The sequence below is a fragment of the Macaca thibetana genome, chromosome 1 (assembly GCF_024542745.1).
Source record: "Macaca thibetana thibetana isolate TM-01 chromosome 1, ASM2454274v1, whole genome shotgun sequence".
NCBI lineage: Eukaryota > Metazoa > Chordata > Mammalia > Primates > Cercopithecidae > Macaca > Macaca thibetana.
In genome coordinates, this window is record NC_065578.1 from 162,592,600 (window position 1) to 162,736,778 (window position 144,179).

General features: G+C 40.8%; 2 protein-coding genes across 4 annotated transcripts; both read left to right on the top strand.

Annotated features, from left to right (window-relative positions):
- The first annotated feature begins 6,337 nt into the window (after positions 1-6,337).
- KIF14 (kinesin family member 14) lies at positions 6,338-76,996 on the top strand. Of its 3 annotated transcripts, XM_050782193.1 has the most exons (31): positions 6,430-6,701; positions 7,411-7,485; positions 8,222-9,463; positions 11,495-11,749; positions 12,577-12,664; positions 17,740-17,838; positions 19,889-19,941; positions 20,798-20,828; positions 21,224-21,331; positions 22,532-22,648; positions 23,440-23,555; positions 24,725-24,897; positions 26,300-26,447; positions 26,692-26,755; positions 28,346-28,530; positions 33,006-33,108; positions 34,853-35,013; positions 37,483-37,630; positions 38,421-38,573; positions 41,294-41,420; positions 46,156-46,249; positions 47,049-47,178; positions 51,906-52,006; positions 57,462-57,556; positions 61,334-61,558; positions 61,750-61,937; positions 67,204-67,362; positions 68,623-68,745; positions 72,496-72,570; positions 73,627-73,765; positions 74,451-76,996. In XM_050782193.1, exons 3-31 carry the CDS (start codon positions 8,352-8,354, stop codon positions 74,828-74,830), a joined length of 4,950 nt encoding a protein of 1,649 aa, XP_050638150.1. In that variant the 5' UTR covers positions 6,430-6,701; positions 7,411-7,485; positions 8,222-8,351; the 3' UTR covers positions 74,831-76,996. The 3 variants fall into 3 exon arrangements, with proteins under 3 accessions (XP_050638172.1, XP_050638150.1, XP_050638161.1); XM_050782215.1 differs by lacking the exons at positions 6,430-6,701; positions 7,411-7,485 and adding an exon at positions 6,338-6,363; XM_050782204.1 differs by lacking the exon at positions 7,411-7,485.
- LOC126949668 (60S ribosomal protein L10-like) lies at positions 64,470-65,248 on the top strand (the record flags this gene model as incomplete). The annotated part of the gene is made up of 1 exon (XM_050782362.1): positions 64,470-65,248. A coding segment is annotated over one exon (693 nt), but the record flags the coding sequence as incomplete, so codon positions are not given.
- Positions 76,997-144,179: the final 67,183 nt, after the last annotated feature.

The following is a 144,179-nucleotide window of genomic DNA, read 5'->3' on the forward strand; positions in this document are numbered from 1 at the left end:
TCTCTTACTGATTTGTACTTTTTTTTTTTTTTTTTGAGACAGAGTATCCGTCTGTCACCCAGGCTGGAGTGCAGTGGTATAATCTCAACTCACTGCAACTTTTGCCTCCTGGAATCAAGCCATTCTCCTGCCTCAGCCTCCCGTGTAGCTGGGATTACAGACAGGTGCCACTACGTCTGGCTAATTTTTATATTTTTAGTGTAGATGGGGTTTTGCCATGTTGCCCAGGCTGGTCTTGAACTCTTGACCTCAAGTGATCCACCCGCCTTGGCCTCCCAAAGTGCTGGGATTACAGGCATGAGCCACTACACCCACCTATACCATCTGCTTCAGCTGCATTCCCGTGGTTACAGGGATCCTGCTTATTTGGGGTGTTGGTGGCCTCTACTTTCCCCTTGGTTTAATGACAGTTTTTACTGCTCAGCACTTTCCTTAGAACACAGTCTTACTGTGTTTTTCCTTCTGGCTGCTACTACGTCCAACTTCCCAGGCTAACAGCTCTGACCAAGCTTCTCTTGCGTGAATCCAAAGGGCATCACATCCCTTCTTGATCTGGTGTACCCTCTCTAAGGGGAACCTGAACATGAAGCAAGATAGATACGGCAGGAGCTGGGGAGCAGGAAGGTGGGGGTGTCTTTTCTTATTTTTTTCAGATAACAGAGATGCTGAAAATGGAGGGAAAGTAGGGGATATTTGATGTAGGGAAGTGTCTGGAAGATAGTGGAGATGAATCCAGGACACAGGTGTTGAACCGGCCCTACTAAACAAGGGCTTAAGTGAAGGTAAGTTTGAAGCAAAGGTGAATAAGATAGGAAACTAAGAAAAAAATATATTTTCAGTAGAGTTATCTTAGGTGACTGAAGATTCAATTGGTTCTGATTTAATTCACACTTATGTAGTCTTTATGTTTCATACAATATACTTGGATGGAACATAAGGAGCTTATCATACACGTTATCTATTTTCATATACATTATCTATTTTAATTTTCACAAATACATATAACTATATCTAGTCAAAATATATCAACTTAGATTTACATACAGTAATATTTCACATTTTATTTATTTTTATTTTTTGAGACAAAGTCTTACTCTGTCACCCAAGCTGGAGTGTAGCAGTGCAACAAGGCTCACCGCAGCCTCAACCTCCCTGGCTCAAGTGATCCTTCCACGTCAGCATCCCAATTAGCTTGGACTATAGGCGTGCACCACCATGCCCAGCTAATTTTTTGATTTTTTGTAGAGACAGGGTTTCCCTGTGTTACCCAGGGTGGTCTTGAACTCCTGGGCTCAATCCATCTTTCTGTCCTGGCCTCCCAAAGTACTGAGATTACTGGCATGAACCACCATGGCTAGCCCCATATGTCACATTTTAAAAGGTGTTTCACATATATTATGAAAATTTATTTTTCTAGCAATTACTGCTGTATAGCTGGCATGCTAGCCACTGACTCAGAGGAACTAAGCCTTGAAATGAACTAAGGAACTAAGCCTTGAACTAAACCTTGAAATGAATTGAGAAGCCTTGAAATGAATTGAGAAGCGTCAGGTTGCCTGCCCTAGGAACATCTTGCTGGCCAGATCTTCAGTTTCTAGGTTCCTTTTTCTTGTCTTCCTTCAAAAAGCATATAAGATCTGAATTTCTGAAAAATTTAAATTGGAGCAAAATAGAGATAAGGACTGCTCTGTCTTAGAGACTGTTTCATTGTTCTCTCCCGGTTTTTTTTTCTTTTTTTTTGAGACGGAGTTTCACTCTTTTTGTCCAGGCTGGAGCGCAATGGCGCGATCTCAGCTCACCGCAACCTCCGCCTCCCAGGTTCAAGTGATTCTCCCGCCTCAGCCTCCCGAGTAGCTGGGATTACAGGCATGCGCCACTATGCCTGGCTAATTTTGTATTTTTAGTAGAGACGGGGTTTCTCCATGTTGGTCAGGCTGGTCTTGAACTCCCGACCTCAGGTGATCCACCCGCCTCGGACTCCCAAAGTGCTGGGATTACAGGCATGAGCCACTGCGCCGGGCCTCTCTCCTGGTTTTTAATAGAGTACAGGGAGACCATTAAAAAAGGACTCACTATTTCATCTTGTTGGTTATTTCTAGGGATTAAATCATAATCCTCATTCTTCATAAAATAAAATATGTCATTATCATTATAACAGGGAGCCCATAAAATGCACAATCCCAGTTCCTCAGCACCAGCTTGAACAGGGCTTTTCAGTGCCTTGGAGAGTTACATTAGGATACAAAATTTAGTAGCTAACATTTATTGAGCATTAATCCTGTGCTGGGTTCCATGCTAAGCACTTTGCATACATTATCTAATTTAATCTTCATTACGAGTCTTCAGGGTAGGTAGTATTATCTTCTGCAGTTTCCAGATGAGAAATTTGAGTCACCCAGAGGTTAAGTGACTTTCTCTGCTAGTCAGCTGCCAACAGGATTTGCAGAGAGAAGTGCCATCTCTGTGTAATAAATAACAGATCAAAATCCTTCTTGTGTAAACTGGAGGTGGTTCACAGGTGACCCTTGATTCTATGGAGTATTAATCCTGTGGTTAGAATTAAATTGGGAGCATCTAAGAGAAAAAGAATAAGAAGAGGGAAGTGGCCGGCTACGGTGTCTCACACCTATAATCCCGGTACTTTGGGAGGCCAAGGCGGGCAGATCACCTTAGGTTAGGAGTTCCAGACCAGCCTGGCCAATATGGCGAAACACTGTCTCTACAACCAGGCATGGTGGCAGGTGCCTGTAATTCCAGCTACATGGGATGCCGAGGCAGGAGAATCACTTGAACCAGGAGGCAGAGGTTGTAAGGAGCCAAGATTGCACCACTGCACTTCAGCCTGGGTGACACAGTAAGACTCTGTCTCAAAAAAAAAAAAAAAAAAAAAAAAAGGAAGAGGGAAGTGTGGTTAGTGTTAGATGATGGTCCTAGGAAGGCTCCATGCCAGGCACTGGAAGGCAAGGGTGAGACAGACAAGGTCCTGCTTCATCCTGGGTTCACAGTCTGGTGGGGCAGATTATGATTTAGTCTATAGGCCAGGCATTGTCTGGTCCTATTTATATTTAATTCATAATTCTAATTGTAATGGACACTTCATAGCTGTAACAATTTATTAGGTTTTCCTCATTTTTATGCATTTAAACCATTCTTTCATGGTTGTGTAGTTCAATTTTTTTTGCCAGTTTGGAGCCAATATAGATAGACAATATTCCTACATACTTTTTGGTTTCTACTAAAATATTTTCTTTTTTTTTTTTTTTTTTTTGAGACAGAGTCTCATTCTGTCGCCCAGGCTGGAGTGCAGTGGCGCAATCTCAGCTCACTGCAAGCTCTGCCTCCTGGGTTCATGCCATTCTCCTACCTCAGCCTCCTGAGTAGCTGGGACTACAGGCGCCCGCCACCACACCCGGCTGATTTTTGTATTTTTAGTAGAGATGGGGTTTCACCGTGTTAGCCAGGATGGTCTCAATCTCCTGACCTTGTGATCCGCCCACCTTGGCCTCCCAAAGTTCTGAGATTACAGTCGTGAGCCACCACGCCTGGCCTAAAAAATTTTCTTAGAATTCGTTTCTGTAGTACATTTACTAGGTCAAAGGGTATGAATATCTTTATGATTCTCCCAATATATTAACACATTGCTTCCTTAAAGGGGTGTTATTTACTCAGCGAATATTTATCGAGCATCTACTATATATCAGGACTTATACTAAGCACTAGGGATACATTACAAACAGACATGGTCCCTGTCCTCAAAGAAGCATACCAATTTATGTCACTAGAAATGTATACTTTAGACCGGGTACGGTGGCTCACGCCTGTAATCTCAGGTCTTTGGAAGGCTGAAGCGGGTGGATCCTTTGAGCCCAGGAGTTCTAGACCAGCCTGAGCAACATGGCAAAAACCCTTTCTCTACAAAAAATAAAAAAAAAAATTAGCCGGGGTGGCGCGTGCCTGTAATCCCAGCTACTTGGGAGGCTGAGGCTGAGGCTGAGGCAGGAAGATCACTTGAGGCCAGGCTGTTGAGGCTGCAGTGGCCTGAGATCACGACACTGCACTCCAGCCTAAGTGACAGAGTGAGATTCTATGTTTTTTTAAAAAAAAAAAAAAAAAAGAGAGAAAAGAAAAGAAATGAATACTTTTAAATTTTGGTGCAAATCACCAGCACCAAAATTATAATTTTTAAAAGCTTGTAGCTAATTCTTTTTTAAAGTTACACTCAATGGTCAGGTGTTTGCATTTCATTTTTATATAAATTATTTTTGTATGTATGTGAATTCTTTTTTCTTTCTTTCTTTTTTTTTTTTTTTTGAGATAGTCTTGCTGTGTTGCCCAGGCTGGAGTGCAATGGTGTGATCTCGGCTTACTGCAACCTCTGCCTCCGGGGTTCAAGCGATTCTCCTGCCTCAGTCTCCCAAGTAGCTTGAATTACAGGCAGGTGCCACCACACCCAGCTAATTTTTGTATTTTTAGTGAAGATGGGTTTTCGCCATGTTGGCCAGGCTGGTCTTGAACTCCTGACCTCAGGTGATCCACCCGCTTCAGCATCCCAAAGGGCTGAGATTACAAGCGTGAGCCACCGCACCCGGCCCTTAATTCTTTTTTGTGTGAAATACCTTTGCCCATTTTCATAGTCCATTTTAAAAAATTCTATTTATGAGCCTAGTTTCCTTTTAAAATGGAAAAAGGTCTTTATATTTTCTGTCATGTTTAATATATATTTCCAGTTACCTTACATTTTAATTATTTTGAATTATACATATGTTTAAAATTTTTATGTATTTGAGTTTGTCTTTGATGTATCTTGCTTTGTTTCTAAATTGAATGATCATTTTCCCATATATGGGATACTTTTTTTTTTTTTTTGAGACAGAGTTTCGCTCTTGTCCCCCAGGCTGGAATGCAATGGTGCGATCTTGGCTCACTGCAACCTCCACCCCCCGGTTCACGCAATTCTCGTGCCTCAGCCTCCCGAGTAACCGGGATTACAGGTGCCCGCCACTTCCTGGCTAATTTTTGTATTTTTAGGAGACACGGGATTTCACCATGTTGGCCAGGCTGGTTTTAAACTCCTGACTGCAAGTGATCTGGCCACCTTGGCCTCCCAAAGTGCTAAGATTACAGGCGTGAGCCACCGCACCTGGTCCTGATAAATATTGTATTCTATTTTCTGATAGTTTCCTTATACCTTAATTTTAATTGGATTTTAGAATGATTTTTAGAGTAAGTTTTAGAATGACTACTTTATCATCTGCTTGGTCTATATAATTGGAGCTACTTATGGTCTCTATCTCAGTGAATACTTCTCCAATATCTCTGTACTTCTTGCCTGTTTGAAAAACATTGTTGCTTTACAATATCTATTTATCTAGTCTTTCTCATTTATCTGGTTATTTTTCAGAATGCATTTGTAGTTTTTTTTCAGATTTCAAAATCTTACGGGGGCCTGGGCGGCGCAGTGGCTCACCCTGGCAGATTACAAGGTCAGGAATTCGAGACCAGCCTGGCCAATATGGTGAAACCCCGTCTCTACTAAAAATGCAAAAATTAGCCGGGCGTGGGGGCACGTGCCTGTAATCCCAGCTACTTGGGAGGCTGAGGCAGGGGAATTGCTTGAACCCGGGAGGCGGAGGTTGCAGGGGCCACTGCACTCCAGCCTGGGCAACACAGCGAGACTCCGTCTCAAAAAACAAAAAACAAAAAACGGGAACTTTTACTGAAATGGAGTTACACTGTATGGCGGCAAGAACTTTCGAGTTCTAGTTATGCCACTGCTAATTGTCTGATCTTTCACAAGTTTAACTCTAAACCTCAGTTCCTCGTCTGTAAACTAGGGATAACATTAATATTTATTATTACAAGATTTTCAGGACTGAGTGTTTAAAAATTCATATAAGACATTTAGCATATTTCCTACTTGAACGCCTGGCGTAGGAAACACTAGAAAATTTAATTATTATGATTAACATGGGGGTAAATATCCATTTACAATGTGAAGACTTCGATGTAATGGCTTCTTTTAGATTAAAGATCGACAAGAGTGTCACTGTCGTGCTTTTCGTTTAACACCCACTTCAACGAGGTGCCCGCTGCGCCCGCGACCGCCGCCCCTTCCACCGGTCGGATTTAAAGCGGACCAAGCTCCACGATTTAGCAGAACCCGAGGAGCGGCGGGAGGGTCGCCTGGGAGATGAAGGTAGGGCGAGTCTAGCACTCAGGGACGGCAACGAGAGCCCAACCACCGGCACTTCCGGGGGGCGGGAGGAAACGAAGGCGCGGCACCCGACGCAACGCCCAGCAGCCAATCAGAAGGCGGGGCGCCCATTCAAATTGCGGCCTTCTGGGGAGCCGGCGCTGGAGGTGGTGAGTGGCGTGGGGACTGTCTTGAGGGGGTTCCCCAAGGTGTCGGACTCTGCGGAGGGGTGAAGTTTCGGCACTGGGGAGGGCGTGCGGACGCTTTCCGTGCAGGCGACCGCTGCGCTGCGTGCGGGTGGTCTTAGCTCCGTTCCCCCATTCAATTCCTCACAATTCCAGGTCGGCGGCAAAGGGGTCCCCGAACGAAGGGCGCACCACAGCGCCCTTCTCTCTGTCTTCGTCTTCGCCCTTCTCTTCGTCTCTGCTGGGACCGAGAAGGCGGACTTCATGGCCGCTGGGCCCGCGGGCTTCTCCCCGAGTCTCCCCGAGTCGGTTGGCATTAAGAGGTAATTCTTAGTCATAGCCCCTAGTAATGACTAGCAGAGAAAGAACACAACCACCGGATGTTTTGGTTTGGATTCCTTGTATTCCTTCCAGTGCTCTTTAAAATCTGATGGCGAAACTCCTCAATTTGTGCAAATCGCAAATGGTTTTTAGTTGCAAGAGAATTTACAGAATCTTTTATTTTTGCCCTTAAATTCATTTCATAACAGGAGAATTTTGTATTTTGAGTTGAAACGTTGATGGGAGATGCTTATAACCTGACGAATTTTTTTTTGTAACGACTGTTATTTATGTAAACATTTAAAAGCCTCATTTAAAAATTACCTTCCATTAATTTGTTCCTCGATAGCAATAATCTTTGCAACAGTTTGAACCAGTGTCATTTGACAGGTTAGAACCCGGCATGCAAATTTAAAGTCTTGTTTACATCCTTGTAAGGAGTTGGATACTAAATTGACTAAAAGCCAGGTCTCTTAGCTGTCACTGCTGTTCCCTTTCTTTAAAACGTTAATACCTGATAGATATTGTTGCTGTATATTTACATACACCTCTGTATAATTTGTGTTACTGCTAAAGGGCGGGTTGTCTGTTTATCTAATCTTGCATGGTTTTTCTCAACACAATTAATTTACAGTTCTTATTGTACTTACTGCCTGTGGTACTTGGGAATAATCTGCCTCCTGACACCAATCAATTTAATCTTCTCTGTAGGCATTCCTGTATTCAACATACATGGGCTGGGCGCGGTGGCACACACCTGTAATCCCAGCACTTTGGGAGGCCGAGGTGGGTGGATCACAAGGTCAAGAAATCGAGACCATCCTGGCCAACAAAAATTAGCTGGGCGTGGTGGTGGGCGCCTGTATAGTCCCAGCTCCTTGGGAGGCTGAGGCAGGAGAATTGCTTGAATACGAGAGGTGGAGGTTGCAGCAAGGCAAGGTCCCGCCACTGCACTCCAGCCTGGCGACAGAGCAAGACTCCGTCCAAATATATACATATATATTTTTATACAAATAAAATAAACCTTCTTATGGAACATTGGTGGAAAAAAAAATACTTTGTAGCAGGTATTTATAAAAATACTTTGCTCCACACTCTGATTTAGGTGCTAGGGTTTCCTTTAGTCCTTCCCACTCCCCAAGCTGGGAGTACTTGAAAATCTATGTTGACATGCACTTTTTACATCTCCTAAGTCACTTGACACATTTGGCCTGATATATGGCTTATCAGTATATTTATTCTAGAATAAAGAAATGGGAATTGTATTCTTGTCTTTGAAGTCTACACTATCTATCAGAGGGCCTGGCACTAGTGGAAAGTTAGTCAATATTTGTTGAGTAATGATGGTAAGTTCTCTGAGAGACTTGCCTGAAGTTGCTTGGAAGCAGTATCTGAGCTGCAGATTGTGATCTATTGTAATATATGCCTCTGGGAATTTACTTACACAATGGGATGTTCTCTATATATTTTTGAAGCTTGTTTGTAGTCTATGTAATCTAAATCTTTTTTTTTTTTCTTTCAGTTTAGCAGATATTTTCAGAAACGGATACATAAGAAATGGCTGGAAATCAAATGAATGTCCAAAGAAGAGCTTAGGGTCTTATTCATTTTTAAAATAACTGTCATTATTCTTTTTTAAAATAACTGCCAAAATGTCATTACACAGTACTCATAATAGAAATAACTGCGGCGATATTCTTGATATTCCTTCTTCCCAAAATAGTTCATCACTGAATGCCCTCACCCACAGTAGCCGACTTAAGCTGCATTTGAAGTCAGATATGTCAGAATGTGAAAATTATGATCCATTATTGAGATCTGCAGGTAAAGTCAGAGACATAAATAGCACTTACGTTATTTCTGCCAGTGAAAAAACAGCAGACATGCCCCTTACCCCTAATCCTGTAGGTAAATTGACACTTCAGAGAAGAACTACAAGGAACAAAGAATCATCTTTGCTTGGTAGGGATTTGGAAGACACAACTGAAAAAACAGCAGAAACACATCTTACATTACAACGTCGTGCTAAAACAGATTCTGAAGAAAAGTGGAAAACAGCTGAAACAGATTCTGTCAAAATGACACTGAATGTGGGAGGTGAAACAGAAAATAATGGTGTTTCTAAGGAAAGTAGAACAAATGTAAAGATTGTAAATAATGCTAAAAACTCTTTTGTTGCCTCTTGTGTACCTTTAGATAAAGATCCACAAGTCATTGAAATGATGGCCGATAAGAAATACAAAGAAATATTTTCTGCCCCCAGTAGAGCAAATGAAAATATTGCACTTAAGTACTCAAGTAATAGAGCACCCATTGCTTCCCTGAGTCAGACTGAAGTTGTTAGATCAGGACACTTGACAACAAAACCTACTCAGAGCAAGTTGGATATCAAAGTGTCAGGAACAGGAAACTTGCATCATAGAACTATTGGGAAGGAAATTGCAAAAACTTCAAATAAATTTGGGAGCTTAGAAAAAAGAACACCTACAAAATGTACAACAGAACACAAATTGACACCAAAGTGTGGTCTGCCTCAGCTTAAGAGCCCAGCTCCATCAATACTGAAGAATAGAATGTCTAACTTTCAAGTTAAACAAAGACCAAAAAGTTCCTTTCTTGCGAATAAACAGGAAAGGTCAGCAGAAAATACAATCCTTCCTGAAGAAGAAACTGTAGTTCAGAACACCTCTGCAGGAAAAGACCCCTTAAAAGTAGAGAATAGTCAAGTGACAGTGGCAGTACGCGTAAGGCCTTTCACTAAGAGGTATGTGACGCCTTTTAAAATCTAAAGCCAAGCAGTTACATGTAACGTACCTTTAATTCCTCTCTGCCTTTGGAAGGTCTGTATTTATGCATCTTCAAACCTGAAACTTGTTGGCAATATTTTTATATAGAGAGAACTTTTAGGTCTAGTTGTAGTGTGTTGATAATTTTTGATGACTGACTATAAAATTAAAAAATTGAATCACCATATTTTATATGTTGAAGTTTCTCTAGATATATTGTTTTTAAAAAGTCTGAATAAGTCACTTAGGTCTCTAATGAAATCTGCTTTCAGATCTGCAATATATGCTGGAATGTTATACCTATCCCTTAAAAAGAGCCATAACAGGCCAGGTGTGGTGGGTCACACCTGTAATCCCAGTGCTTTGGGAGGCCGAGGCAGACAGTACACTTGAGGCCAGGGGTTTGAGACCAGCCTGGCCAATATGGTGATACCCTGTCTCTACTAAAAATAGAAAAATTAGCCAGGTGTGGTGGTGCACACCTGTAATCCCAGCTACTTGGGAGGCTGAGGCAGGAGAATCACTTGAACCCGGGAGGCAGAGGCTGCACTGAGCTGAGATCAGGCCACTGCACTCCAGCCTGGGTAACAGAACGAGACTCTGTCTGTCTCAAAAAAACAAAAAAAAAAAACAAAAAGAAAACCATAACAAACTACTGGTTCCCTAAAGAGGTCCTTTCAAAACCCTTTCCAGAGTAGTGATTACCATCATCATCGTCTCCGATTACTATATAGTAGTTATAAATGCAGTGATGCATTAGATTTGATTTTGATGGCAAAAAATCTCTCTCTAAAAGTGGTTGTGGGTGGGAAAGACACAGATTAAAGATAAGGTTGGAAAAGATGGACATGAGAAAATGTGAATGTGACAAAATATAATTGTTTTAAAATATTTTGATGTAGTTGTTTAAAATATTTTAAGGGACAGTGAAAAACTTCACAGGATTAATAGTGTTTAACTTGAAGCTGTGTATCTAAGCAAGTTAGAAGAGGATATGGTGACCACTGCATTGGGGCAGGAACCTCCAATTTGAACCTAAGGGGTCAAGTAGTTAAAGGCAAGTTATACAGTACTGTAGAACCTTTTTTGTGCAAATGGGTTAGTATTAAGAGGGAGAACTGAGGGTGAGTTGGTTTGAGAGAATTAGAATGCCTAACAGAGCCTCAAGAACCATGATAGGAAGAGAAACAATAGAAAGAGCTGATAGGGACAAAACGCAAGATGGATGACTATACTGAACTTATTAAGGAACCAAATGCCTGATTCCAAACTCATCAGACAAGACTTGAAAGCAGGGCCAGGGTAGAGTACTTGTCAAATTGATGAGGCAGGTGTTTTTTCCAGAATAAATTCTGATTTAAAGCAGTCACAGAGTTGGGCGTGGAGGAGGGAGGGAGTGGATATCTGGAGCCAGACGACGAGTGATGATGTTTTTCTGTAGATCTAAAGTTAGTGAAAGATTTCCACTTAAGTCTCAAAGGGAAAAAGGGTATACATGAAGATTCATGATTTTAAGGGAGAGAATCTAGAGGAAGGAGGAGAGATCTTTAGTAGCCAAGAGAGACTTATGATTCAAACTTACAGTCAACTGAGTTTGTTAAAATTATATTTGTATTTTATGCTAGCTTTATTTAGATTGGTACCCCCCAACTTTGTATAATAAAGATGTTTCTAGATTTGAACGAAGAGTATAGGTAGATTATAGTAGGTGGGATGGGGAAAGGTGTAGTTCAAGAGAAAAAAAAAAAAGAGGAAAAAAATCTTGTAAAAGTAGGATAGGTTTTCTGGAGAAATCTGAAATTTTCCCTTTGGGGGCACTGAAGCCACAGGAAATATATTTTGGAAACCCACTAAAATTGTTTGCTTATCTGCATTTTCCACATAAAACTAAAGGATTATCTTGCCTTGGAAGATTGTTTAAATAGTTTTGAGGTATTTATTATGTTCTGTGAGAATAATACCCATGACAATTTTAGTTACTTGATTTTTTTCTTTGTGCTTCTTTCAAGAGAGAAGATTGAAAAAGCATCCCAGGTGGTCTTCATGAGTGGGAAAGAAATAACTGTGGAACATCCTGACATGAAACAAGTTTATAGTTTTATTTATGATGTTTCATTCTGGTCTTTTGATGAATGTCATCCTCACTATGCTAGCCAGACAACTGTCTATGAGAAGCTAGCAGCACCACTCCTAGAAAGAGCCTTTGAAGGCTTCAATACCTGTCTTTTTGCTTATGGTCAGACTGGCTCTGGAAAATCATATACGTAAGTTGTATTGGAATGCAATTATCCAAGTGTTTAAATATACTTTTGTGAGAAGTGGCATGGGGGTGATAGAAAGAATATAGTTTTGAAACCACACAGATCTTGGCCCAAATCTCATCCATTTTATATACTAGTTCTGCAAACTTGGGCAATTTACTAACCTCTGGGCTTCAGTTTACACATTTACCTTGATACAGTTCATCTTGTAATTATCACTGGCCCCATTTTACTATACTTTATATATTTTATGTAAACTGAGGCCCAGAGAGGTTATCTTATAAGTATTTTGGCGAGAATTAAAAGTAAGGCGTCTAAGCTAGATGTGGTGGCACACACCTGTAGTCTCAGCTACTTGGGAAGCTGAGGTAGGAGGATTGCTTAACCTCAGGAGTTCGAGTCCAGCCTGGGCAACTTAGTCGCCATCTCTTAAAAAGAAAGGAGTAGGGGGACATCTGATAAATGGTAGCTATGATAATGATACCTGTCCTAGAAGGAAATACTCAGCATTTTAACAGTAGCTAACATTTGAGTTCTTACTATATTCCAGGCGGTGTGCTAAAGACTTTGCTTATATTCTCTCACAGCAATTCTCTGAATTAGACAGTTTTATTATTCCCATTTTACAGTAGAGGAAATTTAAGTTTAGTGAGGTTAAGTATCTTGGAGTCACGATTTGGACTCAGGCAGATTTGACTCCAGAGTCCACATTCTTAATTATGAGATTCCATGAACTTGCTTCCTACTCCCTTCCCTGCCTATTTCCCCAAAAAGAATTAAAAAAAAATGGATTAGTTTTATTTCCTCCTTATTCATAATATATTTTTCAGGATGATGGGATTTAGTGAAGAACCAGGAATAATTCCAAGATTTTGTGAAGATCTTTTTTCTCAAGTAGCCAGAAAACAAACCCAAGAGGTATGTTCTTATAGTACCTGCAAGCTTCTTATCAGAGTAGAAAATAGTCAAATTAAGTTGAAATCAGTCATGACCACTAAGGAAATACTTAATGCAAGATCAGTTCTAATTTATAGATCACTATTCTTTGGAACAGTGGTATGGAGAGGGAGGGTGGAAATTCTAAATTCAGAATCAATTTCACCTGGTGGGCAGTGATAGCGCAGTTGTCTCTTCTGTCTTCTCTCGTTTTTGCTTTACTTTTGTGTATACGTAGAGGCTCACAAATGGTAGCTATGTGCTATTATACATGTCTTTGTAGTCAGATAGGTGCACAGACTTAATTAAGGACAGCAGGCATAAATTTTGGACAATGTGAATCAGAAAGAGTAGTGAATTTGGGATTTGAACCCAGAGTTGACTTCAGAAGCCACACTTTTTCCACTGTATTATACCTGAATAGGTTGTACTGGCTTCCTATTTCACTTATTCATTTATACATTCAGCTAGCTTTTACCGAGCATTCTGCTGTTGCTAGGCAGCTTGTTAGATCAATTTTTTTTTTTCCCTCAAATTTACTTGGTCATAAGAATTACTGGGGATTCTTGGCAGGGACATATATGTGCATGTGTATGTGTGTGTGCACACTTGCTAAAAATCTCTTCTGGGGGTTCTGAGTCAGTTGGTCTGGTGTAGAGTTTGGGATTTTACAATTTTCATGCTTTTCCTCCAGTATTTTTTATGATAAGGGAAATTGGGAAAATTGTGCTCGATTAGGGGTCTGGAGTTAAAAGACCCAGTTCCTGTATTCAAAGGAGTGTAGTGGGAGAAATAAGTCAGTTAACAGCCAAGTACAATCAATTAAATGCTAAGCAAACTAAAGTAGATGCTCTAATAGAACATGTAAGTGAGAACATACAAGGTTGGAGGGAGACATTCTCTTAGAAGAAGGAGCAGCTGAGCTTATTTTTGAAGGCTACATAGCATTGTTAGCTTGGTGAAGAAGGGGAGAAGGACATTCCAGGAAGAGGGAGCAGCATGTACCATGCATGTACTATGCTTTGCTTTCAAAGCAAAAAAGTAGGGAGCCTTTGGGAATCTATAAATTGTTTACTTTGCTTTGAGCATGGAATTTGAGGGTGGAGAGTGAAAAGAGAAGAAACTAGAGGGTGGGTGTGGTGGCTCACTCCTATAATCCCAGTACTTTGGGAGGCCGAAGCGGGCAGATCACCTGAGGTCAGGAGTTCGAGACCAGTCTGGCCAACATGGTGAAATCTGTCTCTACTAAAAATACAAAAATTAGCCAGGTGTGGTGGCACATGCCTGTAATCCCAGCTACTTGGGAGGCTGAGGCAGGAGAATTGCTTGAACCCGGGAGATGGAGGTTGTAGTGAGCCAAGATTGCGCCACTGCACTTCAGCCTGGGCTACAGAGCGTGACTCCGTCTCAAAAAAAAAAGAATAAACTAGACAGGCAAGCAGAACTTGACTCATGAAGGACTATCTTAGTAAGTATAACTGGTAAGACTTGCTGATTATTGGAAATGGAGGATGAGGGAGAGAGAATTCAATGTTGGACAACCAGATTAGGTATCGATGTCATTTTTTGAGATCACAAGAGGAAAAGTAGATTTGAGTAATGATGAGTTCTGTCTGCTCTGTAGATATACTGCCTGTCCTCTGTCTTCTTCTACCCTCAACCTCTCATTCCCAGTAATTAAACTGAAAATAAGAGGAATATGGGGATCAATAGAAACCTGGTGGTCTTGAGACTATGAGAGGAAATATGATTCAAGTCCAAGTTTAGTGGGCATAAGGGAGTGAGAAAGCTGTGGGCCTGTAGGGTAGAGTCCTCTATTGGCTGTTCACATTTTAGAAGGATAGTAATTTGAAGGTAAAGCCAGGGAGAGAGAGATAAGTGAAGCTGAAGCAAAGTTGAGGCAAAGGTCTTTGGAATTATTTCAAAGGATGGGAGGCTCGGATTTTTGCATGGAATGACTATGTCATTGGATGGCATAGTGTAATGAATGCTTAAGAGCATGGTCAGCCAGGCATGGTGGCTCACGCTTGTAATCCCAGCACTTTGGGGGACCGAGGCAGGCAGATCACTTGAGGTCGGGAGTTTGAGACCAGCCTGGCCAACACGGTGAAACCCTGTCTCTACTAAAAATACAAAAATTAGCTGGGTGTGGTGGCGGTCGCCTGTAATCTTAGCTATTCGGGAGGCTGAGGCAGGAGAATCGCTTGAACCCTGGAGGCAGAGATTGCAGTGAGCTGAGATCATGCCACTGTACTCCAGTCTGGGTGACAGAGCGAGATTCTGTCTCAAAAAAAAAAAAAAAGAAAAAAAAAAGAGCTTGGACTTTGGAGATACATTATTTGAATTTGAATCTAAGCTTTATCACTGCAGTAGAAATGTGATCTTGAACAATTTACTTAATGTCTCTGTGTTTCGGAACAGAAAATAGAGATGATATTGACAATATCATTCTCATAGATTTGTTGTGAGGATTAAATGAGTTGATCTATACAAAAGGGTTGGAAGAGTGCCTGGTACATAGTGAACCCCACTAAATGTGGTTACGTCAGGATGGTAGAAGATAATAGTATGTGGATGGGGGTAAGAGAAGGTGACGTACAAGCACGATGCCAGGAGCCTCAAAGGAAAAGAAAAAAGTGGGTCCTCTCCAATGTGGCCCCAACTACCTTTTCTAATTTGTTCCCTACACCACATTTTCATTTCTAAGTCTTCCTGGAGCTTCTGTAACATAAAATACTACTTTACATAATAAAAGCATTATTATATATTTATTGAATTCTGACAGCCCCCATCCCTGTTCATAGCATTTGGCAATTACCTTATAATTACTTGGTGTTCCCATCTACCTGGTCTCTTTGTCTGGAAGTGTTTTGTTTCTCTCTCATGACACCAACTATATTCTGTCATTTATTACTCATGTACTATATTGCATATCCAATTAGATTCTGAGTTCTTTCAGGATAAAAACTATGTCCAGTTCATCTCATATTTTCCCACAGCTCCTAGAAGAATGCTTTGTACCTCATAGGGCACAATAAATATTTGGTGAATTGAACTTAAATCTCTTTGACACTCCCTTGAAGCTTCCAATTCTGTTAGATGCTTGCTGACTCACTTCTGGGTCAGTGGATGAAATTTACTCTCTGATAAGGAAACCATGCCCTGTCAGAAGAACTGTTTGGAAGCAAAGTTTTCCCTTTTTGGCCTCTACACTGTATCTTTCTGAGTCAAAAGGAGGAGAAGCTCAGCCCACTTAGTCTAATGATTGCTTTCTGCCCCAATCAGGAAGAATTAATTTAAGGTTCCATCTTACCAGATAAAATGTCAACCTACAGGGTGTCTTTCCTATTTTGAGCACATGCGGTGCACAGATGCTGCTGTCCTTACCCAAGAATGCCCTACCCCTCTTTCTGGTTTAGTCTACTCTGTCTCTCATGCCTCACATTCTATTTCCTCCTTCCCTGTTCTCTCTGTCCATCTAAATTTTCCCTTTTCTGATTAGTCATTTTATTTATAGTCATCTCATTTTGTTGCTTAATTAATTTTCTATTGCTATGTTTTGTCTGTTGGAAGGTATGTTATATGTCTCTGAGATCTTAGCCTCATGGGCAAGAACCTTGTCTTACACTTCTTTATGTCTTTCTGACAATAACCTAAAGCCATACACACAGTAGGTAGGTACTTAAGAAATGCTTATTGGATTTAATTGAACCTTATGTAGAAGTTAAGAAGAAATGCAAGGACTTTTGTTGTTGTTCATATTAAAAATTTTTTTATTGAGATAAAATTCATATAACATCAAATTAACCACTTCAAAGTATACAATTCAGTGGTATTCACTACATTTATAATGTTGTACAACTATTACCTCTAGTCCTAAAAAATTTTCATTGCCCTCAAAGGGGACCCTCTACCCATTAAGCAGTCACAATCCATTCCCCCTTCTCCCCAATCCCTGGCAACTACTAATTTGCTTTTGTTCTATGAATTTACCTGTTCTGTGGAAATTTCATATTAATGGAATCATGCAGTATGTGATATTTTGTGTTTGGCTTCTTTCACTTAGCATAATGTATTGAGGTTCATCTGCATTGTAGCATATACAGTACTTCATTCCTTTTAATGACTGAATAATATTTCATTGTATGGATATGCCAGTTTTGTTTATCTGTTTATCAGTTGATGGACATTTAGGTTGTTTATACCTTTTGGCTATTGTGAATAGTCCTGCTGTGAACACTGGTGCATGTTTTTGTTTGAATACCTGTTCTCAATTGTTTTGGAATGTATAGGAGTGGAATTTCCAAATTTCTATGGTGATTCTTTTTTTTTTTTTTTTTGAGATGGAGTCTCGCTCTGTCGCTTAGGTTGGAGTGCAGTGGCACGATCTCAGCTCACTGTAACCTCCACCTCTCGGGTTCAAGTGATTCTCCTGCCTCAGTCTCCCAAGTAGCTGGAATTACAAGCACCGGCACCACGCCCGGCTAATTTTTGTATTTTTAGTAGAGACAGGGTTTCACCATGTTGGCCAGGCGGGTCTCGAACTCCTGACCTCAAATGATCCTCCCACCTCGGCCTCCCAAAGTGCTGGGATTACAGGTGTGAGCCACTGTGCCCGGCCTGGTAATTCTATTTTTAACCTTTCAAGGAACTGTCAGCTATTTTCCAAGTGGCTGTACCATTTTACATCCACTAGCGATGGAGGAGGGTTCCAGTTTCTCCACATCTTCACCCACACTTGTTGGTTTCCACTTCTTCTTCTTCGTATTATTGCCATCCTAGTGGGTGTGAAGTGGTTTTTCACTGTGATTTTGATTTGCATTTCCCTACTGAGAAATGATGTTGATCATCTTTTCATGTGCTTGTTTGCCATTTGTACATTCTTCTTCGGAGAAATGTCTATTCAAGTCCTTTGTGTATTTTAAAATTGGGCTGTTACGTTGTTGAGTTGTAAGATATTTTTATATATTTATATATTTTGGATGCTAGATCCTAATCACAGATATTATTTGCAAAACATTAAAATAAATTATATGCTGTGTTTCTATTTCTACTAGGTTAGCTATCACATTGAAATGAGCTTCTTTGAAGTCTATAATGAAAAAATTCATGATCTTCTGGTTTGTAAAGATGAAAATGGGCAGAGAAAGCAACCAGTAAGATTAAAACAATTTATTATTTGTTTTGAATTTCTGTTCTTATAAATGCATCTAATTATTTGCGTTCTCTGGATGATATAGCTTAAAGTTTTACTAGAAATATATGACAGCAAATGTTTGGATCTATAGTCCAATTAGATTATTTAGAAAATAAGTGGAACATTGGCTGGGCGCAGTGGCTCACTCCTGTAATCCCAGCACTTTAGGAGGCTGAGGGGAGCGGATTGCCTGAGCTCAGGAGTTCAAGACCAGCCTGGGCAATACGGTGAAACCCTGTCTCTACTAAAATACAAAAAATTAGCCAGACATGGCGGCTTGCGCCCATAGTCCCAGCTACTCGGGAGGCTCTGGCAAGAGAATTGCTTGAACCTAGGAGGCGGAGGTTGCAGTGAGCTAAGATCGAGCCTCTGTACTCCAGCCTGGGCGACAGAGTGAGAGTTTGTCTCCAAAAAATAAAAAATGAAAAAAAGAAAATAAGCAGAACATTATCATTAGTAGAAATTAAATTAGTTGTTAGATTTAACCTCTTTATTTTAATAAAGAATTGTGTAAAACTAAAGATAAAATAGTTGTTCAAAGATTTAGTTGGACCATGTAAGTTGAACACCAGATCCCTAATAGTCTATAAGCCAAAACGTAGTAAAACTTTTTAAAATTATATTTTATTATAGAATATGTATTTCAATGGGTTACTTTGCAAATTCATACCTTGTAGATAATCTGTGAATAGAAAGTTTCACAATTATATCATTTTTTTAAAAAACTGCTATTTGAATTTAAAATTTTTAATTTTGCAATGGACCTTGGAGCACAGTAAACAAAAATCTAAATAAGTCAACCAGGCGCGGTGGCTCACGCCTGTAATCCCAGCACTTTGGGAGGCTGAGGTGGGCAGATTGCAAGGTGAAGAGATCGAGACCATCCTGGCCAACATGGTGAAATCCCATCTCTACTAAAAATACAAAAATTAGCTGGGCGTGGTGGCACATGCCTGTAGTCCCAGCTCCTCAGGAGGCTGAGTCAGGAGAATCACTTGACTGGGAGGCGGAGGTTTCAGTGAGCCGAGATTGCATCACTGCACTCCAGCCTGGCGACAGAGCGAGAGTCTCTCAAGAAAAAAAAAAGTCAGCTGCCTTCTTCACTTGCCCATGGTCGTGCCGTTTACTATTGGCAACATCAAGAAACTTAAACAAAACTTGATGTTTGCTTCTATGATTTCTGTATGTTTAAAGCTTCTGCTCACAAAGTTGAAAATGTATAATGTAACAATAAAGAAAAATTTTAATGTCTGAAATTTAACAAATATGTTTTAGAGAGCATTTAAAAGTATATAAATCATAGCTACTACAAGATTTAAAATTCGAATGTCTTACTGAAAAACTAGGAAGATAAGCTGGGTGCGGTGCCTCACGCCTGTAATCCCAGCATTTTGGGAGGCTGAGGTGGGCGGATCACTTGAGGTCAGGAGTTCCTGACCAGCCTGGCCAACACGGTGAAACTCCTGTCTACTAAAAATACAAAAGTTAGCCGGTGTGGTGGCACTGTCTTATAATCCCAGCTACTCAGGCAGCTGAGATAAGAGAATCGCTTGAACCCCAGAGGCAGAGGTTGCAGTGAGCCAAGATTGTGCCACTGCACTCCAGCCCGGACAACAGAGCAAGACTCCATCTCAAAAACAAACAAACAAACAAACAAACAAACAGGTAAGACATCTGATGCTAAAATATATTGTTCTAATTATTGTCTATTAGACAATTCTAATACCAGTTTTTAAGAATAAAAAAACTAGTAAGACATTTGATGCTATGTTATTGCATATTGTACTACTATAAACAGTTTTTTATATTGAAGCTGTTTCCTAATGCCTCACAGATTTGTTTTTGTGAGAGCTTTTTGTGTGTGTGTGTGTGTGTGTGTGTGTGTGTGTGTTTTCCTGGATAAAGACAAATCTCTTACCTTAAACTCAAGATATAGAAAAAGCCGATCATTTAAAATTATATGAAATATTTGTCATACTCCTAATGATGCATGTATTTGCTTCTACTAGCTGAGAGTGAGGGAACATCCTGTTTATGGACCATATGTTGAAGCACTGTCAATGTAAGTGTTTGGCTCAGCAAGGGCAAAGAGTATAAAACAAATGAATAGAGTGAATGTTACTCTCCCATAATCTTTATTGTATTCTCATTGGCCTTCCTAACTTTGAAACCCTGGGTAACTATTTCGCCTTCTACCCTTGATATTGTCCAATTGAGTTTTCCCTCTCTTTTCATAGCGTGTTAGTTACTTGTTTATATACTTGCTTGTATCTTTCACAGTACCTGTAAAGTGTCTGCCATGGAGTATTCATTATACTGAGTATGAAGTAAATATTTGCTTTTTCTCCCTTTTACCCCTTCCGTTCATCATTAATTAAATCTTCCCTCTCAACCTGCTTTTTATACCTATGACTCTAAGCTAAACAGGAAAGGAGGTAGTAAGAAGAGTTAAGAGTTTGATACATGCCAGGAGTCCTTTACTTTCTTTTCCAACCCTCCAAATGCTTTCTTAAAGGAAAAGAAAAGTGATTAAGTATTAACTCAGCTGCATTTAATACATCTGGGATTGTATTGGGACCCATATACACCCACATATAAATATACCTATGCATATACATATGTGTTAAAGTATATCTTTTGGCATTGTGATTTAGACTTCAGTATTAAGATGCTAAGGTGCTTCATTGTGTTAAGAAGAATCATACTTTTTGTTAAAATTAAAGCATTATTTTATTTCCTGTCCTTTAAGAATGGGGAAAATAAAAGATTCTGGGAGAATCAGTAAAATAATATTCATGAATTAGTCCATTGTGACCTTCAGAGAGTAAATATGTAATTGAAATGTTATTATTGTTTTATGAGAACAAGAGTATAATCATCAGTACAATTGATTTTGTCTTTTCACTTCTTAAAAATAGGAATGTTGTCAGTTCTTACACTGATATCCAGGTAAGATTGATTGCATTTTGTCTTCTTTTCACTAGATAGAAAGAACATAATCCTAAATATTTTCTCTTAATTGCTGTTTTACAAATAAAATGTTAGTTTCTTTAATTTGTCACAAACTGATTTTGTTTGTTAAGTTTTAATCAAAATAATTGCTCTTCTATATTAAAAATATTAACCTTCCTATAAGCTTAGAGTTATGGAAACAGTCTTTTAAAGTTATTATGTCTTGCCTCAGATTTCTATGACAGAAAAAAAGGCAATGGGAATATAAATTATTAAAAGATATGTACTCATTTCATTTTATAATTACAAATGTGAATATGTTATCTCTCTTAATTTTTATACCAATGAATTACAGTCTGCTGATCTGATCTTCCTTCCTTTTTCCTTACAAGAGTTGGCTAGAATTGGGAAATAAACAAAGAGCTACCGCTGCTACTGGGATGAATGATAAAAGCTCCCGATCTCATTCAGTTTTCACCCTGGTGATGACCCAGACCAAGGTATTTTTTTTCCACAGGCAAAATAGTAAATACATTTAAGTAATTCATGTTTTTCTTACTGTCTTCTTTAAATCAAAAGGTAAAAGTACAGTCATATAAATATATAAATTCAATTTGATTATAGGAAATATACCTTAGTTTCAATGACTTTTGGTCAATGACCAAATGACTTATGGCAGTATACTATTTACCAAATTTTTAAATCAATAATAGATGCTTATTATACCATTGATATGATCATATCAATATATGATAGTATGTTTTAAAATAATGTATAGTAATTATGCAGAGTATTTAGAAAAACATCAGAAAGTAAAAGATTTTTTGAAATTTAGCCCTAGGTTCCATGACTCAGATAGTCCCCTCTAAACATTTTGGTATATAATCTTTCAGTTTTTTTTACCATCACAGTTAAATTCACTTAAAATCACACTGTTAAAATCTGTAACAATTTTATATTAAAATTTTTATAAAATAATTTTTAATAGCTACATAATATTCCATTAATTATTACAGTTTCTCAAGTTTTTCTCTACTGTTGGACATTTATATTATTTTTAAATGTTTTGCTATTATGCTGGGATAAGCAACATCTTTGTGCATTAAACTTTTTCTTTATTTATTGTTATTTCTTTAATATAACTGAGTGGTTATGGATTGTAATCTCTTTAAAGTAATTTGTTTTATTTTGGCATAATCTATCCACTGCTCAATATATTCTTTTCAGTAGACCGTGTGAATATTTTTGTGTTATAAATTATCACAGATTCACAAAGGGATGATTTTAGGCCAGGTGCGGTAGCTCATGCCTGTAATTCCAGCACTTTGAGAGGCCAAGGCAGGAGGATCACTTGAGCTCAGGAGTTTGAGACCGGCCTGAGCAACATAGTGAGACCTTGTCTGTACCAAAAATAAAAAAAAGTAGCAGGTGTAGCAGCATGTGCCTCTAGTCCCAGCTACTCCGGGGCCGAAGTGGGAGAACTGCTTGAACGCAGGAGATCAAGGCTGCAGTGAGCCATGATCACGCCACTGCACTCCAGCCTGGGCGACAGAGTGACCCTGTCTGAAAAAACAAGAAGGGACAATTTAAAAAATAAAAGAGTGATGTGTAATATTTTACAACTTTCCCTTTAAAAAGCGTATATTGTTTGCGAAGTCATAGAACTTAAATTATTTTAATTTAATATCATTTTGCTGTAGACAGAATTTGTGGAAGGGGAAGAACATGATCACAGAATAACAAGTCGAATTAACTTAATAGATCTGGCAGGCAGTGAGCGCTGCTCTACGGCTCACACTAGTGGAGATCGACTAAAGGTAAATGGAATGGTTTTCTCTTTTGGATGAAATTTATTCCTGAGGTCATTATTTTAAGGAGAATACAAACTGAATATACTTAACCTCCCCCCAGATACATCTTTATCCGCAGTTTATAGACTGCAGTGCTGTGGCTGAAAAAGAGATATGTACTTTTTGGTTATGATTAACTTTTAAAGAAAATATGAAATAATGGCTGGGCGCGGTGGCTCACGCCTGTAATCCCAGCACTTTGGGAGGCCGAGGCGGGCGGATCACAAGGTCAGGAGCCGAGACCACGGTGAAACCCCGTCTCTACTAAAAATACAAAAAATTAGCCGGGCGAGGTGGCGGGCGCCTGTGGTCCCAGCTACTCGGGAGTCTGAGGCAGGGGAATGGCGGGAACCTGGGAGGCGGAGCTTGCAGTGAGCCGAGATCGCGCCACTGCACTCCAGCCAGGGGGGGACAGCGAGATTACGTCTCAAAAAAAGAAAATATGTTTGAGTCATAAGAAAGTTGGTAGTTTATAGAAAAAAGTATTTATAGACAGGCGTTGTGGCATGTGTCTGTAGTCCCAGCTACTTGAGAAGCTCAAGTGGGAGGATCGCTTGAACCTGGATGGTCGAGGCTACGGTGAGCCATGTTTGTGCCACTGCACTCCAGCCTGGGCAACAGAGTGAGACTGTCTCAAAAAAAAAAAGAAAAGAAAAAAGTGTTTACTCAGTAATTATATGAGGGGAGAAATATATTTTGTGAAATAAATTTCTTGCTAAGAAGTATTTTAAGTTAAAATTTTTTTTTCTTGCATGCAGGAAGGTGTGAGTATTAATAAGTCCTTGCTAACTTTGGGAAAAGTTATATCTGCACTCTCTGAACAAGCAAACCAAAAGAGAGTTTTTATTCCTTATCGTGAATCTGTTCTTACATGGCAAGTATCTTTTGACGTATAAAGAATTGTATAAAATATAGCGAATACTATGGGGAAAAGGATGATAGACTGACTTCATTAACTTTGCGATGGAGAAAGGTGGTAAGCATTATGAATTCTAGAACCAAACTACCTGGATTTGAATCTCAGCTCAGCATCTTATAAGCTCTGTGACGTTGGGTAAATTACTTAATATTCTAGCCTGTTTCCTCATCTGTAAAATAGGAATAAAATCAGTAAGTGAGGGGTAAGTGAAGATTATTAGTTTTAGGGGTGAGGATTATTAGTTATAATTCTTAATACATAATATGTACTATATGAGTGTAAATAACTGTTCTTGTACTTAACTATTATTTGTGCCTGATGTTTGAACATATATGGTACTATCAAACATATTGGTAGTTGTATAAAGAGAAATTGAATTATTTTGTTTGCTTACTACACAGTGACTAATATATGGGTGCTCAATAAATGTTTTCATTAGTGAATGTATATTTAATTTTCAATATGTTACATTCAGATTACATCTGTATGGATTTCATATTCAGTTCTGATAGGCATTTACGATAAGGACTGCATCTTTACTTGAGGGTAATGTGTTTTTATAATTGGTTTATTATAATGTGGTTGCCACCTTGAAACCTGTAAGGGAAAATCTGATTTTTTTCATGTCTTATGGAAGTTAAAAATAGTGGTATTCATTTTGCACTGATACATGTTTTAAGTCTCATACTGTTTTTCTCTAAAATAAAGATTTTGCTTATAGTACAATATAGAATTTTTGTTTCAATGTTCATTCATCATTTTCTACATTTATTGAGCACCTGCTTCAAAAGGTTGTGGTGGCACTGGGAATACAAAGATGACTAAGACACATAGCGCCTTCCCTATGGTAGCTCACAGTCACAAATACTTGATGATTAACCACATTTTAAAATCTCTGCACAGATTGTTGCCTCCTCAAACAATATAAAAAGTGTAAGAGAGAAAAAGTGTTTATGAGATCTAGAAATAGTTACAAATACCAGAAAAAGTTTTAAATGGTATTTGAATACAGTATAATAATACTGTATTATATACCCTATTAGTTTGTTTTGTACTTTTTAGATAATTACTGTTATTAAGTTGTTGTAGAAGCAAAGTCTTATTATGACTTTTTTTTCTTGCAGGCTGTTAAAAGAAAGTCTGGGTGGAAATTCAAAAACTGCAATGATTGCTACGATTAGTCCTGCTGCCAGCAACATAGAAGAAACATTAAGCACACTTAGATATGCTAACCAAGCCCGTTTAATAGTCAACATTGCCAAAGTAAATGAAGATATGAATGCCAAGTTAATTAGAGGTGAATATTTTCTCGGAATTTAAAAATTATTTTGCCACAATTTAGTCTCAGGTATTATTAGTTGCAGTCTTAAAATATGCAATTTATGAACATCAGAGGTATTTTCCTATAACTATTTTAATAGATTCTAGTCATCAGCCTATAGTGATGGAGGATGATAGGTAGAAGGACAGATAATAAATAAGAAGAAAGACAATTAGAAAAAGAACATAGAAAACAGAGTCTGGGTAAGGGGGAAATAGTAAGCGTTAAACAATAAATTTACACACTGAGTCATAGATGTGTGCAGCAAAAAACCAATAAAACTATTTACTGTTTTTCTTTTATGACCTCTCTTCCATTGACATTTTATGTACTAGCTCTGCTCATGCTTAGTTCATTGACCCAAAGACAATCTGAGCTTGAGTTTCTAGTATAGGTTGATCTTCATTTATGCTAAATACTGCTTTCTGTTTATCTCTAGGTAATCATCAATTTAGGATAGACTTTAATGCCTGCAAGAAATCTTGATTAGTACAGTTTTATCTTTGTTGATGTAGAACTATCATTTTTTCATGCCCCTTTGTCCTCTCGCCCTTTTTAGCAGAAGGTGATAGACACTTCAGATATATGAGCCAGAGAAGAATCTGTTTTCTCTATCCTGGTCCATCCTTGCCCTTTTGGATCCCTTGTGTTTCACAAGTGGGACTGTTTTCATTAAAAACTAGTATTCTGGGCCGGGCGCAGTGGCTCACACCTATAGTCCCAGCACTTTGGGAGGCCGAGGCAGGTGGACCATTTAAGGTCAGGAGTTCGAGACCATGCTGGCCAACATGGGGAAACCCTGTCTCTACTAAAAATACAAAAATTAGCCAGACACGGTGGTGGGCGCCTGTAATCCTGGCTACTCGGGAAGCTGAGGCAGGAGAATTGCTTGAGCCCGGGAGGCAGAGGTTGCAATGAGCCGAGATTGTACCACTGCACTCTAGCCTGGGCGACAGTGAGACTCTGTTTAAATAAATAAATAAATATTCTGAATTCCAGCTTGAAAAATCTTTGATTTTGGCTGTTCTGCCTAGTGAATAGCTATTCTTTTATTTCTTTACTTTTTAAATAAACTTATTTTCACTTTAACAATTCCCCTTTTGCCTCTTGAAAGTGTCCCACTTTGGTCAATACATTATACAGCTTTCCTACTTATGAACAGGGAAAGTTCATTAATATGGGAGCATATTTCAGGTTAAGACTAAGTAAAGATTTATAGGTTATAAAAGTAAAGTAAAGCTGATTTCTCCAATATTCTATTTTATTTAGTAATACTGTATTTAAAACTTCAAATGAAATAGAAGATTGGAGGATTATGCTTACTGTGGAAATTATGTATTAGATGTTATTATTCATGCATCTTTGTATAAATCTTCAGAATTGAAGGCAGAAATTGCAAAGCTAAAAGCTGCTCAGCGAAACAATCGGAATATTGACCCTGAACAATACAGGCTCTGTCGGCAAGAAATAACATCCTTAAGAATGAAACTGCATCAACAGGAGAGAGACATGGCAGAAATGCAAAGGTAAAATATAGTCAGTACTCTAAATGCTAAGTGTGTTGCTCTGGAATCATAGGAATTGCAGGGACCTCAAGAGGATACTGAGTGTTTTTCCCTACCTTCCTTATGAATAGAGCAGCCCACTCCCAGATTATCGTATTTTAAATATTACTAGGTAGTTCCTTAATTTTCACTGACTGTCTCTTGACTCTCAATCTTATATATCTGGATGTTTTTAACTCTTATTATTTTCTTTGTCTTTGGAAAGAGTGTGGAAAGAAAAGTTTGAACAAGCTGAAAAAAGAAAACTTCAAGAAACAAAAGAGTTACAGGTATTATTTCAACTTTCTAAACTGATTTGAAAATAAATATGCCAAGAAATAAATATCGCCAATATGCCAATGCATGTAAATTTAATGTTTCAAATACTTACTGTATACTGACTCCGTACAAAGCAATACCACAAGGAAAATTAATATAAAGAAATGTTAAGATCAAGACTGATTGCTTAGAGCCAGTCCATAAGCTAGTTGGAAAGTTAAAATATGAATAAACCATCTTGTTATATTTACTTTGGTTCTACAAATATATATTAAATGTCTATGCTGTGCCAGGAACAGGGGAAGCCAAGGTTATTAAATACAGTTTCATCCCTCAGAGAGCTTGTGATCCAGAGAGAGATTTACAAAACATAAATAGAAGACTGAAATGCAATGTGATTTCATTAGATTGAGCCATAAGCAATTGCCATTTTTGTAGGTAAAGAATGGTTGAACACTGGCAGTTTCATATGGTTGAATCTAATGTAATGAAAAGTATTTCAAGTGATTGGAGGAGGGGAGTACTATAAGAATTCAGGAGAAGGAGGGAAAATTCCGTGGTGTGGCCAATCCAACCTCATAGAAGAGGTGGCATTTGAGATGGGCTTTGAAGTTTGCGTAAGATTTTAATAGGAAGAGAAAAGGAAGAGAGCATTCTCGGAAGAGAAAATTCTGAAAGTAAAGGTAGAAAAGTTTGAGGTGTCTTTAGAAAGGGTATGTAGATCAGTTTTATTGGAAGCAGTTTATATGAGATCATAAGGAGATACAATTGGAAAGATATGCTATGATTAGTTTATGTAGGACTTGATTTCCAGGCCAAGGAAATTAAGTTTTATCCTATAGGAAGTGAGAAGCTGTTGAAAGTGACCAGGGATTTACATTTTGAGAGTATCCTTTCAAGAGAATTAACTGGCATAGGATATAAGATGGATTGAAAACAGAAGCTATTGATGGTGATCAGGAGGCTGCTTCCATAGTTTTGGTGTGAGTTGACAGGGGCCTAAGGTGACGGCAATGAAGATACAACAAAAGAAACTGATCTATTCTAAAGACCGTCAGTCAGTATGAATAGATTCAATTTGGTGATGGTAGATTGATATATGAGTAGACTGAGGATGGTGAAGGACAAAGAAGGTAGGGAGATAACAAAGGAGAGATTCTAAGGAAGGAGGAGAGAGTCTAAAAAACCTTTAGGGCCAGGCACAGTGGCTCACGCCTGTAATCCCAGCACTTTGGGAGGCCGAGGCAGGTGGATCACCTGAGATCAGGAGTTCGAGACCAGCCTGGTCAACATGGCGAAACCCTATCTCTGCTAAAAATACAAAAATTAGCCGGGTGTGGCAGTAGGTGCCTGTAATTCCACCTACATGGGATACTGAGGCAGGAGAATTGCTTGAACCCAGGAGCCAGAGGTTGCAATGAGCCGAGATCATGCCACTGCACTCCAGCCTGGGTGACAGAGCGAGACTCCGTCTCAAACAAGTAATTTAGTGAGACTTCATATAGAATTGTTCTAATGTTTAATATAGACCATTTGTTTTAGGTGAATTTAACAATTTCATACTGTGATTAAAATTAATTTCTTTTTCTGACTTCTACCAGAAAGCAGGAATTACATTTCAAATGGACAATCATTTACCAAACCTTGTTAATCTGAATGAAGATCCACAACTATCAGAGATGCTGCTATATATGATAAAAGAAGGAACAACTACAGTTGGAAAGTATAAACCAAACTCAAGCCATGATATTCAGTTATCTGGTGTGCTGATTGCTGATGATCATTGGTATGTTAATCCTTTAAAAAAAAAGAAAAGGCACCTGTTCTATATCTTGATAACATGTGGTTTCCTTCATATGGCATATTCATTGATACTTATTGTTCAGTATAATTCTTCAAACCCGTTGTTTAGTCAGGAAAAACATACATTCTGAGTGTGTTGTAAGAATGATAGGTCAGTTACTGTCAATATAAAGTACAGTGTAAAGCTCTGTTTTTGTTTTGGCATACTTGATCTGTTGATTGAAGAATTATAATGATGCACATGAAAATAAACTATCTATCTTACATAACAGAATTTTTGGTTGGATTGACCAATTTAAAAATGTTATTTTATGTGAATTTTGTTCATATGAATGGAATGATACTTGTATATATTGTTGGAATGATAGTATATGTAAACTTTTTTGACTCTACATTGTGTTTCCAAGATTTATATATATTGGTTCTGTTTTATTTTCACTGCTATGAAGCATTCCATTGTATGACTTTATCTCTTATAAAGTTTAGACAGTGCTTTTAAATTGTATGTCTAAGAGTAGAGATACTAGGTTGTAGAATATGTGCATGTTCAACTTTAGTAGATAATTTCAAATTATTTTCCAAAATGGATTTTTACTCTCATTGGCCTTGAGAATACCTGTTACTCCACATCCTTGCCAATATTTAGTACTGTCAGACTTTAATTTATGCCAATCTGATGAACATAAAATAGTATATCATTATGGATTCATTTTACATTTCTTTGATTAATAATAAGGTTGAACATTTTTTCATGTGTTGATTGGCCATTTTTGTTTACTATTGTGACTTGCCTTTTCATATCTTTTGCCAATTTTTCAACTGATTTGTTTATTTCTTAATAATTTGTAGGAGTTGCCAATCCTTCATGAGCTTTTTGGTATAAATATCTTTTTTTCTAATGTGTAACATCTTTTTACTCTCTTTGGTGCCTTTTGATTGATTGAAGTTCTTAATTTTATTGTAGTACCTGGCATCAGTCTTTTCCTTTATGGTTGTCAGTTTTTATGTCTTAAAGAAAGAATGTTCTGGCTGGGTGTGGTGGCTCATGCCTGTAATCCTAGCACAGGCATGTGGGCGGATCGTCTCAGGGCTTTGAGACCAGCCTGGGCAACATGGTGAAACCCCATCTTTACTAAAAATACAAAAAGTTTTCCGGGCATGGTGGTGCCCGCCTGTAGTCCCAGCTACTTGGGAGGCTGAGGCACAAGAATCGCTTGAACCCAGGAGGTGGAAGTTGCAGTGTGCTGAGATCATGCCACTGCACTCCAGCCTGAGTGACAGAGCAAGACTCTGTCTCAAAAAAAAAAAAAAAAAAAAAAAAAAAAAAAAACAGAGAAAGAATGTTCTGGCCAAGTGCAGTGGCTCACGCCTATAATCCCAACACTTTGGGAGGCAAAGGCGGGTGGATCACTTGAGACCAGGAGTTCAAGATCAGCCTGGTCAACATGGTGAAACCTCGTCTCTACTGAAAATACAAAAATTAGCCTGGCATGGTGGTGGGCACCTGTCGTCTCAGCTACCTGGGAAGCTAAAGCATGAGAATCACTTGAACCTGGGAGGTGGAAGCTACAGTAAACCAAGATCACCCCGCTGTACACCAGCCTAGGTGACAGAGTGAGACTCTATCTCTATCTCAAAAAAAAAAAAAAAAAAAAAAAAAGAAAGGGGTCTCTATGACCTCTACATTGAGAAAATTTCTCCTAAATTTTCTTCTGGATGTTTTGAAGTTTTGCTTTCACATTTAAGTTATTGAATGTCTGGAATTTTTTATTTGGTGTGAATTAGGGGTCTAAATTCATTTATTTTCCACATGAATAGCCATTTCTCCCAGTAACATATATTAAATAGTTTATTGCTTCTTTTGGGATCTGTAGTGCTCGTACAAAAAATTCCTAAAAATATGGGAATCTATTTCTTCCTACTAATACCCTATAGTCTTAATTACTTGAGCTTTGGAATGAATCTTTATTTATTTATTTTTTGATTCAGAGTTTTGCTCTTTCTCCCAGGCTGGAGTGCAGTGGCACCATCTCAGCTCATTGCAACCTCCACTTCCTGGGGTCAAGCAATTCTCCTGCCTCCACCTCCCCAGTAGCTGGGATTGCAGGTGTCCACTATTATGCCTGGCTAAGTTTTGTATTTTCAGTAGAGATGGGGTTTCACCATGTTGGCCAGGCTGGTCTCGAACTCCCACCTCAGCTGATCTGCCTGCCTCGACCTCTCAAAGTGCTGGGATTACAGGTGTGAGCTACCACACCCAGCCTGTAATGAATCTTTATATCTTAATGATTCATGGAGCCTCACTGGTGACACAGCCTCACTGTGTCACCCAGGCTGAAGTGCAGTGGTGTGATCTTGGCTCACTGTAACCTCTGCCTCCTGGGTTCAAGTGATTCTTGTGCTTCAGCCTCCCAAGTAGCTGGGATTACAGGTGCATGCCACCATGCCCAGCTAATTTTTGTATTTTTAGTAGAGACAATTTCGTCATGTTGGCCAGCCTGCTCTTGAACTCCTGACCTCAGGTGATCTACCCGCTTTGGCCTCACAAAGTACTGGGATTACAGACGTGAGCCACTGCACCTGGCTATGAATCTTTATATTTGGTCGGGCATATCCTCTTGTTCTTTAGGTTCTTTTGCTCTTTAATTAATTAATTATTTTCTTTAACAAATAAATACAGAATTATTAACATCTGTGGCAAAGATACAGAAAATGCTCCCAAAGAGTTAAGAGTCTAGTAAGGAACTTGGAAGCCTCCTGCTTGCCTCTAACTCTCTACTTCCATTTTTAGTACCTTCCTCAGTTTATCTCATTCACTAGACCATGAACTTTATGAGAGCTGGTTTCAGGTCTGTCTTCACTGCTGACACATACCTGGCTCTTGGAGGTTTAATGAATGGCTGAGGCTGGTCATGTGAAAGAGAAAAAAATAACTTCAGTATCTATTAATGCATATTAAGTGTTATGAGTGCTGTATACTTACTGCTTAAAAGTGAAGAGAAGGAAGAATTGACTTCTAACTTAAACCCTAAAGAACAGCTTCTTAGAGGACTGTAAGTTGGCCCTTCAAGAATGGTTGCAAGAAGGGAGAGCATGCCCTATCTGGAAGGAATGACTCAAAGAAAGGAGGAAAGCTGACATTAAGGCAAATTCAGAGTATTCATATGGTTGACTGAGTGTGAAATGGGGTTCTTATGGGAAAATAGTGGCAGATGAGGGAGGTTGGTGGTTGAAGCCAGATTGTGGGGAGTCCAGAATGGTAGGCCATGGAATTTTGAGAGCAGAGTAGATATAATTAGGAGAGGAAAGGGGTCAGAACAAGTACACATTGTGTAAACCTTCACCTGGATAAGACACTAGACTGGTGGGAGGGATGTAGTGCCTAAGGATGAGCTATTTTTTCCATATACTTTTCTCTGGATGCTTTAATTAAACTATTATTCTCTAATCACATATCTTGGAGCCTCATCAACAGCTAAAAAGATCTTTGGTTAGGACTCAGCTTTTGTTGCAGTTTTTCTTTTTCTTTCTATCCAGTTAATCCAAAGATGAATTGGACTTTGGAGTTTCTTTCCTATTATCTGAATAAAAAGTCTCAAATATGTAGCACTTATAGCTGATTTTCCACAGTATCACCTTATCATCCAGTTAATTAGATGACTTAAGAAGTACACTTTGATCTCCATGTTTTTCCTTCCTCTGTAGTACCCCAATTTTCAAGAGGGGAAAAATATTTGTTCTTTCTGTTAAAGCTCATATGTAAAACCAGAAGCTTAGAAAATTAAAAAAACACTTAAAATTGTTTTATTCATAAGAAATCATTGGCAGTATGTTAATGTTTTTTGCTAGAGTGTTTTTTTTTTTTTTTTAATTTTTTGGGGAAGGTTTTTTTTTTCAAAGAAGTTATAATAAAAATACACCCAATGAAAAATGTTCCCACCACTGGTGGATCGGATTGCTAGAGGCCAGGCTTTTTTCACCACACTTCAAAAATCTAATTGGAGGCTCGATGCAGTGGCTCATGCCTGTAATCCCACCTCTTTGGGAGGCCGAGGCAGGTGGATCACTTGAGGTCAGGAATTCAAGACCAGCCTGATGAACATGGCGAAACCCCATCTCTACTAAAATGCAAACGTTAGCTGGGCATGGTGGTGGGTGCCTGTAATCCCAGCTACTCGGGCGGCTGAGGCAGGAGAATTGCTTGAACCCAGGAGGCAGAGGTTGCAGTGAGCTGAGATTGTACCACTATACTCTAGCCTGGGTGACAGAGCAAGACTGTGTTTGGAAAAAAAAAAAAAAATCTAGTTGGAGGAAACTAAAATAATTTAAAGTTATTGTTACATGTTGGTATGAACCTTAACACCAAAGGAATAGCCCAAGCAGAATTATCCCATATTGCCTTTTTCTTACTTTTTAGTGTGTTCTGTAATTGTAACAATGTGCTTCTTTTTTTAACAGTACTATCACAAATTTAGGTGGGACAGTGAGTATTATCCCACTTGGGGAAGCAAAGACATACGTAAATGGAAAACGTATTTTGGAACTCACAGTATTACATCATGTAAGTGGATGGGTGCTACAATATAAGAAACTGACTTTGGACAAGTCATTTAATTTCTTTGAGTTCTGGTTTTCTCTATAAGATAAGGTGTTGAAGCAGATTAAGTACTTTTTCATTTCAAAAATTCTTTTTCCTATTAATTGCCTTCTTGTGCAAAGACAAAAGTTATATTTATATGAATCAGTACCTGAAGAGCTGACCACTAACAGCATCATTATATGTCCTATAAAGACCTAGGCTTTAGAATTAGACAGACAGGGTTGGAATCCTGGCTTTGCCACTTGCTATGTGACCTTTGGCAATTTATTTAACTAGGTGATTAAACAATATCACCCAAGTCAGGACACTTTTGAGATTATTATTAATAATTACATCAAGAGAACCAACATCAGCAGTGTGTTGCAGGCAAACCCAGACATATTGTGACTATATATCCTGCCTTTCAGGGATAGCGAAGGATTAACTGAAATAATAATTTGTGTATATAGTTCTTAGAATAGTATCTGCAAATAGTAAGCTCTCGATGAATGTCTGTTGTTATTACAAGCTTTGTGCTCTTTAGTTTCCTCATTCCTAAAATTGGGATGATTATAGGTATCTCACTGAGTTGTTGTGAATTGTAAATGAGATAACATACAGTCTTGCACCTCATAATGATGTTTTGGGCAATGAGGGACCACATATATCACAGTGGTGCCATAAGATTATTATACTGTATTTTTACTGTATTTTTTTTCTGTTTAGATATACAAATATTTACCATTGTGTTATAGTTGCTTATGGTATTCAGTACAGTAACAGGCTGTACAGGTTTGTAACCTAAGAGCAATAGGCTATGACATATAGCCTAGGTGTGTAGTAGGCTATGCCATCTAGGTTTGTGTAAGTGTATTCCATGATGTTCACACAACTATGAAATCATCTAACAGTGTACTTCTCAGAGCATATCCCTGTTGTTAAGAGACTTATGACTGTATATGTAATGTGCTTAATGCAGTGTTTGGTATATACAAAGTAATAAACGTTGGGAGGCCGAGGTGGGTGGATCATGAGGTCAGGAGTTCGAGACCAGCCTAACCAACATGATGAAATTCCATCTCTACTAAAAATGCAAAAATTAGCTGGGCGTGGTGGCGCACGCCTGTAATCCCAGCTACTCAGGAGGCTGAGGCAGTAGAATCGCTTGAACCCGTGAGGCTGAGGTTGCAGTGAGCTGAGATTGCGCCACTGAACTCCAGCCTGGAGACATAGTGAGACTCTGTGCCAAAAGAAAAAATAAATAAATAAATGTTAATTGCTATGATATTTATTTTTTTTTTTATTTTTTTTTTTTTTTTGAGACGGAGTCTCGCTGTGTCGCCCAGGCTGGAGTGCAGTGGCGCGATCTCGGCTCACTGCAAGCTCCGCCTCCCGGGTTCACGCCATTCTCCCGCCTCAGCCTCCGAGTAGCTGGGACTACAGGCGCCCGCCACCACGCCCAGCTAGTTTTTTGTATTTTTAGTAGAGACGGGGTTTCACCATGTTAGCCAGGATGGTCTCGATCTCCTGACCTCGTGATCCACCCGCCTCGGCCTCCCAAAGTGCTGGGATTACAGGCTTGAGCCACCGCGCCCGGCCAATTGCTATGATATTTATGTTTATCATTAATACTAGACTATATTGAACTGTTGGGCATAATGAATTTTCTCATATAATTTTTTGGTTGAGACTCATCTCAAGTAGTACATTTTTTTGTGTGCTTTAGGGTGATCGAGTGATTCTTGGTGGAGATCATTATTTTAGATTTAATCATCCAGTAGAAGTCCAGAAAGGAAAAAGGCCACCTGGAAGAGATACTCCTATAAGTGAGGGTCCAAAAGACTTTGAATTTGCAAAAAATGAGTTGCTCGTGGCACAGAGATCACAGTAAGTATTGCTGTTGATATGAAATAGTAAGTGTATGAGAGAGATCTGCAACAGAGTTAATCATATTGTGCCAGTCTCTAGTAATTAACTCTTTGGGTGCTGGTTTCTAGTGATGTAATTTTTTCTCTTGGTACATTCATTAGTTCAGCAAATGTTTATTGACCATCTATTATGTGTCTGTCACTGTACCAAATGCTGGGGATATAAAGAACAAGGATTGAAATTTAGCTCATGTGCTGGAGGAATTCATCATCTCGAGGGGCTGACAGTTCTAACAGTGCTGTGACACAGTGCTCTGACAAGAGTCCTGAACTGTGTGGTGTGGAAGCTCACGGGGTGACACCTGGCCCTGACCAGTTATCAGTGAAGGTTTCTAGAAGATGAGAAGACGTCCCGTAGAGGAGAATCCCAATAGACGATTAGAATTTAGCCAGAGGAAGACTGGGAAAGTGTACTTTTGTTTTTCTTTTCTTCTTGTGCCCCAGTTTTAGTTCATGCAGTATTGTAGGATTTCTGGCATAAGCAGTGTCCTTGTAAGCTAAATGGTAAAGTATATACAAATAAAATGCTAAGGAGTTTGGACTTTATATTAAAGGATAAGGGAAACATTAAAGAATTTTGAGCAGATGTGAGACACTCATAATCAGAATCACATTTTTAGAGAGATCACCAGCACTCAAATCTGTAGAATGTATTAGAGATAGAGCAAGCTTAAAACCTGCAAATGCAGCCAAGAGACTACCAAAGTAAGATAAATATAGTGTGGTTAGGTAGGAAGGAAACATAAAGGAGATAAGATTGACAAGGCTTGATGACTAAAGAGGATGAAAGGAGGAGGAATCAAAAACTAGTTACAGACTAGACTAACTGCTTTGTCACCTTTTAAGAAGCCTCAACCTACTTTTGCTCTTTAAAAATATTTTTTTTATTGAATACAGTATAAATAGCACAAAATTTACCGTGTAAGCCATTTTTAATTGTGTAGTCCAAAGGCGTTAAGTACCTTCACATTGTTTTGTTTTGTTTTGAGACGGAGTCTGGCTTTATTGTCCAGCCTGGAGTACGGTTGGCATGATGGAGGTTCATTGCAACCTCCGCCTCCTGGCCTCAAGCCATCCTCCCACCTCAGCCTCCCAAGCAGCTGAGACTACAGGCGCACACTACCATGCCCGGATAATTTTTGTATTTTTTTGTAGAGATGGGGTTTCACCATGTTGCCCAGGCTGGTCTCGAACTCCTGAGCTCAAGCAATCCACTTGCCTCAGCCTCCCAAAGTGCTGGGATTACAGGCTTAGTCACTGTGCCCACCCTAGTGCCTTCACATTATTGTGAAACCATCACCATCAGCCATTTCCAGAAATGTTTTATTATTACAAACTGAAACTCTGTATTTGTTAAACAATAGCCATTCTCCTCTCTCCCTAGCTGTGATATCCACTAGCCTTCTTTTTGATATTCTTATTCTTTTTTTTTTTTTTTTTTCCTGAGACGGAGTCTCGCTCTGTCGCCCAGGCTGGAGTGCAGTGGCCGGATCTCAGCTCACTGCAAGCTCTGCCTCCCGGGTTCACGCCATTCTTCTGCCTCAGCCTCCCGAGTAGCTGGGACTACAGGCGCCCGCCACCTCGCCCGGCTATGTTTTTGTATTTTTTAGTGGAGACGGGGTTTCACCATGTTAGCCAGGATGGTCTTGATCTCCTGACCTCGTGATCCACCCGTCTTGGCCTCCCAAAGTGCTGGGATTACAGGCTTGAGCGACCACGCCTGGCCTCTTATTCTTTTTTTCAGTAAAATTGGGAATGGAAATTTCTATATAATGTAGTTACTAAAGCACTGATTTTATTGAGAAGAAAGAGTCTTTAGTTTTCTGTAATCATTGATGCTTTCTCTCCCATATATGGAGAAGTGACAAAGCTGATTTCATGTTTTGACTTATCAAAACATCAAATTATTATAAATGGTTTAAATTACATGATACAATCTCTACCTTACCAGCTCTTCTATCATGTATTTTTAGTCATTTCAATATTTTCCTAACTTATGACCTAAACATAAAAACTATTGATATATGAAATATAGTTTTTGCTCTAACCAGTTTGTTTAACACAAAATAACCTTATTTTGTATTTACTATAATATTAACTATAATTTTACTGTACTGTTTATTATGACATATTTTTGCATAATTTATTTTCCTTAAGCATTAGAAAAATATATTTATTCAAATATCAGGCATCTTCAATAGTAACTAAGTTAGAAATAAGCAATTTTTCATCCTGTGTGTTTAAATTTTGAGTGTAAACAATTGTAGAGCCAGTGAAAAATTTAAAAACACTGTTGATAGAATGTCAGAAATTAAGTTTTAAGATTTAAACTTTTGTTCAATGGAAAACTTTTCAGTAGGATTAAGAACTATTACGATGTATAAAGAATTCTTAATATGTATCCTGTAAACATCTTGCTACATTGTAGACTCGAAGCAGAAATAAAAGAGGCGCAGTTGAAGGCAAAGGAAGAAATGATGCAAGGAATCCAGATTGCAAAAGAAATGGCTCAGCAAGAGCTTTCTTCTCAAAAAGCTGCGTATGAAAGCAAAATAAAAGCACTGGAAGCAGAACTGGTAAAAAGCAGAATTGGTTTTATTTATTTATTTATTTTTTTCCGACAGTGTACGCCAAGTGATGTGTTGCCTATAAAGTTGATTACGTCCCTTTAAGGGAACTGGGAGAGATCAGAGATTAGTGAATCAAAGCCACAGTGAGTCTTGGCCCTCTTTAATTTTACTTTAAGAAATAAGTTGGAGCTCGGCATGGTGGCTCATGACTGTAATCCCAGTACTTTAGGAGGCCAAGGTGGGCAGATTACTTGAGCCCAGGAGTTCAAGACCAACCGGGGGCAATGTAGGGAGACTGGTCTCTCCAAAAAGTTTAAAATATTAGCTGGGCGTGGTAGCATGCGCCTGTAGTCCCAGCTACTCAGGAGGCTGAGATAGGAGGATCACCTAGCCCAGGGAAGTCAAGGCTGTAGTGAACCTTGACAGAGTAAGACCCTGTCTCAAAAAAAAAAAAAAAAAAAAAAAAAAAAAAGAGACAAGTTGGTGGCAATAATAGACAATGGCTATCGGAAGAAGAAGAAAAATAAAAAACTTCTGTCCTCTAGCCGCTTGAGTCATGGCTGTCTCCATGGTTTATTGGAAATCTTGGGTTCCCAGAAGCCCATTTTAGAGAATACTCTTAAAAAGTTTGACTAGTGGTATTTATTTTTAGTTAACCTGAATGAAGTGGAGAAGCTTTAATAGGGCAACTTTTCTATTAGTGAGTAATTTCTTGTACATTGGCTAAAGAAAGGGACTTTTGTACTTTTTTGCTACTTTTTTTGCCTGGGTTATTTTTTATTATCATTCTTTAAAGAGAGAAGAGTCTCAAAGGAAAAAAATGCAGGAAATAAATAACCAGAAGGCTAATCACATAATTGAGGAATTAGAAAAGGCAAAGCAGCATCTTGAACAAGAAATATATGTCAACAAAAAGCGATTAGAAATGGAGACTTTGGCTACAAAACAGGTAATTTTATTGTGTAACCAGTTTGCTCTATTCTGAGAAAAAGCTGAATTTTTTTCTTTTTCCAAAGAAGTTGCTTATGGTATGTTGACAGAAGAGAGCCAAATCCAGGTTTGTAGATGTGTAGATGAGAAAAGTACTTCTTGCCTGAAAGCTTGAATCCTGGTACTGCTCACAGATCTGCTCACACATCACACAGAGATTTTGAAAGAGACAGACTTATTTCCATCTAGTTCCACTCCAGTTTTCTCTTTTTATGCATCTACAACTATCTGGTCATTGGTCATGCCAAGTAATTTAAATAACTGAAATAGTACTAGGGCACATCTGAGGAAGGAAAAAAGGCACAGCTCTTATACTGGGTCACATCCTGATGTCACAATGAAACATCTGCCTGTGGAAAGAGCAGCAAGCAGCCTGTTTCCAGAACTCACAGTAGGGCATTCCTTACCTCAGTCTTACGAGCTTAGGCACCTGCCTGCTTTTATCATGTCATTGAGGATAAAGGCATCTTTCATGGGCCTCAACTATTCAGTTTCACAAGCCTAAGGGATAAAACCAGAATGTTAATACCTTTAGGCACCTTACTGTCAACATTTTGGGCCATTCTTTCTATTAGTGGTTCTTGAAGGGTGGTCCCTAGACCAGCAACATCAACATCACCTTGGGAACATGTTAGAAATGCAAATTTTTAGGCCGGGCACGGTGGCTCACGCCTGTAATTCCAGGACTTTGAGAGGCTGAGGCGGGTGGATCACGAGGTCAAGAGATCGAGACTATCTTGGCCAACATGGTGAAACCCTGTCTCTACTAAAAATACAAAAATTAGCTGGGCATGGTGGCGCATGCCTGTAATCCCAGCTACTCAGGAGGCTGAGGTAGGAGAATCTCTTGAACCCGGGAGGCGGGTTTGCAGTGAGCCAAGATCGTGGCACTGCGCTCCAGCCTGGTGACAGAGCAAGAGTCTGTCTCAAAAGAAAAAAAAAAAAAGAAAAGAAAAAAGAAATGCAAAGTTTTAGGCTGCACTCCAGAACTACTAAAGCAGAAACTGAGAGTGGGGCACAGAACCTATTTTAAGAAGCCCTGTGGGATGTTCTGATGAACACTAAAGTTTGTAAGCTCTGTTTTGATTCCTTATATCTTAGTCTTAAGGTTTTACTCTCTCAAATGGCAATTTTATTTCTCTTTTTTCCAAGTTTGTGAGGTCGGGGAAACCAGGGTGGGAGTTGGGGTGGAAGAAAATACTCCTAGTAATTGCAAAGTATTGGTACCATAATACAGTTATTATGGATCTACTAGTCAACTCACGGACACAAAGTGACTAGTGAACCACCTCAGAGAGGTTTAGGAGAAAAACATAGAACCGTTTAAATCTTGAAAAACAATTATTATTACTGGGATTATAATGCTTATTTGTGCTAAGCTAGATTTCTTGTATCTTTTAAATTTAACTTCTTTATTTAGTCAACAAGTGTTCTTGGATATGGCCTTTTTTTTTTTTTTTTTTTAACAGTTTGTCCTTTTTTTCTTCTTTTTTTCTGCCTTTTTTGGGTTTTCTTATTTTTAATTTATTTTTATTTCAGTAGTTTTAGAAGTACAAATGGCTTTGGTTTCATGGATGAATTATATAGTGGTGAAGTCTAGGATTTAGTGCACCTGTCACCTGAGTAGCTTACATTGTATCCAATAGGTAGTTTTTCATTCCTTGTCCTCTCCCACCCTCCTTCTTTCTGAATCTTCAATGTACATTGTACCAGGAGTACACACAGTTCACAATTTAGGTTGCACGCTCCTTATGAGAATCTAATACCTGATGATCTGAGCTGGAACCATTTCATCCTGAAACCAACCCCTGTGCCCCTGTCTGTGGAAAAATTGTCTTCCATGAAAGCAGTCTATGGTGCCAGAAAGGTTGGGGACTGCTGCATTATACCACTCTATATGCCTTTGCATGCCCATAGCTTAGCTCTCACTTATAAGTGAGACCATGCTGATATTTGGTTTTCAATTCCTGAGTTACTTCACTTAGAATTATTGCCTCCAGTTCCACTCAAGTTGCTGCAAAAGATATTTCGTTTTTTATTGCTAGGTAGTATTCCATGGTGTGTGTGTGTGTGTGTGTATACATATATATATATACACATATATATAATATATATATACACATATATATACACACACACAAAACATATTTTCTTGATCCATTCATTGGTTGATGGACACTTAGGTTGATTCCATATCTTTGCAATTGTGAATTGTGCTGTGATAAGTGTACACATGCAGGAGTCTTTTTGATATAATGACTTCTTTTCCTCTTTTTTTCTAGTTTTTTTTAACTTCTATCAATGGGAAGAAAAAAGATTAATTTATGTCATCAAAAATTCCTAATGATCCTGTTGTGGGGAAAATTATTTTATAAGGAAATTTTATAAATTTTAAAAGCTTTTCATGTTTAATAAAACACATAAAACATGTTAACTATATAGGCTTAATAAAACATGTACTATAAAATGAGGTTTACTATAGTGTGTTATCATTATCAATCTTTTTTTAAAATAGGTCTTATTGTGTATATTTAAGTTATACAATGTTATGGGGTATATAAATTGTAAAATGGTTACTATAGTGAAGCAAATTAGCATATCCATCATCTCAATGTGGTGTTATAATTTCTCTATTTGCATATTCTCACATGTGGGTCTGTATGAATGAATGTCAATTAGGCTTTAGAAGACCATAGCATCCGCCATGCAAGAATTCTGGAAGCTTTAGAAACTGAAAAGCAAAAAATTGCTAAAGAAGTAAAAATTCTACAGCAGAATCGGAGTAATAGGGATAAAACTTTTACAAGTGAGTATGTGCTGATTTTAGCAAATATTTTCTAAAATTATGCATGTTATATGTAATATAATTACTAAAATGTTACCATTAGTTGCCTTTATATATTCAAAATATTTTATTCTATTTGACTTTTCTGGATCTAAATAAATTTGTATGAATGGTTGTTTTTGAATATTCAGTTTTTAGGATATTTATTATATCAATGCTTTAGACTGAATGTTTGTGTTCCCCCAAAATTAATATATTGAATTCATAACCTCCAAGGCAGTGGTGTTAGGAAGTGGGGGCCTTTGGTAGGTAAGTAAGTCATGAAGGTAGATCCCTCATAGATAGAATTAGTGCCCCTGTGAAAGAAATTGCAGAGAGTCCCCTCACCTCTTCCACCAAGTGAGGACATAGCATGAAGATGGTAGTCTGCAACCCAGAACAGGGCCCTCACCAGAACCTGACTGATGCTGGAACCCTGATCTCAGACTTCCAGCCTCCTGAACTGTGAGCAATAAATTGCTGTTGATTATAAGCCACCCAGTCTGGCAATTCGTTAGTAGTACTGCAACTGAGCAAATAGTAAGCAAAATTTCAATGTGCAGCATGTTCTAAAAAAAAATCTTATTCTAATTCTTAATCCTTGTTTTATATCTGTTAATAGTTGTGCTTCATCATGGATTACTTTGTTTTCTTTTTCACTTAGACACTTTTTTCTTAAGAGTTTTTTTTTTTAGCTTTACTGAGGTGTAATTAACAAATAAAAATTATATATATTTAAGGTTTACAACGTGATGTTTTTACATATATTGCAAAATGATTACCATAATCAAGCTAGTTAACATATTTATCATCTAACCTAGTTTTTTTTTTTTTTTTTTTTGTCATGAGGACACTTAGGATATACTCTCCTATTTCAAGTATACAATATCATATTATTAATTCTAGGCAACTTTCTGTACATTAGACCTCCAGAGTGTATTGATCCTGTATAACTGAAACTTTGTACCCTTTGACAAACATCTTCCTATTCCCCTATCCTATATTTCCTGGTAACCATCATTCTACTCTCTGTGCCTATCAGTTCAACATTTTTAGATTCCACATATAAGTGAGATCATATAGTATTTATCTTTCTATGTCTGGCTTATTTCACTTTTGGTGGTGTTAAAGTTTTCTAATAGATCATGTCATCTGTAAACAATTTACTTCTTCCTTCTCAGTTTGGATACCTTTATCTCTTTTTCTTACCCAACTGGTTTTGTTAGGGCTTCCAGCACTATGTTGAATAGAAGTGGTGAGAGTAGGCATCCTTGTCATGTGCCTGATCTTAAAGGAAAAGCTTTCAACTATTTGCCATTGAAGATATTAGGTGTGGGCTTGTCGTATATAGCCTTTATTATGTTGAGGTACATTCTTCTATATCTAATTTGTTGACAGTATCATAAAAGGATGTTGTACTTTGTCAAATGCTTTTTTGCACCTATTGAAATGATGATATGATTTTTATCCTTATTCTGTTAATGTGGTATATCACATTTATTGATTTGTATATGTTAAACCATCCTTGCATCTCAGTGATAAACCCCACTTGATTGTGGTGTATGATCCTTTTAATGTGCTGTTGAATTTGGTTTGCTAGTATTTTGTTGAAGGTTTTTGGATCTATGTTCATCAGGGATATTGGCCTGTAGTTTTCTTTTCTTGTAGTGTCTTTGTCTGGCTTTAGTATCAGGGTAATGCTGGCCTTGCAAAAGGAATTGGAAATGTTCCTCTTCAGCTTTTTGGAAGAGTTTGAGAAGGATTAGCATTAATTCTTCTTTAATTGTTTGGTAGATTTCACCAGTGAAGGCATTAAGTCCTGTGAGACCTTTTTGTTTTTGAGACAGAGTCTTGCTCTGTTGGCAGGCTGGAGTGGCGCGATCTTGGCTCACTGCAACGTCCACCTCCCGGGTTCAAGTGATTCTCCTGCCTCAGCCTCCGAAGTAGCTGGGAGTACAGTTTTTGTATTTTTAGTAGAGATGGGGTTTCACCATGTTGGCCAGGATGGTCTCTACCTCCTTACCTCGTGATCCACCCACCTTAGCCTCCCAAAGTGCTGGGATTTTGCCCAGGCTGGAATGCAGTGGTGTGATCTCGGCTCACTGCACCCTCTGCCTCCCAGGCTCAAGCGATTCTCCTGCCTCAGCTTCCGAGTAGCTGGGATTACAGGCATGCATCACCAGCTAATTTTTGTATTTTTAGTAAAGACAGGGTTTCACCATGTTGGCCAGGCTGGTGTCAAACTTCTGACCTCAGGTGATCTGCCTGCCTTGGCTTCCGAAAGTGCTGGGATTACAGGTGTCAGCCACCATGCCTAGCCAAGTCCTGGGAGACTTTTGATTGCACTTTTTTTTGGTACATTTCTGTGTAAAACACAGCATATTTTTAATATAATCTTTTTTTTATTATGGAAAATTTTAACCAAACTATAAAAGTAGAAATTGCTGCAGTAAGCCTTTATATATTTATCCAACTTCAGTGATTATCAACACATGCTCAATCTTGTTGCCACTATCCTCAAACTCACTGCTTCCCTGGACTATTTTGAAGCAAATCCCAGACATCATATCATTTAAGGTGTACACACTTCACTGTGTATCTCTAAATTAGATAAGGATTCTCTTTTTGCTCTCCGTCTCTCTCTTTCTCTGTCACTCTTTTAAGCATTGCCATGATAACTATATTAATAATAATTTCTTACACATCAAACATTTACTCCATATTCATATTTCCTGGATTGTTTCATCCTTTTTTTTTAAAAAAAAAAAAAAAACAACTTGATTTGTTTGAATCATGATACCAATATGATCTACACATTGTGTTTGGTAGATGTGCCTTTTAAGTCTCTTTTAATCTGTAAATTCACTCTTCTCTTTCATCTAATAATTTGTTGGAGAAATCAGATTATTTGTCCTGTAGAGGTTTTTTGGATTCTGGATTTTGCTGATTGTGTCTCCCTGGTATTGCTTAACAGGCTTCTCTGTTCCAGTGTTCCCTAGAAAGTGGTAGTTAGATCTATAGGCCTATCAAATTCAGGTTCAGTTTTTTAGCAAGAATACTTGGTAGGTATGTTGTGTAGTTTCTATATCTTCTTTAAAATAGCTTTTAAAATATTAACACTCTCTTTTTTTTTTTTTTTCCTGAGACAGAGTCTTGCTCTGTCGCCCAGGCTGGAGTGCATTGGAGTGCAGTAGTGCAATCTCAGCTCACTGCAACCTCTGCCTCGTGGGTTCAAGCAATTCTCCTGCCTCAGCCTCCTGAGTAGCTGGGACTACAGGTATGCGCCACCACACCTGGCTAATTTTTGTATTTTTAGTAGAAACGGTGTTTCACCATGTTGGCCAGGCTAGTGTCAAACTCCTGACCTCAGGTGATCCGCCTGCCTTTGTTTCCCAAAATGCTGGGATTATAGGTGTGAGCCACTTCACCCAGCCAATACTCTTTGTATCTATTGCCAGAAATAAATACTTTTATTCTTCTGAGGGCCTAGATAGTGCCTTACAATGATTACTTGATTTTTTAATTCTTGTGAATAATGAGTTTATCCTTCTAAAAAGCTATTTTTAGTAGAGTATTGGTTATAAGTTTGCCTCAACAATATAGAAAATATTCATGGTAAAATCTTTTTTTTCTTTTTTGAGACAAAGTCTTGCTCTGTCACACAGGCTGGGGTGCAGGGTGCCATCATAGCTCACTGCAACCTCAAACTCCTGGGCTCAAGTGATCCTCTTGTCTCAAGCTCTCCCGTAGGTAGGACTACAGGTGCATAGGACTACAGGTGCATGCTACCTTGCCTGGCTAATTTATTTTATTTTCTAGAGATAGGGTGTCACTATATTGCCCAGGCAGGCCTTGAATTTCTGGCCTTCAAGTGATCCTCCTGCCTCAGCCTCCCAAAATGTGGGGATTATAGACATGAGCTACTGTGCCCAGTCAGAATCTTAAATTCAAATTAGGAGCTGGGTGTGGTGGCTCATGCCTGTAATCCCAGCACTTTGGAAGGCTGAGGCAGGCAGATTGCTTAAGCCCAGGAGTTTAAGACCAGCCTGAGCAACATGGCGAAACCCCATCTCTACAAAATATAAAAAAGTTAGCTGGGTGTGGTGGCATGCACTTGTAGTTCCAATTACTTGGAAGGCTGAGATGGGAGGATCACTTGAGCCTGGGGAGGTCAAGGTTGCAGTGAGCCATGATCCAGCCACTGTACTATAGCTGGGGTGACAGAGCGAGACCCTGACTCAAAAAAAGGAAAGTGAAATTATGCACTAAATTATTTTTCTTTTTTATTTTAATGTCTTGACATACACACACATATATATTTTTTAATTTTTAGACAAAATACAAAAGGGCATGTTTCTATATAAGTAAGGCTATAGAATACCCAATATTTGAAAGAATTTAGAAATGAAGGAAGAAATAAAAATGACATTAGAAAAAAAATTTTTTTTCTAGATATTAGAAAGTAAAGCATTGTCTTTGGCTTATCTTTTTTACATCAACTTCAGTTTTCTTAAATCTTTCCACAGGCAAAAGACCTCATTTTACAGGAAAAATGCTTTATTTCACCAAATTACTCAAATATCATTATCCTTCTGCAATATAGAGTTAAAACCATTCATTTATAATCAGTAATTTTTTTTTAGGAATTGTTTTGCTTAATGATATATGTTAGTGCCCATGTATGTATTTTGAATCTTTTCTGTGTGCTTTGTATTAGTGCAGACAACTTGGAGCTCTATGAAACTCTCAATGATGATTCAGGAAGCCAATGCGATCAGCAGCAAATTAAAAACATACTATGTTTTTGGCAGGTGAGTAATTAATTATCCTGATTATAAATGTTTTAAACAAGTTGGCCTTTATATCATTTAGTTTCTGTCTCTTTTTTTTTTTTCTGAGACAGAGTCTTGCTCTGTTGCCCAGGCTGGAGTGCAGTGGTGCAATCTGGGCTCACTGCAACCTCCACCTCCCGGGTTCAAGCAGTTCTCCTGCCTCAGCCTCCCGAGTAGCTGGGATTACAGGCGTGTGCCACCACATCCAGCTAATTTTTGTATTTGGTAGAGATGAGATTTCACCATGTTGGCCAGGCTGGTCTCAAACTCCTGACCTCGTGATCCACCTGCCTTGGCCTACCAAAATGCTGGGATTATAGGCGTGACCCACCATGCCCGGCTACCATTTAGTTTCTCTAAAGTCTGTTCTACAGCTGTAGGAAAGAGCTGGTATCAGAATCCGCAGTGAGACTCTACTGTTTCAGAGGTCATTCTGGAGTAAGAGAGATTTCAACAATTAACATACTAGTGTATTTATAAATAAAATAATTTTAGTTGTTTTAGTAATTTGCTAATTTTCTTTTGAGTTGAAAATGTATCAGTATTTCATTGTTCAAAAGGAACATACCTTATTAGAAATTTTTGACTTTAAAAAATTTTTATGTTATTTTTATATGTTATATACTTATATGATTATTACTATAATAAAAATACTTAACTGTGGAAAGACTTAATCAGTGGATGGAATTTTAAGGGAAATTATCTACCCCAGAAAACTCTTAATATAAATGGGTATGTATGTTTCATGGTAAGCTTTTTTTGTTTGTTTTTCTTTCAGACATGATGTATCAGATAAAAGTAGTTCTGACACTTCTATTCGGGTTCGTAACCTGAAACTAGGAATCTCAACATTCTGGAGTCTGGAAAAGTTTGAATCTAAACTTGCAGCAATGAAAGAACTTTATGAGGTTTGGAATATTATTAAAATCTCTATAAACTTTTTAAAATAAAGTATAAAAGTTCAAGTACCTGCTTTTGGTGAAATATATATATATATATATATATATATAAGTGATATATTCTCTGTATAGAAAATTTGGAAAACAAAAGGCAATCTGTCAATTACCTAAACCAACCAGTATTAACAATTATATATATTTATTTTTACATTTAAATGGAGTTTTATTGGATTGTTTTAATACAGTTATAGGTACAATAGAGAAATTTAATAGTGGAATCTGTTGTCATAATTGTATATTTAAAAAATTTTACATTTAAGCTTAAGGAAAGAAGAAATTTGATAGACGTAAATGATATTACATCGTTTGAAATGATCTTCCTAAGCCTAATATACCTTTTTGCATATTTACATTTCTCCGTTGCTGTGCTTTGAGTGCTTCCAGCTGCCTGCTGCCTGTTATAGTCACAACTAAAAAATCTCTGTACATAGTAGTTTTTAATATCTTATTTTCTCATATTTTCCAAAATGAAACTAAAAATATGAACTTTTTATTACACTCTGATGCTCACCAACAAATTGCTTGCCAGAAATATTGCCATTTACCAATGTTACCAGTTTGCATTTTACACATATATATGTGTGTGTGTATATATGTGTGTGTGTATATATTTCAAAAATATATAAATATATATTTATATATATATATTTTATATAAATATAAAAAATATTTATATATATATAAATATATATTTTTTGAAATAGAGTTTGCTCTTGTCACATAGGCTATAGTACAATGGTGAGATCTCAGCTCACTACAACCTCTGCCTCCCAGGTTCAAGCGATTCTCTTGCCGCAGTCTCCTGAATAGCTGGGATTACAGGTGCCTGCCACCAGCCCCAGCTAATTTTTGTATTTTTTTAATAGAGACGGGGTTTCACCATGTTGGCCAGGCTGGTCTTGAACTCCTGACCTCAGGCGATCCACCCGCCTTGGCCTCCCAAAGTGCTGGGATTACAGGCGTGAGCCACCACACCTGGCCTTATTATTGTTACTATTTTTTAATAGAGGCAGAGTCTTGCTATGTTGCCCAGGCTGGTCTTGAACTGCTGGCCTCAAGCAATCCTTTCACCTTAGCCTCCCAATGTGTTGGGATTACAGGCGTGAGCCATTGTGCGCAACCTGTATGTTTTTTTTTTTGAGACAGAATCTCACTCTGCCCCCAGACTGGAGTGCAGTGGCGCAATCTCAGCTCAATGCAAGCTCTGCCTCCTGGATTCATGCCATTCTCCTGCCTCAGCCTCCCAAGTAGCTGGGACTACAGGTGCCTGCCACCACGCCCGGCTAATTTTTTTTTTTTTTTTTTGTATTTTTAGTAGAGACAGGGTTTCACTGTCTTAGGATGGTCTCGATCTCCTGACCTCGTGATCTGCCCGCCTCAGCCTCCCAAAGTGCTGGGATTACAGTGGTGAGCCACCGTGTCTGGCTGCAACCTGTATTTTAATAACTAGTAAATCTAGGGACTTGGGATTTCACTGTTTTTTCTTTAGGGGTAAAGTATGTGTTCATGCTCTTTGAATTTTTTGTTAAATGAAATGTAGGAGATTAATATAGCTCTAAAAGTTATTTACATATTTTGATAAGCCTTTATATTTATCATACCCTTTTTTTCCCTAATTATATCATCTTTTTATTGGTTTCATTTTGTTATACAGGCATTTTTAATTTGGTAAATTTGAATCCATCTATTATTCCAGAGATCTTACTTAAACATTGTACAACCCCTGCATTTTCTTTTAATTAAAAAAAAAGTTCACATCTTTGAATCACATAGAATTTATTATGGTGTTTTGTGAGAGGTATGAATTTAAAGTTTAAAGTTCATATTATCTAATTATCCATAAAATTATCCCTAAAATAGTTGCAGCATGTATTAAATTGTTGCATTGCTACTATTTGTAAAATATACTACCTTTAAATAATGTAACTCCGTATGGAACTATATACTATTTAGATCATTATAGTAATGAAGTTATCATATGGAAAAACTTAGAGGATGCTGCCAAATTGTAGCCTAACACTTCAATTGTTTAATGGAAAAATGAAAATAAAAACAAAGTAAAACAAAGGAAAGCAATGAAAAGAATCATGATGAGATAAAAGCAATAATTAATTAGAAATTAATAAATATAAGCTCTTGTTCTTTGAAAAGATAAATGTGATTTTAGAAATGAGAAGTGGCATTTAAGTAAACATAAAGAAAACATTTAAAAATTATGTTACTATAAAACTTTATGGTAATAAATTTGACAATTTCCTACAAAGAAAAGACTTTTTAGAAAAAAGATAAATTATGAAATTTGACTTCATAGGTGAATAACCATGCAATAATTTGAAACATTCGTCAACAAACTGGCCTCAAAAAAAAAAAAAAAGTGTAGGAAAAGAAGGTGCTAATCTCAGACACTCTTATGGGTAAGCTCTTTTAAACTGCCAAAGAACAGATAAATCTTATTCTGTTTAAACTATTCTAGAACATAGCAATAAATAGAAAGTGTCACAGTTTATCTTATGCTAGAATAAGTGATTAAAAACAACACAAACAAAAACCACAAAAACTGAAAAGATGACTCAGAAGAGAATTACCAACCAATCTTTTTTGTTTGTTTGTTTGTTTTTGAGACAGAGTCTCACTCCATCGCCAGGCTGGAGTGCAGCGGCGCGAGTTCAGCTCACTGCAACCTCTGTCTCCCGGTTCAAACAATTCTCCTGCTTCAGCCTTCCTAGTAGCTGGGACTAGAGTTGCGCGCCACCATGCCCAGCTAATTTTTAGATTTTTAGTAGAGACGAGGTTTCACCACGTTGGCCAGGATGGTCTCAATCTCTTGACCTTGTGATCCACTCGCCTCGGCCTCCCGAAGTGCTGGGATTACAGGCGTGAGCCACTGTGCCTGGCCTACGAACTAATCTTAATATGAACACAGTTATAAAAATCCTAAAAGAGGCCGGGCGCGGTGGCTCAAGCCTGTAATCCCAGCACTTTGGGAGGCCGAGGCGGGTGGATCACGAGGTCAGGAGATCGAGACTATCCTGGCTAACATGGTGAAACCCCGTCTCTACTAAAAAATACAAAAAACTAGCCGGGCGTGGTGGCGGGCGCCTGTAGTCTCAGCTACTTGGGAGGCTGAGGCAGGAGAATGGCGTGAACCCGGGAGGCGGAGCTTGCAGTGAGCCGAGATCACGCCACTGCACTCCAGCCTGGGAGACACAGGGAGACTCCGTCTCAAAAATAAATAAATAAATAAATAAATAAAAATCCTAAAAGAAATGTTAGCAGGGTCGGGCACGGTGGAGGCCGAGGCTGCAGGATCACTTGAGCCCAGGAATTCAAGAACAGCCTAGGTAACGTAGTTTTTGTTTGTTTGCTTATTTGTTTGTTTGTTTTGAGACAGAGTTTCGCTCTGTCGCCCAGGTTGTAGTGCAGTGGCACAATCTTGGTTCACTGCAACCTTCGCCTCCCAGGTTCAAGCAATTCTTGTTCCTTGGCTTCCTGAGTATCTGGTTTACGTGCCACCACACCCAGCTAATTTTTTTTTTTTTGTATTTTTAGTAGAGTCAGGATTTTACCATGTTGGCCATGCTGATCTCAAACTCCTGACCTCAGGTGATCCGCCTGCCTCGGCCTCCCAAAATGCTGGGATTACAGAGATGAGCCACCACACCCAGCCGACCCTGTCTCTTTTACCAAAAATCTGAAAATTAGACATGTGGTGGTGCATGCCTGGAGTCCCAGCTGCTTGGAAGGCTGAGGTTAGAGGATTACTTGAGTCCAGAAGGTCAAGATTGCTCTGTAATCCCAGCACTTTGGGAGGCTGAGATGAGAGGGTCACTTGAGCCCAGCCTTCTCCCTACAAAAGAAAAAAAGAGAATTCTTACACCATGAAGAAGTAGGGTTTATGTCATAAATGCGAAGTATATTCATAATAGAAAATCCAAAAAGGCTGAAAGCAATCATACCAAAGCATTGACAATGTTTATGTGAAAATGATGGGTTTATGAGTGGTTTTAATTTTTTTCTTTGTGTTTATATGTATTAATAATTTCTAAATTTTCTACAATTAATATGAATTGCTTGTGTTTTTAGAACAACAAAAGTAGCGTGGAGGTCATTTGATTATTCTTGCTTTGATATATACTTTAAAACCTAGTGGTTGAATTAACCTAGCTTTAACTTACCTCCTACTTTTAACCATTCATTGCAATTTTTTACTTATATTTCTGTATAATTATACTGTCTCTGAATCAAGTTCTTTGTAGCATTTTGCTAGAACTGTAATTGTTATTACTTTAAATATGTAAAATATAGACTATAATCCTGATCAAGATATTCAACCAGGAAGTGACTACATCTTAACTTCGTCAGATTATTCTTTTGTGTCTCTCCTGAGGATTTTATTGTTTATGTTTTTACTATTCTTATAAATCTCAAGTTTATTATTCCTGAATTATTTAATGATTTCTATTGTTTTTATTAAAAGTAGATGTCTTTTAATATCATCCGTATCATCGTGTGATTGATAATTTGATCAGGAATGATTTTTTAGACTTATCAGATAATATATAATCTTGCTATTTTTATGGTTTAAATGTAACAAAGGATTTAGTCTTTTTTTTCTTAGTTACTAAACATTTTTTTCACCCCAAATTAACTGAAACTATATATTATATTTTTCTTAGAGTAATGGTAGTAACAGAGATGAAGATGTCTTTTGTGATCCTGAAGATGAATGGGAACCTGACATTACAGATGCACCAGTTTCTTCACTTTCTAGAAGGAGGTAAAGACATTTTTGTTAGTGGTTTTCTTGCTCTGTGTGCGCGCGCGCGCGTGTGTGTAAATTGTATATCATATATATTATTTCCTTATTTTAAAAGAACCATTGTCATGATAGATGTCTGGATAGGAAACCCAGAACTATAAGAGGAATAATATGTTATTCGTCAAATTACAGCACTTAGGGCATTAAATTGTTTATTAGTCAGAAGAGAAACCAGATTTTCAGTGTTTCATCATGTAAGTCTTAAGAGCAACTTAGAGTAGCATAAATTAAATTTTCCGTAAAAATGAACAGTATTTAATTACTTTTAAATTACCCTTTCTCTGGCCAGGTGTGGTGGCTTACGCCTGTAATCCCAGCACTTTGGGAGGCCGAGGTGGGTGGATCACAAGGTCAGGAGATCGAGACCATCCTGGCTAATGTGGTGAAACCCCGTCTCTACCAAAAATACAAAAAATTAGCCAGGCATGGTGGCGGGCTCCTGTACTCCCAGCTACATGGGAGGCTGAGGCAGGAGAATGGTGTGAACCCGAGAAGTGGAGCTTGCACTGAGCTGAGATCGCTCCGCTGCACTCTAGCCTGGGCGACAGAGCAAGACTCCGTCTCAAAAAAAAAAAAAAAAAAATTACCCTTTCTCAAGAACTTGATATATTCTATGATATTTTCTTGTAAGGTACAGAATTTTAAATGCAGTAAACTAGTATGAACTCCACAAAAGAATAAATCATGGTGATAGACAACTTCTATATGTGACAAATGTTGCTTATTAACTCAAAACATAAAAGTCTTCCATGGTGAATAATAGATGCTTTTCAAGGAAAAACTAGTTCTGCGTAGATCTCAGATACTTAGATTATAGAGAGGCAAAATGGTATCTTGGAAAGGCCTTGGAGCCAATTTAGCCTCCTAGTTTGGTTTGGTTTTTAAGCAAGTATTTATTTGATGACTACTGTCTGCCATGCCCTGAGGAAGCAAAGATGAATACAAAATACTCCCTGTCCTGAAAGACCAGGAATTGGGGAAAGTAGAGGCAGGAGCAGTTGACAAAAACCTGAACTGAGGCCAGACAGAAAGATTTTTAAATGCAGTGAAGAGGAAAGTGGAGTTTATACATATTCAGGATGCAGAATCAATAGAATGCAGAGACTGGTTGTGGGGCTGAAGGTGTGAAGGGTGCTAGGATGACTCCTGGTTTTAAATTGGGTGACTGACTAGAGGAAAGTCGTGTTGCCTGAAATGGAGCATTTAAGAGGAGTTTAATTTTGAACATGAAGAATTTGAGATTCTCAGGGGACATCCAGGTGTATATTTGGTTTTAGAACTTTGGTGGATGGAGCTGGAGATTTTTTGGATATAAGGGTCAATAGTATTTATCTGTCAGCAGAAGCATCATTGTTACTAAGAGCATTTCTTAAATGCTTACTGAGCCTTATCTCACCTAGTACACACTACAAACCTATGAAGTAGATATTGTCATTACCCTTATTTTACAGATGAAAAAACTGAGAATTTAGAGAGGTTGAGTGACTCGTCCAAAGTCACAGAGCTGATATGTCTGGGTGACTCCAAAGCTCCTGATTTTCTTAACTGCTATGCCATATCGCCTCTCCATTGTATATGAAAGAGTAGCATCCTTCTGTTTAAGCTAATTGTTTTTTGTTTTCTTAAACTTCATTGCCTTCAGCTGCAGATCAGAATCCATTCGGGTTTCTAAATTGTTTTAGGCCTATAGCATTGTTTTTGACTTGGTTTATTTTAAACTCATTTATGATTTTCCTCAAAGAGATGAAACTATTTTATAGCAGCTTTCCCCCATTAGTTCTGCTTTATTGGTCATATGATAACCTCTAAGCTATGGAAAGAAATTGCTAATACATAGCAAGCATTATCCTGAATGAAATACAAAGCATATCTTTTACACAGAAATGAGCTCGTTGAGTGTAGGGAACATGTCTCTATCCCCTACAATATAGCATAGTAAAAAGGTCACAAGCTCTGATATCAGGGTCCTGGGTTCTAATCCATGCTCAGTGTGGTCATGTACAAGTGACATTACATCCCTAGCCTTCAATTTTCTCATCTAAAATGAAGACAGTAATATATACCTACTTTATAGGGATTTATTATTAAGATTAAGTGAGGTCCTATGTATAGAGCAGCTGCTGCTCCTGCTACTTCTACTATGACCACCATGATTGACAACATGGAACTCATGATGGTTATGTTGCAGAGTTGTTACGAGGATTAGAGATAGTGCATATAAAGCACATATTACAGTGGGTGGGCATTCAATAAATGGCAGCTCTGATTATTAGTGGATGCTTAATATATATTGAATAAGATTAAATTTTAGAATACAGAGAAGCTGATTTCTGTCCAGTACCAGTAACAGATGGTAATATCTTCAAGTGATTTGTATTGAGGACTTGAAACAGCTGGCTTCTGGCACTGAAGTGAGCTAAATATGGTCCTTAGGTGAAATTGAGTAGATAGAGTTTGAGATATTTAAGCCAACTTAGAGTAACCCAAAAATTTAAACCAGACCAATAAATTCATCAGAGAATGATTTATGAATATCTTTGGATTTTAGGATTGCTAGTTTTGTATTATTTTTATTATAAACATTTTTTTTGTTTGTTTGAGATGGAGTCTCGCTCTGTCATCCAGGCTGGAGTGCAGTGGTGCGATCGCGGCTCACTGCAAGCTCTGCCTCCCAGGTTCATGCCATTCTCCTGCCTCAGCCTCCCGAGTGGCTAGGACTACAGGCGCCCGCCACCATGCCCGGCTAATTCTTGTATTTTTAGTAGAGACGGGGTTTCACTGCGTTAGCCAGGTTGGTCTCGATTTCCTGACCTTGTGATCCGCCCACCTTGGCCTCCCAAAGTGCTGGGATTATAGGCGTGAGCCACTGCACCCGGCTATAAACAGATTTAAACTTTGTACATTTAGAATTGTAAATCACAATATAACCATTAATAATGAGCATTAAACTTTTAGCCTACTGGGGCCCGGCGTGGTGGCTCACACCTACAATCCCAGCACTTTGGGAGGCCGAGGTGGGTGGATCATGAGGTCAGGAGATCTAGACTATCCTAGCTAACACTGTGAAACCCCGTCTCTACTAAAAAATACAAAAATTAGCTGGGCGTGGTGGAGGGCGTCTGTAGTCCCAGCTACTCAGGAGGCTGAAGCGGGAGAATGGCATGAACCTGGGAGGCGGAGCTTGCAGTAAGCCGAGATCCCGCCACTGCACTCCAGCCTGGGTGACAGAGGGAGACTCCATCTCTAAAAAAAAAAAAAAAACTTTTAGCCTCCTGTATGTTGGTAATTTACATCATATTTTCTGTTGACTTTTAAGTTAATAATTAGGGAATCAGCAGAAATTTAAAATGTTACCAAAAATCAAAACATCTCAGCGTTTTCTAAGATTTTCAAATTGGGTGTTTTCATTTCACAGAGATATTTTTGGATACTTCTATAATTTAAAAGTATCATATTTTTAAAAAATGAATTGCTCTTAGTCTGAGACCTTGTATATGAAGTTTCAGCCTTGTAAGAATGTTTATGACAGAATTCCAAACTCTGAGAATGCCTGCAGGTAATGGAAACACTGACAGATTCTTAATTATAGAACTTCTACTGGGCAATGATATGCCACAGTCGTTCTGCAATAAAATAGACTGGTTTGGCTGCCTCTAAATTTTGATATATACTGTTGACAGTTAAAAGTAAATTTCCCTCTGATGTTAAGTAAAAACTCTTTGAAAGTAATATGACAAGCATTTTACTTGGGTTTAAACATTGTTTAACTATGATATTGTTGCAAGAATACTTGTTTTCCTAGTTTAGACTTGCTGTAATAATATACTTTTTTTCACCGCTAAGTAGAAAAACTGTAATATTTGAGAATTGATATTTCCTTTCCCTTTTATCAGTCCTATTTCTGTGTTCTTGTAGGAGTTCATAGCGAAAATTTTATATTTGAAACATTTAGGCTACTAGTGATAGAATGCTTTGGCTTAATAATCTTTTCAACAAATAGTATTTTTCTTTGAGTGGCCAACTGTAGTACAGAGTTGTGTTAGGAAAAAATACTTCAAAGGATCCACTAAATTTAGATCTAGATCACTGCTCTGTTAGTTTCATCGACATAGGAATTAGAATTTGGGTTTAAAAAATTTATAGATGAATGGCAATATGGAGGTAGGCTGCTTTCTCCAGTAGCAGAAAGGGTGGCCTCCATTTTCAAGAAGCAAACAGAAAGAAAGAAAATAACAGCTTAGGCAGCCAAGCAAACTCAAAGCAGAAATTGGGGCATTTTTATAGGCTGAGGAAAAAGAGGTCAGCAAAAAGAGCAATTAGAGATAGAAACATTTCTTCCATTTGTACCACTGCTGCACTTCACAGGTATTATGCTTTGCACACAGTGTAGCAGATACCTACTTTCATGTTTATTTACCTAAATCACTTCCCTGTTTAAAATCTTTCCTTGAAACATTGAGTACACATGGACACAAAGAAGTGAATAATAGACACTGGGGCCTATTTGAGGATGGTGGGTGGGAGGAAGGTAAGGATTGAAAAACTCTTTAATACCATCAGGTATTATGCCTGTTACCTGTGTGACAAAATTATCTGTAGACCAAACCCCCACAGCATGAAATTTATCCATGTAACAAACCTGCACGTGTACCCCTTGAACCTAAAATCAAAGTTGAAAGAAAATAAATAAATCCCAACTCGGCCACTTAAAAAAATAAGATAAAATCCTTCTCTGGATAATTTCCTCAGGATAAAATCCAAGCTTTATTGACATACAAAGACCACCTCAAGCTGGCCCCTGTGCACCTCCCAGCCTCATCCCTTGGTGCTCTCTCTCTTACATTATAGGCCACAGTCCTTCTGAACCTCGTTTGGTTCATTGCATGTACACTACTTTCATTTATCAAGTCTTCCTGTTGCTTGTGCCTGTTTCCCAAGCCTGCCCTCTGTTTGGCTAAGTTTTACTTATCCTTGAGGGTCACTGCTCCAAGGAGGCCCCCTGGCTTCTTGGGCCAGGTGAAGTTTTTTTATAGAGTCTACGACAACACTCTATGCCTTCATCACATTCATTACTTTATTGTCATTATTTGCCTAATTTATCTCTTTGGTTCCGGACTTTAAGCCTAGTGAGCCCAGAAACCAGGTTTGCCACATTTTACCACAATATCCAGAGCCTGTAAATAGTAGTGCTCAATAAATATTTATTCTATTTAATTAACTATCTGCCTAGAACAGTGCCTGTAAATAGTACAATTCTTGCTCAGTTAACCAAATGAATTTTTCCTTGGATGAAAATTTTTAATGAAAAACACACACATGAATGACCATTTTCTTTAGAGAACTTATAAGTATTCTTAATAATATTATTCCATGTGGTATAGAACTGCTAATCTTATGGTTTGTCTTTTTTCAGGAGCAGGAGTTTGATGAAGAACAGAAGAATTTCTGGTTGTTTACATGACATACAAGTTCACCCAATTAAGAATTTGCATTCTTCACATTCATCAGGTATTTTTTTCTTCACATTTTCTGCACGGCGAGAAAAGCATTAAGTCCTTGTTCTACCATTACATTTTTTCTTTTCCTTGTGCAAATCATTTCATTTCCTGGAAGCTTCCGATTCCTCTGTAAAATTCCTTTCCACTTCAAAAATTCTGTGCTCTGTGATTTATTTCAAAACCTTTTAGTAGAATAGCTAATTCAAATGTGGAAGATGTGTTCGTTCCAAAATGTATGAGAATATTACTTCCTTACAAGTGAAAAAAGCAAAGTACAGCGGATTATGTATTTTATTCTATCATTTGTGTGAGGAAGAGAAAAAAGAAGATGTGGACATAGGTGCTTGTAAATGAATAAGATCTCTCTGGAGAACTACACCAAAACCCCGAAGTGCTGGTTGTACATGGCAGCATGGGGATGGAGACAGGACAGGAAGGCAGGCACCCTTTTCACTGCATACCCTTTGGTTTCTTCTGAATTTTGCATAATGATCTATGTATCATCTATCCCAAAATTATTTCAATTTTTTAAAAAAAGTTAAGGAATTATTCCTGTAAATATTTTGTACCGATATTTATTATAATGTTATTTTAAAATGTAGGAGGAGAGGATACACTGTAAATTGTATATGTGTAACTACCTGTAATAATTACAATTTAAAAATTACTACCTGCTGGGCCAGGCAGCTGCATGACTGGTAATCCTAGCACTTTGGGAGGCTGAGGTGAGTGGATTACCTGAGGTTGGGAGTTCTAGACCAGCCTGACCAACATGGAGAAACCCGGTCTCTACTAAAAATACAAAATTAGCTGGGCGTGGTGGTGCACGCCTGTAATTCCAGCTACTTGAGAGGCTGGGGCAGGAGAACCGCTTGAACCCGGGAGGCAGAAGTTGCGGTGAGCCGAGATGGCGCCACTGCACTCCAGCCTGGGCAACAAGAATGAAACTCCATCAAAAAAAAAAAAAAATTACTACCTGCTAACAATAGATTACTATGCAGCAATAAAAAAGAAGGAATGACTGATTCACACAATAACCTGGATGAATTCCAGAAACATAATGTTGAGTTAAAGAAGCCAGATCCAAAAGAGTGTATACTACATGATTCCTTTTATATGAAGTTTAAGGACAGGCAAACTAAACTATGGTGACAAAAGCCAGAGTAGTTTAGAACTGAATAGTGGTTACCTCTGTTGGGAGTTAGTAACCCAAAAGAGGAAACCTGTTGGGATGGGATGGTGGAAATGTTGTATACGTTGAACTAAGTGGGGTTTACATACGTACGCATATATAAATCAGCTGTACACTTTAAGATATATGCACTAAATATGTACACATATTTAGTAAACAAAAATTTTAAAATAATTATGTAACATAATACCTATTTGATAAAGGTTCTAATAGAATATGAGTAGCCATAAAAGGTATTATATCTCATCTTGACTTAAAATTTTAGAAATTAGGGTTTCTTTTAGGAAGATAATTGTGATCCTACTACTTATTTAATCTAAGGTAGATTAAAATATGCTGTGGGTTTTTTATTTACCAGCAAAATAAAAAGATATATATCTGTGGTAGCAACTTATTTATTTGGTATTATCTGAGTAAGATACTTTACAAAAATAATTTTAAGGGAAGTCAGAGATAGAAAAGGTCTTTGCTTATTTGCGGTTTTCTAAGACGGAAATGGAAACCCACATGTGAACTTAGTAGGACCCCGTCTGGGCAGCTGTGAGTGGTGGAAGGGGCACCAGGCCTGGGGATGAGGGGCTGTACCCCAGTGTCTAGCACTTTCGAGCTTTGGGAAGTTGAGCAAGTATCTTAACTTGTAAAATTCAGGGCCATATATTTTACTGTATTTTTGCAGATGTTTCTAAAATGTTTTTGTTGGATTTTAGAATGCATTAATACAATTATCTTCTTAAATAGAGAATATATAGTTAACTATTCTATAGTCATTATCATCATAATGATATTGAGTCATCGTTACCCTGCTGTAGCTTTGGGTTTTGTAGCTTTTCTTTTTTCTCTTTACAAAACCAAACTCTTTTTTTTTTTTATTTTTAGTAGAGACAGGGTTCACCATGTTGGCCAGGCTGGTCTTGATCTCCCAACCTCGTGATCCACCCCTCTCAGCCTCCCAAAGTGCTGGGATTACAGGCGTGAGCCACCACGCCCGGCCTTCTTTTTTTTTTTTTTTTTTTATTGAGAGGAGTGTCGCACTGTCGCCTGGCCTGGTGTGCAGTAGTGCCATCTTGGCTCGCTGCAGCCTTTGTCTCCGAGGTTCCCGCAATTCTCCTGCCTCAGCCTCCCGAGTAGCTAGGATTACAGGTGTCCACCACCATACCCAGCTAGTTTTTTGTACTTTTAGTACAGACAGGGTTTTACTATGTTGGCCAGGTTGGTTTCGAACTCCTGACCTTGTGATCTGCCCGTCTTGGCCTCCCAAAGTGCTGGCGTGAGCCACCACATCTGGCCCAGAAGCCAAACTTACCTTTGTTCTAGTTTTTTAATATTGCCCACCCTATGCCTTTATTCTATCTCCTTTTAGTTTGCTGCTTTTAAACACCTATGAAATGGACCAGAAAACTTAATCTTGTCTATTAAATAAGAATAATTATACTCAATATATTAGAACTCCAGGATAAAGTTATTTCCAGAGGTTCTGAATGAATCTTTCAAACTTTTCATTTATTTCTGGTTTAGACAGTGCTTAGAAGATCCATCTCTCAGAGATGTGCTATATAAACTCTAGATAATCAGTTGGTTTTAGCCTATCTTGATTGTAATATACCTCAAGGAGAAACTATTGTAAAGTAGAAGTACTGAGACATTATGTTTTTTTTGTTTTTGATTTTTGTTTTTGAGATGGAGTTTCGCTCTTTTTGCCCAAACTGGAGTGCAATGGTGCGATCTTGGCTCACTGCAACCTCTGCCTCCCGGGTTCAAGCAATTCTCCTGCCTCAGCCTCCCAAGTAGCTGGAATTACAGGCGCCCACCATCATGCCTGGCTAATTTTTTATTTTTAGTAGAGACAGGGTTTCACCGAGTTGGCCAGGCTGGTCTTTAACTCCTGGCCTCAGATGATCTGCCCACCTCGGCCTCCCAAAGTCCTGGGATTACAGGCGTGAGCCACTGTGCCTGGCCCAACCCTGTCTCTTAAAAAAAAAAGAAAAGAAAAGAAAATTAATTCCTACCAAAAAATAAACAAAGAGATTAAACCAATGGTTACGTGGGATATTTGGATTCTCTATAGTCTCATAGTACAGTCAGGGAGCTACTAAATCTATGGATTGATTGATGCTGTTGAAAGGTTAATTAATCCACAAATGGAATTGTGTTTTCACTTTAACATATAGAAATGAGGCTGAATTGAAATAAGTATAGCCTACTTTGAATTTATTGATCAATGATCCTATAATATGCTTGCATTAAAACATTTGTTTGAAAGTATTATACCTGAACATTTTTGGAAGAGAAATAGTATATGAGTAACACTTGCAAGCAGCAGAGGGGTAGTTTCTGCAGAATTAACATTATGGAACACCCTGGAAATCAACATATGCAGCATAACATGGAAGATATACTTCCAAGTACAGCATAGCATACGATGTTATATATACTATTAGTTTTGTTTTTCTAATTCCACAACGAACACAAAAATGCTTTGTTGTTGTAATACATTTAAATAGTGCAGAAATACATAAAGTAAGGATCCCATTTTTTAAAAAAAGAAAGTATTATTCCAAAAACAAAGCTTAAAATGGCTATTTTATGTTGATCTAGGTTTAATGGACAAATCAAGCACCATTTACTCAAATTCAGCAGAGTCATTTCTTCCTGGAATTTGCAAAGAATTGATTGGTTCTTCATTAGATTTTCTTGGACAGAGTTATGATGAAGAAAGAACTATAGCAGACAGCCTAATGAATAGTTTTCTTAAAATTTATAATGGGCTATTTGCCATTTCCAAGGCTCATGAAGAACAAGATGAAGAAAGTCAAGATAACTGTAAGCAATCCCACTGCTTTTCTTAACTCACATAAATGATTATTTTCTGCACATTGCACTTCGTTTTGAATGATTATTTGGCACATCTGGCATGCATCTTTTAACTGTGTTAAATGTTTTAATGATGATCATATATGAGTTATTTTATTTGGATATTATTTCTTCCAGTAATTTTTCTTCTTCTTTCAAAGTGTTTTCTTCTGATCGAGCAATCCAGTCACTTACCATTCAGACTGCATGTGCTTTTGAGCAGCTAGTAGTGCTAATGAAACACTGGCTGAGTGATATACTGCCTTGTACCACCAACATAGCAAGACTTGAGGATGAATTGAGACAAGAAGTTAAAAAACTGGGAGGCTACTTACAGTTATTTTTGCAGGTAAATTGATTTGCTTATTATCATTTGAAGGATTCATTTAATAATTATTTATTGACTTTCTACTGTCTGTATCTTCCCCAATATTAGCTCTGTATGATTTTCAAAAGTACGTTCTGTTTTGAAGTCCTGAGACTGTGGATGTCTGTAATTGATTTATGGAACAAAGACTTACATGGCTCTCTATGTACGAGTAGTTCTAAGTGATTTACAAATATTAACTCATTTAATCCTTATAACAACCCCAGCAGTGGGCACTGTTGTTATCACCGTCTTGTAGATGAGGAAATGGAGGCACAGGGAAAATAAATATACCATCCAATGTTACCTAACTAGTAAATGACTGAGTTGGATTTGGATCCAGGCAGTCTCGGGCCCAGTTCATGCTCTACCATTATACCATGCTGGCCCTCAATAAGGGATAGTGGGAAGAGAGACGGAGTCTTCCTCAGGGTATGGGATTGGGTTTCAACTCAGACTCAGTTGGCCACAATCCTGCTGACACAGAGACAAGGAAATAATTTTGTTTTCCTGCTTATCTTGTGTCAGATAAGATTAGGTTTGGCTGTAAGAAGAAGTAAGATGAAAGCTTATTGTCTCTCACATAAAATCTAGATGTAGACATAGTGGCTGTGATCCACAGAGTCCTCAGGATCCAGGCTCCTCCCAGTGGTCCCCTCCGCCATGCCCAAAGTATAGCCCCTGATTTCATGACCCACCATGGAGGAGCCCCATCTGAGCTCAGCAGAGCAGGGTAGAAGGAGTGGTGAGAAGGATAGGGCGAAGTTTGCCTTCTTTTTTGTTTTTTTTGAGATAGAGTCTCACTCTTGTCACCCAGGTTGGAGTGCAGTGACGCGATCTCGGCTCACTGCAACCTCCGCTCCCAGGTTCAAGCGATTCTCTTGCCTCAGCCTCTCAAGTAGTTGGGATTACAAGTACCCACCACCATGCTCGGCTAATTTTTGTATTTTTAGTAGAGATGAGGTTTCACCATGTTGGCCAGACTAGTCTCGAACTCCTGACCTCAGGTAATCTGCTCCCCTCAGCCTCCCAAAGTGCTGAGATTACAGGTGTGAGCCACCATGCCTGGCTGAAGTTTGCCTTCTTTTAAGGGAGGTTTCTGGAAATCACCATATGACACATCTATTTATATATCTTTGGCTAGAATTTTATCATTTGACTACATCTAGCTGCAAGTATCATGAGGAAATTTATTTTTTAAAACAATTCTGGACACCTATATTCCAAGCCAAAAATCAAGGGATCTATGGAAGAAGTGGAAAATTGATATTGGAGAATACTTAGTCATCTACCATATTAACAAATTCCTTCATAAAAATTCATTGAATGTACAAAAGGAGCAGATAAGGAAATAATGGTCGAGTACAGTGGCTCATGCCTGTAATCCTAGGACTTTGGGAGGATCAGTTAAGCCTAGGAGTTTGAGAGGAGCCTGGGCAACATAGCGAATAATAAGTATCCAACTTGTTAGATACTTTGTCTCTAAAAAAATTTAAAAAATCAGCCAGCTGTGGTGGCATGTATCTGTGTTCCCAGCTACTTGGGAGGCTGAGGTGGGAAGATTGCTTGAGCCCAGGAGTTCGAGGCTACAGTGAGCCATGACTGCACCACTGCGCTCCAGCCTGGATGACAGAGTGAGACCATGTCTCAATAATAATAACAAAAAATAAACAATTTTAAAGAAAATACTAAGAGGGTTAGATTTCACTTTTAAAAAAGGATAATTAGACCGTGTAATAAAATGTTCTAGAACACTTGAACAAATTTTATGTTATAGTGCCCATCAAAAGACTTTCCACATTCTATTATTGCGGTAGAATTTTTGTTGTGTCAAATACTTCCTGAATGGGCCGTTTACTAGCTGGGATGTGGAAATCTTTAACTGATCTAACTAGTAAACTTGAAATCAGATGATTGTTTTTAATGTCCGTTGTTCTCCCTCAGGAGGATTTTCTAGGTCTCCCCAAGACTTGGTTAGGCACCTGTCTTATTTGCTTCTCTAGTAACCCTGAACTTCACCTGTTATGACTTTTAATATAACATACTATTTATAAACCTGTACATCTCAATGGACAGTTAGCTCTGAGAAGGTAGAGGACAGTGGGTGTCTTTTTTCACAAGGCCCCATTATGTGATAGATGTTCAGTTGGATACTTGTTATTGAATGAATTATGAATTCATATGAGATGAAGGATGACTTTGGACATAGGTAATGAGGAAATAGATGACTAAGACGAAGGGTGGGGTTGGTGGTGGACTGCAAACAGGTGTGGATGAAGTAGTAGATGAAGGAGAATTTCTGACAGCCTAGAACTATGAAAATGAAAGGTAGGACTGGCCAGAGAGCAAAGCTAGAGAGCCAGAAGAGAAGGGTCTGACTTAAGTTCGAGCCTAGGAAAGGAAGCTTGTTGAAGGATGGTCAGTGCTTAGTTGGCTCTCAGATTTTAGAGGCAGTACTAGAATAGTGGGAGAACACACGAAACAAAAACTCACTACTGGCACTTGAAAAACTGATGTTTGGCTCTTTCCCTTCGGCTCACCGCTGAAGATCCTGGTGTCGCCACGGGCCGCTGCCCCGCCCGTTGTTACCGGTTTTGTAAGAACAAGCCGTACCCAAAGTCTCGCTTCTGCCGAGGTGTCCCTGATGCCAAGATTGGCATCTTTGACCTGGGGCGGAAGAAGGCAAAAGTGGATGAGTTTCCGCTCTGTGGCCACATGGTGTCAGATGAATATGAGCAGCTGTCCTCTGAAGCCCTGGAGGCTGCCGGAATTTGTGCCAATAAGTACATGGTAAAAAGTTGTGGCAAGGATGGCTTCCATATCCGGGTGCGGCTCCACCCCTTCCACGTCATGCGCATCAACAAGATGTTGTCCTGTGCTGGGGCTGACAGGCTCCAAACAGGCATGCGAGGTGCTTTTGGAAAGCCCCAGGGCACTGTGGCCAGGGTTCACATTGGCCAAGTTATCATGTCCATCCGCACCAAGCTGCAGAACAAGGAGCATGTGATGGAGGCCCTGCGCAGGGCCAAGTTCAAGTTTTCTGGCCGCCAGAAGATCCACATCTCAAAGAAGTGGGGCTTCACCAAGTTCAATGCTGATGAATTTGAAGACATGGTGGCTGAAAAGCGGCTCATCCCAGATGGCTGTGGGGTCAAGTACATCCCCAATCATGGTCCTCTGGACAAATGGCGGGCCCTGCACTCATGAGGGCTTCCAATATGCTGCCCCCTTCTTAATACTCACCAATAAATTCTACTTCCTGTCCAAAAAAAAAAAAAAAAGAAAGAAAAACCGATGTTTGAACGCATGCTAAATTAGTTGTGCCTCCTTGGGCAAACTGCTTAAATTTTTGAGTCTCCTGTTTCTCACAGGAAAATAAAACTGGGAATGCCTACTTGGCAGGACTGCTGTGAGGATCAGATGAATTAATGTTACAAGAATGTCTCTCGGCCGGGCGCGGTGGTCAAGCCTGTAATCCCAGCACTTTAGGAGGCCGAGACGGGCGGATCACGAGGTCGGGAGATCGAGACCATCCTGGCTAACACGGTGAAACCCCGTCTCTACTAACAAATACAAAAAAAAAACTAGCCGGGTGAGGTGGCGGGCGCCTGTAGTCCCAGCTACTCGGGAGGCTGAGGTGAGGCAGGAGAATGGCGTAAACCCGGGAGGCGGAGCTTGCAGTGAGCTGAGATCCGGCCACTGCACTCCAGCCTGGGAGACAGAGCGAGACTCCGTCTCCAAAAAAAAAAAAAAAAAAAAAAAAGAAGAATGACTCTCTTAGGGTAACTGGTGTGTAGTTTCTTTCCTTCTTTTCGTTTTCTGAGAACACCACTTTGAACTGAACTGTGGGTTTCAACTCATAGCCCTGTGGGAAATCTTACACAAGGAATCAAGGATGGAGAGACCAGGTGACTTGGAGGGGAAGTTAGATTAAGCTCAGGAGTGACTTGTGTTAAGCTAGCAAACCTGAATTTAGTGACTATTCTTTCTACTAAGTATAGTTTGAGAATCCTTTTCTTGTAGCAATACAATGAGCATATTCCACAAAGCAGGCCAAGAGAAGTATTTTGAAGAGACACTACAGGGGGCAGGTAACAGAAAGAAGAAAAGCTCAAGAGAAGCTTCCTTATTCCTTTTTTGTATGTGTTCTCTGAGTGCATGTGGGAAGTCTTCTGTTTGAAGGGGTTTGGGTTTTTTTTCACCCCTTTTGCTTCCCCTTCCTCTCCCTCTCGATTTCTTTTCTCCTGAGAAAATCATATCTTTATTAACTGTCAGATGGTTATCAGAACAGGAAAAGTTCAGAGGCAAAAGAGCCACCCTTCTTTTTCTTTCTTTTGGCTTTTACTTATTAATTCTGCCTTACATTTAGTTAATTTTATACTTACCTTATGTCTCCTATTAGTGTGTATGGTCTTTGAGGGTGGAGACTGTCTTACTCATTTTATCACCTTTAGTAGCCACAGGGCTGCATGTTTTCTGGTTCTGAGACATTTATGAAGTGAGATCACTATATCAATAAATGCAGAATTTATTTTCTCCAGATGATTTTTCTTTTTTTTTTTTTTCTTTTTTGAAAATCAGCGAGACAGAGTCTCGCCCTGTCACCCAGGCTGGAGTGCAGTGGTGCGATCTTGGCTCACTGCAATCTCCGCCTCCCAGGTTCAAGTAATTCTCCTGCCTCAGCCTCCTGAGTAGCTGGGATTACAGGCACCCGCCACCACGCCCGGCTAATTTTTGTATTTTTAGTAGAGGTGGGGTTTCACCATATTGGCCAGGCTGGTCTCAAACTCCTGATCTTGTGATCTGCCTGCCTTGGCCTCCCAAAGTGCTGGGATTACAGACGTGAGCCACCATGCCCGGCACATTTTTCTTTCCTTTTTTTTTTTTTTTTTTTTTTTTAAGGTGGAGTCTTACTCTATTGCCCTGGCTGGAGTGCAGTGACACAATCTCAGCTTACTGCAACCTGTGCCTCCGGGTTCAAGCAATTCTCATGTCTCAGCCTACTGAGTAGCTAGGATTACAGGCGTGTGCCACTATGCTTGGCTAATTTTTGTATTTTTAGTAGAGAAAGGGTTTTACCATGTTGGCCAGGCTGATCTTGAACTCCTGACCTCAGGTGATCCACCCACCTCAGCCTCCCAAAGTGCTGGAATTACAGGCTTGAGCCACTGTGCCCGGCCCTTATCTTTTCTTTACCACCTGTTATAATCTCATGTATCTGATACACTTGTCCATTTTTATCTTACAGGGATGCTGTTCGGATATTTCATCAATGATAAAAGAGGCTCAAAAGAATGCAATCCAAATTGTACAACAAGCTGTAAAGTATGTGGGGCAGTTAGCAGTTCTGAAAGGGAGCAAGCTACATTTTCTAGAAAATGGTAACAATAAAGCTGCCAGCGTTCAGGTAATTTAACAATGTTAGTTTAGACAGACTTCATCAGAGGGAACATTAGACTTGATAATAGTATAGTACTAAACATGGCAAGTTCTTTTTAAGTTTTCAGAATAGCTTGCACTTTTAGTAGTTTTGCAATAAGATTTAAAACTGTTTGGGCCGGGCATGGTGGCTCATGCCTGTAATCCCAGCACTTTGGGAGGCCGAGGCAGATGGATCATTTGAAGTCAGGAGTTCGAGATCAGCTTGGCCAATAGGCGAAACCCCCATCTCTACTAAAAATACAAAAATGAGGCAGTCATGGTGGCCCATGCCTGTAATCCCAGCTACTCAGGAGGCTGAGGCAGGAGAATCACTTGAACCCAGGAGGCAGAGGTTGCAGTGAGCTGAGATTGCGCCAGTGCACTCCAGCCTGGGTGACAGTAAGACTCCATCTAAAAAAAAAACCAACCAAACCAAACAAACAAAAAAAACCCTTTTAAATATATTGGATTATTTTGCAAACCTTATTTTACCTTTCGGATCCTTAATTTGATGCTAGCCATCTACTGTGGAGTGTTTTCTCAGCCAATCAACACATGAAAGACCCTGTAATACCAGAAAATTTGTATCTGCTTACTTTCACTATTTATGCTATTGAAAATATTGTATTATATTAGAATGTTGCTGTGCTCTGGCCAGGTGCGTCGGCTCACACCTGTACTCCCAACACTTTGGGAGGCCAAGGCTGGTGGATCACCTGAGGTCAGCAGTTCAAGACCAGCTTGGCCAACATGGCGAAATCCCGTCTCTACTAAAAATACAAAAATTAGCTGGGTGTGGTGGCAGGTGCCTGTAATCCCAGCTACTCAGGAGGCTGAGATAAGAGAATAGCTTGAACCAGGGAGGTAGAGGTTGCAGTGAGCCGAGATCGTGCCGTTTCACTCCAGCTTGGGTGACGAGTGAAACTCCGTTTCAGAAAAAAAAAAAAGAATATTCCTGTGTTCTAGCAATATAGAGCCCTGCTTAAAGATGATGAACTTTCTTTACAATATGTTATATATGGGATACTAAATTACAGATTTGCTAATTTTATTTCTTTGTAGACTACAGACTGTTAATTCTTATTCTAACTTTAGTTGAACTTAATAAACTTGGGCTGTATTATAGTCCTAAAGTAAGCAGAAAATATAACTTAATTACTTGATAATTTAAAATATATAAAACCTAAATTTAAATAAAATATATAAAACCTAAATTTTCTAGTTAATGCTTAAATACTTTTTCTAGGAGGAATTCATGGATGCTATTTGTGATGGTGTAGGCTTAGGAATGAAGATTTTATTAGATTCTGGACTTGAAAAAGCAAAAGAACTTCAGCATGAACTCTTAAGGCAGTGTACAAAAAATGAGGTAAGATGAATAAAAGAATATTCCGTATAGTACTAAATAATATGTAAAGTTGATTTTTTTCAGTCAACAAATTAGATTTCTGTAAATTCATGTTTTAATTTGTTTTATTTTTCACTGAAGAGGCTGACATCATGATCTTATGGTGATATTTTCCCAAGTTATTCTTAATTCACTGCAGCCTCTATTGTTAATACTTTCCTTGATCCTATTGCAGCTATTTTCAAGAATTCAGTCTGTAAACTCCTAAGCAGAGAGTGGAGTGTGGTAGTGACACCTAGTGTTCGCTTTCTGGTTGTCATTTTCTTCCTTAGCTTTGTTTAGGCCTTGCCTCTTCTAAGAATGGAAACTATTAGTAACATTTATTGATTCACTATATTGAACTAAATATTTTTCTGGGGCATTCACATAAGATATTTCATATCAAGATACAGAACCAATAAGCATTTCAGTGATTTCCTAAAATATGTGTCCTCCCATCCTCCAGCTAACTAACATTACTTAGTACCTTAGGAAAGATCTGGGTTTTAATATTAGAAGACACATATTTGAAACCTGGTTCTATCACTTTCCACTTATCATTTAGCAAGTCACTTAATGCTCTGACCCTATTTCTTTACCTGTCACATGTAATCATACCTACTTCACAGGCTGTAAACTATTTATTGATTAATTTCCTCTGACAGTTACTGGACTAGGTGCTTTACATGTAACAGTGGTAAATCTTAGCCATTTCTTTAATGGGTTTGTACTTTGTCAGTAAGAAAAAGCCCTATGAATATCATATTTCATATTCATGTCACTTTTCAAGGTGGGAATTTATATTCTTCATTTCATTGAATTGGAGTACTTTGCCTAATTACACAACTATTAAGCCCTGAGCCAGGATTTTATATTCTGCCTGACTCCAAAACTCAACATGTTACGTAAATAAGTTTTTAAAACTATTGTTCATGGATTAATTTTCTTTATTGACAATTATTGTTAGTGAAGTGGGGATTAGGAAGATAAAAATTCAGATTCTTATCTCGGAATTCTGGGAATTCTGGGAATCAGTGAGACCTCGTCTCTACAAAAAATACAGAAATTAGCCGGGCATGGTGACATGCACCTGTAGTACCAGCTACTCCAGAGGCTGAGGCAGGAGTAGTATTACTTGAGCCCAGGAGTTTGAGGCTGCAGTGAGCTGTGATTGCACCACTGCATACCAGCCTGCGCGACAGAGCAAGACCTTGTCTCAAACAAACAAACAAACAAACAAACAAAAACCATCTCTGTCCATTCCATTGCTCTTGCTGGAGTCAAGTGGCTGGGGCAGTGCTACCTGGGGACATTGAGGTTCCTGAGATCTTAGCTACTAGGATGTCTCCTCATTTATATACATATTGTTTGATCTAGAAAAGTAGATCATGTGGAGGACTATTGCCTTCTGTCCCTCTGGGTGGTTGTTTCTGGGAAGGCATGGAGTAAGTTAGTTTTTTGTTGTTGTTGTGTAGAAAAACCTTGGTATTAATGTACTTCTAGCTCATCTTAGAATCTGAGGTGAAACTCTGTGTAAGCCACAGAGATTCTCCATCCCTTTGCTCATACTGCAGGGTTATACAGATTTCTCTCTGCCCAGAAAAACTCCATCTCAGAATAGGGGAAAGACATGGAACATTAAGCTGCTCTCCTATTTCCTATGTAGCCTTGAACAACTTACCTGAGCCTCAGTCATCCCATTTTTAAATGAGGATGATCATGCTTACTTCATAAAATTGTTTGAGGATCATATGAGATGAAGAAACAACATATATGAAAATACTCAAAATGTAGTGCCTGGTAAATCTTAAGTCATTCATCTTACTTGCACGCGTTCTCTTTTTCTCAATATATGTCTGTCTCCCTCACTTTGTGTTTTTTTGTTTTAAAAAATAAAAAGACGGGTGGGTGCGGTGGCTCACACCTGTAATCTCAGCATTTTGGGAGGCCGAGGTGGGTGGATCAAGAGATCGAGACTATCCTGGCCAAGTTGGTGAAACCCCATCTCTACTAAAAATACAAAAATCAGCTGGGCATGGTGGCACATGCCTGTAGTGCCAGCTACTCAGGAGGCTGAGGCAGGAGAATCGCTTGAACCTGGGAGGCGGAGATTGCAGTGAGCCGAGGTTGTGCCACTGCACTCCAACCTGGCAACAGAGCAAGACTCAGTCTCAAAAAAAAAAAAAATTAATTAATTAATTAATAAAAATAACACATTGTTACTAAATTTAGGAGTTCATATTGTCACTAAATCAAGCTTGCGCTCCAGTAGGCATGAGGCTGATTTCAGTTCCATAGTGCAACTTTGAAGAAAGGGACATACTGGGCTGTCAAAGGCTCATTCAGACCACCACTGACACCTCAAATTTGGTTTTGCTCGGCAGCAGCACCATTTATCACTAAAACACTTCACCATATTTGCAAAGTGATACCACTTTTGCAGTCTATCACTATTGCAAAGAATTTCTGCTGGCAATAAGTACAGAAGGATATAGAATAAATTAAAAGTATAGATGAAATAATATATGGGAATGTGCTTAGTAAGCTGTTGAAGTAGGTGCAGGTGTTAGCCTTGGTATTGTTTTGAGGAAATAAGCAGCAAAAGGGCCAGGCCCATCCTGTATACAATTGACGCTATCTACATACCCTCCTTTCTCTCATTTTCTTTCTATAGTATGACAAACCTGTACTTTGTTATTCATGGTAGGGTTTTAGTTTATCTATTCTTGTAAGTTAAAACTCCTCTAAGAACCTATAGAAGAAGGATAAAATATCCAAAGAAATAGAAAATAAGCTGAAACATAAAAGGCATTGGAGCTACAATTTTAAAGCTGGAGTCAGGAAGGAAAAATAATTTGGATATTCTTTTGGATATTCTTTTTTTTTTTTTTCAAGCATGTAACACAAATCTGAATTAAAGCTAGGGAAGAGCTCTGTGAGCAAAACCAATTAAATACTGAAAAAGAATTCCCCGGCAGAAATTGAGCAGAAAAGCACCTTAGGGGGCAGCATTGGATAGAATAAAAGCAAAGGCTTAGAATTTAGATGTGGGCTCCCACCCTAGTTCTCCGTCTTAGGAGTTAGGAACCAAGGTCTGTTTCCTTACCTGTAAAATGAGGTACACCATGGGCAGCATAGGACTATAATGGAGAATCAAATAATAAAACATTTGTAAAGTTCTTATAGTATTTGCTTGATATGTTACCCCTTTCCAAGGGAAATTTTAGAAATTTCATATCTATAAATACTTAAGTATAACAAATTCTGTTATAACAAATATTAGAGGGTGTCCATATTTAATATAGAAATCAATGTGCAATTTATTTTGAAAGAAATTATTAGTGAATACAGGTGAATTAGACTGATTATTTTCCCATGTCACAGGTAAATAGAAAATACAGACTAAGTATATGATCAATGTGTTTAAAAGGAGAGTAATTGCTATGGCTTGAAATTTTTTATGTAAATAAAATAAATGAGAGAGATTACAAAGTTGAGCTCTTAAAAGTAAAATAAACTTATTTGGAAAGAAGTCAATGTGCAATTTATTTTGAAAGAAATTTCACATAAATGATTTAAGTACTCTCAAGCTATTTAATTGCAATCCCAGAAATAGAACTCCCATCTTTGGGCTTCTAGACTAGAACTTTGTAAGTCTGGTCCTATGCAATTCTATGATTTTTATACTTCTGAATAATAAAGTATAATAAAATATTTTAACATTCTCTATAGGTTACCAAAGAAATGAAAACTAATGCCATGGGATTGATTAGATCTCTTGAAAACATCTTTGCCAAATCGAAAATTGTAAGAGAAGCTTTAAATTGATTTTAATTTTGCTTATTTTTTATCATTTCGCTTGGTTCAAATTTAGATATTTTTATTTGTTTTTATCCTTAGCCAGAGACAACTCTTGTATATGTTTAATTGTAGCATGTAAGATAGCTCTTTATGTTTTTCATGTGTGTCATAACTTACTAGTTCTAGTAATGGATAAAGGATTGTATAGAAATTTTTAAATGTGTCTGTTTCTTATTGCTACTGGTTTAATACCTCAGCTTTTGCTTGGATGGTCATTATAGGCTAAAAAATTGTGTTTAATAATCATTGTGGGCCGGGCGCGGTGGCTCAAGCCTGTAATCCCAGCACTTTGGGAGGCCGAGATGGGCAGATCACGAGGTCAGGAGATCGAGACCGTCCTGGCTAACACAGTGAAACCCCGTCTCTACTAAAAAATACAAAAAACTAGCCGCCTGTAGTCCCAGCTACTGGGGAGGCTGAGGCAGGAGAATGGCATGAACCCGGGAGGCAGAGCTTGCAGTGAGCTGAGATCCAGCCACTGCACTCTAGCCTGGGTGACAGAGCGAGACTCCGTCTTAAAAAAAAAAAAAAAAAAAAAAATTGTGCTCAAAGATTTTAAAATACAGGTGAATTAGATAGATTATTCCCATGTCACAGGTAAAGAGAAAAATTAAGTATATGATCAATGTGTTAAAAAGGAGAGTAATCGCTATGGCTTGAAAATTTTTATTTAAATGAGAACTATTATAAAGTTGAGCTCTTAAAAATGAAATAAATGTATCTTTTCAGGTACTGGATAATAAATGGCACTGTTACTTTATTCCTTTCTCATGTAATAGGATGACAGACTTTGAAAATTAATTGAAAAGTCTGATATCTTTTGAAAACAGTAATTAATATTGTATTTTGGTCTTGCTTATAGAAATAGAGTTAAGCACTGGTGAGGAAATTAAACTCTCTTTCTTAAAGAGAAGATTCTGGCAAATGAAATCATATTGACTGAGCCTTACTGCCATCGAACCTGTTAATGTATTATTTTAAATATTAACTTTATTTATACAGAAAAGTTTCCGAAGACAAGTACAAGAAGAAAACTTTGAATACCAAGATTTCAAGAAGATGGCTAATCATGCTCCAGAATTCTTAAAGTTAAAACATTGCTTAGAGAAAACTATTGAAATTATTATTTCTGCACTGAAAGGTATATTCTCAAATGGAGTTTATAATCAGAATTTATATTTTAAGGAACCTTAGACATCTTTCCTTTTTTTTGAGATGGAGTCTCGCTCTGTCACTCAGGCTGAAGTGCAGTGGCTCGATCTCAGCTCACTGCAACCTCCACCTCCTGGGTTCAAGTGATTCTCCTGCCTCAGCTTCCAAGTAGCTGGGATTACAGGCATGTGCCACCATGCCCGGATAATTTTTGTAGAGATGGGGTTTTACCATGTTGGCCAGGCTGGTCTCAAACTCCTGACCTCAAACAATTCACCCACCTCAGCCTCCCAAAGTGCTAGGATTATAGGCATGAGCCACAGTGTCCGGCTGATATCTTTCCTTTTTATTTCTAACCTTTTCATTATTTTAGTCATTAACCGAAGCCTGCCCAATGCTACTTCACTGATATTAGTTACCCATATAGGAACTTGTATTTATAATTAAATTCCCACGTAATATGTCTATCAGTACTTCTGCCTAAATAATTAGATCCTAAAAAACCAGGTGCTTATCTAGCAAATAAACACTTTATGTGACTAATCTTCAGTAGTTTGGAATTGTTTTGATAGGGTCACTCTGACTTGAAAGATATCTAGAGTCTATAAAAGTCATAAATGCCTGATGAAAACTGAAAAGACTAATTAACCTTTCCCTCTCTCTCTTGCATATAGGATGCAGTAGTGATGTAAATCTTCTCCAGAATTGTGTTGAAAGTATTCGCAACTTGGCCAGTGATTTTTACAGTGACTTCGGTGTGCCTTCTACTTCTGTTGACAGCTATGAGAGTAGAGTAACTAATGTTGTCCACAAGGAACTAGAATCTCTAGCTAAGTCTCTCCTCTTTTGTTTTGAATCTGAAGAAAGCCCTGATTTGTTGAAACCTTGGGAAACTTATAATCAAAATACCAAAGAAGAACACCAACAATCTAAATCAAGCAGGATTGATGGCAGCAAGAATAAAGGTGTACCAAAGCGTGTCTATGAGCTCCATGGCTCATCCCCAGCAGTGAGCCCAGAGGAATGCACACCCAGTAGGATTCAGTGGGTGTGAATACTGATGTGTAGGCACTTTTATGACCACACATGAAAGAAAAAGAACACTGGCTAGGCAATTTTCTCTATGCAGGAAATTATATGCAAAATTCTCTATGCAGGAGAGTATAAAGAGAAATCAGTACAGATATTTCAAAAAATTCCATATCTTTTCATCTTTAAAGTATCTTTTATTGCCGAGGCGCGGTGGCTCACACCTGCAATCCCAGCACTTTGGGAGGTTGAGGCGGGCGGATCATCAGGTCAGGAGTTCAAGACCAGCCTGACCAACATGGTGAAACCCTGTCTCTACTAAAAATACAAAAAAATTAGCCAGACATGGTGATGCACGCCTGTAATCCCAGCTACTCAGGAGGCTGAGACAGGAAAATCACTTGAACCTGGGAGGCAGAGGTTGCAGTGAGCCAAGATTGTGCCACTGTATTCCAGCCTGGGCAACAGAGTGAAACTCCGTCTCAAAAAAAAAAAAAAAAAAAAAAAAATCTTTTAATCAAAGGCTGGGTGCAGTGGCTCACACCTATAATCCCAGCACTTTGGGAGACCGAGGCAGGTGGATCACCTGAGGTCAGGAGTTCGAGACCAGCCTGGCCAACATGGCGAAACCCTGTCTCTACTAAAAATACAAAAATTAGCTGGGCATGTTGGCACATGCCTGTAATCCCAGCTACTAGGGGGGCTAAGGCAGGAGGATCACTTGAACCTGAGAGGCAGAGGTTGTAGTGAGCTGAGATGATACCACTTCACTTCAGCCTGGGCGATAGAGCGAGACTCCATCTAAATAAATAAATAAATAAAATACCTTTTTATCTTTAAAGTGTTTAACATTGGTATACTATCCGTAGTTGGTTCATTAGTCTGTTTATAAAGGGTTATTTTCTCATGAGTGGAAACCTGAACAATCAGTTACCTTTGTGCCTATGCCTTCTCTCTCCTCAAACAGCTGGGATGATGTTTGTGGGGAAATGGCCTATACAGGTTTAACTAAGACAACTTAATTTGCATCGTTAATCAAAAACTCTTTTCTCAAAGGGTTAACTGGTTGCCATTTTGAATAGTATGTTCAAGGGTGTAGCTTCCTATTTCTTTCCAAATTATAAGTAGCTACCTAAATATAGTGTAATTATATATTAATAATATGGCTTTCTGGCATAATAGTTTACTGTGTTTATCTGTGTTCCACAATGGGTTTATGAATATAATTTAAAATAATTAAATGTTGCCAGAATAATACTCAACTGTTGGATGAGGTTAGGAGATCAGAGACTGGACCTTCTCTTGATAATGCTTGTTTTGTTAAAGGTATAATGAAATAATTTGTATATGGTTTGATGAAGATTAAAAATCCTTATATTCCACAGCTTTAAAAAAAAAACTTTATTTATGAACAAGTAATAAAGATAACATTCTACTTGTGGGATCTTACATTAAGGAAATAGTTTGACATTTTTGCCTCAAGAGTATGTATAATTTGAAGAGATACTTATTAGCTCTGCTTGAGTGATATTGAGCAGTTCCTAGAGAATAAGTCATTTAAATAACCTGATCCTTTCATTTGCCCTTTTCAAATTTACAGATACTACTTGTACATTTGGCATAACTAGTTGAAATTGGCCATTAGTACCATGTATAAATCTGATAGTTTCCTTGTTAGGAAGAGGTTGTAAGTAAATATGGTCACTGCAGTCAGAACAGTATTAGTGAACCTGTGTGGTGGTTTCAAGCTCTTTAAAATGTAGCACATTTGCTTTCATTTCTTTTCTATTTTTGGCATTTGACCTTGTATTCTTTCTGAAGCTCTATGTGTATTTGTATTTAGTCAATACTCTGGCAAGTAGCACTTTGCCTGTCCAGTTTGCTGGAGTGTAGATGTACATATGAGGATTTCCCTGGAGGTGCACTTCTTTGAAGAACTTCCTAAAGTATCTGTATAGTAGTTTTCATCTTAATATTCAGTATTTAATCTTCAGTTTGTGCTTTGTAAACTTATGACTTAATTGGTCAGAAACTTTTTAGTGTCTTTATAAAATTTTGTATATATATTTATACTAAATACATTGTGATACTGTATTTGAATGAATGATGAAATAATATTTGCTATTGGAATCATGTGCACTGACAAATGTTATAAAGAGAATGCCTTTAATAAATCTTTTCAGCATTAGAATTGCCTCTTGGTCTATGCTTTTTTATTTTACTGATTTTCTTTGTTTACTCTTCATTCAAAATAGCTCTGCCTTGATAATAGCTAGGCTAGTGTTGAAAATCAAATTAATAATTAGGAAACACTAAACAAATATTAATATTGTCATAACAACTACTTTTCTTTTTTTAACATTGTTCTGCCTCTCTTTAGTTGATTATGCCAGGAATAGATTTATCACCATGTGGTATGTGGAAAGAGCATGAGCTTTGGAGTTTGACATGGTTTTCACACGTTTGGAGTGTGAATCCCAGCTAGGCTGCTTAGTAACTACATGACCTTAGACATGTTACTTACTGTCTTCACTCCCTTTCCTTCATCTGCAGAAAGAAAAGCAATACCCACCTCATGGATATCTATGAGCATTTAGTGAGAAAAATGTGGGAATAACTCCTGGCAAGTAGTAGACTATTAGTAAGTTTATTTTCTGTCCTTTTCATTACCAGCTACAAAACCCTTGCTATGTATATAAGATCACTCTTGGTGCAGGCATATGCCATTTATAACATTCTGCCAATGTACCAAATTATATTGCAGCCCTTTAAATATGGCATATTTGAAAATGTATCTGCTGTCATTTTGTCCCATGATAATAAATGGACAATAAAGATAACTAAACATTATCTTCCTGCTCTTAGAGAAGGTATAATGTGCTATGTGTCCTCCATGGAGTCCATCTGAAAGTTTTAGCAAAAGGTTATGTTGTCTAGTTAGCTAACTAGCATACTTCACTTTACAGAGCCTAACTGTGTGCCAGTAAGCATTTCAAGGTTTTCCCTAAATATGGAAAGTAAGAATTAATCACAGGTGAGGGGAAAAGGTATCAGTAGTTTGGTTCAGTTTAAAAACAGTTCTATGCCCAGCTTCCTGTGCATGATTCATCAGGTAAGTTTGTGCTCCGGATTTTGCAAGTTACAGTCATTGCATGATATAATCAAGACTGAGCTTTTCCATCTTTCTTCCTTTAGCCAATATTAGTTTATGGGATTTTTAGATGTGGAACATGGCCATTAAGTTTGTTTTAATATCTCATAGCTAGGTTCATTCGTTCATTCCAATAATTATTTACTTAATGCTAGGTATGCTTTTGGTGTTAAGCCATAACAACCTGAAAAAGATTAGATTGCCTCATGGACTTTTGAAAGGCCCAACTTATTGGATCCCAGTTGTTCATAACATTGTATTTTCTCAATGTCAAAGACCTCTAAACACGCTAAACTCAGCCGGGTGCAATGGCTTATGCCTGTAATCCCAACACTTTGGGAGGCTGAGGCGGGTGGATCACTTGAGGCCAGGAATTTGAGACCAGCCCAGCCAACATGGTGAAACCCCATCTCTATTAAAAATACAAAAATTAGCCGGGCATGGTGGCGCATGGCAGACCTGTAATCCTAGCTACACAGGAGGCTGAGGCAGGAGAATGGCTTGAACCCCGGAGGTAGAGGTTGCAGTAAGCCTAGATCGCGCCACTGTACTCCAGCCTGGGTGACAGAGCGAGAATCTGTCTAAAAAATAATAATAATAAAATAACAGGGCATGGCAGTTCATGCCTATAATCCCAGCTATTCGGGAGGCCGAGGCAGGAGAATCGCTTGAACCTGGGAGGCGGAGGTTGCAGTGAGCCAACATTGCGCTACTGCACTCCAGCCTGGGAGACCGAGGGAGACTGTCAAACAAAAAACCAACCAAACAAAAAACACACACTACACTCGAACATACAGGAGAACCACCAGAGAATCGCTGACTTATTCAAGACAGAATTCAGGGGTAAACTTTTGATTAAGCAGATGGCAACTGGAAACTGCGTATTTCCTGTTGCAGAACGGTCCTAAACTCAGAATCATAGATTTTTAAAGAATTTAGCCAACCACGGTGGCTCACGCCTGTAATCCCAGCACTTTGGGTGGTCGGGGTGGGTGGATCACCTGAGGTCAGGAGTTCGAGACAAGCCTGACCAACAAGGTGAAACCCCTTCTCTACTAAAAATACAAAAATTAACCGAGCGTTACGGCAGGCGCCTGTAATCCCAGCTACTCAGGAGGCGAGGCAGGAGAATCGCTTGAACCTGAGAGGCGGAGGTTGCGGTGAGCTGAAAAGGCCACATTGCACTCCTGCCTGGGCGACAAGAGCGAAACTCCATCTCAAAAAAAAAAAAAAAAAAAAAAAAAAAAAAAAAAAAAAAAAAGAATGTAAGAGCTATTTTGTGGTAAGTCACAGGCTTTCGTTTCTCTGGCTAATATTCAGTGAAAACCTGTGAATTTGTCTAAAGAGCGAGCATCTGCCCACTAGAGGGCCTCATTTTCACGAAGAGCAGATTGTGCTGTCCACTAAGAAGATGGAGAATCTCTGAAATTTGGAAAATGGATATCACTTTCTACAGCCCTACATCTCCCTCTTTTTAAAATATTTATGGGCCAAGCATGGTGGCTCACACCTATAACCCCAGCACTTTGGGAGGCTGAGGCGGACGGATCATGAGGTCAAGAGATGGAGACCATCCTGGCCAACATGGTGAAACCCCAACTCTACTAAAAAATACAAAAATTAGCTTTGCCTGTAGTCCCAGCTACTCGGGAGGCTGAGGCAGGAGAATCACTTGAACCCGGTAGGCAGAGGTTGCAGTGAGCCGAGATGGCACCATGGCAGTCAAGCCTGGCGACAGAGCGAGACTGTCTCAAAAAATAAATATATACGTGTGTGTGTGCGTGTGTGTGTGTGTGTATTTACGGGCCAAGCTTAGTGGATGACACCTATAATCTCAGCACTTTGGGAGGCCGATGTGGGAGGATCACTTGAGCCCAGGCATTCAAGACCAGCGAGACCTGGCCTTTATTTAAAAAACAAACGAACAAACAAAAAGGCCAGGCACGATGACTCACGCCTGTAATCCCAGCACTTTGGGAGGCTGAGGTAGGCGGATCACCTGAGGTCAGGAGTTCAAGACCAGCCTGACCAACATGGTGACACCTCATCTCTACTAAAAATGCAAAATAAGCCAGGTGTGGTGGCAGGTGCCTATAATCCCAGCTACTCGGGAGGCTGAGACAGGAAACTGCTTGAACTTGGGAGGTGGAGGTTGCAGTGAGCTGAGATGGCGCCATTGCACTCCAGTCTGGGTGACAAGAGCAAAACTCCATCTCAAAAAAAAAAATAAAAATAAAGGTTTTTTCCCCCAGTTTTATTGAGGTATAATTAACAAATAAATTGTATATATTCAAGGTGTACAGTGTGATGGTTTGATATACAAACACATTGTGAAATCATTACTACAATCAAGTTAACACATTCTTCACTATACATAGTTACTATTTGTGAATGTGCGTGTAGGGAGTAAGGACACTTAAAATTTATTCTTAGCAAATTTCAAGTATATTATACAGTATTATTATTATTATTATTATTTTTAGACTGAGTCTCACTCTGTCACCCAGGCTGGAGTACAGTGGCAGGATATTGGCTCACTGCAACCTCCGCTTCCTGGGTTCAAGTGATTCTCCTGCCTCAGCCTCCTGAGTAGCTGAGATTACAGGTGCCCACCACCATGCCCGGATAAGTTTTGTATTTTTTTAGTACAGACAGGGTTTCACCAGGTTGATCAGACTAGTCTCGAACTCTTGACCTCGTGATCCACCTGCCTCGGACTCCCAAAGTGCTGGGATTACAGGCATGAGCCACTGTGCCCAGCCTACTATACAGTATTGTTAACTAAAGTCACCTTGCTATACATTAGACTCCCAGAATTCATTCATCTGATAAATGAAAGTTTGTATTGTTTGATCAATATCTCCCCATTTTCCTCACCCCATCCCCAACCCCTGGCAAACACCCTTTCCTCTCTGCTTCTATGAATTTGACTTTTTTAGAATCCTCATACAAGTGATATCATATAGTATTTGTCTTTCTGTGTCTGCTATTTCACTTAGCACAACGTCCTCAAGCTTCCTCCACGTTGTGGCAAATGGCAAAATTTCCTTTATTAAGGCAGAATATTCCTGTTTGTGTGCGTGTGTAACATTTTGTTTATCCATTCATCCATCAATGGACACTTAGGTTGTTTCCAGATCTTAGCTATTGTGAATATTGCTGCAGTGAACATAGGAATGCAGCTATCTCTACAGGGTGCTAATTTCATTTTCTCTGGGTATATACCCAGAATAGGGATGGCTGAGTCATATGGTAGTTCTATTTTCCGTTTCTGAGGAACCCCCATACTGTTTTCTATAATGGCTATACCAATTCACATTCCCACCAACAGCGTACAAGGGCCCCCTAATTTCTTTTCTTTTCTTTCTTTCTTTCTTTCTTTCTTTCTTTCTTTCTTTCTTTCTTTCTTTCTTTCTTTCTTTCTTTCTTTCTTTCTCTCTTCTCTCTCTCTCTCTCTCTCTCTCTCTCTCTCTCTTTCTTCCTTCCTTTCTTTCTTTCTTTCTTTCTTTCTTTCTTTCTTTCTTTCTTTCTTTCTTTCTTTCTTTCTTTCTTTCTTTCTTTTTCTTTTTCTCTCTCTCTCTCTCTCTCTCTGTCTTTCTTTCTTTCTTTTTTTTGAGACAATCTCGCTCTGTCACCCAGGGTGGAGTACAGTGGCATGATCTCAGCTCACTGCAACCTCTGTCTCCCGGGTTCAAGCGATTCTCCTTCCTCAGCCTCCTGAGTATCTGGGATTATAGGCATGCGCCACCACGCCTGGCTGATTTTTGTATTTTTAGTAGAGACAGAGTTTCACCATGTTGGCCAGGCTGGTCTCGATCTTCTGACCTCATGATCTGCCCGTCTCGGCCTCCCAAAGTGCTGGGATTACAGGCATGAGCCACCGTCCCTGATTGGGCCCCCTATTTTCTACCTCCTTGCCAACACTTACCTCTTGTCTTTTTGATCACAGCCATCCTAACAGGTGTGAGATGAAATCTCATTGTGGTTTTGGTTTGCACTTTCCTGATGATTAGTGATGATGAGCACAAATAGCCACGCCAGCTATTTGCCCATTTTCTTCTCCCTTTTTGTCTCTCCAGGATCCTGTTTTGGGTGCTGTGATGTGTGATCACCATTTTCCCTTCCTTCTCTCCCCAGTCACCCCACTGCCCTCTGCCTCAACTCCCCCAGCTGAAACTGCTCTCACCAAGGTCATCAGTGAACTTCTAATTACAAAAGCCAAAGGAATTTTTCAGTCTTAATCTCACTTAATTGCTCCCTTTCTTTGGAAATTCTTTCCTCTCATGTCTCCATAGTAGAATATGCCAGAGTTTTCTGATTGTTCTTTTTTCATCTCTTTCATGAGCTTCTTATTCTCCACAACATCTTTTAAACATTAGAATTTTGTGTGTTGGTTGAACAAAAATGTATTGTACTTAAGAGATGGACACCCTAAGTTCCCTAAGTTACTTGTCACTACGCATTATATACATCTAACAAGATGTCATGTGTACTCCACAAATTTGTACAGAAAAATTCGGCGCCCAGACTGGAAGCGGTGGCTCACGCCTGTAATCCCAGCACTTTGGGAGGCTGAGGCAGGGGGATCACTTGAAGTCAAGAGATCAAGACCAGCCTGGCAAACATGGTGAAACCCTGTCTCTACTAAAAATACAAAAATTAGCTGGGCATGGTGGCGGGCACCTGTAATCCCAGCTACTTGGGAGGCTGAGGCAGGAGAATCACTCGAATCCAGGAGGCAGAGGTTGCAGTGAGCCAAGATTATGCCACTGCACTCCAGCCTGGATGACAGAGCGAGACTTCATCTCAAAACAAACAAAAACAAAAACAAAAAAACTGGTGCTTAATGTGACCTTTTCCTTGCAGTCTCCTTACTTTCCCTAGAGATCAACGCATAGTGAAGCTGTTGAGGGCGTGGATTCTAGAGGTTCTGCTTCTTACTCCCTACCTCTCTGCCCACCTCCTTAACTCTTAGAACTTCAGTTTTCTTATTTCTAAACTGGTGATAATAACAGTACCTACCTGAGGGTCATGGCTTTGAGGGCTAAGTGACACGACACCTCACAGACACAAGCACTTAGCACAGAAAATCCGATGCATGACAACTCAAGAAATGGTGGCCATGATGATTAATTTTATCTACTTGAGTGATGTAACCACTGTTTATAAGCTGGTACTCCCAAGTGTACATTTCTTTCTTTTGAGCGCTCTTATTCAATTGTCTACTTGGCCATAATACAAGCACCTTAAATCTAACGGTATCTAAAGAATTAACTCATACCCTATATCTTTTTTTTTTTTTTTTTTTTTTTTTTTTTTTTTTTTTAGACAGAGACTCGCGCTGTTGCCCAGGCTGGAGTGCAGTGGTGCTATCTCGGCTCACTGCAACCTCTGCCTCCTGGGTTCAAGCGATTCTTCTGCCTCAGCCTCCCAACCCTATACTTTTTAAACCTAATTCTTTCTGTATTCCTTATTTTTGCTGAAAATGCCACCATCCACCCAGATGGATCCACCATCCACCCAGATGGATCCACCATCCATCCAAAGTCACCCAGACCAAAAATCTTAAGCTTGTTATCTATTTGACCACACCTGATCCCCACAATAAGCCCAGGAGGTGAGTGCTATTATGATCCCATTTTGCAGATGAGGAAAATGAGCCCTCTTGGCTTTGCAGTACAGAATCTCAGAACCAGAATTCCTGGGCCAAAGTCCACGCTCTATATCCCTTTCTTCTAAAATAAGTTCCTGTTGGAAGCTAATTAAGAAGCACACATGCTGTTGCCTCTGTGGGGAACGCTCTTCCTCCAGGAATCCCTGTGGCTCCGTCTCACTTCCTATAAGTTTTAACTCAAGTGTCATTTCCACGAGGCCTCCCTCCCTCTCCTTCCCTTCCCTCACAACTCTCTCTGTCCTCTTTCCCTGATTTAATGTCTTCTTGGCTTTTTTTTTCACCAGTTAAATACTATGCCATAACTTTTTCTTATTTTTCTTTTTTTTTGAGATGGAGTCTTGCTCTGTCGTCCGTGCTAGAGTGCAATGGTGCGACCTCTGCTCACCACAACCTCCGCCTCCTGGGTTCAAGTGATTATCCTGCCTCAGCCTCTGGAATAGCTGGAATTACAGGTGCATGCCACCACGCCCGGCTAATTTTTTGTACTTTTAGTAGAGACAGGGTGGTCTCTACTAAAGTAGAGACCAGCTGGCCAGGCTGGTCTCGAACTCCTGACCTCCTGATCTGCCTGCCTCAGCCTCCCAAAGTGCTGGGATTACCGGCATGAGACACCGTGCCCGGTCTATTTTTCTTATTTACTGTTTATCTCCTTTCACTAGAAGGTAAGCTCTGTGGGAGCAAGAATTTTTCATTTGTTGTGCACACTGTTGTATCTCTAGCACCTAACAACACCTGGCACGTAGTAGGAGCCAGTAAATACCTGTTGAATAAATAAATGAAGCAAACAAACAAAACAAATTGCAAAGAAAAGAAAAAACCTTAGTTACAGTTTGTGTGATTAAAAAATTACCATCTAAGAGGAACTTTCTAGATCCATAGTTGTTTTTAAATTATTATTATTATTTTTGAGACAGAGTCTCACTCTGTTGTCCAGGCTGGAGTGCAATGATGCGATCTCAACTCACTGCAACCTCTGCCTCCCGGGTTCAAGCAATTCTTGTGCCTCAGCCTCCCCAGTAGCTGGGATTATAGGCATGCACCACCACACCGGGCTAATTTTTGTATTTTTAGTAGAGACAGGGTTTCACCATGTTGGCCAGGCTGGTCTCGAACTCCTGACCTCAGGTCATCCACCCACCTCAGCCTCCCAAAGTGCTGGGATTACAGGCACGAGCCACCATGCCCGGCCTAAGTTATTACTATTATTATTATTTTGAGATGGAGTCTTGCTCTGTTGCCCAGGCTGGAGTGCAATGGCACGATCTCTGCTCACTGCAACCTCCGCCTCCCGGGTTCAAGTGATTCTCTTGCCTCAGCCTCCCGAGTAGCTGGGATTACAGGTATGCATCACCACACCTGGCTAATTTTTGTATTTTTAGTAGAGATGGTGTTTCACCATGTTGGCCAGGCTGGTCTCAATCTCCTGACCTTGTGATCTGCCCACCTTGGCCTCCCAAAGTGCTGGGATTACAGGCATGAGCCACTGAGCACAGCCTAAATTATTTTTTTAATTGAGGAAAAATTCACATACAAAATATGAAAATATCATCAGCCTTTAGTTCAGTGCATTTTGACAATTGTATTTGCCCACATAATCACCACCCAAAATAAGGTATAGAACTTTTCTATCATTCTAGAAAGTTATCTTATGTCTGTTTCCAGCCATTTCTCTCCTCCCAATGGCCAAACCACTTTCTGATTTCTGTCACAATAAATTAGTTTTACTTGTTCTTGGACTTCATAAAAATGGAATAATTCAGTATATATTAGCTTTTTTTTTTTTTTTTTTTTTTTTTTTTGGAGACAGAGTCTAGCTCTTTCACCCAGGCTACAGTTCAGTGACATGATCTCAGCTCACTTTAGCCTCAACCTCCTGGGATCAAGCAATCCTCCCACCTCAGCCTCCCAAGTAGCTGGGACCACAGGTGTGCGCCACCATGCCTCCTTAATTTTTGTATTTTTTTTAGAGGTGGGACTTTACCATATTGCCCAGGCTGGTCTCAAACTCCTGGGCTCAAGAGATGTGCCAGCGTCGGCTTCCCAAAGTGCTAGGATTACAGGCGTCAGCCACCATGCCTGGCCACAGTATATATTTAGGTATGTGTCTGATTTCTTTTGCTCAACAAAATGTTTTGTGATTTATCTATGTTGTTAAATGAACCTGTAGTTAGGCCCTTTTATTGCTCAGGAATATTCCATTGTATTGCTATACTGCAACGGGTTTATCCTTTCACCTGCTGAGCAAAGCCTGGGTTATTTCCATTTTTGAAAACTTGTCCAGATGGATCACTCTGTCTTGTTGTTGTTGTTGTTGTTGTCATTTAAGTTTGGCATTATACTTAGTGCAAGCTCAGCTCTTAGGATTTGGAAGTCGTCCTTCTTGCATTTTTTTCTTCCAGATCATAAAGGTCATATCTGTTAATGACCTCCTTAGACCTCCCAGGTCAGCAGGCTCTAAGCTTCTCAGAGCCCTGTAATGCTCTCCCCTTCCCTCACATCCCCTCTCCTCCATCTCACTCCTGGGCAGTTGGGCTCCAACAATGCCCCCATCTCCTCCCTCCCTGGCCCACTTGCTTGCTGCCCAGAACCTGCTGCTTCTGAGAGCATCAGAATAGCATCTCCTATGTCCTCCAGGTGATCTCCCCTGCTGGAAACCCCTTAGGGATTTTTTTTTTTTTTTTTTTGAGATGGAGTCTTGCTCTATTGCCCAGGCTGGAGTGCAATGGTGCAATCTTGGCTCACTGAAGTCTGCCCGGTTTAAGTGATTCTCCTGCCTCAGCCTCCCGAGCAGCTGGGACTACAGGCTCGTACCACCATGCCCTGCTCAGTTTTGTATTTTTTGGTAGAGACAGCATTTCACCTTGTTGGCCAGGCTGGTCTCAAACTCCAGACCTCAAGTGATCCACCTACCTCAGCCTCCCAAAGTGCTGGGATTACAGGTGTGAGCCAACATGCCAGGCCCCCTTAGGGATTTTAGATAAAACTTCACCTATTTACTATTCAAGAACAGAAAAGTGAGAAAGACTTCTTTAAGCTTCTTGATTTGAGTTCAGGTTCTTTCCCTACTTTCCTCTCTAAAACTAAACCTCCCTCCCCACCACATAATTCAGAAGAAACAATTTGGTTCAAGTGGACAAGGAAGGAATTTAAGAAAAAGAAAACTGCCTCAACCCCAGGCTATGATGTAACTCACAACCTCCTTCTGGGAAGGAATTAGCATTCCTGATACAATGCTTGAGGAATGTTCTACTGGAACAAAAAGAGATTCTGAACTTCTGGGAAGCCAGGGCTACTCACTCACCTGACTGACTACGCACTCTTTAACTAGACTTTTTTTTTTTTTTTTTTTGAGATGGAGTCTCGCTCTGTTGCCAGGCTGGAGTTCAGTGGCATAATCTTAGCTCACTGCAACCTCTGCCTCCCAGGTTGAAGCGATTCTCCTGCCTCAGCCTCCCGAGTAGCCGGGGCTACAGGCGAGTGCCCCGCTAATTTTTGTATTTTTAGTAGAGATGAGGTTTCACCATGTTGGCCAGGCTGGTCTTGAACTACTGACCTCAGGTGATCCACCTACCTTGGCCTCCCAAAGTGCTGGGATTACAGGTGTGAGCCACCGCGCCTGGCCAGATTTTTTTTTTTTTAACGCAACCCAGAGGCTGAAGTGAGAGCATTGTTTGGGCCCAGGAGTTCAAGATCAGCCTAAACAACATAGTGAGAACTTGTCTCTACAAAAAATGAAACAAAACAAAACAAAACAAAAAACCCAACAATAAAAAAAACTTAGCCAGGAGTGGAAGTGTGTACCTATGGTCCCATCTACTTGGGAGGGTAAGGTGGGAGGCTCGCTTGATCGAGGTTGCAATGAGCCATGATCACATCACTGCACTCTAGCCTAGGTGACAGAGCGAGACTCTGTCTCACATACACACACACACACACACACACACACACGCAATGATTCTCTAACCATTCTCTTCTCTTTCCAGAAAATGTCTCTACCAAAAAGGACTCGTTGAACTGACTTTTGCTCAAAAACCTCTTCCTGGCAGCAACTTTGAAATCAAACTTTGGCACGGGCTCACAATCGCTTGAGACATTGCATGGCCATTGTGAGGGGATTGGTGATTATTATATAAAGTGGAGGCTAAAAATAGAACTCACTTTTTTTTTTTTTTTTTTTTTTTTGAGACAGTCTCGCTCTGTTGCCAGGCTGGAGTGCAGTGGCACGATCTCAGCTCACTGCAACCTCTGCCTCCCGGGTTCAAGTGATTCTCGTGCCTCAGCCTCCCAAGTAGCTGGGATTACAGGCACGCACCACCACACCCAGCTAATTTTTGTATTTTTAGTAGAGACAGGGTTTTGCTATGTTGGCCAGGCTGGTCTTGATCTCCTGACCTTGTAATCCGCCCACCTTGGCCTCCCAAAGAGATTACAGGCGTGAGCCACCATGCCTGGCCAGAACTCAATGTTTACAGATTTAAACTTTTAACTATCTTTTTTTTTTTTTCAGTGCTTCCTTGTTTTCACACTTTTCACAAAGTAAAATTACGAGTTTGGGGAGAAGCGAAAAAGAAGATAAGAACACTGTATTGGAGCAGAGCAGAGTGCTAGGGCCTCTACTGCCCAAAACAGCTGATGAAAGAGGCAGAGGGTAAAAACCAAACACACAGAAACACAAAAGTGCAAGCAGAAAGGGCGGAGTTTAGGGAGGCAGCACTGAGTGGCAAGAACGTGGGATTTCGGGCCGGCCAGACGTGGGTTGGAGTTTCTGCCTGACCTTTTACTGCATGACTCTGCAGCCTCCCTATATCCTGCTTTTCTCATGGTCCCCAGAGATGATCACACATCCTCATGGGGTCATTGTGAGAGAATGGAAATGTTAAGCCATGTGAATCAGCTTAAGAGAGTGACCGGCATGCAGGTTTCACTACATTTATTATTATGAGTGTATTAATATTATCTACCCAGTTTCCAGCCCCAGACCCTGCCTGGACTGTCTCCTGTCCCTGCTGGGTACGGCTCTGGCAGCCAGGTGCCTCAGCCCCTGAGCTGTGCCAGGGAGGCCCGACTCTCCATCTTCACCTGCTTCTCAAGGCTTCATTCCCTTCACTATCTGTGTTTTGTGCTCTTTATACTTACACCTGTACTTCCTCTTCAGGTTCTTCTGGCAGGCTAAGTCCCAGTCCCTCAGTTCTGAATCAGCCATTTTTTAAGCATTCTAACCCAGAAAAAGACTGCCAGGGCCGGGCATGGTGGCTTGTGCCTGTAATCCTAGCACTTTAGGAGGCTGAGGCAGGTGGATCACTTGAAGCCAGGAGTTTGAGACCAGCCTGGCCAACATGGTGAAACCCTGTCTCTACTAAAAATACGAAAATTAGCCAGGCGTGGTAGCACATGCTTGTAGTCCCAGTTACTCAGAAGGCTGAGGCATGAGAATTGCTTGAACGTGGGAGGTAGAGGTTGCAGTAAGCCGAGATGGCACCACTGCACTCCAGCCTGGGTGACAGAGTAAGACTCGGTCTCAAAAAAAAAAAAAAGACTTGTAGCCTCTTCACTGCTTCTCCTGGTGACTTACCAGCCCAGTCAGTGTAGAATGTCCAGTGTGCATTGTTTCCTTTTAGGAGTCACTGGACACACACCTATGTTAACGTCATTTACCTCTGGCCATCGGTCTTCCCTGACAAATACGGTCATAGCTAACACTTCTGAGAGCTTGCACTGTGACCTTGTTGAGTACTTACGTGGGCTAGTGTCTTACAAACATGATCTCATTTAATGTTCACAATAATTCAAAATAACACGCAATGTGCCATTATTGCCACCATTTTACAGATGACAAAATTAAGGCTCAGGGATGTTAAATAACTAGGGCAAGATCACATAGCAGGAGGAGGCAGAAAGATTAAGATTTTGGTTTGTTGAATATCAAATTCTGTACTTTTTGCCACTACCTTACCCTGCTACAGTTCATCATTTGTATTGCATTGTATTGTATTGTATTGTACTGTATTGCATTATACTGTATTGTATTTATTTTTGAGATGGAGCCTTGCTCTGTTACCCAGGCTAGAGTGCAGTGGCATGATCTCAGTTCACCGCAACCTCTGCCTCCCGGGTTCAAGCAATTCTCCTGTCTCAGCCTCCCAAGTAGCTGGGATTACAGGCGCCCGCCACCACGCCTAGCTAATTTTTGTATTTTTAGTAGAGATGGGGTTTCACCATGTTGGCCAGGCTGGTCCTAAACTCCTGACCTTGTGATCCACCTGCCTCAGTCTCCCAAAGTGCTGGGATTATAGGCGTGAGCCACCGTGCCCTGCCTGTGTTATATTTATGTTCAAGTCTGGCCCCTCAACTCCCATTTCAATTACTTTTAGAGGGAAGGATACAGTTTGCAGAATCCTTAGAATGACACAAAAGCCTTAATGCTGGTCTGAAATTTTTGCTTATATAGAGATCTTTCTTTTTGCATTTCTCTCAGTTTCCATATCCTCCCTAACCAATAGGTTGTCATGTTATCCTGAAGCTAACGGATTAAGAAATGTGATGTGTCCCCATTGCCAAGTAAATTCACATTGGCCCCGAATACGTGACCAGAAACTTATCAAAAGCTTAAGCACTCAAGTGATATTCACACAGATTAGATTATGGAAAATCCCTTCTGAAGTAAAAGAAAATGTATTAGACACTAAGGGAAATTTCCAGAACAGCAACCCAAGTTCCCACTAACCCATGTGCAAATCAGAAAGGAGTTTCTGAGTTATTTGCTGAGCGGTACTTTCAGAACGGTCTTCACAAGAAAAATGAAAAATCTCTGGAGCTTCTGATGCTCCTTGGTCTTTCTGCAGCATGACATGCCTTAATTATTCCCTTGTCCGCTCCAGGACATCTCCCCTCCTCTCCATCTTATCCAGTCCTAGCCATCCCTCAAATTCTACCTCCTTTATGAAAATCTTTCAATCAAATATACATGGAATGCCTGTGGTGTGCCCTGCCTGCCACTGAGACACTGAGAATACAATGGTTGTGAGGAAAGGTAGGAGGTTCCAGTCCTCTCTCTCTCTCTCTCTCTCTCTCTCTCGAGATAGGTTCTCCTTCTTTCACCTGGGCTGGAGTGCAGTGGCATGATTATGACTCACTGTGGCTTTGAACTCCTGGGCTCAAGCAATCATCTCACATCTGGGCTCAAGCAATCCTCCTACCCGAGCCTCCCGAGTAGTAGCTGGGATTACAGGTCTATGCCACCTTGTCCAGTTACTTTTTTTTTATGTAGAGATGGGATCTTATGATGTTGCCCAGGCTGGTCTTGAACTGGCCTCAAGCAATCCTCCCACCTCAACCTCCCAAAGCACTGGAATTACAGGCATGAGCCGCCATGCCCAGCAAGGCCTCTCCTTTTGTTTATAGATGGCCATCTTTTCCCTGTCTCATCACATTGTCATTCCTCTATGCATGTCTGTCTCCCAATTGTTCCTTCTACCTGCTTTTTAAACATTTATTATTTATTTATTTATTTTAAGAAAGGGTCTTGCTCTGTCTCCCAGGCTGGGGTGCAGTGGTGTGAACATGGTTCACTGCAACCTCAACTTCCTGGGCTCACGCAATCCTCCTGCCTCAGCCTCCTGAGTAGCTGAGATTACAGGCACATGCCACCACACCTCATTTTGTGTGTGTGTGTGCGTGTGTGTGGAGACAGGGTCTTGCTATGTTGCCCAGTTTGGTCTTGAACTCCTGGGTTCAAGTGATCCTCCCAACTCGGTCCCCCAAAATGTTGGGAGTACAAGCGAGAGCCACTATGCCCAGCCAGGCCTCTCTTTTTGGCTTGCAAATGGCTGTCTTTTCCTTGTTCCTTCACATCATCATCCCTCTCTGCACGTCGTCTTCCAATTTCCCTTTTTGATAAGGACACAGTATTGGATTAGCATCCATCCTAATGACCTCGTTTTAACTTGGTTACCTTTGTAAAGACCCTGTCTTCAAATCAAATCACATTCTGAAGTACTGGGGATTAGGACTTTGACATATGAATTTTGAGAATAACACAATTCAGCTCATAAGAGGAGACATCATAAACTTAGTTTTAAATTTGTTGATGTGAGGGATCTTGGCACGGCCACAGTGTGATTTGCAGTAGGAAGGTGAGGATATGTGTGAAGGCGGCCTGCTTTATAGGTCTTTTATACTTCCATACTCTGGCATAGCTCTCCTTTTGTCATACAATCCTTGTCACTCCGATAAGTAGATACTTTGCCTCAGGGGAGTTTAATGAATCATCTACTTCTCTCTCACTTTTTTCTTTTTTTTTTTTTTCTTTTCTTTTTTTTTTTGAGACAGAGTCTTGCTCTATTGCTCAGGTTGGAGTGCGGTGGCTCGATCTCGGCTCACTGTAACCTCCACCTCCCAGGTTCAAGTAATTCTCCCTGCCTCAGCCTCCCGAGTAGCTGGGATTACAGGAGCCTGCTACCATGCCCAGCTAATTTTTGTATTTTTTTTAGTAGAGACGGTGTTTCGCCACGTTCGCCAGGCTGGTCTTGACTCCTGGCCTCAGGTGATCAGCCCGCCTTGGCCTCCCAAAGTGCTGGGATTACAGGCATGAGCCACCGCACCCAACCAGTTGAATCATCTACTTCTCATAGTAGTTTCATAATGTAAAGATAAGCGCTCTCTTTCATTTTACCAAAGAATAAACAAAAAATGTAGAGAATTTTAACTATTTGTTCAAGATTGCACAGGCAGAAAGAATTAGAATTAGGTCTCAAATACTGGTTTATAAACTCCAAATGCCACATTTCTGCATAAATCTTCGTGGATGAAGTGGTGATGGTAGGAAGAGAGGGTTGAATGATGAATGGAGGAATGGATGGGTGGACAAGTGGGTGGATAGATGAAAAGGTGGATGGGTGGATGTATGGGTGGATGGGTGGGTGGATGGATGGATGGATGGATGGATGGACGGGTGGATAAATGGACAGGTGGATGAGTGGATGGGTGGATGGATGGCTAGATGGGTGGATGGATGGGAGGGTGAATAGATGAATGGGTGGATGGGTGGATGGATGGATAGGTGGGTGGAGGATAGGTGGGTGGATAGATAGATAATAACAAGAGCTTGTATTTATTGAACACTTACTATTAGGCAATTACTAAGCTGAGCAGTGTATATGCAACTGCTCATATAATCACAAAACAACTCTATGAAGGAGGTACTATTGTTACCGTTACTAGCCTAGTTAAAGAAACTGAGACTTGGAGCAGTAATTCTTCTAGGTTATAGGGTAAGAAAGTCGGTAGGGCCCAGGATTAGAACTCAGGTTTTTTGGAGAATTTTGATCCTCTCTGCTAATTAATGCAGTACTCTGAAAGTATAGATGCCACTCTCAGATTCAAATCCTCTCTGGTTTCATTTGAGTATATATTTAGTTAGCAAGCATTTTTTATGTTTGTTTGTTTGTTTGTTTTGAGACAGGGTCTCACTCTGTTGCCCAGCTGGAGTGTAGTGACTGATCAGGGCTCACTGAAGCCTCGACCTCCCAAATTCAGGTGATCCTCCCACCTCAGGCTCCCAGGTAGCTGGGACTACAGGTGCATGCCACCACGCCCAGCTAATCTTTTGTATTTTTTGGTAGAGATGGGGTTTCTCCGTGTTGGCCAAGCTGGTTTTGAATTCCCGGGCTCAAGCTATCCTCCCACCTCAGCTTCTCAAAGTGCGGGGATTACAGGTGTGAGCCACTGTGCCTGGCCTGTTTGTTTTTAACCGTAGGAGGACAAGACTAAACCAAATCCCAGAGGGAAGCTCCTTCCTTTCTTTGCCCCTCTGATTATCTGTCCTGTCATTCCTGTTTTAAATGTCTTCTTATTTTTTAATCTGCCCCAGGCATGTCATGCTACTTTGCATGCTCAGTTTTCTTCAAATAAACTTTTTAATTGAAGCATAACAAATGTATAAAATGCAGAAACTATATGTGTCCCACAAGAATTTTCACTATGTGAATGCATCAGTGTAGCTTCTACTTAGATAAAGAAATGGTGTATCATATCACAAACATTGGAAGCCCTTCTGATGCCTGCTCCTAGTCATTGATCCCAAAGGTAACCCCCACCCTGACTTATAACACCATCATTAGTTGTGCCTGTTTTTGAGGTTTCTATAAGTAGAATCATACCTATGAACTCCTGTGTTTAACCTCTTTTGCTTAATATTATCTCTGTGAGATTTAGGTTGTTACGTATAGTGGTAGTTCATTTTCATTGCTGTATAGTATTCCATTGTATGACTGTCACAATTTATTCATCTAATAATAAATTAGACTTATTGTTGCATTAATAATAAGTGGTGGCCGGGTGCGGTAGCTCACACCTGTAATCCCAGCACTTTGGGAGGCTGAGGCGGGTGGATCACGAGGTCAGGAGATTGAGACCATCCTGGCTAACATGGTGAAACCCCGTCTCTACTAAAAATACAAAAAATTAGCCAGGCGGGTGGCGGACGCCTATAGTCCCAGCTACTCGGGAGGTTTAGGCAGGAGAATGGCGGGAACCCAGGAGGTGGAGCTTGCAGTGAGCCGAGATCGTGCCATTGCACTGCAGTCTGGGAGAGAGCGAGGCTCCATTTCAAAAAAAACCAAAAAAACAAAAAAAACAATAATAATAATAAATGGTGATAGGTTGCATTTTGTTTTCTTTTCTTTCTTTCTTTTTTTTTTTTTGAGACGGCATCTTACTCTGTCACCCAGGCTGGAGTGGCGCAATCTCGCCTCACTGCAAGCTCCGCCTCCCGGGTTCATGCCATTCTCCTGCCTCCGCCTCCCGAGTAGCTGGGACTTTTTGTATTTTTAGTAGAGACGGGGTTTCACCGTGTTAACCAGGATGATCTCCATCTCCTGACCTCGTGGTCCGCCCGCCTTGGCCTCCCAAAGTGCTGGGATTATAGGCGTGAGCCACCGTGTCCGGCCTTTTTTTTTTTTTTTTTGAGACGGATCTCGCTCTGTCTCCCAGTGGTGCGATCTCGGTTCTCGGCTCACTGCAACCTCCGCCTCCCAGGTTCAAGCAATTCTCCTGCTTTGGCCTCCTGAGTATGTGGGACTACAGGCACACACCACCATGCCTGGCTAATTTTTGTAATTTTAGTAGAGACGGGTTTCACAATGTTGGCCAGGCTGGTCTCAAGCTCCTGACCTCAGGTGATCCACCTGCCTTAGCCTCCCAAAGTGCTGGAATTATAGGCATGAACCACCATGCCTGGCCGATAAACTGCATTACTGACCATCCGTCCTGTATCCATACCCTTCGTCATGTAACTTTTCAGTGCCTTCCCACTGTGGGCAGGGTGCAATTCCCTGCCATAGGTTTGACCATGTGATTTGCTTTGGTTATGAGGATATTAGCAGAAGTTATGCCATCCTGAAAAAAGTGCTCTGAAGATTCGTTTTGCTAGCTCTTGTCTCTCTGCTGTTGCCATGAGACAAATAGGTGCAAGCTGGTCCTAGGAGCAGGATGAGAGATGTGTAAAGCAGGGCTCCACCGAACCCTGCAGAGCCCAGCCTAGATGAGCCAGCCATAGAAGCATGAGCTAAAAAGTATGCTATTGCTGTATGCCGTGGGGATTAGTGTGGCCATAGTTACCTGACACTCCGTTCTACAGTTGATGGACCTTGGTGTCATTCTCCGTTCTTGGTAATTACAGTAATGTTGATATCAACATTCTGGGACATATCTTTTGGTGCACACATCTACAGTTTTCCCCATTGCTCAATAATGTAAAAATTAATGATATGTCCGTATGTAATTTCCTTTATCAATTTTATTATGAAATATATATCCAAAAAGTAAAAGTAACATCTATGTGTCTCTGTTTTAATCTAAGCCTCTGGAGAGATTTATAGTAATTGCAAACAATAATTTCTATGGCAAAAGTGGTTAAGACCTCACTCTTTAACTGTATGTGCACCTGTTTACTTTCCTGCAAATAGAAGGCCTTGGGAGGCCAGTGGGAACATGGCCTGATGGGATCTAAGTTGTGTTTATCTTTGCCTCTACAAGTTAAACCGAACCCACTTTGAACTTGTTCTCTCCCAGTTGGTGCCCTTGTCAGGGCCATACATCACCAGCACGCTTCCCCCAGACGACCATTTCAACTATACATCATCCAAGTGAGCTGGGGCTCTCTTAACGTATTGCTCTTATACATCAACAAAGTGAGCTTCGGCTCCAGTAATCTATTAGTGTAATACACCACCAGGGTGAGGCATATTGATAGAGCAAAGCTGGTCGATCTGTGAATTGTGGATATCTAGGAGTTCGGGTCAAGAGAGTAATGCAGATTTCAGGTTGGATTGATGTGGCTATGAATGGTATTTTATGATATAAAGTTTACCTCTGATTTAGAAAGTAATTTAATGTGGGTGACAGCTCAGGTTCGGGCTAAGAGAGGTCGACGTGGTAGACATCTGTAACTCTTGGAAGATGTATTTCAGGAATAAATTACTGTTCTTGATACTTTTATTTCATTTTGCGATATGTCATCGGGGGCACCAGAAAATTGGCCTGGGAGGAAAGTTTTGCACATAAAGCAAAACGGGCTCATTCTGCTGCCTGCCAGGTAAATAAATGTGAGGGGAGTGTGGCCTTTGGAAGGCTCAGTTACCATCTGTTTCAGCTGGTCAGAACTGCATTCTCAGGGTCTTGCTCTTGACCTAATGTTTATGTAACAAAGCAGCGCAGCAGTTACAATGCATAAATTGTTATCAGTTTCTGCCAGACCTCAGAGATCAGAATTGTAGCGTTTAGGCAGAGGAACAAGGGAATACAGAAAGTGCAATGACCAGACCCCAACGGTTGGTTCAGATAAATTAGGCCCCACATCAGGGGCACATAGCTACATTTGTTGCTCAGGACAGAAGCAGCTCTGTTCTATACCATATGCATAACAACCATACGCATAACTGACAGCTTCTGATGAGACTTGGAAAGAATTTTCTGGAGACTCTCAAGGGTTACCCACAACTTCATTAGATATAAAAACAATGTTAGCAAACACTAAATAATTATCCATTGATTCACTTAATTCTCACAACAGCCTTATGAGTTAGGAGCTATTAGCTCTCTATGAAAGTTTAGAAGAGTGAAGCACAGAAAGGTTGAGGGACTTGCCCCATGTCACACAGCTGCTACAGGTAAATGATGAAGATGGGATGAAGCCAGGTAATCTGGATCTAGACATTCTGCTTTTAGCCACCAAGAGCAGAGTCCCAAACCTAGCTGCACATCAGTATCACCCAGATAGCTTTTTTTTTTTTTTTCCTGAGACAGAGTCTTGCTTTGTCTCCCAGGTTGGAATGCAATGGTCATGATCTTGGCTCACTGCAACCTCCACTTCCCATCTCAAATGATCCGCCAGTCTTGGCCTCCCAAAGTGCTGGGATTACAGGCGTGAGCCACTGCTTCCAGCACTGGGTAGCTTTTTAAAAATACGAACACCTGGCTAGGTGCGGTGGCTCACGCCTGTAATCCCAGCACTTTGGGAGGCCGAGGTGGGCAGATCACTTGAGGTCAGGAGTTCGAGACCAGCCTGGCCAACATGGTGAAACCCCATCTATACTAAAAATACAAAAAATTAGCTGGGCGTGATGGATGGTGCTTGTAACCCCAGCTACTAGGGAGGCTGAGGCATGAGAATCGCTTGAACCTGGGAGATGGAGGTTGTAGTGAGCTGAGATTGCACCACTGCACTCCAGCCTGGGCGACAGAGTGAGACTCCATCTCAAAACAAACAAACAAACAAAACAAAAACAAAACCTGACTTCTAGAGATTTTGATTTATAATTGATCTGGGATAGCAATGGCCTATAAATAGGTTTTTGCAGCCTTTTCTCTATTGTGCAGGCAAAATGAGAAATAACTCGATATCTGTCAATAAATGGTACTTATTTTTATTATAATATTTTAATGCAAATACACCTGAAAAGGGCAGAAACCACTTTCCAATCAGCAAGCGAGAGGCAGTGTCACCTGGGTAGAGTCACTCATTGGCTCAATGGCGACACCCACAGGCGAAGTAAACAACTGCAGATTACCATGCTTTGCCCAGCTAATCAGATGCCAGCAGACTCACAGGGTCTAATATTAGTCATGGGCCCCTTTTAAAAGAAGAAAGTGGGCCGGGCGTGGTGGCTTATGCCCTGTAATTCCAGCACCTTGAGAGGCCAAGGCAGGAGGATCATTTGAGGTCAGGAGTTCGAGACCAGCCTGGTCAACATGGTAAAACCCTGTCTCTACTAAAAATACAAAAATTAGCCGGGTGTGGTGGTGGGCGCCTGTAATCCCAGCTACTTGGGAGGCTGAGGCAGGAGAATTGCTTAAAAAAAAAAAACCCGGGAGGCAGAGGTTGCAGTGAGCCAAGATTACGCCACTGCACTCCAGCCTGGGCAACAGAGTGAGACTCCACCTCAAAAAAAAAAAAAAAAAAAAAGAGTAGAAATACTTTAAAAGTAAAAGTACTTTTTAAACTTAACACCGATTTTTAGAAAGATTTTAGAAATTTCTCCTTATCTCAAAGGCAATGAATATTTTGTTTCAATGGAGATGCCTTTCATAGTTCATAGCAGTCATGACAAACAGAGCTTGTGTTCTGTCATTTCAAGCAGCTGAGACAGAACCACATGCCATTTGTATAGGGGCTCCCTTCCCGTGGGTGTGCCCACTTACCCCTGCGTGGGGAATCTTAATGCCGCCTTGTTCTAGTTCTTGCTGCCCGACAGCTCCAATCTACACTGCAGGCCAAATGGAAAATGGCACAAACTCAATTCATTCACACACCCATTTGGCATTTGCAACAAAAATCAGGAAACATGGTCATTCTTCCAAGGGTTTTTGATGTTATAAGGACAGAATGCAGATAAAAATTAACATCTTAATATTACTAATTCTTTGAACAATATATTAATATTAATATATTAATGTTTTTATGCAATATAACCAGGTGAAATTACCTGAAACTGACCATTAAGCTTTTCAATGCTAATACAGAGTGTAGATCTTTCTGTGCAATATTTGATTTTAGCCCAAACCTTTAAACTCTATTAACATCGAAATGCTGAATGAGGCTATAAGATACACATACATAATTTTGGAAACTGAAACAGATAAGCTTTTAAAATATAATTGATGATACCTGCAATCCCAGCACTTTGGGAGGCCGAGGCGGGTGAATTACTTGAGACCAGGAGTTTGAGACCAGCCTAACATGGTGAAAACCTGTCTCTACTAAAAATACAAAAATTAGCCAGGCATGGTGGCGGGTACCTGTAATCCCAGCTACTCAGGAGGCTGAGGCAGGAGAATCCCTTGAACCTGAAAGGTGGAGGTTGCAATGAGCTAATATTGCACCACTGCATTCCAGCCTGGGCGACAGAGCAAAACTCTGTCTCAAAAAAAAAAGTGTCTTGAGTATGATAAACCCACACAGGAAGAATTGATTAACTGTTGCTGTTCTTAATTAGACAACAGCAACAACAAAGTCGAGTGGGCTTTGTGGAGTGGTCTACCTGATAGTTCCTTTGGTCAGGGACCTAATTGGCCTGATGTAAAACCATAGCGAGGAAGGGAGCAGGGGAAATGACTGCCTCATCTTCACTCTCCTGCCTCCCTCCAGACTCCCTCTGGGGCCAAATCCAATAAGAAGCCAGATAAGGCAAGGGAACGTCCTAGAATGGGCCATATGGGTCAGCCTCCCCAGTATAGAGCCAAGTGGAAGAGGATTTAGTTTAGACCCAGAAAAGCAAACAATTTCAAGGTCCTATTGGGAGTGTGGAGGAAATGCCCTTCCCAGCCTCTTCCCCCATTGGAAGGGGAATTCAATTCAAGAATTAGGATAGAGAGGCCCGGCGCAGTGGCTCATGCCTGTAATTCCAGCACTTTGGGAGGCTGAGGCGGCCAGATCACTTGAGGTCAGGAGTTTGAGACTAGCATGGCCAACATGGTGAAACCCTGTCTCTATTAAAAATATAAAAATTAGCTGGGTGTGGTGGTGGGTGCCTGTAATCCCAGCTACTTGGCAGGCTGAGGCAGGAGAATTGCTTGAACCGGGAGGCGGGGGTTGCAGTGAGCCGAGATCCCGCCACTGCACTCCAGCCTGGGCAACAAGAGTAAAAACTCTGCTAAAAAAAGAAAAAAAAAGAATTAGGATAGAGAGATTCGGCCTAGTGCCTGCCTTCCAGTGTGAAATTAATTATATAGGACTTTGTAAGGAATGCTAGGTGGAATAGGGGACAGATGTTTCATTCACATAATAAAGTCAAAGTCATGTTAATAGAGGAGTTGATCTTGAATGAAGACTTGATGAGGGTTATTAATAGGCCTGACTTTCCCTTTTCCTAAGTGATAATCAAAGAAAAACAAATGGAGGGGAGGGAATCTACCAAACTGCAACAAGCAGAAAAGGAATCATCCCACATCATTTCTTCCCTGCCCTCTCCCCTCCCTCCTGGGACTAGAAGCTGCTCCAATCTCCTCTACCCAGCAGCGAAATGAAACGGAGAGGGAGGCTGGGGCCCACCGTCCCACCAGAGGCTGAGAAAAATGCAATACCCTTGAAACGTGTTCACTTATTGGGGAAAGAAAGTCTGCAGAGAGCAGAAGGAGACAGGTCTTCAGAAAGAGAGGGCATAAAGGGAAAAGGCTCTTTTGTCTGTTGCAGGAGGAGGCAGACCGTGTGAAAGTGACTTAGCCTGTGCCCAGGTGCAAAGTTAGTGCCAAGTAAGTGTTAACTGTGGCTTTCTTTCTTCTCTCTCCTCTCTCTCACACGCACACCCACACCCACCCACTCACACACACACATGCAGTCACAAGCAGATTCTACTACAAATGCCTGTCTTCTGCTATAGGACCCTACTGTCACCTGACATCATACTCCGGGAAGTGACATGGGCGAGGTGTGGGAGACTTTAATAGTGTCCTCTCTGGGATCTCCCCGGGATAGGGCATGGTAAGGCAGCATGGATGCTGATCACCAGCCATTACAAAATGCAAAATTTTGTTTCTTTGGAGGTTTTGGCTTCATGTGGGCTCAGTTCCACTTCGCCTCTATGGAGTGCAGAGGATGTGGTGGTGTGGCCTAGATGCTTTGAACTAGTTTGCATACAGGAGCCCAGGGCCCCTAGGAAGGATCACAGCTGCACTGTGGGGACGTTGGGGGTGCAGCCGCTTAGCTGAGCAGAATGGGAGTGGCTGCAACAGCCTGTAAAGGTGCTTGATTTCAGGGTCTTTATCCAAATAAAATATGGCTTGCTGACAGGTTAGGGAACACACCTCACTTGACACACAAACCAGCACTGATATGTTCATTTATTTCTGTAAGGTTTGCAATTACCTAATGGGGTCGGGTTTACAGGGTGGCCCTTTAGCCCCGGCATTTTTTTTCCCCTATCAAGTCGAGAAGCCTGAAATTCCTTTTGCAAACACCAAAGACTCTAGGAGAGGCAGAAAAATGACATAGAACACAGAGCCAACCAATGCAATCCACGAAAATGAGAGTGTACATGCTTCACAATTCAGGAAACATGGTAAACACATTTATTGTATTTATTTATTTTTGAGATACAGTCTCAATTTGTTGCCCAGCCTGGAGTGCAGTGGCGCGATCTTGGTTCACTGCAAACTCTGCCCCCCAGGTTCAAGTGATTCTCCTGCTTCAGCCTCCTGAGTAGCTAGGATTACAGGTGTGCACCACCACGCCCCACTAATTTTTGCATTTTTAGTAGAGACGGGGTTTTAGTAGAGACGGGGTTTTTTTTTTTTTACCAGGCTGGTCTCGAACTCTTGACTTCAAGTGATCTGCCCGCCTCAGTCTCCCAAAATGTTGGGATTACAAGAGTGAACCACCATACTTGGTGGATAAGCTCATTTAAAGAGATACCCACACACTCACATACTGCCTGACACTGTTCATTAATCTTTACAGGAGCCCCTTAAGCTCACCATTTTATACACGGAAAAAAGGTTAAAATTCACACAGCTAACAAGGGCCAGGGCTGGGATTTGAACCCAGTGCACTCTGATGAGACGTCTCACCTTCAAACATCCTACCTCACTGCTGGAGGTGACTACCTAGCAAGATTTGCAAAAGGTACTTACAGTTTAGTAAAACACAAGGGCTTCTTGATTACTTTGCATTCTTGTTAGTCATTTCTTAGGGTCTGCCAGCTTTTATCACTGGTTAAAATGGTAACCACTTTTCATTCTAAATGAATCCTGCCCGCTAATTAGGAGCTTTAGTAACCTTGGAAGGTGATCTAATGCAGGTAAAATTTAAAAAGAAAGATTTTTCACACTTCACTTTTAAAATATGAAATCATGCAGGCAGCTTTGAACCAGTGTTACAACTCTTAGGTTTCCCCCAGCTGCATAGTACCCAGGAAATCAGGCCACCTCACCTTTCTGAGCTTTCAGAACAAACAAAAACTCCAGTAAATCTGGCTTGCTTTACGTTAGTGGCTCTAATTACAACCGAGGGGTCCTGTTCCCCTCTTGCAACCTCTTTGAGACCTTATGTTAATGGGAGAGCTTCACAGAGTCACTCATGGTGTTTTCAGTTGCACAGTTTTTTTTTTTTTTGGAAACCTGATTTTCTGCTGACACTTACTATTTCTTAAAGTGGCTTTGCACTTCTCTTCTTTTCAATTTGAGCCATGGATGAACTAGGCAGCTAGTTGTCAGCTCTGGGCTTGGTCTTTATTCTTTGAATGATGCTCTTCAGTTCCCATGGGCAAGGACAAAGCAGGGGACTGTCCTGGGCTGGTGCAATCACCCAGAGCCGTGTGATTCATGTGCTCAGTCCAAGCTGGGCATGGCCCAGTGACTGCCACTTTCATTTGAGTAGACCTGGCTTCGATAAGGATTCCTGGAGGGCAACAACCCAGCTTTTGTGGAGACAATCCCAGAATAAGGTAACTGATCGCACACTAAGGTAATGATAGAGTTAACTTCCCAATTCTTTAAAGCATAAGTGCAATTGGAACAGTTACTAAACACAGTTCAATGACAGCATCATCCTAGTTCCCTTAGCAAAGACCACATGACGTCTAGGACTGATGAGTCACAGAACAGCGGAGACGGAAAGAACATGAAAGTCATGTGCTACGCCTCTTTGTTTATTTTATTTTATCTTTATTTATTTATGTATTTATATATTTATTTATTTATTGAGACAGAGTTTCAGCTCTGTCGCCCAGGCTGGAGTGCAATGGCGCAGTCTCGGCTCACTACAACCTCCGCCTCCTGGGTTCAAGCAATTCTCCTGCCTCAGCCTCCCGAGTAGCTGGGATTTTTGTATTTTTAGTAGAGACGGGGTTTCACCATGTTGGCCAGACTGGTCTAGAACTCCTGACCTCAAGTGATCCCCCGGCCTCGGCCTCCCAAAGTGGTAAGATTGCAGGTGTGAGCCACTGCGCCTGACCTATTTTATTTTATATTATTATTATTGTTTTTTGAGATAGGGTCTTGCCCTGCTATCCAGGCTAGAGTGCAGTGGCACAATCAGGGCTCCCTGAAGCTTCAACCTCCCCAGCTCAAACAATCCTCCCACCTCAACCTCCCACCCACATACCCCCACCACTGAGAAGCTGGGACTACAGGTGTGCACCACCATATCCGGCTAAATTTTTTTTGAATTTTAGTAGAGATGAGGTCTCATTATGTTGTTCAGGCTTGTCTCAAACTCCTGAGCTCAAGTGATCCTCCTGCCTCAGTCCCCAAAAGTGCTGGGATTACTGGCATGAGCCACTGCACCCGGTTACTTCTTGATTTTAAAGTACCAAAAGTCACATAGCCAGTTGGCAGTCCAGCAGGCACAGTAGCATTCTTGTGTGATTGGCTATAAATGTTGTGTCTCTAAGTAGTAGCATAAGAAATCACAAAAATGCCTTCAGGAGAGGCAGTAGAAAGGCATCGTGTAAAAGAGCTGAGCCTCAGGAGGATGGGCTGCATAAGACATGACTGACAGCCAGCCACATATCTGTGGCGTGCCTAATGAGGGTGCCCTGAGTGTCTCTGTCATCTGAAGTATGGTGGGGCACATTTTCCCTTAGAGATTTCCTTAGAGATGGCCACAGTAGCTGAGAGTAGAATCCCCAGTCTGAGAGGTTCCTGAGTGTCTTGTATTGAACAGTGATTTTTAAAAAATTTCTGTCTAGCATCCCTCATGCATTGGGTGAACTGCTTTTTCCTTATTCTAAATCATGTGAATCTGATTCCAGTTGCAGTGTTCCATCCTGGGCCATGGTCATGTGGCCTAGGCCTGACCAAGGAGAGGGAAAAGGAAACAGAGGCCTAAGGATGTCAATTAAGTTCCTGGATCTAGCTGTGTCTGAAGAGAGGGTTTGCTCTTCTGGACTTTTGGGTTACATGAGGCAATTACGTTTCTGTGACTAACAACCAAAACAGTGCTAATGTCTGGGGGTTGGGGAAAGGTTGCTGAAGGGGCTCAACTGGTGCATGTGGTCATCAGACCGGGCAAAGAGGCAAGCAGTTCCGTGATAGGACAGAGTCCAGACAGTCCGTTTCTGCCCACAGCCAGGCCCAGAAGCCCCCAGTGTGGGGGCCTGGCAGGCGGTGGGCCCCTCTCTGAACCCAGTCACCTATTGCCTGAAAAGCCTTTCTTATCCCAGGAAAGACAGGGCTGTGGGCTGGAGCAAGTATCTTTAGCTTTTCCAGAAAACAGCATGGTGGCCAGTATGGAGACAGAAAGCAGTACAACTCTACTGGCAGCTTGTCTAAGGAAAGATAAGGCTTCTGACCTCTAGTCCCTCGGGGGAACTCAGGAAGACATACGGGCCTTGACTTCTCAGAGCTTGGCTTTCAGAGTGGAGTGGAGGTGTGGGTGTCAGAGCTGCGGGGGTGCAATGCCTCCCCAGGCTCCCGGGCTGATTCACAGGTGCTCCAGTTCTCAGCTCCCCACGGGGGACCGGCAGATGGGTAGTGAGCCAGCTGTTGGAACAAGCACAGCCCAACTTGTCAAGTTTTGGGTGGCCCTGAGGAGTGTTTCTAGTGATTGCCCTTTCTGTTGCAAAGCACACCTTCAACTGTTAGCGCCTGGCATCTGCTGCGGGTGTAAATGTGCTTCTTGGTACTTTATCATTGTCCTACAGTGGGGCTGGGCATTCTGCGACCCACTGTCAAAAGGAATGCTTTTTCACTCATCCACTTTACGTCATTGTAAGGATGTTCTGATACTTATAGGATAACCCTTCCATGAAGGTCTAAAACCTGGATCAGGCCGGGGGTGGTGGCTCACACCTGTAATCCCAGCACTTTGGGAGGCCGAGGTGGGCGGATCATGAGGTCAGGAGATCGAAACCATCCTGGCTAATACAGTGAAACCCCGTCTCTACTAAAAATACAAAAAAATTAGCCGGGCGTGGTGGCGCATGCCTGTAGTCCCAGCTACTTGGGAGGCTGAGGCAGGAGAATGGTGTGAACCCAGGAGGTGGAGCTTGCAGTGAGCTGAGGTCGCGCCACTGCACTCCAGTCTGGGCGACAGAGCATGACTCCATCTCAAAAAAAAAAAACAAAACAAAACCCTGGATCAGATGACTCTTCTAAGTGCATTGTTACTTTGGCATTGAAGGATGGTTGAAATTTCATATATTTGATACCCGTGGCCCAATACTCAGAAAACACTGTTGGGAAATACATGCAAAATGTCAAATTTGATTAAAGGTTGTATCAATATTTCCACTAGGCCGGGCGTGGTGGCTCAGAGAGGGGTTCAGAGAGGGGCCCACAGCCTGTAATCCCAGCACCTTGGGAGACTGAGGGGGGTGGATCACGAGGTCAAGAGATTGAGACAATCCTGGCCAACATGGGGAAACACTGTCTCTACTAAAACTACAAAAATTAGCTGGGTGTGGTGGCACATGCCTGTAGTCCCAGCTCCTCGGGAGAATGAGGCAGGAGAATCGCTTGAACCTGGAGGTAGAGGTTGCAGTGAGCCGAGATTGAGCTACTGCACTCCAGCCTGGTGACAGAGACTCCATTTCAAAAAAAACAAAATTCTAGGAAACACTGTAAGTGAAGCTACCATGTTTCTGGTGAAACCTAGATCAATTTGGACCTTATTGGTCATGGGATTAGTCGACTGGGTTAGTAACAAATACACGAGTGCTTCCCAGTGGCTCCTGCCTTATTTTATCCATGCTTAGAATTTTCCAGTTTACCCTCATTGCCTCTAAAGTAGACATGCAATTATCAGAAAGTTCAGTGGTTTCTAGAACAGTAACAGTTCATGTTTCCGTAGTTCTTCTTTTTCCTTTCTTTCTTTTTTTTAAGAATTAGAATAAGCACAACAACATTAATGGAGTTGACTCAGCAGTTACAATGCTGTCTTCTCAGTGGCTGGTTTCCCTGACTTATTCTTTAGAAGAACTTGAAGTATTGGCGGTGACACGTATTAATCTACCAGCCACAAAATATAACCCTGGTAATCATTGCTGGAAAATGCACGCACTGTGATGTAATAGATTTTTTACTCACTAGGTATTTTCTAAATCCTCAGAGTAAGAATGGGTCTCCTTTAAAGTTTCTAGTGATTTATGCAAAGAGACTTGGCTCCTGGATGTCCCTTGAGCAATAATCACACGGTATTAAAAAGGCATTTAGGGAAGAAGTCTGGGGAAGTTATCTTTGCAGGGATTTTTGGCAATGTAGAGAAGCCCTTTACTTAAAAGAGTACACGATGGGAAACAGAGAACTCCAAAGGTTTTTCTTTTCTTTTTTTTGTCTATTCAGCTAACTTCAGAATAGATTTGTGAAGAGAAAAGGCAGGGCACTAGTTAATGAGGCCTGATTTATAGGCAACCAATGCTGTTCTTGGTGAGGCCTGGAATGCTCACTTAACCTCTTTTGCGTCAAATCCTCTTGTCTCTCCTGGAGTCACTTCACTGCTCCTGAAGGTGTTCTTCAAAAATCCTCACTTCCAGGCTCCTAAGTTCAAACATGACAGGCTCTTGGCTGACGCAGCCTTCTGCAGCTGGATGCGGGCTTACAAACAGAGACCGTTTCCCATGTGGCGCGATCGCTAGGGGACTGGAAAGAGCTCTCTCTCTCTGCTCCCCAGATATCTAAGTGGCCTTCTCCAGTGCTAGGATTTCCACCATTAGTCATGACTTGGTGTCAGAATTTAGGTGGTGGTAGGTGGGTACAGAAGTGAAAAGACCTGTGCATCCAGAATGGGGTTTTATTTTACTTTTATTTTCATTTATTTTAGTTTTTGAGGATCAAGTATCTTTTTTTAAACTTTTTTATTTTTATTTTTTTGAGACAGAGTCTCACTCTGTTGCCCAGACTGGAGTGGGGTGGCACAATCTTGGCTCACTGCAACCTCCACCTCCCAGGTCCAAGCAGTCCTCCAGTCTCAGTCTCCCGAGTAGCTGGGACTACAGGCATGAGCCACCACACCCGGCTAATTTTTGTATTTTCAGTAGAGACAGGGTTTTACCATGTTGGCCAGGCTGGTCTTGAACTCCTGACCTCAAGTGATCCGCCCGCCTCAGCCTCCCAAAGTGCTGGGATTATAGGCATGAGCGATCGTGCCCGGCCCAAGTATCTTTCTAAATTGTGGAAATCTGTGCAAAATTAGAGGCTAAATCGGTAGATGTCAAAGTCTGGAGAAAAATCAAAGCTGTTTTCAATTTTTTTCCTATTCTTTCCTTACCTCCTTTTCTCAAATTCTTGCTTCTTAGAGGTAACCACTTCCCAACTAGCCCATGGCACCTAGTATAGGGCCTCCCTCACAGCCAGCACACTCTCAAGAGCTCCTCTGAGCTCTTCACCTGCTGTCCTTCCTCCCGCGACCTGGAGCCCACCTGCTGCTAAAGAGTATCAGGGAACAGTTAGGAGTTAGAAGAGGCTCTGGGAGGCGTTTGTGAATTAGTTGTTTACTCAGCTGCAGTGCTCCAATCTGGAGAGGCAGTGACGTGGTGCTGAGTAGAAACTGCAGTTTCAGGGAAGAAAAGTCTGGCTAAACTTACTCACATCAGGAAGGGAAGCAGTGGCTTGATCTTTCAGACCTGCCTAGCAAGGGGACACTGGGTGCCAGGGTCACTTGGGCCTCCATCGTACCCCACTCTACCCTCCACGTTATAGCCATTGGAGTGGTGGCTGTAATCCCAGAACTTTGGGAGATTGAGGTGGGAGGATCCTTTGATCCCAGGAATCCAAGACCAGCCTGGGCAACATAGTAAGACCTTCATCTCTACAAAAAGAAACCTCAAAAAACAAACAAAAAAACACCATCCAGGCGTGGTGGTGCATGCCTGTAGTCCCAGCTACTCAGGAGGCTGAGGTGGGAGGATCACTGGGACCCAGAAGGTTGAGGCTGCTGTGAGTGGTGATCACGCTACTGCACTCCATCCTGGGTAACAGAGTGAGATCCTGTCTCAAAAAGGAAAAAAAAAAAGAAGGAAAACCAGGTTAGGACAACTTTAATCTAAAAACAGCATAAGAAAGAGAATCAGCGACCTGAGCTTAGGTTCCAGCTCGGTATCTTTTTTTTTTTTTTGAAACAGAATTTTGTTCTGTCACACAGGCTAGAGTACAGTGGTGCAATCTCGACTCACTGCAACCTCTACTTCCCCGGTTCAAGCAATTCCCCTGTTCAGCCTCCTGAATAGCTGGGATTAGAGGCACATATCACCATGTCCAGTTAATTTTTTTTGTATTTTTAGTAGAGATGGGGGTTTCACCATGTTGGCCAGACTGGTCTTGAACTCCTGACCTCAGGCAATCCACCCACCTTGGCTTCCCAAAGTGCTGGGATTACAGGCGTGAGCCACCACACCCGGCCTCTTTTTTTTTTTTTTTTTTTTTTGATACGGAGTGTTGTTCTGTTGCCTAGGCTTGGGTGCAGTGGCACGATCTTAGCTCACTGAAACCTCCGTCTCCCAGGTTCAAGCAATTCTCCTGCCTCAGCCTTCCAAGTAGCTGGGATTATAGGCGTCCATCACCACATCTAACTTTTTTTGTATTTTTAGTAGCGATGGGGTTTCACCATGTTGGCCAGGCTGGTCTCGAACTCCTGACCTCAGGTGATCCACCCGCCTTGGCCTCCCAAAGTGCTGGGATTACAGGTGTGAGCCACTGCTCCAGGCCCAGCTCTGTATCTTTTGGTGCCATCTTGGGCAAATAATGTTTCCTTGTGGTTCCTCGAAACTCCACATCGCAGAGTTGTAAGGACCACGTGGGATGAAGTTGCAAAAGTGTTTTGAGAGGCTGCTTTTGAGATCTGCAGTTTGGTGCTTCTCACTCCATAGTGTGCTCACGAATCACCTGGGGGTCTCGTTAAACTCAGATCTGACTCAGTGGGTCTGGGGCAAGGCCTGAGTCCACCGTTCTAAGAAGCTCCCAGGTGACGGCAATGCTGCTGGTCTATGGATCACACCGTGAGCTGCCAGGATTATCTGAAAGGTTTATCACAGGCTAGGCATATCGTAAGTGTTCCAGAGGTGGTGGCTGTCATTAGTAGTAATATCCAGAATAGCTTTGCTCTTATTTTGATCTAGAGAATTGCTTTAGGATTTACCTCCCACCTCCACCACTAATCTGGGTGATAGAATATTTTGTACTCCTGGCTGGGGACGGTGGCTCACGCCTATAATCCTAGCACTTTGGGAGGCCCAGGCGGGTAGATTGCTTGAGCCCAGGTGTTCAAGACCAGCCTGGGCAACATGGTGAAACTATCTCTACAAAAAACACAAAAATTAGCCAGGTGTGGTGCCATGTGCCTGTATCTCAGCGACTTGGGACGCTGAGGTGGGAGGATCACCTGAGCCCAGGGAGATTGAGGCTGCAGTGAGCTCTGATGGCATCACTGCACTCCAGCCTGCGTGACAGAGTGAGACCTTGTCTCAAAAAAAAAAAAAAAAAAAAAAAAAAAAAAAAAAAAAAGCCGGGCGCTGTGGCTCATGCCTGTAATCCTGAGAGGCCGAGGCTGGTGGATCACGAGGTCAGGAGATCGAGACCATCCTGGCTAATACGGTGAAACCCCGTCTCTACTAAAATACAAAAAATTAACCAGGAGTGGTGGCGGGCGCCTGTAGTCCCAGCTAGTTGGGAAGCTGAGGCAGGAGAATGACGTGAACCCGGGAGGTGGAGCTTGCAGTGAGCTGAGATCGCGCCACTGCACTCCAGCCTGGGCGACAGAGCGAGACTCCATCTCAAAAAAAAAAAAACAACTTTGTTCCTTTACCACCTCTCTCAGACAGGCATTGTTCCTGTTTTATCTGATTTAATTCCTCCAGCACAATTGTAACCTCAGTTGTATTTTACAGATGAGGAAACCGAGGCTTGTGCAATTCAGGTGATTTCCCCAGCAACAGCGAATGCCTGTCAATTGACCGGGAAGATGCATTCGTTGGTCACAGGCTCTGAAGAGATGAGAGAGCAGGCTGAGGTGGGATTCTGGTTCCTTCTGTACGAATGTGGGCTCATTCTTTCTATTCCTTACATTTGCTAAGGGCTGGGTGCCCCTACCTTTTTCCTTGATTGTCCAGTGACGGGTTTTTTTTTTTTTTTTTTTTTTATCTGCATTCCTCTGGTAAAATTAACTTTTTTTTTTTTTTTTTGAAACAAGGTCTCACTCTGTCACCCAGGCTGGAGTGCAGTGGTCCCATATCGGCTCACTACAACCTCTGCCTTCTGGGTTACGGCGATTCTCATGCCTCAGCCTCTTGAATAGCTGGGACTACAGGTGAGCACCACCATGCCCGGCTAATGGTAAAATTAACTTTAAAAGAAGCTCTGGAGGCCGGGCGCGGTGGCTTATGCCTGTAATCCCAGCACTTTGGGAGGCCGAGGTGGGAGGATCATTTGAGGTCAGGAGATTGAGACCAGCCTGACCAACATTGTGAAACTGTCTCTACTAAAAATGCAAAAAATTGGTTAGGCATGGTGGTGCGCGCCTGTAATCCCAGCTACTGGAGAGGCTGAGGCAGGAGAATCTCTTGAACCCTGGAGGTGGAGGTTGCAGTGAGCCGAGATTGTGCCACTGTACACTGTACCCTGTTTGCTCTGCAGCCTGGGCTACAGAGCACACTTCTTCTCAAAAAAAATAAAAAAAAAAAGCAGCTCTGGGCTTCCTGTCCATCTGGACTGTGCGCCATTTAACAACTGCCACTTTTCTCCCCAGAAGAGGCTGCGTTTCAGTAGCAGAGAATGTGTCCCCAATATATAATTTATCATTCTTTTATAAAGCACTTTAAGCTCTTTGGGGATAGCGAGGGCTGTGTAAATATGTTATTTATTATTCATTAACTTTATCCTCTTAATGGTCCCCCCCAACAGGTCTGAATCAATCGAGAGGCGTCAGGTTGCAAGAAATGCCACACAACCTCCTTTGTTGGTGAGAGGCTTGGCCACCGCCCACGCATGTCCATAGACTAGGTTGTCTTCAGGTGAGCAGCTGACCTGAGGTGTTTATGATCCCTGCAGCAAACTCTGTTCATCACAGAAATGTTGTTCAAAGCACAGGAACCCTCAATTCATTGGTGAGTAGGGGAGAGCAACGGTTTAGTAAATTGAATATTTTTCTTTCAGCGCTTCAGAGTTGCTGGATATCTTGCCCAAATTTATTGCTCCTAGCTAGTAGAGTACACTAAATACAAATACATCTTTCTTTTTCTTTTCTTTTTATTTTTTTTTGAGACAGGGTCTCACTCTGTCACCCAGGCTGGGGTACAGTGGCATGATCACTACTTACTGCAGCCTCAATCTCCGGGGCTCGGGTGATCCTTCCACATCAGCCACCCAAGTAGCTGGGACTATAGGTGTGTGCCACCACGCCTGGTACATTTTTGTATTTTGTTTGAGATGGGGTTTTGTCATGTTTCCCAGGCTGAAATCTTTCTAAAAATTAGACTTTGTGTCTAATTATGAAAATATTAGGTCGGGTGTGGTGCCTCATGCCTGTAATCCTAGCACTTTGGGAGGCAGAGGCAGGCAGATCACCTGAGGTCAGGAGTTCAAGACCAGCCTGGCCAACATGGTGAAATCCCATCTCTACTAAAAATATAAAAATTAGCTGGGTGTGGTAGTGCATACCTGTAATCCCAGCTACTCAGGAGGCTGAAGCAGGAGAATCGCTTGAACCCTGGAGGCGGAGGTTGCAGTGCGCCGAGATTACAACACTGCACTCCAGCCTGGGAGACAGAGCAAGACTCTGTCTCCAAAAAAAAAAAAAAAAGAAAAAAACAAAATGTTCATTTGTAAAAATGTGGAAGATAAGAAAAAGAAGAAGAAAATAAATACCACCAATAGTTTTTACTGCACAGAAATAATAACAGCTTTAAAATTTTAATTGCCATCCAGTCTTTCCCATGTTTGACATGCTGCATCTTGCTTTTCTTATTCAACATTTTCTGTTTCATGAATACTTTCCTGTGTCATCAAATATTTCTCAGAATATGATTTAAATGTCCTTATATGGACATGCACAAGCAGATCTTTCCTTGGTACCTTAGGCTGTGTGCACTGTCATTATTCCAGAACATTAATTTCCATTGATGATGTCACAGGGCTAGGTGACCTGACTGAAAATGAAGTGTCAGCAGAACTCACACTAAAACTTAAGTGTATTTTAATACACCACTTAATAAACTGTTTCTCATAATAATGAGTTTTTCCCCATTACCAGAAGAAAATAAAAATCCTAGTCAATTTAGATTTTTCCTGAGGCTTGAAGATAGTAAAATTGAGAGCACACTGGGCAAGAAGCCAGCAATGACATTAATAAAGCCCACCATAAGCCAGGTACAGTGGCTTATGCCTGCAATCCTAGCACTTTGGGAGGCTGAGGTGGGAGGATCACTTGAGCCCAGGAGTTTGAGACTGGCCTGGGCAACGTAGTGAGACCTTGTCTCAACAAAAAATTAAAAAATCAGCCAGGTGTGGTGACGCATGCCTGTAGTCCCAGCTACTCAGGAGGCTGAGACAGGAGGATCGCTTGGGCCAGGGAGGTAAAGGCTAGAGTGAGCTATGATCACACCACTACATTCCAGCCTGGGCTATAGAGTGATACTCTTTCTCTAAAATAAATAAATAGGCCAGGCGAGGGGCTCACGCCTGTAATCCCAGCACTTTGGGAGGTTGAAGTGGGTGGATCACCTGAGATCAGGAGTTCAAGACCAGCCTGACTAACATGGCGAAACCTTGTCTCTACTAAAAATACAAAAATTAGCTGGGCATGGTGGTGTGCACCTGTAGTCCTGGCTACTCAGCTAGCTGAGGCAGGAGAATTGCTTTAAGCCAGGAGGTGGAAGTCACAGTGGGCCGAGATTGCACCACTGCACTCCAGCCTGGGTGACAGAGCAAGACTCCATCTCAAAAAAATAAAATAAAATAAAATAAAATAAAAATAATGTAAAGACCATGATAATGATTTGTTAGCAGCCATGATAAATTCACAGAATGTTTCAGCTTGGGTTCCCTGATTTGTGCTGCTACACTCCAGGGACATCAGACATGAAGCCTTGGACCACAGGTCTGCCCTGAAGTATCTCCTTTGACAGTTCTGTTCTTATTCCTGTAGACTCACCAGATCCATGAGTACAAACCCATATACTGCATTTCTTTTAGAACAAATTAGAACAGGTCAAGTTGTAAAGCAAAGAAAACAAACCTAAAATGATTCATGACACACGAATGTCTGAGAGCCTGGAGAGGGAAGCACGCAGGGCAGAGCTCTGTTCTGGGTGGGAGGGCACTTCCGGCCCTCCGGCTGCCCATCACTGACTTCTCTTAGTGGGGCTCTTGTTTGGGCCTTTCCTCTCACTAAGGTTTGATTCTGTCCCAAGTTCCTGGCAGGCAGAGGCCATATCTGTGTAAGTCACTGTGTATAATACCCAGCCAAAACCCATCCACAAATGTCCCCGATAAGAGGCTTTATTTACTCATTTCCTTAAGAGGCAATGCATTCACCTGGTTCAAAAATCCAAAAGGCAGATGGGTGCAGTGCCTCACGCTTGTAATCCCGACACTTTGGGAGGCCAAGGTGGGCAGATCATCTGAGGTCAGGAGTTCAAGACCAGCCTGGCCAACATGGTGAAACCCTGTCACTAGTGAAAATACAAAAATTAGCCAGGGGTGGTGACGCATACCTGTAATCCCAGCTACTCGGGAGGATGAGGCAGGAGAATCACTTGAACTAGGGAAGCGGAGGTTGCAGTGAGCTGAGATCGTGCCACTGCACCCCAGCCTGGGCGACAGAGGGAGACTCCATCTCAAAAAATAAAAATAAAAATAAATCCAAAAGGCACAAAAGGGTGGCAAAAAAAAAAAAGCCTTCTTCCCTCCCCAGTCATCTTGTTTTACCAGTTTCTTATGTGTCCTTCCATAGATATTTATGCATTTATAAGCAAATATATATATTTTTCACCATTTAAATCAAATAGTGTTCTGTGTATACTCTTCTCTACCTTGCTTGGTTCCCATAGCAATGTCTTAGAAATCATTTCAAAAGCAGTTCATAAAGAGCTTCCAATTCTATTTTACAGTTGCCTAGTATTTAATTGTCTAGGCCATAATATAGTCAATCCATCCCTTATTATTATATTATTATTATTATTTTGAGACAGAGTTTCATTCTCTTGCCCAGGTTGGAGTACAGTGGCATGATCATAGCTCACTGCAACCTCGACTTCCTGGGCTCAACCAATTCTGCTGCTGCAACCTCCCGAGTAGCTGGGACCACAGGCACACACCACCATGCCTGGCTAATTTTTGTATTTTTTGTAGAGACAGGATTTTGTGGTGTTGCCCAGGCTTGTCTCAAACTCCTGGCTTCAAGTGATCCTCCAGCCTTGGCCTCCCAAAGTGCCAGGATTACAGGCATGAGCCACCAAACCTGGCCTCACCCCTCATTAATTGACATTTAGATTTTTCAATCTTTTATCATTACAATGCTTCAATGAATAACAGTGTAGTTCATTATTTTATATGTATGAGGGAATAATATATGCTTTGGCCTCTCACTACATGGATCTGAAAGTTTGAAAGGCATGGGATGAATTGAGGCAAATATCATTTCATGTTGAAATGAGGGGGAAGACAGGGTTCAGCTCTTTTTTAACAAAACAAAACAAAATTAGCCTGCCCAGGTGAGTGTCTAATAGGGTAAATAGCATAGCGTAGGCATTACTGAATTTCAGTGCTTAGCTCTTTGCTATCTGATCAACGTAGAGAGCTACAAAGCAGTCAATTTGAGGTACTTGCGTTCTCCAAGACTTCTTTTATCCTTTCTCTTTACTCGATCCCATTTTCTTGTATTTTTAAAGAATCAAGAATAGGTATTGAACACTCTAAACACTAGAGTACTACCAGTCCTCTGCCTTTAGCTTCAAAAGGAATCTGAGCCTCCAGCTACCGGTGAGCTCTATTCCCTCCCTTTTCCTTCCTCCCTTCTTTCCCCTTCCCTGCTTTCTTCCCTCTCTTCCTTTTTTCCTTCCATCAACCACCAAGTAACCAGCCTTTACTGAGTGCCTGTCCTATGCAAGCCCTGTGCCAAAATCCCTGCTCTAAAGGATCTTGCTACTAATCGGAGAAGAAGAGAGGGCCGCCATTATGGTTGTGTAGTTTGGAGGACACTTCCTGGAGGGAGGTGGGCTTGGAGAATACCTCCTGGGAAGAACTGAGGTTGGGGGAATCCCAGGCATTGTTCCCTGTAGGTGGATGGAACAGAACAAATGAGGGGGAGGGGGAGGTGTGCTCCCCAGACACAGAGAACATCACAGCAATGCTGGAGAGAGGAGCAGGCGAGATTGGGAAGGGAGGTTTGGGGTCAGATTGTAGGTCTTTGAGATACTGGGGACCAGTGATTGTGTGAGCAGTTGCAGGGGAAGAGGTCAGAGCTGGAATGATGTCCCGGCCATACTGTGTAGGTTGACTGCTACTCCAGCCTGGGCAATGGAGTGAGACTTGGTCTAAAAAAAAAGAAAATTCTCATGTGGGGCAGGGCTCAGTGACTCAAACCTATAATCCCAGCACTTTGAGAGGCCAAGGCTGGAGGATTATTTGAGGCCAGGAATTCAAGACAAGCCTGGGCAACATAGGGAGACTCCATCTCTACAAAAAATAAAAAGAATTAGCCAGGTGAGGTGGCACACGCCTATGGTCCTAGATACTCCAGAGGCTGAGGCAAGAGGATCACTTGAGCTCAGAAGTTTGAGATTACAGCAAGCTGTGACCCCACCACTGTACTCCAGTGCCTGGGCGACAGAGCGAGACCCTGTCCCTTAAAAAAAAAATTTCCATGTGTACTCCAGATACCACATCATAAACAACGGGAATAATTTTTCTGAAAATGTCATTTGGATATTTTTTGAGTAAGAATCATCTGAAAAAGAATCCCAAGAAATGTGTCCTTCACTTCCCAAATATATTAAAGATCATTTCAAACTAATGTTGAAGGAACAATAGCCACACCAATAGTTTTTTTTTAATGTAAATTTTTTTAAATAATTAAGTTCTGCTGTAGGAAAATTTAGAAAGGTAGAAAAGCAAAAAGAACAGAATAATCATCCACAATTTTACTTCCCAGGAAAATTATGTTAACATTTAGGAATCTTGTTATATCTGTTTAGGTCTCAAATATAATATATATATGCAAATACATGTACCTATATATGTAATATGTACCCCGCTTTTCTTTACTCATTATCAGCATTTCCTCATAGCATTCAATATTCCTTTAAAGCCTTATTTTTACTGATGGCATAAATCCGTTTCTATGAGTGCACCATAATTTGTTTAACCGTTCTTCTAGCTTGGGAGATTTGTGTTGTTTCCAATTTCTCACTACTACAGATAATGCTTCAGCAAGCATTTTGGTACATAAATACTTACATCTCTGATTATTTCCTGAGGATATATTCATAGGAGTGGGATTATAATATCCAAGGGTATGGAATTTGTTATTTTGTTGTTGCTTTGACTTGAAACAGGGTCTTGCTATGCCATTCAGGTTGGAGTGCAGTGGCACGATCATGGCTCACTGCAGCCTCAACCTCCTGGGCTCAAGCAATCCTCCCACCTCAGCCTCCTGAGTAACTTTCCCAATTACAGGCAACTACCACTATGCCAGCTAAATTTTAATTTTTTTTTTGTAGAGATGGGGTCTTGCCATGTTGCCCAGGCTGGTTTCAAACTGCTGGCCTCAAGCAATCTTCCTGCCTGAGCCTCCTAAAGTGCTGGGATTACAGGTGTGAGCCACTGTGCCTGGCTAGATATGAACTTTGCAAAGAAGTTTAATATACATTAATACATTTATACTTCCATCACCATTATATGAAAGCATCAGTCTCAAAATAACCTTATCAACAATAAGTATTACCATTTTTAAAAATTTTAAGCTCTTTGATAGGTGAAAAATTACATCTTACTTTTGATTCACTTTCATGATTCAGTTATCAATGAAGTTACACATTTTTTCCATGTGTTAATTGACCATTTATATATATTTTTTTCTTTCTTCCTTTTTTTTTTTTTTTTTTGAGGTGGAGTCTCTCTCTGTCACCCATGATGGAGTGCAATGGTACAATCTTGACTCACTGCAACCTCTGCCTCCTGGGTTCAAGCGATTCTCCTGCCTCAGTCTCCTGAGTAGCTGGTATTACAGGCATGTGCCACCACGCCTGGCTAATTTTGTATTTTTAGTAGAGATGGGATTTCTTCATGTTGGTCAGGCTGGTCTTGAACTCATGACCTCAGGTAATCCGCCCACCTCAGCCTCCCAGAGTGCTGGGATTACAGGCGTGAGCCACTGTGTCTGGAAAACACTTATATTTTTTCTTTTATGAAGAAATTGTTTATGCCTTTGGATCATTTTTCCATTAAGCCATTTATGGGTTTTCATTTGGTTGTTATTTTAGTTTGGCTTTTGTTTTGGTTCATTTTTATGGCCTTACTTACATTAAGAATACTACATTTTTATCATATGCATTGCAAGTGTTTTTATAGTTTTTAGTTTGCCTTTTGTTATATTTTTGAAAATCAGTAATTTAAAATTTTACAGGGTCAAAATTGGTATCTTGTTCCATTGTTTAATTGTTTCTTTCCATATATTTTTGTGTGTGTGTGTGTGTGATGGAGTCTCACTCTGTCACCAGGCTGGAGTGCAGTGGTGCCATCTCAGCTCACTGCACCCTCTGCCTCCCGAGTTCAAGTGATTCTCCTGCCTCAGCCTCCCAAGTAGCTGGGATTACAGGCGTGCGCTGCCATGCCTAGCTAATTTTTATATTTTTAGTAGAGACGGGGTTTCACCATGTTGGCCAGGATGTTCTCAATCTCTTGACCTTGTGATCCGCCCACCTCGGCCTCCCAAAGTGCTGGGATTAGAGGTGTGAGCCATCGAGCCTGGCCTGTTTCCATAAATTTTATGCTTAGAAAATCTTTCATCATCTTCAGATTGTATAAATAGTCACCATTATATTTTTCTACTCTTTTTAATGCTTTCACTTTAATTTTTTTTTTTTTTTTTTTTTTTTGAGACAGGGTCTCACTCCAGTTGCCCAGGCTGGAGTGTAATGGCACAGTCAGGGCTCACTTCAGCCTTAACTTTCCTGGGCTCAGATGATTCTCCCATCCCAGCCTCCCCAGCCTCCCCAGTAGCTGGGACTACAGGCACGCACCGCCACACCTGGCTAATTTTTTGTATATTTTGTAGAGATGGAGTCTTACCATGTTGCCTAGGCTGGTCCTGAACTCCTGGGCTCAGGTGATCCTCCCACCTCAGCCTCCCAAAATGCTGGGATCACAGATATAAGCCACCGAGTCCATCCACATTAAATTCTTTAATGTATTTGGGGGTTATTTTGCTGTGTAATGAGTTGTAAAGAGGATTTTTCCCCAAGTAGTTAACCATTTGTGAAAACCGTATTTATTTCACACTGTACCTTTCCTCATTGATTTGTGATTTTAAAAATACCATACCATATCCTAATAGCTTAAATATTTTAGGGTCCATTTTAGAACCATCTTTTGTACTTCATTGATCTATTTCCTTACTCGTGTCGCTACCATATTGTTTCAGTGAATGTGTCTTTCAATTGGCTTTAATATCTGGTAAGGCAGATTCTCCCTTATCATTCTTCTCTGTTGGAATTTTCTAACTATTCTCAACTGTCTATTATTTCAGATATATGCTAAAGTGATTTTTTTCAAATTTAAAAAGTTTTGAATTTTATAAGCCTATGTACCAATTGAAATAAAGTGTTCTCCCATGAATGTGTCTGCTCTTTCCTCAGGTGTCTTGCTAATTCTAATCCAACCGGAGAAAGCCTCTTGAAAGTCCCTGGCAGATGACAGAGAGGAAAATTAGAGGCAGATAATAGCTGTCTTGGGTGACTAGTATTGAACGTTACGTATTTCCTTGTCAGAACAATTAGAAAGGAAAAAAAATTAGATGCCTTAAAACCTACTAAAAAGTTAAGTGGACAGTTGCAGAAGTAGAATTACATGCACACGTATGTAAAAAGAGTCAAAGTGGCTTTAACCGTAAATAGATTGTACATATTCAAGAGAATGGCCACAAGCTGTGTTTCCTTCATAATTTGGAATGCTCTCTGTGCAGGTAGTAAAGAGCTTGTGTCAGTATAAACCCAGCCGCACTGTGTTTTGTGTCCTACACCCCTCCATTCTGTGGGTTGATGTGTCACCAACAGAGTTAAGCGTGATTCGCTTAGCTGAGTCAGGATCAGATGCTGGGGAGCTTAAAAATAGATGTGTTGGAGAGCAGATTTAGCTTTATTTCATGAAACATGGAGTCTTACAGGCTGCATACTAAACCCTAATGGAAACTTTAGCATTTTAAGCGGGCTGAGCAAAAACTCTTCCTCCTTTGTTCTAACTCAGCCTCAGTGGAAATCTAAGAAAAAGAAAGAGGGAGAGAAGTTCCCTGATTTTATAAAGACTGTCCAATGATTGTGTGAGCTACTTATAAAAGTAAATCTAAAGATCTTTATTCACTTGTGCAGGGTTTAAGTTAAAGTGGTAACAATGTTGGATATCTTTCTAGTATAGAGAAGGCAATATTCACAATTTCAAAAGGACTATCTTGGAGTTTTAGTAGTCTGGGCAAGCTGATTGCTCTAACAAACAACCCTTACACTGAGCAGCTTAACACAATAAAACTTTATTTCTCACTCATGTCACGTTTTAATGTGGGTCAGTGGGGTACTCTACTCCATGCAGTCATGCAGGGATCCAACTCTACCTTGTGGCTCCACCCTCCTTCCAGCCAGCAGATGGGAAAAGAAAAGGAGCATCCCATGTAGAATGTTTTAATAGGCCAGGTCTGGACATAATGTTTCCAATGGGTAGAATTTAGTCCCATGTCCACACCTAACCTCAAAGGAGACTGGAAAATGCAGTCTAGCAGTGTGCCCAGGAAGAAGTGAGGAGCACAGATATCGGTGAGTACTAGTGGCTTCTGCCATAGGACTTTCTCTCTCTCTCTTTCTTTCTTTCTTCCTTCCTTCCTTCCTTCCTTCCTTCCTTCCTTCCTTCCTTCCCCTCCTTCCTCCCTCCCACCCTCCCTTCCTTCCTTCCTTCCTTCCTTCCTTCCTCTTTCCTTCCTTCTCTTTTTTTTTTTTTTTTTGAGACGGAGTTTCACTCTTGTTGCCCAGGCTGGAGTGCAATGGCACGGTCTCAGCTCACTGCAACCTCCACCTCTCGAGTTCAAGCAATTCTCTGCCTTAGCCTCCTGAGTAGCTGGGATTACAGGCACTTGCCACCACACCTGGCTAATTTTTGTATTTTCAGTAGAGACAGTGTTTTGCCATATTGGCCAGGCTAGTCTCGAAATCCTGACCTCAGGTGATTCTCCCGCCTCAGCCTCCCAAAGTGCTGAGATTACAGGCGTGAGCCACTGTGCCTGGGCAGGACCCATTCATTTCTTCATGCACTCATCCATTCATAAATACTTACCGAATAGTCATTATGTGCCAGATACTAGCTAAGAAGACAGGACTGCAGGGTATCTGCCTTCAGGAAAATACAGTCTTGGTCTTGAATCCTCACCTACTAGCTGTGTAAGTTTCATCTGTTTGAGCTACTAGGTAGGGATGAATGGAGCTTGCAGTGCCAGGTGAGGGCTGCATGAAATAACATATATGAAGCCTCATCATGCTTTACATACATGTAGTAAATGACCTATTCTGCATTGATCATATGTCTTCAACATTATTTGCTATTACTGTTAAGACACAGAATTCACACAATGCTTGCTTTCCCCTCAGATCTCAAAAGAGTAGATTCATGCTGTCACTTTCACTGTTTACAAATTAGCTGGGTTTTCATTCTATCCAAATAGCATTTTTCCAAATATGAAAAATACTTAATTCTTCAACCCAAGTAGTTTATAGTTTTTATTATAGCCCATTTGGGCCCTTCACATTGAGAAAAGAAAAACATTCATTTGAGGGCCTAGAAGCTATTGGCAGTACAATCAGTGGGAGTACCAGCAAAAGGAATCTCATAGGTTTGCACAATAAAACCTCCAGTATGAGAGACAAAGAGGTCTAGCCATCCACTGTTGTGTTCACATTGGCCACTAGATGGCAGTGTAACACAGGAATATGATGACCCACTCTGAGGCACTAATGGGTATTTGCTCTTGGACTTCAAGTCCTAACTTCTAAAACAAACTAAAGAGAGATGAAAGAAGCAGCATAAAAATATCAATTTTTTTCTTCTTAAATTTGTGAAAAGAAATATCTCTAAACACTCTCAAAATGTTCTCTTGTGACATTTTATATTCATTTTTATACCTAAAGCCAATATAAATAACGCAGTTATTATAGTTTACGAACACTGACTGTGCATGTACGAGGCTCTCAGGGTTTTCTGAGTCAGTTTCTGAGTGCCCTTTGAGGCTGATTTCTATTCTTGGTTTTCCATGCACATTTGTGAGCTGGTCTTGATTGAGTCTGCTGATAAAATTCTCATTTTTTTCCTGGTTTAAAAAAAAAAAAAAGACTGGGCACAGTGGCTCACGCCTGTAATCCCAGCACTTTGGGAGGGCAAGGCAGGCAGATCACGAGGTCAGGAGTTTGAGACCAGCCTGTCCAACATAGTGAAATCCCGGTCTCTACTAAAAATACCAAAAAAAAAAAAAAAAAAAAAAAAAAAAAAATTAGCTGGGCGTGGTGCTGGGTGCCTGTAATCCTAGCTACTCGGGAGGCTGAGGCAGGAGAATCGCTTGAACCCGGGAAACAGAGGATGCAATGAGCCGAGATCGCGCCACTGCACTCAGCCAGGGCGACAGTGTGAGACTGTCTAAAACAAACAAACAAACAAACAAACACACAAAAAAGTGCCAGGCGTGGTGGCTCACCCCTGTAATCTCAGCAATTTGGGAGGCCACAGTGGGCGGATCGCTTGAGGCCAGGACTTCGAGACCAGCCAGGCCAACATGGTGAAACTCTGTCTCTACTAAAAATGCAAAAATTAGCTGGGTACGGTGGCACGCGTCTGTAGTCCCAGCTAGTTGGGAGGCTGGGGCAGGAGAATTGCTTGAACCCTGGAAGCAGAGGTTGCAGTGAGCTGAGATGATGCCACTGTACTCCAGCCTGGATGACAGAGATTCCGTCTCCAAAAAACAAAAAGAGACATTCATTCGGAGACATCCAGAGCTACTGAAAGCTAATGGGAGAATTTCTAGCAGTGTTTATCCTTGAAGTGCTCATAAGGCTGTCCAGCCTAGAATGGAAGTTAGGTAATGTTTTGTTTGTTGCTTAGTTTTAATTCATATCTATGTGTGTTTTCTTCAGAGAACCAAATACTGAGTGGCAATTCATTAGACATGGTTGGAGATGATGCCTTAAAAGAGAGCTTTATGAATAATAATAATAATCACAGAAGCTGTTGTTTACTGAGATATCACTATATGGCACTGTTCCAAAGGCTTTACATATATTATTTCATCTAATCTTCACTCCAGCCAGGTATGAAAAATACTATTGTTATTGTTAATTTACAAGCAAGGAAATAGAGAGAGAGGTTAAGTAACATGTTCGAGGTCACAGGGCCAGTAAATAGTAGATTCAAATTTTGAACATGGGTTTATCTGGCTCCAAAGCCAATTTAAAAAACCCAAGCCCTTGTTTTTTTTAATATGTCATATTTGTTTTTTCTCTCTCTCTCTTTCTTTCTTTCTTTCTTTTTAGACAGAGTCTCCCTCTCTTGCCAGGCTGGAGTACAGTGGTGTGATCTCGGCTCACTGCAACCTCTGCCTCCTGGGTTCAAGCAATTCCCCTGCCTCAGCCTCCCAAGTAGCTGGGACTATGGGTGCACGCCACCATGCCTGGCTAATTTTTTATATTTTAGTGGAGACGGGGTTTCACCATGTTGGCCAGGATGGTCTCGATCTCCTGACCTGGTGATCTGCCCACCTCAGTCTCCCAAAGTGCTAGTATTACAGGCATGAGCCACCGCGCCCGGCTGTCATATTTGTTTTCTTATTGGATTGTCTCCCTGCCTAGACTGTGAACTCCATTAGGGCAGTGATGATGTATCTATTTTGTTCATCATTTCCAGATGTGTCAGATGCCCAGCAGGTATCAAGAATGATTTGTCAAAGGAAGAAATGTATAGTGATCATGTTTTCAGAATAAAAATAGTCATGTGTTTCTAGAAAACGGTTTTTATTGATTTGTTCACTTACTTATATAAAGTCATGTAAAAGGCTGAGTGCAGTGGCTCATGCCTGTAGTCCCAGCACTTTGGGAGGCCAAGGCAGGCAGATCACTTGAGCCCAGGAGTTCGAGACCAGCCTGGGGAACACAGCAAGACCCTGTCTCTATGAAAATAAAATAAAATAAAATAAAATAAAGTCATGTAAAGATAAAATATTTCATCACATTTTAAAATAACCCTTAAGAAATCAACATAATCAAGACAATTTTAATTGCTGAAATCAGCAATGTCAGGAAGACAGGATTGCTGCCCCAAAAGAGCTGCGGTAGACTGAGAAGTCAGCACACAGCAGTGTGAAGATGGACAGCCTGGGCCGGGCACTGTGGCTCACGCCTCTAATCCCATCACTTTGGGAGGCCAAGGCGGGCAGATCACCTGAGGTCGGGAGTTCAAGACCAACCTGACCAACATGGAGAAACCCTGTCTCTACTAAAAATACAAAATTAGCCAGGTGTGGTGGCGCATGCCTGTAATCCCAGGTACTCGGGAGGCTGAGACAGGAGAATCGCTTGAACCTGGGAGGCGGAGTTTGTGGTGAGCCAAGATTATGCCATTGTACTCCAACAAGAGCAAAACTCTGTCAAAAAAAAAGAGACAGCCTGAGGTGAGGATCTGGCAGGTGAAACCAAAAACCTGCTCGAAGGGTCTAAGAGACTATGCTACTGCATAGTCATATGCAGTATAAAGTCCTTCCCTCCTTTCTTCCTTCCACTCCAGCCTGACAGAGTAAGATCCTGTCTCTAAAAAAAATAAAAATAAAAAGAGAGAGAGAGTGGGTTTTGAGGAGGGAGTGTGTGAAGGAAAGCCTCAGAGTGGTGCAGGAGGACAGGTGGCCATGGGTGGCCTAGAATGGGTGCTGTTTAGTAAGTCATCAAGAAGGGCATTGGGTCACTCATGCTCCTCCCATTCCCAAAGCCCCATCCGCTGCTTTGTCTCAGGTAGAAATAAGTATGACAGAGCTTCTGGCACCTACCTTCTCTTGCAAGTTCCCAGTTTAAACTTGTGCACTAAATCTCACCTTTAATGAGAAGCAGCTTTTGGTGCTTCAGCAATCGTTCCGGAGCCTCCTCCTACCGCTGTCAGGTTTGTGGGTTTTATTTTTGTGTGTGTAATTGGAAAATTCCCCTGTGAGACTGGAAAAAGGCATCAATGTCGCTACGAAAATGGTCTCCGGATCCAACCTATGGGATTGGGCAAGCTTCTGAAAGTGAAGCCCATCAGAGAGGTGAGGGTCAGGTGGGTAATTTCACTCCTCGCTCTGGTCGGACATTGGTCTTTGCTCTGTACAATTAGGAGATGACAACAGCCTGGGGACGACGAGGCTGCAGCGAGCGACACAACACATAAAACACATTTACGACACCTCCGTGGCAGAGCTGGTTGGCGGCTGGCCGCATCCAGGCAACAGGAGGAGTTTTGTGCTGGGCCTGAGAGCCGCCATTGCAAGTTCCCTAAAGGGTGTTGGTGTCGCTAAAACCAGCTCCTTGCGTCCAAATACCAATCTGCAGGTCTTTCTCTTTCCACATCTCCTCACCTCCTCCTGCCTTTTCTTCACCAAAAAGAAAAATCGCCAAATGTCTTCTCTCTCTCTCTCTTTTGTCCACCAGAGCCAAATTCTCTTCTCCATGATCTTCAATAATTTATTCTGGAAAATTCACCAGGAGAATTTATTTTGCATTTCAATGTCTCCATGATTGAGTATCGTGTGTGATGTCTAAGCATGGCCACTTGCACTGATAGATAACTAGAAAAGATTTGCTTATGAAGCAAGGACACTTTTCCATTTACAAGAGCATCTCTCCTCTCTTCCACATTCCTGATTTTTAGCAAAGTGCCCTTCACTTACCAGAGACTCGACTTGCATTGCTTGTAGAGAAATCGCCCGCTTGCCTCTTGGTGTAAGACTCACTTTCCCTCCCATCTCCAGTTTGCATGTCTCTGAATTCCCCAAATATTCTGGGCTCATATTTAATAGACCAGTGTTTGTGTAAATCAATGCCTATAAACCGTTCACTGGAGAATGGGGAGCTGGTATTTTTTATGACTCAAAGGACAGTAAAAGCAGCCTCCACATAGGGCAACCACACGTTTTGTGATTGAGTTATTAAGTTCTTGTTAGATCCATCCCAGTCCTGACATACTGCACATCTCCTGTAGCCTGTAATTTCTCTAGTAGGAAAAGAACTAAAAGACAGGCAAGCTCCATCTGAAACACCCTGGAATCTCAAGTACACTTGCAGGTCAAGAAATAATTCCAGTCTGAGTTTCTTATGATGGCAAGAATGAGATGTATTAAGTGTGGGATGAAGGAAATAAATTATACCCTAATATGTCTTTTGCCATATCAGTATATTTATTAAGAGTTCTAATTTCTTCTTCCTTCCTTCCTTTCTTTCTTCCTTCCTCCCTTCCCTTCCTTCTCCTTCCTTCCGTCTTTCTTTCTTTTCTTTCTCTTTCTCTGTCTTTCTGTCTTTCTCTCTCTCTCTCTCTCTTCTCTCTCTTTCTTTCTTTCTTTCTTTCTTTCTTTCTTTCTTTCTTTCTTTCTTTCTTTCTTTCTTTCTTTTTCTTTCTTTCTTTCTTTCTTTCTTTCTTTCTTTCTTTCTTTCTTCTTTCCTTCCTTCCTTCCTTCCTTCCTTTCCTCCCTCCCTCCCTTTCTCTCCTTTCCCTTTCTTTCTTTTCTTTCTTTCTTTCCTTCCTTCCCTGTCCTTCCTTCCTTCTTTCCTTTCCTCCTTCTCCTCCTCCTTCTTCTCCTTCCTTCCTTCCTTGCTTTTCTTTCTGTCTTTTTTCTTTCTCTCTTACAAGGTCTCACTCTGTCATCTGGGTTGGAATGCAGTGGCACAATCATGGCTCACTGCAGCCTTGACCTCCTAGGCTCAAGTGATCTTCCCATCACAGCCTCCTGAGTAGCTGGGACTACAGACACCTGCCAGCACCTATTTGTTTCTTAAAACGTCCTTCTAGAGCCAGGGTCAGCAAATAATGGCCTATGGGCCAAACCTGACCCACTACCTGTTTTTGCGTTGTCCAAAGGCTAAGAATGGCTTTTACATTTTTAAATAGTTGAAAACAAGCAAAAGAATAATATTTCCTAATGTGAAAATTACGTGAAGTTTAAATTTTAATGTCCCAAAATAAAATTTGATGGGAACACAGGCATACTTGCTCGCTTTTGTCTTGTTTATGACTTCTGTGCTTCCACTGCAGAGTTGAGTAGTTGCCACAGAGAGCGTATGGCTTGCAAAGCCTAAAATTTTTACCATCTGGCCCTTTACAGAAAAAGTTTGTAGAGCGCTATTCTAGAAAAACAAAATGATGCTTCTTTGTTCACAAATAAATTCTCAAAATGTCAGTCCCCAAAAGGCAATTTTTTTTTTTTTAATCTTTAGGGAGTGCCATTTCACAATGATCCCTTCTGAGCTAGGTCCTACCTAATTTTACTCCAAGGGGTTCTTCAGAGTAGATGGTTGCCTCCTTGAAGAATGCTGCTTGGTAAGTATTATTTCCTAGTGTTACTTTTCAATAGGAAATAATAAGTGTTACTTTCACTGTAGTAATAAGTGTTACTTTTCACAATAGTACTAAATGGTACTTTTCAATAGGGACACAACTCTTTATTTGAGGAAACTATAAATCAGTGTTTCTCATCCCTGATGGCTCTTTACAATCACCAAAGGAGTTTTTAAAAATCCCAATAGCCAGGTTGTACCCCAGACCCAGAAAATTTGAATCTCTGAGTGTGGGGCCCAGACATCTGTATTTCTTTTTGTTCTTTTCTCCTTCCTTTTCTTTCCTTCCTTCCTTCCTTCCTTCCTTCCTTCCTTCCTTCTTTTCCTTTCTTCCTTCTTTTCTTTTCTTTTCTTTTCTTTTCTTTTCTTTTCTTTTCTTTTCTTTTCTTTTCTTTTCAGTCCCCCTCTGTGGCCCAGGCTGGAGTTCAGTGGTGTGAGCTCAGCTCACTGAAACCTCTGCCCGCAGAGTACAAGTGATTCTCTTGCCTCAGCTTCCCAAGTAGCTGGGATTACAGGCACACACCACCATACCTGGCTAATTATTTTGTATTTTTAGTAGAGATGGGGGTTTGCCATGTTGGCCAGGCTGGTCTTGAACTCCTGACCTCAGGTGATCCACCTGCCTCAGCCTTCCAAAGTGCTGGGATTACAGACATGAGTCACTGCGCCTGGCCAACATCGGTATTTCTTAAAGTACCCTAGGTGATTCCAGTGTGCCATCAAGGTTGACTACTGTGAAAGTCCAGCTGTACAAAGGGAAAACCTTCTATTTAGAAAGTAGTGTTTTGATTGCTGTAGCCAATTCCATTGGAAATACAAATATTTACCGAATGCCCACAAAAAGCTAATTGTTCTGGAACCTCTCTCTCAAAAAGGAATGAAACATCTCTCCACTCTCAGTAATTCAGCAGGGCAGATCATTGGCAATGGGTTGAGTGGTCTCCTTTTCCCCATCCAGACCGCTATCTAAGTAATCATTTCTGGGTGCTCGTTAAATATGCAGAATTAGGTATGTAGATATATGGATGCCAAAAGGGGCTGGGAGAATCTTAAATTTTATCATGAGAAGCAGCATCATCACAGCATAAAGCTCTTAGACCCTCCCACTTACCAGCTAACCAACCCTGAACATACCCCTTTATTTCTTTTAGATTCGTATTCTACTTCTGTAAAATGAGGTAATTATAACACAGTACCTACATCACAAGGTGTTGGAAAGATTAGATGGGATAATACCCATGGAAGCTCTTTTATGGCCAGGCATGGTGGCTCATGCCTGTAATCCCAGCACTTTGGGAGGCTGAGGTTGGAGTATTGCTTGAGCCCAGGAGTTCAAGAGCAGCCTGGGCAACATGGCAAAACCTCATCTCTACAAAAAATACAAAAATTAGCTGGGTGTGGTGGTGCACATCTGTGGTCCCAGCTACTTGGGAGGCTGAGGTGAAGGGATTGCTTGAGCCTGGGAGGTAGGGCATGCAGGGGTTGCAGTGAGCCAAGACTGCACCATGGCACTCCAGACTGGGCAACAGAGCAAGACCCTGTCTCAAAAAAACAAACAAAAGAAGGAGAAGGGGAAGAAGAAGAAGAGGGAGGAGGAGGAGGAGGAAGAGGAGGAGGAGGAAGAGGAAGAGGAAGCAGCTGTTCTCTGACTAAGAATTCTATTCACTGATTGGATACATTTTCATTGGGAGTTACACTGCAGTGGGAGAGACAGAAATAAGCAAGGAAACTGGTAAAATATGAACAGATGCCCATGGTGGTAAGTGCTGTAGAGAAAAATAAAGCAGGGGAGGAAGCAGGAGTGTTGGGGGCAGGGTGCTGAGGGTGGGGTGCTGAGGGTGATTTTTCAAATGGTCAGAGAAAACTCACTAAGGAGACCCAATGACTGTGAGTTATCATTACGATATTAATGAGAAATGATAAACTACCTGACGTGCCTCTGAAACAACTTGTAACTGATAATATTGGGGGCCCCTTAAAATTCATTGTAGAAAATGGGTCAAGGACATGAAAACTGGTGGGATTAATGGAAGTGGCTAAAAAACATATAGAAAAGCTCATCTCTCCTAGTGACCAAAGAAAGGCAAATTACAACAAGATAACATTTGTAATTTATTGGATTGGGAAACTGGCACTGTCATCAACTGCTAATGGGAGTCTGAACTGATACCTCCTTTTTGGAGGGCAATTTGTCAGTACTTATCAAATTTTAAAGTGCATGCACATTTAGACCCAGAAATTCCATTTTTAGGAAATGATTTTCTAGAAATATTCACACACAAGTATACAAGAATATGTGTATAAATATATTTATTTATTATTATTACAGTGAAAAAGGTGGCTCGTGCCTGTAATCCCAGCACTTTGGCAGGCTGAGGTGGGTGAATTGCTTGAGTCCAGGGGTTCAAGACCAGCCTAGGCAACATGGCGAAACCCCATCTCTACAAAATAAAAATTAGTCAGGCATGGTGGCATGCACCTGAGGTCCTACCTACTTGGGAGTCTGAGGTGGGAGGATCACTTGAGCCCAGGAGTTCAAGGCTGCAGTGAGCTATAACTCCAGCCTGCATTCTAGCCTGGGTGACAGAGTAAAACCCTGTCTCCAAAAAAAAAAAAAAAAAAAAAAAAAAAAAGAGGTAAGAAAGTAAAGATAATCTAAATGTGTATCTCAGGCACTTGATAAATATTTGTTAAATGAATAAATGAATGCATGGATAAATGGAATTTTTTTGTGTGGTGGAGTTTTGCTCTTGTTACCTAAGCTGGAGTGCAATGGCGTGATCTCGGCTCACTGCAACCTCCATCTCCCGATTCAAGTGATTCTCCTGCCTTAACCTCCCGCGTAGCTGGGATTACAGGCGCCCACCATCACTCCCTGCTAATTTTTTGTATTTTTAGTAGAGACAGGGTTTCACCATGTTGGTCAGGCTGGTCTTGAACTCCTGACCTCAGATGATCCACCCGCCTCGGCCTCCCAAAGTGCTGGGATTACAGGCATGAGCCACCGCACCAGGCCGGATAAATGGAATATTATAAGGCAATTAAAAATTAGGTAATGTGTGTGCACAAACAGAAGAGGATGACTGTATTAGCAAATGCTGAAGCCCATGGGGAACAATGTTAATACGTAGGGCATAAAATACACACAGACATACCATGCTGTAAAAAGGTCTGGAGAGCTACCAGTCAGACCACAGAAATCGAGTGTGTTAAACAATAGCAAAGAGTATTTAATTACAGTTTCTTTACATGCTGCAGAATGGGAGATCAAGGAGGTATTGAGGGAACATTTTCACATTTTCATTTTCTACATTTCAGTATTGGTAGAAATGTTTTCAATTATCATATACGACTTAGGTACATTTTAAAAATTAAAATGATTCGTAGTTTTTAAAATGTCTCTTAGAAATACAGATATTTTAGCTGGGCAAAAGCTACTACATTCCTCACTGGCACTCATTTCCTATCCACTATAACTAAGCGAAGGTGGGAGGTATCCACTCAATGCCAAATGTGTTATTTCATGTCATCTTGCTAGATGGGGGAGATGGAAGCTTTCAGAAGTTAAGCAACTTGCCACAAGTCACCAGCTGCACGTTGTAAGGCTTGTCTGGTGTCAAAGAACACAAGCCCTCTTGTTGCTGACCAGTAGCCATGGAGGAGTTCAGGGTCCTGAAAACACTGACCACCAGGCAGGAATGAGGACCTGAGGTCATATCAAGGCCCTCTCAGTCACGCAGGAGCAATACTGAAGGCAGAGACATAAGGGATAAACTTCAGCTTTCTCACATTTTGCCCAGGACCAATCTTTGTGCAATTAAAATTAAGATATTGCTCTAGAAATTTTTGAATCATATTTGAACACCATTAAGGCCAGAGACAGGTGCCCATGAATGAGTTCAGACCTCACTGGGTTGCATTTCAGCCACGAGCCATGGGAACTGGAGACAGCCATGAGAAAACCAGTTCTGATTTGCTGGAAAACTGTTTTCTAGGAAATTGACCATATATTCCTCAAAGTCCTGTGTCTAAGAAAGATTCAAAGGAAGCATTTCTTGTAGAACCGAGTGCCAGGACAAAATTGATCACCCAAGAAACTGCTACACTTTCTCATTCAGATAACTCGAGCCAGTAATCTATATTGCCCTTTTTGGCTCTGATTGTAGAAAGCCCAAGAGCAAATCTGAAGCTCAATTATTACAGCTGTGAGTCCTTAGCTGTAGCAGATCTTTTGACTCTCAATATTTTCTTCCTGGATCTTCTAATTTTGCTTCTATTATTCTACCATGTCTTTTGCCCATAGAGTCAAAGCTGAAGTCCTGACAATGCCCTGCAGGGCTCTCCATGGGCTGGTTCCTGACCAGCTTCCCAGCCTCTTGTCCCGTCATTCACTCCACCCATGACTGGCTTTCTACAAGCACACACCAAGCTTAGAACTGCTTCCAGCTTTTGTGGTCATTCTGCCTGGTTCTGGACTTCTGTTTCAGCCCATTTCTTGGCTGGTTCTCTCTCACCAGGTCTCAGGGGAAGACCTTAGAGAGACTTTCCTTGACCTCTTCCCACTGAGCACCAGTTACTTTGCCCTGGGTCACCATGTTCATTTCCTTCAGAGCACTTATCGCTGTCTGTATTGATCATGTTTACGTACTGATTGTCTCTCATCATGGAAGGAGTTCAGGACCTGTTCAGTCTTATTCATCTCTATATTCCTAGAGCTTAGAAGAGGCAGGTAGTAGGCTATCTTAACCCATTTGGACTGCTACAACAGAATACCATAGACCAGTTGGCTTAAACAACCAACATTTATTTCTCACAGCTCTAGAGGCTGGGAAATCCAAGATCAAAGCACTGGCAGATTTGGTGTTTGGGGAGGGCCTGTTTCCTGGTTTAGAGATGGTGCCTTTTCACTGTGTCGTCACCTGGTGGAAGGAGCCAGCTAGCTCTCTGGGACCTGTGTGTTTTTGTTTTTGTTTTTGTTTTTTTTTTTTTGAGATGGAGCCTCGCTCTGTCACCCAGGCTGGAGTGCAGTGGCACAATCTCGGCTCACTGCAACCTCTGCCTCCCAGGTTCAAGTGATTCTCCTGCCTCAGCCTCTGGCCTCCTGGATTCAAGCAATTCTTCTGCCTCAGCCTCCCGAGTAGCTGGGATTAAAGGTGTCTGCCACCACACCCGGCTAATTTTTGTATTTTTAGTAGAGACGGGGTTTTACTATGTTGGCCAGGCTGGTCTCAAACTCCTGACCTTGGCCTCCCAAAGTGCTGGGATTAGAGGCATGAGCCACCACAGGGTACCTGTTTTATAAGGGTACTGATCCCATTCATGGGAGCTCTGCCCTCAGGACCGAATCACCTCCCAAAGGCCCCACCTCCTAATATCATCACCTTGGAGTTGAAGATTTCAACGTATAAATTTGGGGGAAACACAAACATTGAGACCATAGCATGGGTACTTGATAAATATTTGTTGGATGATTAATGAATAAATTTGTTTTAGACGGTTTCAAAACTTTTTTGGTTCAACAAGAAAGGTTAGTTACAAATATTCAAATCAGTAAAATATCAAACATAGTTATGAGTTACAAACATTCAAATCAGTACAAATATCAAACATAGTTGTGAGCTAAGGAGCATTTTCCTCCTATCACCTGTAGAGTATACATCAAATAATTTAGCTTATTGCACCAAGCACTGCAATTAAGAGGTCTCTGGCAATGTAAAAACTGCTTTATATAATTCTTTTTTGAGACTGTGTCTTCTTCTGTTGCCCAGGTTGGAGTGTAATGGTGTGATTATAGGTCACTACAGACTCCAACTTCTGTGTTCAAACTATCCTCCCACTTCAGCCTCCCAAGTAGCTGGGACTACAGGCATGCCCCACCACGCCCAGCTAATTTTAAAATTATTTAGTAGAGATGGAATCTCCCTATGTTGGCCTGGCTGGTTTTGAGCTCCTGGCCTCAAGTGATCCTCACACCTTAGACTCTCCAAGTACTGGGATTCCAGGTGTGAGCCACTGAACTTAGCCCTATAATTCTTACATGCCATCTACCAACTTTATTACTTAGTGTCCACAAGATATGTTCATTGAATAGGGGTTAAGTGCCCCCTCCTAGCCTTCAGCCTGCACCAATTTCTCCTTCCTCTGGAACAACTGGTTCACCTCAAAGTGTATGCTGTTTCTTATTGGCTGCTCTTGCAGGTGTTAGTCTGGTCTCAATGAGATGGTCAAATCTGAGAAGGAAAGAAGAGCTTATGTTTTTCTTATGTGACTCATCTCTCACTGCTTGGAACCTAGCACAGCAAAAATGCTAAATAAGTATTTGATGATTGGTTGATTGACAAACATACCATATACCAGTCAGTTACATCATCATTGGAAAAGCAGGTTTAGGCCAGGCACAGTGGCTCATGCCTGTAATCCAAACCCTTTTGGACGCCAAGGCAGGTGGATCACTTGAGGCCAGGAGTTTGAGACCAGCCGGGCCAATATGGCGAAACCCTGTCTATACTAAAAAAAAAAATACCAAAATTAGCCAGGTGTGGTGGCACACTCCTGTAATCCCAGCTATGCAGGAGGCTGAGGCACTAGAATCACTTGAACTTGGAAGGCAGAGGTTGCAGTGAGCTGAGATTGCACCACAGCACTCCAGCCTGGGCAATGGAGTGAGACTCTGTCTCAAAAAAAAAAAAAAAAAAAAAAAAAAAAGCAGCAGGTTTATTTCACATTTAAAGATTTAAAGTTGCACCATGATAAAATGTTATTTAGTAATGTACCAGATGAAGCCATGGAGCACGTTCATCAGGCATAGAACTCTCCTACGTCCTGGGATAAAAGCTGGATGAATAAGATTGCAAGGAGCTTGTGGTCTCATTTAGGAAATGCCATTTATAAAAAGTGAATTAAGATATATATATATATATATATATATATATAGAGAGAGAGAGAGAGAGAGAGAGAGTTTTTTGTTTGTTTGTTTTGAGACGGAGTCTTGCTCTGTCACCCAGGGTGGAGTGCAGTGGCCCGATTTTGACTCACTGCAACCTCCACCTCCTGGGTTCTAGTGATTCTCCTGCCTCAGTCTCCTGAGTAGCTGGGACTACAGGCATGAGCCACCATGCCCCGCTATTTTTGTAGTTTTAGTACAGACCAGGTTTCACATTGGCCAGGCTGGTCTCGAACTCCTGACCTCATGATCCACCCGCCTTGGCCTCCCAAAGTGCTGAGATTACAGATGTGAGCCATCACACCTGGCCAACAATATATTAAAAGATAATGGAATTTTAGTGCTAGAAAAGATAATAAGGACCTAGACTAGGTATTGGCAAACTTTTTTCTGTAAAAGGCCAGATAGTAAATCTGTCAGACGTTGCAGGCCCTATGGTCTCTGTTGTATCTCTGTCAGTCACCAGCAGGCAGCGGGCAGCATTTGACTCCAGGCTATGTTTTGCCAATCCCTGTCCATGGTATTTCAATAAGTGTCTTCGGATAAGAAGAATAAATTGGGCTGGGCTCAGTGGCTCATGTCTGTAATCCCAGGACCATGAGAGGCCAAGGTGGGAGGATTGCTTGAGCTGAGGAGTTTGAAACCAGCCTGGACAACACAGTGAGACCCCGTCTCTAAAAAAAAAGAAAAAACAACAAGAAGATATGTGAGCTCCTGTGGTTAGGCAGGCAGCACTGCGGTAGGAGGTGGGTGTTGTCCTGGTCTTGAAGGCATGATCAGGTTTGGAAAGCAGAGAGGAGGAAGAGCAGGTGTTGAAGTCAGATGACCATCAAGAGCAACAAAGCAAAGCTGAGTAATTGGGAGAAATGGTGAGAAGAAAATTTGGCAGGAAAATAATTTGCACTGAGGAATAGACAGAGAGTGATAAGACTGAAAAGATGGTGGGACATTTTGGAGAATAGGCTAATCCTGTAGGCCAGAACATCTGGAAATGCTCCACTTAAACAGCAGAGGGGAATGATAACTTGAAATGATGCTATTTCTATAAACTGTTTTATCATAAAAGTTAACTCAATTTATCATTCTATTCCATAATGTTTGTTTTAGCATAAACAATTAATGTCAGCCGGGCACAGTGGCTCATGCCTGTAATCTCAGCACTTTGGGAGGCCAAGGCGGGAGATCACTTGAGGTCAGAAGATGGAAATCAGTCTGGCCAACATGGTGAAATCTAAAAATACAAAAAAAATTTACTAAAAATACAAAAATATGTTACTAAAAGTATTTACTAAAAATACAAAATACTTTACTAAAAAATACCAAAAAATTAGCTGGGTACGGTGGCCGGCACCTATAATCCCACTATTTGGGAGGCTGGGACAGGAGAATGGCTTGAACCCAGGAGGCAGAGACTGTAGTGAGCCAAGATTGGCCATTGCACTCCAAGCCTGGGTGACAGAGTGAGATTTCATTTAAAAAAAAAAAAAAATGTCATAAATGGCTTACCATTGCATAAAATTAATGCTTCAGGAAAATTTGCTCTGTTCATTCAGTGGTTTTGAGGGCTTCACCACACACTCCTGGAAGCCCTCTTACCTTAGTTTGAGAAGGATGGCTGCAGGCAATGAGAAGGATTCTGATAAGGGCTGGGCTAGTGGAGGGAGACCCTCTGGAAAGGTCATTATGATGTACTCAGATGACTGGGTTATGTGCACAGGTACTAAAATTTGGGGGCACAGAGACAATTAGAAAGCTATTTTCATAGACAGCTGGGAAGTCATGGGAGCTTGTGACTGACAGACTAAAAAGGCAGAAGACAAACGTATTCAAGAGGTAAGGATGCCAGCGTTTGATGAAAAACAGTTGGGCAAGTAAGATATACACATACAATAATTCCAAACTCCAAAGTAAGACAGAAGACTAATCTTTTTTTTGTGTTATAAGTTTAGAGATACCATATTTTGTTCTCAGATCCATGTGTCAACATTTTAACATATCTGGAATCAGAATGCATCAAACAATTGATGATGCAACCCAGTTTAATTGCAGGTTTTGTTCTTTCTGGGTGGCACACAAAATTATGGGATGTCCTACCATGGCATCTTAAATTTGTTGAAATATGATATTTGTAAGGTTTTAATTATAAATTTCTAGCTAATGATCTCTCTTTGAGACCATTAAAATGACAGTATAAGCTACCCCAAGGGTCAAGATGAGATCAGAGGCTTTTTGAGTCTATCATGGGGATTTTTGATTCCATGCTTTAAAAGAAGGTGGTTCTCATTGTCCATCAATATATAATTGATGGACAGCAAAGACTAAGATCCTTTCCAGAATTTTCCCTTTCCTCCCATAACTGCTCAAAACAATGTAGGTCTGTGTGATCACTTGATTTTTCACCTACTACCTGCCAGAAGCTACATTATACACAAAATGTAAATAAATCAAGTCACACAACATTTCTTTAGACAATGTTGTTGCCACTTATTTATGGCAATTACTTTACAGTCAAAGTCAGCTCCCAAGTTTTCTGAAAATTCCTCTAAAATAGTAAATGGTTTGCAATATTCTAAACTTTTAGGTGTCCTTTCCACTAGGAGGTGAGTCCATGAAGCGTGAGCTGCTGCCCATTCTTGCCTCAGTCCGAGTGCTGCAGGAAGTGCTGGGTGGGCTTGGGGCTGTGGGATGAAATGTATGGAGCTTCCTCTTGTTTCATTGTTTCCAAGCTGTATCCACTTCTGGACCTCACTTATTTCCTGCTTTTTTTTCTTTTTCTTTTTTTTTTAAAGTCAGCCCTGCCTCCCTTTTCTATTTTCCTATTAGGTAAAGAGTCTGATGAACTCATTCATGCATAAATTTCAGATAAAATTATTTATGCCGCTACTCCTCCAATGGCTGTTGCATTTTCAGTCTTGAACCCAAGCCTTTAGTCAAATTGGGAAATTTCAGGAACTTGGACTTACATTTTAAAGTACACTACAAGCCAGGCATGGTGGCTCACGCTTGTAATCCCAACACTTTGGGAGGCTGAGGCAAGAGGATCACTTGAGGCCAGGAGTTTGATACCAGACTGAGCAAGATAGAGAGACCCCATTTCTACAAAAAAATCAAAAAATTAGTTGGGCATGATGGCATGTGCCTGTAGTCCCAGCTACTTGGGAGGCTGAGTTGGGAGGTTGTTTGAGCCTGGGATGTTAAGGCTGCAGTGAGCCATAATCATGCCACTGCATTCCAGCTTCGGTGACAGAGCAAAACCCTGTGTCAAAAAAATTTTTTGAGACAAAAATAAAAATACACTAGAAAATGTCACCTATACATAGAAACAGTAATAATAATACTTCATAGGGTGATTATATGGGTCAAGTGAGCTAATATTTTTAAGTGCCTGGCACACAGTATACACTTAATTAATGGTGGCTATTACCACTATTGCTGCTTGAGTTATTGTTTAGCAAATCTCTGTACAATTAGAAGCTGTTATCTCTGCAATGGCAGCAGAGACAGTACGTTCTCCTCCCCAGCTGCATAAGGTAAGTGTGATCTGATGTTGTAGACAATGAGCTTCATTAGCTACAGATTATATAATGTATTTCTGGTGACCACTGTGGTCAAGTTCAGCTTGCCAGAAATAAGGAGCAACCCACAACAGGTCTCACTGAGCAATAGTATGTTTCAAGTGCAAACAAATACCTCATTTAAATGCCTTATAAAACAGTAGAGAAATTATGTGTAATGGAAATTTAGGGAAGGTCTGCTAACATTGTATTCTTCTTTCCTTAAATTTCCCCACCCACAATTTAAATATTTTTAATAAAGCAAATTGTGTAATGCATCAATGAGATGTCCTTCTCAGGACATGGTTTCAAGGAGATTCCAGTTGGATGGTCAGGCTCTGAGAAGTGGAGTGGGGTTTGTTGGGCCCTGCTGGGTTTGGGATTGATTAATGGTGTTGTGATAAGCAGAGAAACAGATCAGTGGCAGCTCCTGCTCCCAGCTGTCACAGCTGGGCCTCTTCTCTCTTGCAGCCTTTAAAGCACTCCTTTCCTGTGGAATTTCTGTACATTATTTGCTCAGACGCCAAGATGCCATAGAAGCAGCTGGCTCTGAGAATCTGGTCAGGTGCATGTATTTGTTGTGGTTTAGGACATTACCTTAGCAATTCCCCATTCCTGTCTTCCCCAGGAGTGAGGGGTAACAAGTGCACTCTAACTTTGGAGAGAGAGCAAGCAGGCTAGCCAACTTGCAAAGCCAAGTGCATCTTTAGTAGTGGAATGTTATATATTGTTTCTTTTTCTAAAAGAAACAATGTACAACATTATAAAGAAACATTTTGTTTCTTTTATATTTCTGTTTCTAAAATGTTTTACATAGCCTGGCCAACATGGTGAAACCCTGTCTCTACTAAAAATACAAAAATTAGCAGGGTGTAGTGGCGCATGCCTGTGATGCCAGCCATGTGGGAGGCTGAGGCATGAGAATTGCCTGAACCCAGGAGGTGGAGGTTGCCATGAGCCACGATCGTGCCACTGCACTCCAGTGGGTGACATAGAGAGACCCTGTCTCAAAATAAAATAAAATAAAATAAAATAAAATAAAATAAAATAAGTTTTACAGAGGTGACTGACAGGTGAGCCTCACATGAGCTTTTGGAGGCTCCCACATATAGACTGAATTGCCAAGTGAGACTTGGTTTCTGAGTTAACGCGTCCATTGCAGCAATGCATTATCCCCGCCTATATTAAGGTGGCCTATCACATAGCAACAGACACTCAGATCACCTTCAACACAGGCTTGCTCAGCAGTCTCAGAAGGGTCTCCCCATTCCCTCTTGAATAAGGATTTAGCCTGGCTGAGGGAGAAGCCAAAAGCAAACCACATAAGCAGACCTCCAAATTCACCTCAAGGTGCAATGCGTGGGTGAGGTTTCAAGGTCACTAAAGATATCAGCAATACATGAGGTGTTTATCATGTTAGTTGAACAGGTGTTGCTATTCCCATATTACACATGAAGAAACCGAGGCTCACAGAGGTTGATATCAGAACTAGAAATAAGACCCAGATCTTTTGAGTCCTCATGCTGTTTTCTTCCTATAACACGGCATCATATTAATATTTTTTTTTTAGACAATATTTTTTTTTACCACTGCCCAGGCTGGAGTGCAGTGGTACAATCACAGCTCATCGCAGCCTCAACCTTTCAGGCTCAAGTGATCCCCCTGCCTTAGCCTCACAAGTAGCTGGGACTATCGGTGCACATCACCATGCCCGGATAACTTTTTATTTTTATTTTTGTAGAGATGGGGTCTCACCGTGTTGCTCAGGCTGGTCTCAAACTCCTGGGCTCAAGTGATTCTTCTGCCTCAGCCTCCCAAGGTGCTGGGATTACAGGTGTGAGCCACCACATGCAGCCCATTTTTCTTTTTTAAAAAACAGAGGACAATACTTCATAATCTATGAAGTCTCTTCCGGCTCTTGTGCTCTCTAAGTCTAGGATCCTGAAATACAAAACCTGGCCTTTCAGGCCTGGGTGACTGTGGTGGCTGGCATTGTTTCAAAGGCTGTATCCTCAAATGTAGATTTTGTTCATTCTGAGAAGGTGAGTAGTACCTTTGAAGTCAGAAAAGGAGTGAGATTATTTCACTTTATTTGTTTTCATTGCATTGAAATATGACTTCTTAACTAGTATCCAAGTAAATAATAAGAATAAGGCAATAAACACTTAAGTTTAAAGTTTATGATCCCTTTTATAGCAGTGTCAGAGATATAAGCAAAACTAATAAATTAAAACTAGTAAATTTTTGAAGAAACTCTTGTTTGGTCAATTTCACACGATTAAAATGGGACATTACTAAAGGTACCTCAAACATCCACACCACTCCAAATAATGTCCTACATTCCCCTACTAAAGATGCACTTGGCTTGGCAAGTTGGCTAGCTTACTCTCTCTCTTCATTCACTCTTCTGCAGAGCACTGCACGTAATTTTTCTGAGTGGAGTTGGGAGACCCATAAGCCTACTCTGTTCTGAAAACAAGATTACAGAACTGTATTTTCCATGGGAGACAGTTAATTTTTAAATATACATTTTTCTCTATTTCTAAACATGGAATAAACATGTTTCCCTTTATTCTTAAATGTAAAATGCATATTCCTGAATGCAGCTTTACCGAACAGCTTTTGTCTTAAAAGTTCTACTATTTATTTATTTTGTCATTATCTGATATGTCAGCAGTATTTCATAATGCCTTGTGTCACACAAAAGCAAACACAGTCATGTTACATTAATGACTAGGCTGGGATCATATAACTGACTAGCTATAATTCTATGCCCCCTTGCTATAAAAAACATGACCCTAAATCCTAACCAGCTTTGGAATAAAAGGCCCCACAATTATGATATAGTAACAAAGTTCATGTTGTATACAATTTGATTGTTTCAATGTTCTTTGCCCATCCATTTTCATTTTACCTGCTATTATACATGTTAGTAAAAGGTAAGTGGAAATCCACTCTTTGGTATTTTAGGTACAATGTTCATTTACCCAACATACTTGGCCGGATAAAACTTAGTAAACTTCTTTTATAATCCCGGTGTTTGAAGTTAGGACTAAACCTAGTTGCAGTGTAATTGTAATCACAGACATTTTCCATATGTATTTGGGTTTCCTAAATGAGGTCTAGGTAACCATCTGCATGCATCTAAATATATGATCAGTCACCCCAATACCACTTGATTTTTAGCTAGACTAGTCTTTACCAGATACTAGTTACTCAACAAGTCCTAACCGTCTGGAGGAGATGGCAACCTTCTCTTTGGTCTATTACTCACCCAAAGGGTTCAGCAGAGATGATCAGTAAAAGGAGCTATATATGCCCAATCTATTAGACAAAGTAAGACTAGCAAAGGTAGCTCCGTGTGATTTTACCTTCCTCCAAAAGAGGAGCTGTTGCAAGGGCTCCAGCATGCACTTTTGTCCTTCCTGTGAATCTTGCAGGGTTATTTTTTGGAGGCTAGATAGAAAAAGCTTCCATCGTTGTATCATTTCCTTCAGTGCCAGCAGCTTTTATTCTTTTCAACAAGTGTTTAGAGGAAAGTGTTGATGCTTATTAATCTGTTTCTTGTCTTACAAATGTGCTTACACATGATTGGTGGTAAAACTGCATATCTGACAGCTCTCAACGTAATCTACATGGCAGGACAAGATTGTTACACTGAACAGATCTGTTTGGAATTGTTATTCTTTGTAATTACCTTCATTAAGTGAAAGCATGTGTCAATCAACTTTGAACTTTGAACATACCAGTAATTTGCAAGAAAAATGTACTTCAATTTCTTATAAGCACACATGTGCTTGAAGATGAGTATATATGTAGGTAGGTATATGTGCTGTATTAGAAACATGTTTTAGTAATTTTCTGAATATACAATTTCCCCCTAGTTTGCATATGGTAACTTTAAATATAAATAAAGTATACAACAGCTCCAGATAATGATATCAACAGAGTATGTTTAATAAATGGCTAATTTATGTACTAATATTTAAACAGACACTTTTAAAATAAAGAACACTCCTCTCTAAATTTCTGCAATAAAAGTATATGTTCACATGAATTTTAACTGCCTCTCCTCAGTAGAAGTATACATTTGAAAACATATTTACTTTTTTGCATTACTATACATTGTACATCAACCCTAGTGTTATCACTTTCTTGATTTTATCAGAGCTTACCTGGGTCAGGAATCTGTCACCAATGAGCGGACACTTCAAGAAAGTATCCTGAACTTTTGTGGGGTAGTTAAGAAGTGCAAGGGTGGAGGGTGAGAGGAGGGTGAGGATTGCAAAACTACCCATCAGGTACTATGCTTATTACCTGGGTGACAAAATAGTCTGTACACCAAACCACCATGACATGTAATTTACCTACATAACAAACCTGAGGCTGGGCGTGCTGGCTCCTACCTGTAATTCCAGCACTCTGGGAGGCTGAGGCAGAGGATCCGGGTCCAGGAGTTCAACACCAGCCTGGGTAACATGGCGAGACCCCGTCTCTACTAAAATACAAAAAAAGTAGGCAGGCATGATGGTGTATGCCTGTAGTCCCAGCTACTTCAGGGGCTGAGGTGGGAGGATTGCTTGAGCCTAGGAGTTCAAGGCTGCAGTAAGCCTTGATTGTGCCACTGCACTCCAGCCTGAGCAATGGGAGTGAGACCCTGTCTCCCCCACCCCCCCAAAAAAAAGAAAAGAAAGAAAAAAGTATAACAACCTGCACATGTACCCCTGAATCTAAAAGTTTTTTTTAAAAAACGTGCTTCTCATTCTACCTTTCACTGACTGTTATAAACCAATGCTCTTCTCTCCCTTAGTGTAATGGATGCCCCCATGCACTTATTCATTCATTCAGCATTTCATTCTTTCATTCATTGATCCACATTTCATTCATTAATAAATTCATTCACTCATCCACATTTATGAAATAGCTGTACAGCATCCTGGGGTATTGGGATTAAACAAATGAGTAAGATACTCAAAAGAGAATCTAGGAAACGAAACAGAAGAAAAGCTTAGGAATCAGTAGCACTGTAGTGTCCTAGTCTGGCTTTTCCAGTCCGGGCATTATGCAAATTCCTTTCTGCTTCTTCCGCATGACCATTTTTCTCCACCAGGGGGAGTTGAGGTACAGAAAAACAGATAAAGGTGGTGGAGGCAGCTTTACGACTCCTCAGCAACTCCCTTCCCTTCTAAGGGCTGAAATTACTGATTAAAACGAGGTTCTTCAGACGCTCTGTTAACTTCAGCTATGCAGCTTATCCTCCATATAGGAGCCAGAGGAATCTCTGTGGACTGGCATTTTTCAACCTAAACCCTCCAGTGGCTTCCCGGCTCCCAGAGTGAAGTGGAGACGCTGTTAACCTGCTTTGCCCTCTTCCCTCCCTCACTTTATTTCCTACTCCTCATCCCATCCCTCAGGCCACTCCAGCCCCACAGACCCCGTCTCCACTCCCATTTCAGGCCTCTGCATTGGCTGTTCCCTCTACCTGGGTTCTCTTCCAAGATATTCTCCAAAGTCTCCTTCCTTTGAGTCTTTGTCAAATGTTGCCTTTTCCATGAGACCCACTGTGACTGTGCTTCCAAAACTTGCAGCCCTGGCCTCAACATGCATTAGCATGAGCTATCCGCTACGCCTATTATTATTATTATTATTATTATTAAGGCAGAGTTTTGCTCTTGTTGCCCAGGCTGGAGTGCAATGGTGCGATTTCGGCTCACTGCAACCTCCACCTCCCAGGTTCAAGTGATTATCCTGATTCAGCCTCCTAAGTAGCTGGGATTACAGGCATGTGCCACCATGCCTGGCTAATTTTGTATTTTTAGTAGGCACGGGGTTTCTCCATGTTGGTCAAACTGGTCTGGATCTCCCGACCTCAGGTGATACGCCCACCTCAGCCTCCAAAAGTGCTGGGATTACAGGCCTGAGCCACCACGCCTGGCCCTGCTACCCCTTTTTAGGCAGCACTTAAGACCTTCTATCTAACATGCTATATAACTTGTTTTTTCTCTCCTTTCTCTTTTTCTTTCTTTCTTTCTTTCTTTCTTTCTTTCTCTTTCTTTTTCTTTCTTTCTTTTTCTTTCTTTCTTTCTTTCTCTTTCTTTCTTTCTTTCTTTCTTTCTTTCTTTCTTTTTCTTTCTTTCTTTCTTTCTTTCTTTCTTTCTCTTTCTTTTTCTTTCTGTCTCTTTTTCCCTCCCTCCCTCGCTCCCTTCCTTCCTTCCTGTCTCTCTCTCTCCCTGTCTCTTCTTGAGACAAGGTATAGTTCTGTCACCCAGGCTGGAGTGCAGTGGCACAATCACAGCTCACTGCAGCCTCTGCCTCCTGAGCTCAAGTGATCCTCCCATCTCAGCCTCCCAAGTAGCTGGGGCTATCGGCTCACGCCACCACACCTGGCTAATTTTTCCTGTTTTTAGTAGAGATGGGGTTTTGCCGTGTTGCCCAGGCTACGTATTTTCTATATTTATTGTCTGTCTCACCTCATACGGAGGTAAGTTCTATGAAGGCAAAGATTTTTGTTTATTTTACTGATTGATGTTTTCCCATTTCCTGGAGCAATGCCTGGAACATAGTGTCTATTAAGTATTTTTTGGATAAGTGAGGATTTCCAGGTCTTCCTGACCAAGCCCAATAGGCTTGGTTTTATGAGGATGTCCACCATTTAAACTTTGCTATTTTCTGATGGAAGTATCTGAGAGGAGTGTTGTGAGTAAATGCACGTAAGGAACTCGGAACAGTGCCCAGCACCTGGTAGACTTTTAACACACAGGGCACTTCATGGCAGGAGGCATGGGGTTAAAATGTGTGCTCTGAGCCAAACCGATCAGGG

Coding starts and splice junctions, on each gene's coding strand:
- KIF14 (XM_050782215.1), top strand. CDS start 8,352: ATGTCATTACACAGTACTCATAATAGAAATAACTGCGGCGATATTCTT. Junction 28,531..33,005: donor CTGATTGCTGATGATCATTG/GTATGTTAATCC, acceptor TTTTTTTAACAG/TACTATCACAAATTTAGGTG. Junction 61,559..61,749: donor TGAAGAAAGTCAAGATAACT/GTAAGCAATCCC, acceptor CTTCTTTCAAAG/TGTTTTCTTCTGATCGAGCA.